Genomic DNA, 144,179 nt, shown 5'->3' with positions numbered 1-144,179 from the left:
AGCGGCTTACAGTCACCTTCCCATTCCTCTCCCCACAACAGACATCCTGTGGGGTGGGTGAGGCTGAGAGAGCGCTGATATCACTGCTCGGTCAGAACAGTTTTATCAGTGCCGTGGCGAGCCCAAGCTCACCCAACTGGTTGTATGTGGGGGGAGCGCAGAATCGAACCCAGCATGCCAGATTAGAAGTCCACACTCCTAACCACTACACTAAACTGGCTCTCATAGTCGAGATATGAGCGGTCATCCCAGGAGATCTCCAGGTCCCACATGGAGGCTGGCATCACTGCTTTCCTGTTTCATAAACTAATGAAGTACAGACTGTTGCAGCAGCAAAAAGGAACGTGACAGACTGAACAGCTGTCAAGAACGTGGGTGAGCGGAGAAAGTTATTACCCCCATACTGGAAGGTCAGATTCTCTGGTTTTACTGGGGCCGATTCCGCAGTTGTCTCTATTCTCTGGAGCTGCCTTGCATTGGTCTCTAGGGAGGCAATTCAGTTTTGAACCTTGCCATCCAAGGGCAAATTCTGCTGATGGTTCCTGCCCTTTGAATTAACCTCAGATCGACAGTCTTCCTGGAACTGTGGGAACGCCATCCCCGCACCTTTTTTTCTCAGGGCATGCCCAACGATTGATCAATGTTTATCGATGTTTATCACAAATAATGGGAGGCAGGAATGCCAATTGATTTGCATGGGCTCCATTGAAATACATTACAGTAGGAAAAGGGTTGCAGAGAAAACATGGAATGGATTTTCCATTACAATAAGACAGACTATTCAGGGCCTGGAATTACAGGTCCCAGAGTGGAATGGCAGCCCCTGGAAGTACCATGGGGGATCTAGGAATGGAATGACAGGCCCCAGAGTGGTACTCCCAGGGGTTATCATTCCACTGTGGGACTGGTTATTCCAAGCCCTGAGTAGTGTGTCTTATTGTAGTGGAAAATCCATTCCATGTTTTCTTTGCAACTCTTTTCCTACAGTAATGTATTTCAATGGAACCCATGCAAGTCAATTAGCATTACTGCCTCCCATTATTTCCAATGGGTCTTCCAGCGTCTCCCATTGTTTCTAATGGGAAATCTTGTCATTCGAAGCATGCATCTGTTGAGAACAAGTCAGGGCTTGTTTTTTAAAAACAGGGTTCTGAGATGAATAAAATATTGCCATGAGATTGATCGATCTATCTCAGAGGTGAAAAGTTTAATGTGATTGGTCAGAGTGGTGTCCCCCCTCACCCGCTAATTACACAATTAAAAGGATTTTCACAATACAACACAGGAACGATCCTTTGTTTCAAGCTCAGAAATCAGGAAGGGAAGACCTTTTGTTTTGTTGTGAGTTTTGTTTAAAAACTCAACCCCATCACAGGGAAGCGAAAGGGGAAGGAAATCTATTTTAAAACTTTGCAATCGTTTGTCCTCGCGCAAAACGAGGGGAAAAAATTTAAAATGGCATAAAGCTGGAGGAGGTGGATGGACTCGGGCTTCAAAGGCATGGGTAGGGAGAGAAGGGGAAAGCAAATTCGAATGCAGACCAAACACATTGGATTGCCACGAATTGCCTCCCGCTGCAAAAAACGGCATGATGGCCCTCGGTGGCGGCATTTTCGTCGGATCTGCGCCTTAGGAGCCCGATTTTTATGCGGAGACAGAAAATTTCCGCGCAGCTGAAAGGGCGTTTAACAGGACTTAGAACCTGGGATCTTTTGCACGGCCCAGTAGATACTCTGCCACTGAGCCATGATCCCACCAAGGCCTGAGTTTTAAAATTGTTTATTTCTTTTGGTTCCCCTGTGCCCACCCTCGAAACAGCTCTATCCCGCCCTCTGCTAGTTCTGCACAGAGCCTCCAGAGGGCAGGCTAACACCAGTCCAGACCTTCTGTGGGGGGAGGGGGAGTGCTGGGTGGGGTTGGAAATATGACTGTGTTTTTCCAGTCTAGGGATTTAGCCCCTGTCTGGATTGTTTTGCTTCGGGGTTCAAGCGGTAGCATTTGTACAGACCCGCTGCTGTGAGTCCGTTTGGCTTCCATTGATTCTTTACTTCATGCATCAATGAACATTCATCGCCAGACCTTTTTATGTTAGAAAAGAGGTGGGGGGGCATGGTAGAAGTTTATAAAATTATGCCTGAGGTGGAAAGAGTTGACAAAGGGAAATTTGTCTCCCTCTTCCAAAAAGCTACAACTCGAGGGCATCTACTGAAGCTGCTGGGCAGTAGGTTCAGGGAGAACAAAAAGAAATAGAATTTCACACAGAGAACAATTCAAAAGTAGAATTTGCTGCCAGAGGATGTCCTGATGGCCCCAGGAATAAACAGTTTGAAAAGGGGATAAGTGCTCTGTCAATGGCTACAAGCCATGGTGGCTGAAGGGAACCTCCACACTCAGATGTAGTCAACCTCTGAATACTATTGCTAGGAGGCAACATCAGGGGAAGCCTTTGGCCCCTAGACCCCTTTGTTGAGATCAGATGCTGGACTAGAGGGACCCCTGGTCTGATCCAGCAGGGCTCATCTGATCTCCTTCTGTAGGACTGTTAACTATAACAATATTTTTGCCATGGATGATACTTAGGTTACCAACTTTCAGGTGGCACCTGGAGATCACTGGGCATTATAACTATAACTATGGAGATCAGTTCTTCTGCAGAAAATGAGAGACATCTCAAAAGTCTTGCAAAGATTTTAAAAATTCCATAGAAACGTAAAGCTTCCAGGGGCAAGTCTGCCAATTGCATCTGAAGGAAAAATGGGCTTTAGTCCATTTGAATGGACTAGAATGGAACAGAATTTTCTTCAAGGCACCACAAGATTTGCTTATTTTTGCTGCTGCAGGTATCATGGCTATTCCTCTAGAGATATCGCAGCATTACTGCTTAGAACTGGAACACGGTCTAAGTCCAGCGGCATCTTTAAGACCAACAATAATTCTGGGGATAAAATTTCATGCACATGAATACTTCTTCAGATAGCTTCTTCAGATCTTATACCCAGAAAAAACTTCCTTGGCCTTAAAGGTGTCACTGGGCTCAAGTGTTGTTCTGCTTCTCCAGGCTGGTCTGATACTTTGGGGGGCACTTTCCTCATTTTTTTGTAATCCTGGTCCTATTGCATTGCTTATTAGGTCCATCATGCCATCACATTTGATTTTGCTGTGTCATGCATTTTGAGTTTCAAATAGCTAACTGGTGAATATAACATATACAGGCATGCATACATGAGGAAAGGCTGACCACCACTGTACTTATTTGTCCTGCAGATAAATAATTACTGGCTACAGGCCTGCTTCTGACTAAGACAGTGACCCACTTGATTCTATCTGTGCAGGACTGGGGAGTAATAAACTCCAAAGGAAAAATCAGAAAAGTGTTTTATTTTTGACATATCTCTGGGTCTCTGGCAAACAAATGGACAGCTATGTACAAGCTCATCTATGCTCAGTCCTAAAGACACTTTCCAGGCACCATGCCTATGGGGAAATACCTAGAGATTTTGGGGGAGGAGCCTAGGGAGGAAAGCTTGGGAAAGGGGGGGACCTCAGCAGAGGAAACTACCCCAGAGCCTACCCCTCCAGAGCAGCTGTTTCCTCCAGGGGAGCCGATCTCTGTTGTCTGGAGAGTGGCTGTCAGAGCAGGAGATCTCCAGGCCCTGTCTGGAGATTGGCAACTGGAAGCAAACTCTGGTGATGACATCTGAGTAGACTTGATTAGGAGGGAACTCTAGTTAGGGTTACCAACCTTCCAGTGGCATGTGTAGTAAAGGCAGGAGATTCGAGGGTTGTCTGGCAGCTCGGCAAGCTATGTTTGGAGGCCCTTCTGCAATTTCCTGTAGTGTTCATTGGAGGAAATACTGCCCAAATCCTTGGAGGCCTCCCATCCAATTACTAGCTTCGTTTCTGAGATCTGATTGGATCAGACATGCCTGGGCTCTCCAGGTCTGTGCGAGCAGAAGAATTTATTTATTTAGATTTAGATTTATATACCGCCCTCCCCGAAGGCTCCCCGAATGGCTGCAGAGAAGAGTTAGGGTCATTCTGCATGACTTAAATGTAGCAGAAGTCTTACCTTTGGTAAATGCTACTAATTCAATGTTCTGCATGACGTCGCACACAATCTGCAACAGTCCTGCAACTCCCACAAAAATCGCTTCGTTGTAGCGCTTTTCGGGAAATCAGGAAAAGTGGATTCCCCCTGAAAAAATTGCTACACTTCTGAGCACAAGCTGCAACACATCAGCGAAAGACATGTGCGTTCTCAATGTAGCGGTAGAAAGAATGTCCCTCCCCCGCTCTTGCCTTCGAACTTCCGGAGAAGCGATCGCCATTTTTTTTCCTTAGACCGGCGAAAGCAACCAACGAGCAAGGCTTCTCCGGCTAAAGTCCCCCCACAGAAGTGATTAAAAGTTAAACAAAGCTCCCTGCTGTAAGTGTTTTGAAGTTCCCAAGCACAACACAGCCCCCTGTTCGGCACTGCCTGTAATTTCGGCCACAAATTGCGCCCATGGGGGGGGGATTCTTTTTTTTTACTTGAGGAGCATGTAAACGATTAATTGCCAGCCCCTATGGCAGCAAAAAAGGTCTTTCCGAAGCAATGATTGAACACAGATTTGTTGCAACAGGTGTGTTTGCGTTTTTAAAATAACAGTTCTTAAAGGGAACGGGGCTTTTCGGGAGCATGAATACAACAGTCCATTGGCTGTTCCGTTTGATTGACGGCCAGGGGCGGGAAGAAGCACAGAAAAATATCATTTCCTTTGTTGCGATTCCAGTGAGACCGGAAACGTGGGGAATGAATACAATGCTACTGGGACTTCTATATTCCACTAAAAATAAAGGTATGCGGAATGACGAAATTCCACTATTTAATATAGCGTTTCTGCATTCTGAAAACACATGGCAACATTGGTCCTTGTGCGGAATGGCCCTTAGTTAAGTCTCTGTGATTGTTTCCGCACTCAGAATTTGGCTTGACACATCTTGTCTGGTCATGGGGCTAATTCCCAATTCCAGATGATGGCGCCAGTCTGGGGTTCATCCCAGGCCTGGCCCAACTTAGCCCCTCGTTTGCCCTGCGTTCCTTTTTTTGTCGTGGGACCCATTGTACTTGGCCTGTCTGGAAGAGGAAAAATCGGGCCATCCTGGCCCAGTTTCTCTCCACTCTCACCCAAATACCATGTCTTGTGATTTTTTTTTTAATGTCCCAGGTGGCTTTGCCACACTGCACAGCATGGTATAGATGCCTGGGCCTTTTTTAAAAAGTTGTAAGAAAGTGTGATTGCATAACAATACAATCACATGTTATAGCTCATTTTATAATTTTAAGATCTGTTTGGTTGTGTAACCTCATGGCCTATTTTATTATCTTGTTGCATTTTTAAGTCCTATTTCTATATGTTTTACACTTGTTTTATGCCAATGAAAGGTTACTGACTGACTGACAATTACATGTTTGTACAGTTTTTTTTTAAGGTCCACGCTGCCCCACAATGCAGTGAAAACTCACCCCCCCAGCTGCCTTGGGTGGGTCCACAGGTCTGGGGCAGATGGGGTGCAGTAGGCCAATTGTTCATCCATGTGGGAGCAAAAAAAGGTGGGCCAGCCTGCCCTGAGCCAAAAACTGGGCAGCAGCGTAGTGCAATGTCTCCCATGTGTTAAAGGTCAGTGTCTCTATACAAATTTGTTTCTCTTCATAAATAAAAACTAATTAAGCAGCCCAGCGGTCCCCTCTCTCTGCATACTGAAACTCTGCCAACAAAACTCTAGATTTCCACCATCAAACAAAGCAACAACAACAACAAGCCTTTAATAGCATATAAAAGTACAATATAAAAAGAGAAAATGCAAAAGGATCCACTGCTAGTGAAAACAAAGGCAAAGGGTAAGACATAATACATTCACGATTTCTCATGGTAAGATATAAAAACTTTGCAACTGGTTCAATTATATCAGGGTTCTGGGATGTCAAAAGAAACTGACTCTTACGTTCATCCGAATGCAATTCTCTTTTACACAGCAGTCAGTTAAGAAATTTAGCTCGGATCGAGGAATAAAATGGACAGTGGAAGAAAACATGTGTAATTGATTCTATACAGCATTGTCCACAGGGGCACAACCAAGCTGACTGCGGGATCTGTTGAAATCTCCCATATAGAACAGTAGAAGGTAGAGCATTAGTTCTAGCTAACATGAATGCTCTACGCTGTTGTGGGATGATTAGATGGTAGAAGTACGCAGCTAGGGGCTGAGAGCTTGGTGAGATCCCCAAGCTCAATGGCGAGCAAACGTTTCTAGCTTTACTGCTAAGTTCCTGCAGTTCTATGTCTAAAAGTCTGCGTTTAATTGAATTAAATGCAGTCTTTTCAGATATCAGATACAAGGAGCCTAAAGAGATTCCTATAGATTTAATTTTCCCCTCAATGTGTCTTAACCAAGTAGATGACTCGTGTTCAGATAGCATAAGGGAAATTAGACTATTGGGGTCAGATCTAAGATGAATGCGAAGCCAGAACTTGATTGTTAACAACCATGTCTTTGGCTGGTTTCTAGACATAGGACTGCGTAAGAGACACAGTTCGGGGTCCCAAGGATTTTATGAAGGAAGACAGATTGGAGACTTTCAACTGCTTGGTTAAAATCATTGATCCAAATAGGGATGCCATAAAGCAGTTGGGCACTTAGTTTCCCACTGAATACTTTGAGGGCTGCTGGCACGTACTGGTTACCACTGGTGTAGAAGAAACGTGTAATTGCCAGGGCACTAGTTTTTGCAGATGTGATTGCATATTTCTTCTGTGTAGCCCAATTTGCATTATGGTGAAAAAATATTCCCAAGTATTTGAAGCTTTTAACTTGTTCAATGTTGTTACCTCTTACATTCCATTTAAGAGGCTTCCAAGGCTTTCCAAAAACCACAATTTTTGACTTCTCAAAGCATTTGTTTACCAAGCTATACGTTTGCAAAGCAAAATAGCCCACACCAGTTCACACAGACTTCTGTGAGTCAATAATGATGACCCTTCACCCTATACTCTGACTCTTGCAAAGCCTGGAGCATATTCTTACCCTGTGCAACCTGGTACATACCTATTTGCAAGCCTAACACCAGTCCATAAAACATGTATTGAAATAGTGTCTATGTGCATTGGGTACACTAGTCTTTAACAACTCATTTGATAAATTGGGAATGACAGCATATGACAGTTAATGGGCAATAAGGCCATGCTCCCCAATCTTTTTGAGCCTGTAGACACCTTTGGAATTCTGGCACAGCAGGGTGGACGCAGCTGCAAAATGACTGCCAAAATGGCCACTTAGAATCATAGAATAATAGAGTTGCAAGGGACCTCATGGGTCATCTAGTCCAACCCCCTGAACTATGCATTCATCCACTGTAACCTGCCACCCCGTTGAACCTTCACAGAATCAGCCTTTCTGTCAGATGGCTATCCAGGCTCTGTTTAAAAATTTCCAAAGATGGAGAACCTACCACCTCCCGAGGAAGCTTGTACCACTGAGAAACCGCTTGAACTCTCAAGAACTTCTTCCGGATGTTGAGGCGGAATTTCTTTTGAATTAATTTCATCCCATTGGTTCCGGTCTGTCTGTCCAGGGCAAGAGAGAACAATTCTGATCTATCCTCAATATGGCACCCTTTTAAATACTTGAAGACGGTTATCAAATCCCCTCTCAATCGTCTCCTCTCCAGGCTAAACAGACAAAGCTCCCCCAACCTTTCTTCATATGTCTTGGTCTCCAAACCCCTCACCATCTTTGTTGCCCTCCTGTGGACACGTTCCAGTTTGTCAACAACCCTCTTCAACTGTGGTGCCCAAAACTGAACACAGTACTTCAAGTGAGGCTGAACCAGAGCAGAGTAAAACGGTACCATCACCTCCCGTGATCTGGACATGATACTCCGTTTGATACAGCCCAAAATCCCATTTGCGTTTTCAGCCACCGAGTCACACTGTTGACTCATGTTCAATGTGTGCACTCCCAGATCCTTTTCGCACATGCCAAGACAAGTCTCCCCCATCCTATATTGGGGTCAATGGTTTTTCCTACCTAAATGCAGAACTTTACATTTGTCCCTATTGAACTTCATTTTATTCAGTTTAGCCCACTTCTCGAGCGGATGAAGCCTATCCTGTATTCTGATTCTCTCTTCTGTTGTGTTTGCTACCCTTCCCAGTTTAGTATCATCTGCAAATTTAATAAGTATAAACCCTCATCCAAATTATTTATAAATATATGTTGAACAACACAGGCGCCAGGACAGATACCTGGGGAATTCCACTTGTCACTCTTCTCCAAGAAGATGCTGAACTTCAGGAGGTCATAGAATCATAGAGTTGGAAGGGGCCATACAGGCCATTTAGTCCAACCCCCTGCTCTACGCAGGATCAGCCCTAAGCATCCTTAAGCATCCAAGAAAAGTGTGTATCCAACCTTTGCTTGAAGACTGCCAGTGAGGGAGAGCTCACCACCTCCTTAGGCAGCCTATTCCACTGCTGAACTACTCTGACTGTGAACATTTTCTTCCTGATATCTAGGCTATATCGTTGTATTTGTAGTTTAAACCCATTACTGCGTGTCCTCTCCTCTGCAACCAACAGAAACAGCATCCTGCCCTCCTCCAAGTGACAACCTTTCAAATACTTAAAGAGGGCTATCATGTCCCCTCTCAACCTCCTTTTCTCCAGGCTGAACATTCCCAAGTCCCTCAACCTATCTTCATAGGGCTTCGTCCATTGGCCCCAGATCATCTTCGTCACTCTCCTCTGTACCCTTTCAATTTTATCTACATCCTTCTTGAAGTGAGGCCTCCAGAACTGCACACAGTACTCCAGGTGTGGTCTGACCAGTGCCGTATACAATGGGACTATGACATCTTGTGATTTTGATGTGATGCCCCTGTTGATACAGCCCAAAATGGCATTCGCCTTTTTTACCGCTGCATCACACTGCCTGCTCATGTTTAGTTTACAATCCACAAGTACCCCAAGGTCTCGTTCACACACAGTGTTACCTAGAAGCGTATCCCCCATCCAGTAGGCATGCTTTTTTATTTTTCTGACCCAGATGTAGAACTTTACACTTATATTTATTAAATTGCATCTTGTTCTCATTTGCCCATTTCCCCATTGTGTTCAGATCTCGTTGAACTCTGTCTCTATCTTCCTGAGTATTTGCCAGTCCTCCCAATTTGGTGTCATCTGCAAACTTGATGAGTAGTCCCTCCACCCCCTCATCTAGATCATTAATAAATATGTTAAAAAGTACCAGGCCGAGCACCGAGCCCTGAGGTACCCCGCTACTCACCTCTCTCCAGTCTGATGAAACAGCATTGACAACAAGTCTTTGAGTGCGGTTCTCTAACCAATTCCCTATCCACTTAACTATCTGAAAATCGAGATTGCAGTCCTTCAACTTATCCATCAGAACATCATGGGGAACCTTGTCAAAAGCTTTACTAAAATCCAAGTAAATGACATCAACTGAATTTCCACAATCCAGCAAACCTGTTACTTGGTCAGAAAAGGAAACCAGGTTGGTCTGGCAGGACCTGTTGGAGACAAATCCATGCTGACTTCCTTGGATCACCAAATTGTCCTCCAGATCAGTGGTCCCCAATCTGCGGGCTGCGGCCCGGCGCCGGGCCGCAAAGGCCATGGCGCCGGGCCGCGGCTCCCTCTCCCCGCCCCCCCCCCGCAGTAAAAAACTTCCCAGGCCGCAAGCTTGCGGCCCGGGAAGCTTCTTACTGCGGGGAGGGCGGGGAGAGGGAATCAGGGCCGGGCCGCGCCCGCGCGGCCCGCGGGTGCGGCCCGATCCACGGGTGCGGCCCGCGGGCGCGGCCGGGCGCGGCCGGGCGCGGCTCGCGGGTGCGGCCCGATTCGTGGGCGCGGCCGGGCGCGGCTCGCGGGCGCGGCTCGATTCGCGGGCGCGGCCCGCGGGCGCGGCCGGGCGCGGCTCGTGGGCGTGGCCCGCGCGGTCCCTGCGGGCGCGGCCCAATGCCCTGCCGGTCCCCAGCCTAATAAAGGTTGGGGACCACTGCTCCAGATGTTTGCAGATCGCTCCCTTTAATATCTGCTCCATTATCTTCTCCACAACAGAGGTTAAACTCACTGGTCTGTAGTTTCCCGGGTTATCCTTCCTCCCTTTTTTGAAGATCGGAATAACATTTGCTCTCTTCCAGTCCTCCGGGACATCTCCAGTCCTTAAAGAGGTCCTGAAGATGATGGACAAGGGTTCTGCACGTTCTCCGGAAAGTTCTTTGAGCACTCTCGGGTGCATTTCATCCGGCCCAGGGGATTTGAACTCATCCAGTGCAGCTAAATGCCTCTCGACAACCTCTCTATCCATGTTAACCTGCCACCCAGACACTATCCTTTGGCTACTGCCATCTCTAGATGTGTCTAAACCCTTTGACATGTGGGAAAAAACATGAAAAATAGGCACTAAGCCTTTCTGCTTTCTCTGCATCTTTCGTTAGAGTTTGTCCATCCGCACCCAAAAGTGGGCCTATTGCCTCCTTTACTTTACGTTTCCTCCTCACATAACTGAAAAATCTTTTCTTGTTACAATGGGCTTCCCTGGTCAATCTTAGCTCACTCTCAGCTTTGGCCTTTCTGATGATTGATCTACAGTGCCTAGGAACCTGTAGGTACTTTTCTTTAGAGCTCTGTCCTTCCCTCCATTTACTTAACATTTTCCTTTTCTTTCTTAGTTCCTCTTGAAGTTCTCTTTTCATCCAAATAGGCTTCTTAGAGCTCCTGCAGTGTTTTCGTCTTTCTGGGATAATCATTGATTGAGCATGCAATAGCTCTTGTTTGAGTAGCGCCCACCATTCACATGCTCTCTTCCCTTCCAGCATTCTCGTCCATGGTATGACATTCATCATGTCTCTGAGTTTATTAAAGTTTGCCCTACGAAAATCCAACATCCGCGTCTCGATACAAGCTTCCTTGGCTCCCCATCTCAAAAGGAATTCTATGAGGACATGGTCACTTCCCCCTAGTGTCCCCACCTCCTTCACCTCATCTACCAACTGTTGGGGCCTTTTCGCACAGGGATCTTTGTTGCAAATTGTTTGCGGAATGAAAAATCGCCATTTAAAATAGTGGAATTCGTCGTTATGCATACCTGCCTTTGTAGTGGAATCAGTTGCGTTTTTTAGCGTTTCCCACAGGCTTCCGGTCTCGGCAGAAATCGCTAGAAAGGAAGCGCTATTGCCAAGCTCGTCCCACCCCTGGCCGTCAAGCAGCCAATGGGCAGCCGTTAGCATGCTCCCAAACAGCCCCTTTCCCTTTAAGAAAGGTTTAAAAAAAAAAAAAACGACCCATAGCAACGAATCTAGGTACATTCGTTGCTACGGAGAGACCCATCCAGCTGCCTAATGTGAGCTGTCGTTTGATTGTATGATCGTTTGCACGCTGCCTCGAGTGATAAAAAAAAATATCCCCCCCCCCCCTCTCACGGGCCCGATTTTCGGCTGAATTTATTTGTAAAAAATAAAGGGACTTTATTTCAGCAAACGGGCTTTTCAGTGGTTTGTGCTTAGTGACTAAAGGTGAAGGACTGAAGCCAGGGAAGCCTCTAAACAGAAAGAGGCTCGCCGGTGCGTTTATCCCCGCTCGCTCGGAGAAAAAAAAATGGCGATCGCTTCGCCGGAAGTTTGGAGGAGAGAGCCAGGGGGAGGGACTTTGAAGAACCAGCAACAATGGTAACGCACAGGTCTTTAGCGCTACTGTTGCAGATTGGTTGCAGGAGTGTATCGCTATCCGGAGGGTGAATCCACTTTTCTGGATTCCCCTGAAAGCGCCACAACGAAGCGCTTTTTGCTGATTGGTTTCAGGATTGTTGCAGATTGTCTACGACGTCGTGGGTTATGGCAAATTAGTAGCGTTTCCAAATAGCAACCATTCTGCTACTTTGCCGTGCGACTTTGCCGTGCGAAATGGCCCTTGGTCAGTATTAAGTCCAGTATGGCTGAACCTCTTGTGGGTTCATCTACCATTTGATAAATGAAATTGTCAGCCAGGCAGGTCAGAAAGTTGCATGACTGCAACTGAAGCCAGGTGCAAGGTGGTCGCCATAGCTTGCCTTCAGTCACATAGTGAATACCCTTGTCTTGCGCTGTGGGAGCAGCAGGTGCCAGAGTGACACTTTTTAAAGGTGCATAGCCAATCAAGTCTCCAACACCCAATCAGAAGTCTTCCTGGGCAAAAGCCAGCTTTAGCCCTGCCCAATTTCTAAAGACACTAGGCAGAGCACCAGGAAAGGTGTTGGCGGGCATTGTGGTGGCCATTGGCACCATTTTGGGGACCCCTTGCAATGAAAGATATGAAGGAAAGTTAGAATCCAGGCTGGCACTGCACTATGGAATAATAATACATTGCTTCTTGGCCTTTTGGCTAAGATCAAGTGTGTGTAATAATACAGTGAGTGTCTTCTTTGAGACTACTCAAAGAACTTTCCAGAGAACTTGCACAGCCCTTGTCCATCATCTTTGGAACCTCTTTAAGGACTGGAGATGTCCAGGAGGACTAGAAGAGAGCAAACGTTACTCCGATCTTCAAAAAAGGGAGGAAGGATGACCCGGGAAACTACAGACCAGTGAGTCTGACCTCTGTTGTGAGGAAGATAATGGAGCAGATATTAAAGGGAGCGATCTGCAAACATCTGGAGGACAATTTGGTGATCCAAGGAAGTCAGCATGGATTTGTCTCCAACAGGTCCTGCCAGACCAACCTGGTTTCCTTTTTTGACAAAGTAACAGGTATGCTGGATCAGGGAAATTCGGTTGATGTCATTTACTTGGATTTTAGTAAAGCTTTTGACAAGGTTCCCCATGATGTTCTGATGGATAAATTGAAGGACTGCAATCTGGATTTTCAGATAGTCAGGTGGATAGGGAATTGATTAGAGAACCACACTCAAAGAGTAGTTGTCAATGGTGTTTCATCAGACTGGAGAGAGGTGAGTAGCGGGGTACCTCAGGGCTCGGTGCTCGGTCCGGTACTTTTTAACATATTTATTAATGATCTAGATGAGGGGGTGGAGGGACTACTCATCAAGTTTGCAGATGACACCAAACTGGGAGGACTGGCAAATACTCCAGAAGATAGAGACAGAATTCAACGAGATCTGAACACAGCGGAAAAATGGGCAAATGAGAACATGATGCAATTTAATAAAGATAAGTGTAAAGTTCTGCATCTGGGTCAGAAAAATGAAAAGCATGCCTACTGGATGGGGGATACGCTTCTAGGTAACACTGTGTGTGAACGAGACCTTGGGGTACTTGTGGATTGTAAACTAAACATGAGCAGGCAGTGTGATGCAGTGGTAAAAAAGGCAAATGCCATTTTGGGCTGTATCAACAGAGGCATCACATCAAAATCACAAGATGTCATAGTCCCATTGTATACGGCACTGGTCAGACCACACTTGGAGTACTGTGTGCAGTTCTGGAGGCCTCACTTCCAGTCCCTTCCAGTCCCAAGAAGGACGTAGATAAAATTGAAAGGGTACAGAGGAGAGCGACGAAGATGATCTGGGGCCAAGGGACCAAGCCCTATGAAGATAGGTTGAGGGACTTCGGAATGTTCAGCCTGGAGAAAAGGAGGTTGAGAGGGGACATGATAGCCCTCTTTAAGTATTTGAAAGGTTGTCACTTGGAGGAGGGCAGGATGCTGTTTCTGTTGGCTGCAGAGGAGATGACACGCAGTAATGGGTTTAAACTTCAAGTACAACGATATCAGGGAAAAATTTTTCACAGTCAGAGTAGTTCAGCAGTGGAATAGGCTGCCTAAGGAGGTGGTGAGCTCCCCCTCACTGGCAAAGGTTGGATACACACTTTTCGTGGATGCTTTAGGACAGTGGTCCCCAACCTGCGGGCTGCAGCCCGGTGCCGGGCCGTGAAGGCCATGGCGCCGGGCCGCGGCTCCCTCTCCCTGTCCCCCCGCAGTAAAAAACTTCCCAGGCCGCAAGCTTGCAGCCCGGGACGCTTCTTACTGCGGGAGGGCGGGGAGAGGGAATCAGGGCCGGGCCGTGCATTCGCACGGGCGCGGCCTGATGCGTGGGCGTGGTCCGAGGGCGCGACCCGATGCGTGGGCGTGGTCCGAGGGCGCGACCCGATGCGTGGGTGTGGTCTGAGGGCACGGCCCGATGCGTGGGCGTGGTCCACGCGGGCACGGCCCGATGCGTGGGCGTGGTCAGCGCCGGCGCGGCCCGATGCGTGGGCGTGGTCCGAGGGCGCGACCCGATGCGTGGGTGTGGTCTGAGGGCACGGCCCGATGCGTGGGCGTGGTCCACGCGGGCACGGCCCGATACATGGGCGTGGTCCGCGCAGGCGCAGCCTGCTAGCGCGGCCCGCTGTGCTGGCGTGTTCCGCGTGTGCGCGGTCCGATGCCCTGCCGATCCCCAGCCTCAGAAAGGTTGGGGACCACTGCTTTAGATGCTTAGGGCTAATCCTGCGTTGAGCAGGGGGTTGGACTAGATGGCCTGTATGGCCCCTTCCAACTCTATGATTCTATGATTCTCACTCCATCCACCTTCAAACAGGATTTCCCTTCTCTCTCTGCAGGCATATGTTTTTAATTCTCCCCGGTCAATCAGTTCACAGTTTCCAAGTCTGTGGTTTTGTTTTGGAGCACATGGAAAGACAGCAGGATTAACGTCTCCTGCCTGCTTCACTTCCGTGTTTGGGGGAGCAGAGAGGGGGATAGAGGAGGACAGAGTGGCAAAGAGGCAGGCAATCTCTGGGGCCGTTTCTGCAGTGATTAAAAATTTCACAGCAGCATACATAAAGCTCCATGGAATTTCCTCACTTTCACATTAAAATCTCCTGAGTCAGGCACAGCCCTCATTACGCTTCTTGTTTACTGCGTGTTTTTTGAATCCAGAGAAAACATGGGGGCTTTCCGCACCGGGATCTTTGTAGGAAATTGGTTGCTGAATGAAAAATCGCCATTTAAAATAGTGGAATTCGTCGTTATGCATACCTGCCTTTGTAGTGGAATCCAGTTGCGTTTTGTAGCGTTTCCCACACGCTTCCGGTCTCGGCAAAAATCGCTAGAAAGGAAGCGCTATTGCCAAGCTCGTCCCGCCCCTGGCCGTCAAGCAGCCAATGGGCAGCCGTTAGCATGCTCCCAAACAGCCCCTTTCCCTTTAAGAAAGTTTTTTTTAAAAAAACCAGACCCATTGCAACGAATCTGTGTTGATTCGTTGCAATGGAGAGACCCATCCAGCTGCCTGGTGTGTTTGAGCTGTCATTTATTTGTTGCCACGCTCCCTCCGAGTGAAAAAAAAAAAATCCCCCCCCCCTCTCACGGGCCCGATTTTCGGCTGAAAATCCAATGGGCAGCCGTTAGCATGCTCCCAAACAGCCCCTTTCCCTTTAAGAAAGTTTTTTTTTAAAAAAAACAGACCCATCGCAACGAATCTGTGTTGATTCGTTGCAACGGAGAGACCCATCCAGCTGCCTGGTGTGTTTGAGCTGTCATTTATTTGTTGCCACGCTCCCTCCGAGTGAAAAAAAAAAATCCCCCCCCCCTCACGGGCCCGATTTTCGGCTGAATTAATGTGTAAAAAATAAAGGGAAAATACATCAGCAAACGGGCTTCTCTTGTTTGTGCTTAGTGACTGAAGGGGAGGGACTGAAGCCGGGGAAGCCTCTAAACAGAAAGAGGCTCGCTGGTGCGTTTATCCCCGCTCGCTCGGAGAAAAAAAAATGGCGATCGCTTCGCCGGAAGATCAGAGGAGAGAACCAGGGGGAAGGACTTTGTAGAAACCACAACAATGTTAACGCACAGGTCTTTTTCGCTAGTGTTGCAGATTGGTTGCAGGAGTGTATCGCTTTCCGGAGGGTGAATCCACTTTTGGGGATTTCCCTGAAAGCGCTACAAGGAAGCGCTTTTTGCAGATCGTTTTCAGGTGTGTGGCAGATTGTCAGCGACGTTGTGCATAACGGCAAATCAGTAGCGTTTTCAATTGGCAACCATTGTGCGATTTTGAAGGCGTGCGAAAAGCCCCATGAGTTTCCCTCCTTCCCTTGGAAGGTGAAGTAACCTTAAAAGTCAAATTGGCTTCTTGTGCTGTTTCCCACCTCAAAATGATTATGTCTGAGATCTGACCAATGCTGTGTTTCTGCCTGCCCTCCTCAACTCCCCACTGTGTTTCTTTTTTAAAAAATATGAGCAGGATTCCATTACAACATAGGTCCAAAGTAGTGCAAGCACCACACAAATAGAATCATAGAATAATAGAGTTGGAAGGGACTTCCTGGGTCATCTAACCCAACCCCCTGCACCATGCAGGACACTCACAACCCTCTCGCTCATCCACTGTCACCTGCCACCCCCTTGAATATTCACAGAATCAGTCTCTCCATCAGATGGCTATCCAGCCTCTGTTTAAAGATTTCCAAAGATGGAGAACCTACACATTGCCTCCCCATCTCACCCTCCAGCCATATTGAATGTTCTTTGTCAATTTCAGGAAGAGAAATCCATCTGTGGTCAGTTTCAGGCAGGGAGGCTACAAATGCTGTTAATTTTCATCCAGCAGCCTCACAAAGGAAAAAAACAAAACTCTTTGTTTTATACCATAGAATCATAGAATCATAGAATCATAGAATCATAGAATCATAGAATCATAGAATCATAGAGCTGGAAGGGGCCATACAGGCCATCTAGTCCAACCCCCTGCTCAACGCAGGATTAGCCCTAAGAATCCTAAAGCATCCAAGAAAAGTGTGTAACCAACCTTTGCATGAAGACTTCCAGTGAGGGGGAGCTCACCACCTCCTTAGGCAGCCTATTCCACTGCTGAACTACTCTGACTGTGAAAAACTTTTTCCTGATATCTAGCCTATATCGTTGTACTTGAAGTTTAAACCCATTACTGCGTGTCCTCTCCTCTGCAGCCAGCAGAGTGACCTAATGTAATGACTTTAAAAAACACGCTTTATACGGGGAGGGGGAGGAGGAAATTGATTACACAGGATGCTTGCCTGAAGTGGTACACTTAAAACAAAAGTTTTAAAACAAAGGGACTGATCGCTGTTGCCTGGAAATGACCTGCAATTCAAGCAAATCCCCAAGTCCCAATTGGAGATTGGTATCCTGCAAACTCTCTGGGACACAGTGTCAGAGTCCCTCCCCCCAAGAAAGCCCTTTCATTTCTAGAAGCCTGGAGAGGAGTTGCCATTGAACAGTCCCTCCTCCAAAATAGCCATGTTTCCCTGGGGGCTGATCTCTTTAGCCTGCAGATGACCTCCAATTCCAGGAGGTTGGTGACCTTTGGATCAGGAATGTTCTTTGAGGTTTGGAGGGGGGGCTCAACGGTCCAGAGGTGGGCAGGAGATTTTGCTATGTAGCCAGCCCCCAGGAAGGCTATTGTGCAGGTATGCATCCTAGCTCCCATTGTTTCCCTGGCTTTGCCACCATGAAGAATCACCCATAAACTGTGTGTGTTTATGCCCTACAAAGTCAATGCAGCCCTCAGCTTGATGTAGTGGTTAGGAGCATGGACTTTTAATCTGACAAGGCGGGTTTGATTCCCTGCTCTTCCTCCACATGCAGCCTGCCGGGTGACCTTGGGCTTGCCACAGCACTGATAAAGCTGTTCCCACTGAGCAGTTCTGTTATGGCTGTCTCAGCCCCACCTCCCCACACCTCTCTTGTGGGGAGAGGAGAGGGAAGGCAACTGCAAGCCGCTTTGAGACTCATTCTGGTACAGAAAAGCAGTATATAAGAACCAACTCCTCCTCCTCCTCCTCCTCCTCCTCCTCTTCTTCTTCTTCTTCTTCTTCTTCTTCTTCTTCTTCTTCTTCTTCTTCTTCTTCTTCTATTGCGGCATTTAAAGTTCTAGGGCAGGGGTGGCCAATCTGTGGCTCTCCAGATGGCTGAGGCTCATGGCCATTGTAGTCCATGGACATCTGGAGAGCCACAGTTTGGCCACCCCTGCCCTAGCTAGAACAAGTTCTCAACAGAGCTGGGGAAAGGTTTCTGCTTAAAGCCTCTGAGAACAGCTACCAGTCCCAGCCAACTGGAGGGACCAGCACATGTTTTGCAACAGCATCACCCCTTTCCTAGTGACCCATTCTCCATACAGAGGCAGAAGCCATACAGAGGGAGCTGGGAGGGAATATCGCCCCGGAGAAGCAGTTCTGGCATCCCTTGCTGTTGTTCTCTCTGGCAAGGCCCCAGCAAACCTCTCTGCTCTGAGTCACATGCTGGGCCGATGCCAGGAGCACACCCAGCCAAGTCAAAGGAAACTTTGCATTCCTTTCCTCTTGCCAAAGAGAACAGGCAGTACCAGGCTGCTCAGGACAGGGAAATCCATCTTATGGAGGGATTGCCGTGAACCCACTGACCTTCCCCTGCTGTGAAGGGCAGCAGGGGCAGCCCCACCAAAAGAAGACCCTTCTTAACAAGATGGCCCCAGCACATAGGAATGCCAGCCACCAGGTGGGACCTGGTGACCCCCAAGGATCACAGCTCATCTCCAGAAGAAAAAGAAGAGTTGGTTTTTATATCCTGCAGGTCTCCCAGCTGGCTGCATGTGGAGGAGCAGGGATTCAAACCTAGCTTGCCATGTTAGAAGCCACTGCTCTTACCCACTATGCCACACTGGCAGCAGTGATCAGTTCCCTGGAAGAAAATGGCCGCTTGGACTGTATGGCATTATATTCCATTGAAGTCCCTCTCCTCCCTAAGCTCCACCCTCTCCAGGCTCCAACCCCAAAGTCTCCAGGTTTTTTCCCAGCCCAGGGCTGGCAAAGCCTTCACACTCAGTGTTCTGCCTGTGTGCCTATCCAAGGCCTTTTGAGAACCTCATATCGTCCTTAAGGAGGGAAGGGTAGGAGTTATCAACCTCCAGGTGGCAGCTGGAGATCGCCTGGGATTGTAACTGACACCCAGCCAAAAGAGATCTTAGAGAAAGTGGCCACTCTGGAAAGTGGGAGCTCTATGGAATTTTGCTCAATGGAAGCCCCTTCCACTCCTAAATCCTGCCCTCCTCTGACTTCACCTCCAGAATCTTCAGGTATTTCCCAACCTGGAGTTGGCAACCCTACACAGCGATCTGTGTAATCGCTGCCTTCTGCCAGAATTGAAACGATGCACCATTTGGGATTTATTTGTTCATTTTTACAGTTTGTATACCGGCCCTCCCTCTGAACAGGTTCAAGGCAGTATATAACACAAAACCAATAAGGAACATCCTTGTCATTCAATAAAACCATCATAAAATCATAACAGCATTTAGGTGTGGGAAGAGTTTCAATATGGTTTTAAATGTAGGGCGATGTAAGTTCTGCATTGTACATAACTGAGTGGAATATAAAGGGTGTCCTGCAGGGGGCCTTGAAGGAGATTTACGTTTAAGCATAGATGGGATAGGGACTTCCTGATGTTTTTCAAATTATCTCCTCCAATGTCCTAACTGGCTCAGCTGGAATTTGCTGGAATTGTACATCATTTCAGGCAACAGAGATCAGTTCCCCTGGAGAAAAGCCCTGGCTTTGGATCCCATAGAAGTGCAGGGATGCCAGGCTACAGGTGGGAAACAAAGATAATTGCTGTTTGCAGTTATTGCTAATAACAATTATTTATTTATTTATTTATTGAATTTATATCCCGCTGATCCCAATTGGGCTCATGGCGGTTCACATAATAAAAAGTAAAACCCCATAATCAACCCTGGTTACATTATTAACAGTAAACAAGAGGTGAAAAAACCACTAACTACTACCACCTCAGCTAGCCGGGCCAAATCCTTGCTGTCTTAATGATGAGAGTGGGAAATAAATCAGTGCAAGAACACGATGGATATAGGGGGATCCCAGATAGAATATGGGCATGTGTACCCCCACAGTCCTTGGATCCTCATCCCCACTCCAGTCTTTTGGTCTGAGAGTCCCTGGGACCAAGAGGGGTGGACGGGACTGATGGTCCACCCCAACCAAGGACCTGCTGGTGGGGCTGCCTCACAGCAGGGCAGTCTCATTTCACACTGGCTTGCAAGGAACCTCCTCGGACTCCCCAGATGATGGTCGGGCCAGGGGATCAACTGGAGGGGTCAGCAATGTCTGCACTTCTTCATCACTTTCCCCGCTGGGGTGGGGGCCACCGTCTTTGGTGCCTTTGAAAGGGCTTGGTCTCTTTTCCTAACGAGAGGAGCACTCAGCTAGGAAGTTCCCAGAGACTCCGCAGCCCAGGCATAATCCTTTCCGCTCAATTCACACCCCACCTACACATTTTTTACTTGACTTATTGGATAGAGCCAAAAGCCTATAGAGGTTGAATTTCACAATTTGGACATTTATAACATTCACATTCAAAAGTGAGGACAACCATTGAGGAAGATTATTATTTGAAAACGGGACATATCTAGATACCGTTCTGGTTGGATTCTATACAAGAATAAACAAGAACGAAGAACCTTTTATTTGGGGTGGGATAGGTTTGGGATAGATTTTTTCTCTTGTATTATAACCCTTTCAACAGCATGCTCTCTCTGTGGTTTCGAATGCAGGAGCCTTTGGGGTGCTACTCTTCCAAGGGAGACTTGGTCACTTGCCTGCTCTCTTACTGGCGTCCTAGGCATCTACCATTTCCAGGATGTGTAGGTGACCCTCTACTTCTCCTGCCAGCTGAATCCAACCCAATAAGGTTGTGGGGTGGGCCTGTCCTAAGCATTGTTGCAGAATGTCTCTCCCCAGGCCATCAGTGAAAGCTTGCACCTTGGTTGCCTCGTTCCACACGTGGACCTTGGCTGCCAGCCAGGGAAACTCGCTTGTGTACTGCACAACTTTCCCAGTCCCCTGGTACAGATTCCAAAGTTGTTCCAGGGCCACATCTTCCTGGAGCAGGTCCTCAAAATGACTACGTAGGGTCTGCATAATCTAGGAGCTCAGGGGGTCCCCCCTCAAACATCTCCACGTACTATTCCACTGCCTCTTTTTTGACAAAATTCCCGACATAGTGCACCTTCTCAGCTCCGTCTGCAAACAGGTGAAAACAATCCAGCATAAAGCCATGCACTTGGACCAGGTAGTATGCCAGCTTGTCCGATGAACCATCCAGCAGCTTCTGGAATCCCTGATGCAGATCCTATAGCAGTGGCTGGGGTATCATAGGTGCCTTTTCAGCTTAGAATCATAGAATCATAGAGTTGGAAGGGGCCATACAGGCCATCTAGTCCAACCCCCTGCTCAATGCAGGATCAGCCCAAAGCATCCTAAAGCATCCAAGAAAAGTGTGTATCCAACCTTTGCTTGAAGACTGCCAGTGAGGGGGAGCTCACCACCTCCTTAGGCAGCCTATTCTACTGCTGAACTACTCTGACTGTGAAAAACTTTTTCCTGATATCTAGCCTATATCGTTGTACTTGAAGTTTAAACCCATTACTGCGTGTCCTCGCCTCTGCAGCCAGCAGAAACAGCATCCTGCCCTCCTCCAAGTGACAACCTTTCAAATACTTAAAGAGGGCTATCATGTCCCCTCTCAACCTCCTTTTCTCCAGGCTGAACATTCCCAAGTCCCTCAACCTATCTTCATAGGGCTTGGTCCCTTGGCCCCAGATCATCTTCGTCGCTCTCCTCTGTACCCTTTCAATTTTATCTACGTCCTTCTTGAGCCACCAGCGCTAGGGCCCAATCCCTGGGCTCCCGCCTGTGTCGCTACATCACCTTCCCCTGTGGCATGCGATTCCATACTTGTTCCTTGGGTCTCCAGCTCGTTATCGGACAGGTCCAGATCTGACCCAGTCCCAGCTGCCACCACCCCAACCATCTGGGACTTTCTTCCCCAACTTTTTTTTTTCTTCCCCAACACATCCCAGTGGCTTGGACTTTCTTTCCCATGCTTGTCACCATTACTGCGAGTAGGTCAGTTGCCATGATTAACTTCTCCTGCATTGCTGCCATGTCTCGGGCGACCACCATCTGCACGTCTAGATACTCTCTCATTCCCACAGGTGCCCAGCATTGAGGTTTCTCATCATAACGAGTTAGAGGCCACATGCCTCACCATTCTGTTACATACTAGGAGGTTCCTGCACTCAACCAGGATGGGGTGCTCAGGACTTATGCCACCCTGGATTAACCTGGGGTGTTCTGCTTGTTATTTATTTGTTTGTTTGTTTATTTAGATTTTTATTCCGCCCTTCCCTACAGCTTTGGGCAGTTTACAGAAAACATTTTGGAACATTTACATGGAACAGTATCAGTATCAACAATATCTGTATACCGCTCCGCAGTATAAATAAAAGACTAAGGCTAAGGGGAGTGGGCTCAGTCCAGGATAGGAAACAGGGGACAACGATTGATCCCTTGGCCCCAGTGCCATTCGGCCCAGTTAGGAGGCATGCAGCGCCACCCGCCCAGCCCACACACCTCAGGACACACCAGGTAGGGGGCCAGCTGGGGGAGGCACGGAAGCTGGGAGATCGTGGGGGAAAGCGACTGGTGGGGGAGGCTTCCGTACAGGCCTTGGAGCTCCGAGGCCAGCACGGAAGCCGCAGAATCGCAGATGAGGGTGCCGCCCGGGAGAGGCTTCTGTGCGCACCTCAGGCCAGGGCCCCCTGCATCCCCGATTTGGCGGCCCTGCTCCGAGGCCCGCACAGATGCCAGGAGACCGTTGGGGGGGAGCCAATGGTAGATGGATATGAACTGTTCAGAAAAAACAGAATAGATCGAAGAGGTGGAGGAGTGGCACTGTATGTGAGGAAAGGGCTTACCTGTCAGGAAATTCTAGTGAAGGAGAGCATATCTACAGTGGAAAGCGTCTGGGTGAAAATAAGCGAGGGGAAAACAAACAGTGTGGTGGTTGGTGTCTGCTACCGACCGCCTGACCAACAAGAGGATGTGGATGCTGCACTTTGTGAGCAGCTTGAGACAATATCCAAGCGGCAGGACCTTGTCATCATGGGTGACTTCAATTTCCCAGATGTGTGCTGGGAAACAAACTCTGCAAAGCGTCCTCAGTCATGTAACTTTCTGATCTGCCTGGCTGACAATTTCATTTATCAAATGGTAGATGAACCCACAAGAGGTTCAGCCATACTGGACTTAATACTGACCAACAGGCAAGAGTTGGTGGATGAGGTGAAGGAGGTGGGGACCCTAGGGGGAAGTGACCATGTCCTCATAGAATTCCTTTTGAGATGGGGAGCCAAGGAAGCTTGTAGCCAGATGCGGATGTTGGATTTTCGTAGGGCAAACTTTAATAAACTCAGAGACATGATGAGTGTCATACCATGGACGAGAATGCTGGAAGGGAAGGGAGCATGTGAAGGGTGGGCGCTACTCAAACAGGAGCTATTGCATGCTCAATCAATGACTATCCCAGAAAGACGAAAACACTGCAGGAGCTCTAAGAAGCCTATTTGGATGAACAGAGAACTTCAAGAGGAACTAAGAAAGAAAAGGAAAATGTTCAGGAAATGGAGGGAAGGACAGAGCTCTAAAGAAGAGGACTGGAAGAGAGCAAACATTATTCCGATCTTCAAAAAAGGGAGGAAGGATGACCCGGGAAACTACAGACCAGTGATTCTGACCTCTGGTGCTCCAAGGAAGTCAGCATGGATTTGTCTCCAACAGGTCCTGTCAGACCAACCTGGTTTCCTTTTTTGGCCAAGTAACAGGTTTGTTGGATTATGGAAATTTGGTTGTTGTCGTTTACTTGGATTTTAGTAAAACTTTTGATAAGGTTCCCCATGATGCTCTGATGGATAAATTGAAGGACTGCAATCTGGATTTTCACATAGTGAGGTGGATAGGGAATTGGTTAGAGAACCACACTCAAAGAGTTGTTGTCAATGGTATTTCATCAAACTGGAGGGAGGTGAGTAGTGGGGTACCTTAGGGCTCGGTGCTTGGTCTAGATCTAGATGAGGGACTACTCATCAAGTTTGCAGATGACACCAAATTGGGAGGACTGCCAAATACTCCAGAAGATAGAGACAGAGTTCAACTAGATCTGAACACAATGGAAAAATGGGCAAATGAGAACAAGATGCAATTTCATAAAGATAAGTGTAAAGTTCTACATCTGGGTCAGAAAAATGAAAAGCATGCCTACTGGATGGGGGATACGCTTCTAGTAACACTGTGTGTGAACAAGACCTTGGGGTACTTGTGGATTGTAAACTAAACATGAGCAATCAGTGTGATGCAGTGGTAAAAAAGGCAAATGCCAATTTGGACTGTATCAACAGGGGCATCACATCAAAATCACACAATGTCATAGTCCCATTGTATACGGCACTGGTCAGACCACACCTGGAATACTGTGTGCAGGTCTGGAGGCCTCACTTCAAGAAGGATGTAGATAAAATTGAAAGGGTACAGAGGAGAGCGACAAAGATGATCTAGGGCCAAGGGATCAAGCCCTATGAAGATAGGTTGAGAGACTTGGGAATGTTCAGCCTGGAGAAAAGGAGGTTGAGAGGGGACATGATAGCCCTCTTTAAGTATTTGAAAGGTTGTCACTTGGAGGAGGGCAGGATGCAGTTTCCGTTGACTGCAGTGGAAAGGACACGTAGTAATGGGTTTAAACTACAAGTACAGTGATATAGGCTAGATATCCGGAAATTTTTTTCACAGTCAGAGTAGTTCAGCAGTGGAATAGGCTGCCTAAGGAGGTGGTGAGCTCCCCCTCACTGGCAGTCTTCAAGCAAAGGCTGGATACACACTTTTCTTGGATGCTTTAGAATGCTTTGGGCTGACCTTGCGTTGAGCAGGGGGTTGAACTAGATGGCCTGTATGGCCCCTTCCAACTCTATGATTCTATGATTCTATGAACTGATTGGCATTCATTGGTAGAGTGCTCTGACTCTAATGGCGGCACCCCCCTGGTGGGCCAATCAGATAGGGAGTGAGTTGTCAACTTTAGATTTATTATATTTAGTGATAGTGGTAGTGACTCTTTGTATCACAGAAGTATTTCAATAGCAGTTCTACAGATATTTCCCCCCAGCAGAGGTGCCTTTCCCAGTCCACAAGGCATACTGCCTTGGCAGAACTCCCCTCCAGCCCCCGGAAGATAGTTCCGCTAGTCGAAGAGCTCTCTGGGATTAGCAAATGGAACATGCCACATTTTGCTACAAGTAACATCCTGCATTTGAGGGGGTTTGGAAAATACAGACAGTTGAGTATTTCACAGTTCAATACTTAGCTCAGTTTTCAGGTTGCCCTGATCACGGGGGGGCTGCCAGATTCAGATTGGGGAAACACTTTGATAGTCTGGTGATAAAGAGAATGATTATAGCCTTCTTATGGATTATACCATTATTGGAAATTGGCTTTTGTTCTTTATTAGAGCCCTCAATTAGATCTTAATAAAAATTAGATTCACCTAAGGAGGTGGTGAGCTCCCCCTCACTGGCAGTTTTCAAGCAAAGGTTGGATACACACTTTTCTTGGATGCTTTAAGGACGATTTGGGCTGATCCTGCGTTGAGCAGGGGGTTGGACTAGATGGCCTGTATGGCCCCTTCCAACTCTATGATTCTATGATTCTATTCACTGTACAGAGAAAAGTTGCTTGTTATGCAACCTTTTACCTAAAATGGAATATAGAGAAGATGGTTTATAGTGTGCTTTTCAGACAGGCTAAGTAATTACATTAGGTCTAAAATTAAGGGTCCCTAACTTTTATTTCTAATAGCACTGGAGGTTGAGGGTTGTTTAGGAATATGTTCTGTTTTTATAAGCTTGAGGGATAGATCCTGCCCTGATCATCCTGCCACATCAGAAGTGGATGGTGAAGACTATGAGGGGCGGTCCTGCGGGTGACTGTGGAGGAGTGGCATTAATAACTGGTCCAGGCCTCTGAGCCAACCCTATCAAGAAGATGTATAAAATTCTGACTAATTCTTTGTTCTTTGCACAAGTGTACCTGAGTCCCTTGTGGCTGTTCTCTTTTTGCTGCAGCTAAAATTAAAAACATAAATGGGGTTTTCCACTCTGGCATGTCTTTAAGTATTTGAAAGGTTGTCATTTGGAGGAGGGCAGGATGCTGTTCCCAATGGCTGCAGAGGAAAGGATGCGCAGTATTGAGTTTAAACCACAAGTACAACCACACATGCGCATTTGTAGCAATACTGCGCATGCGCGTTAGCGCCCCTGGTGGCGAAAACGCCCATGCGCGGTGCCCGGGCCACCGGCTCTTCCCCACACCCGGAGGCGGTCCTCAACTGTAAAAAGATTAAGGACTGCTGACTACAGGATAGATTGGCCTGGGGATTTGGGGGTAGAGTTTTCTACATAAATCTCTGTCCTCTGGCAGTGAAATATGTTCTTATCACCTTTATATCTGACAGCGAAATATGTTCATATCACGTATGAAGAAAGGTTGGGGGAGTTTGGTCTGTTTACCCTGGAGAGGAGATGACTGAGAGGGGATGTGATAACCATCTTCAAGTATTTAAAAGGCTGCCATGTAGAGGATGGAGCAGAGTTGTTCTCTCTTGCTCTGAAGGGACGGACCAAAACCAATGGGATGAAATTAATTCAAAAGAAATTCCATCTAAACATCTGGAAGAAGTTCCTGACAGTTAGAGCGGTTTCTCAGTGGAACACCTCGGGAGGTGGTGGATTCTCCATTTTTGAAAATTTCTAAACAGAAGCTGGATAGCCATCTGATGGAGAATCTGATTCTGTGAAGGTTCAAGGGATGTCAGGTTACAGTGGATGAGCAAAAGGGTTGTGAGTGTCCTGCACTGTGTGTGGGGTTGGACTCAATGACCCAGGAGGTCTCTTCTGACTCTATGGCAGAGTCTGCACTTACTTTGTTTATTCCATTGTCAATCCTGTTCAGATCGCTTTGAACTCGGGTCTTCTTCTCCCCCCCCCCATTGAAACAGGAAAGTCTTCTGCACATGGTTAGGGAGGCTCAGAAGGGGGGGGGAGGCCTCTTTCTTTCTTTTCTTGAAGGGGGGGGAGAGGAGCCAGGCAGGAAGCCTCTTTCTTTTCTTGGAGGGGTGGGGGAGAGGATCGAAAAAGGCTGAGGAGGGAGGAAAAATCCAGGACCGACAGAAGTTGAGAGAAATTAGGGGCTTCTCCTTTAAGGCAAGCATGTCACATGACCAGGAGTAGTCTATCAGAGGTTCTCTACCACGGAGCTTCCTTTCCAAAATGGATATTGAGGATTAAAAGCAGTCTGAGATATCGCACATTAAAGGTAGGGTCACTCCAAATCAATCCTTCTTGCTGCAGAAGGAAATTTTAAATCACCCCAAATCCAAACTGAAATCGCATTCTGTGTAAAGGGCAGGGACTGAATCGATCTGGGGTTGGAATAAAAGCTCCGTGCAGTTTACCCCTATGATTCTTAAAGAAGCCAAGTGGGGAACCTCTGCTTTCCCATTTCTCAAGGAAATTTTTGCCAGCTTGGATCACATCACACTGAAGTATCTTCTATGGCATTTCCTTAGCAAAAGTAAGGACAGAAAGAACACCATGAGATGTAAAAGATAAATTTGAATTAATAAGGGATGTCTTAGATATGGAAGACTGGAATCAAAATCAGTTGTAATGAATTAGATATGTGTTTTCTTTCTACTTTTATTCCTTTATTTTTTCTATCACAATGTTCTTTCTATTTCTGCCTTTGTTAGTTGCATTGAATTATTAATTTAAAAATTTAAGATATTTGGGGGTGGAGCCTGCGCAGGACAGGGACATCAGTGGGAAACAATGTCATAGAGTCCTTCTTCCAAAGCATCCATTTTATCCAGGGGAGTTAGTCTCTGTACTCTGGAGATGAGCTGTAATTCCAAAGAGGGGGGATCCTCAGGTCCCACCTGGAGGCTAGTGTCTCTACTGTTTGGGCTTTGTTGTGCTCCCCGTTAAATCATCTTCCCCCATACACACAAACCAGGCAAACACCCAAGCATAGGAACAGAGATGGTCAGGCTGGTAAATACGTGTTTTATTGCAGTAGCCATGTTGTTATAGTCCCCAAGGCACATCAGAGAAGTGGCAATGCCTTCCAGCATGGAGAGGGTACCCTTGGAACCCAGAGGGTCTGCCAAAGGCTACAGCAGCCAGATCTCACTCACCTCTGTTGGTTAGGAAGGCTCACAAGAGTCCCTCAACAGGAACAAAAGTTTCCTTGCCCCCATTTCAGAGCTTTGCTGGAGATTCAACCCTGAGCCCTGTCACTGTAATGGATGAAAAGGACGACTGTGCAGACCAGCATTCCAAGCTTGCGGGTGTCCTTGGAGACGCAAGCATGTTGTGCATGCATGTTTGAGGCTGAAAAAACCTGGCAAAAATGGAGTATACACAAGCAAGAATATTCATACTTTGTAATTTGCAATCTGGCTGCGAAACTCAGGTGTAGAATGTGTGAATTGCAGCTTGAGGTGCTGATAATAGGTGCTGACTCTGAGTACAGGATAGGACTCACCTCTGCGTCTTGGGCTATGGATGTTCATAGAAAAAATGATGCCTTAAGAATAAGTAAGGATACATCAATCTTGCAACTTTCCCAGGGTGCCTTCTGATAAGAATAGACTAATTTCACACACTCAGATTTGTTTGACCTGCTCCTTGGACTTAAGCAGTCCCAGATCTTTCACAAAGTCTCTCTTCTACAGCGTCAGCTTATCCTCTACAACAAATTCACAGGCAAGGTAGGTGAGGTATGTTGTGACCTTCACAGGCTTGTGAGTTTTATAACACAAAGAATAATACGGTGAGCAGAAGTGAAGCATGGTGAACAAATTAAATGGATATGCATGAAGCAAGGAGGGCAGAATAAAAATGTTAGTCTTCCCCATATGATCCATGCTGAGCATTTACATGAGGAGTTCCTTAACCTGGATAGGCTGCAGAGACCGCATGAACCTGATTGCTTTGCTTCTTGAGATGCTAGACAGCTAATCAGGGCAGCTACTAAAAGAGATTTGCTATCAAAGCAATGCTCTGGGTATCCCATAACCATAAGCCTGCCCTGCCAGCATAGCATCTGAGGCCTAACAAGAAATTCAATAAATCCTGAGAACCTCTGCATTTGGTTTAATTTTTTAACAACAGTTTTCTAGACCTCCTGATTTTGGAGGAATGGCTGGCAACATTCCTTGTACTTCCCCTTCCCCTTTATCTCCTTCATTTAAAAAAAGACTTTTGAAAAATTTCAGCAGCAGAAGTGGAATTATGCAAGTCGAAGCAAACAAATGGCATTTAACGAGAGACGACCAGCCAAAAGCCAAAAGCTGGAATTACAGTCCCTAGGCTTGGTAAGCAGGTCCTCAGCCTATCTCTAAAATGCTTATGTATGTTGTGACATCACAGCAGTTCAGCCACTGAGTCCAGGTTTTCTCACAAACTAATATACAGGCCTCAGATGGCCAGACTTCCAGTATTAGGGCTCTTGAACTAATAACTGTAAATCAGAAAATGGAATTTGTGACAGCTCCACTAGTTACGCACTAATGCTTGATGGATAATACGGCAGCTCTCAACATTCCCGCATTGCATTTATGCAGCAATTAAAACACAGAGACTCTAATAGCAAAAGGATGAATGTTCAAAGTTTAGGCTGTTGTATGAGTTGCATGATATATTCCGATCACGGAAGCTGGGCTTCCTGATCTTTTTCAGTGTGGGACAGACACAGTCCTCCAAAAAACCATAGAGACATAACTGCCGAGCTGCTATGCAGAACCTAAGAAGGGATGGAGAATATTGTCTCTATGGTTGAGCTCTCCTGTTTTCCACTATAGAGGCATGGAGCGGCATGATCCCACAGAATTCAACGAGAGAATGGTTATTTCTCCTTCCCACGGCACTGTAGTGCTGTGAGGGAAGATGCAAATCTCTCAACATAGGATTCTTAATCCCCTGGTCCAATGAGATCTCCCAGTATTTTTTTACAGCATTCTGGTCGTAGATGCCCCTTTAGACTGTCCTTTCTAAACTCCTGGATAATCAGGAGTGCCACAAGAGGGCAACACACTGGTCATCCCGATTGGGGAAAAGATAGGCTTGGGATGGAAAATGTTGGGGATGGAAAATATTACTTCTCCCCAGCTGACTCTTGGCTTGGGAATTGCACCAAAGAGTGGCAGTTCTGCCAGCTACAGAATGGATCCAGGCCAGGGCTTTGGTAGAAAGGCTGCTAAAATGGGGGGTGATCTGCAAAAAAGGCCAAACTTTTGAATGGCAAGGGAATTTGGGGGCATCACAGCTTCAGAGGAAGGGCCGTCTCGGACAATTTGTTCAAAAGGTGACACCTGGGAAAGGCCGTTTGTCTGAAGGGCTTCCACGTTGCTCAGCTTCAACTGAGAATTTGTCTACAGAAATCTTCCCCTGTGGCCCCACCTTTTAGATTGGCGGTGATCATTTCTTGTCAGGAGAACTTCTGCACCGTCGCTGACAAATTGCAGTGGGAAACCTGCATATAGCTTCTGAAGAACCACACGTATCCCCCCCCCCCCCCCCCGCATAAATCCTCTCTCTGGTTTACTTGGCCAGAGACATTTGTTCAGCTGTCAGTTCTTGGAAACGGAACCCTTCAGGCCCAATTGACTTTCTGCTGGTCATCCTATTGGCTAGGACTCCTTATATATGTTCCCTAATTGGCTTCCTGCCTGGCTGCCCAATTAGCTAGGAATCCCAATAGATGTTTTCCATTTTAGTGAAACTCATATCTTCCCTGGAAATTCTGGTGGTGACCTGCAACTTCAGGCTTCTTCCTGGAATTAACCCCAATTCCCCTTCCATTCAGCTCTCCTTGTCCCGTGCCTGCTGTCTTGGTTCACACCACAGATTATTTTTATCAGACACCAAAACTCCAGTCACTTGCTCAATCCCCACAATTGTATCACCTTTGCTGCTGGATGAATCCTACTTCCAGAGGAACAGACGCTCCTTAGACCCTGACCAGGAGAAAGAGCAGTGTGTCCTGTTCTGGCTGGATCCAGGACCTCCCAGTGGTGGGGTCATCAGCTGAGTGTAGGGTTGGGGAAGGAAGTTCTGCCTCCTAAGCCAGAGTGGGGGGACTGGCAGAGCACATGAGATATTTGGGAGAAAATCTGAATAGATTTCCCCCTCTCCAACAGAAAATGAAATAATTGACCCTCTAATAGCCCCCCCCTCCATCTGCATGCTGAAAGTTGACTAATGACTACTGTTTAGTCTTCACTATTTTCTGCATAGGTGGTTTTAACTTTGTTTGCTCAAGAACTGGTCCCTTCCAGAAAGAAAGAGAAAGAGGTGGGGATGATGTATTCCCTCTCTAGTTAATGAGTTCTACCTCACTGTGAAGGGCAGCTCTTCAGAGGTGGTGAAGATGAGATTATGCCCAAGCCTCTAGATCAGGTGTGGCCAAACTGTGGCTCTCCAGAGATATATGAACTAGGAGCTATGGGAATTGTAGTCCATGGAGAGCCACAAACATCCCTTTCTGCTCAAGCTGGTTACTAATTTTCCTGTTATCCTCATGCCTATAAACACAGCCAGTTATGGCCAGGACCCTTATGTAAGGAACACTGCTGAAAAGGTGGGATCTTGCCCACTTACTCATAAGAATGGTGAAGGGAAACAGTACAAACTCCTCCTGCGAAACTGCAACTTGCTGGTCTCTTTCATTTGGTCCAAAACTCCTGTGGTCCACCAAGTTGTCTTGTGAGGTTACAATGTCGAGTGGAAATGAGCAATGAATCCTGAACCAAGACCTTAGGGGTGCCAAGTGGGGACAAAGCTCATAACATTGAAAGGATGCTGTTCTAGTAGAACAACCACGCAGCCCACCGTCATCTGGTCTCAGCCAGTGGAAGGTTCCAGGACCTAATAAAGACAGTCACAATCAATTCAGTTTGGAGACTTGTTCTTTCATAAGTCTTAAACTGGTCAGGCTGTCAGTGTGAAGCTTGCCTTGTGCCAGTGTGATATGAAAATAGAAGTGATGGCAAGCCATTGGGCTTTGAGTCCGGTTCTCACTGGATAAGCAGATGGCTGGGGAAGTCTCATGCTGATGTCCTTGCTGCCGTGTCTCGAGCAGTTCTCAGAGGTCAACATGGAAAGCATTCCTTAGAAAGCCAACCAAAATTGTTCAAATGAGGCCCAGAGGAGCAAGGCCTACGAGAAGAAAAAAGCAAGAATTTTTTGCACCCAGCAGGGATACAGAAAGAAGCAAAAATGCCAACCGAAGTTTCATTTCAGTGTGGATCAAGACCTCCTGATGTTCTTTCTAGGGGTAATGGGGTTTTCATAAAGAGTTCCAAGTCTGGGAAAAGGATGCCTTAAGCAAGATATGGACTGAAGGTGGACAGTTGAAGCAGAACCAGAACCTACTGGAGCAGTTCAAGTCCAGTATACGGGTGGGGGTGAGGACTTATTCAGCTGACCCCTTCTGTCGGCGTTTGGAGGGTGGCACGAGGTGGCGGGGCAGGTCAGCGGGCAGACCGTGGCCCTCCAGCTTGACCTCAATGAGGTGGCTGGCAAGAGCAAACTCCTCATCATCCAGCATGCCGTCACGGTCCACGTCACTCAGCTTCCAGATCTTGCCCAGCACAGAGTTCGGCAGTTTGGTGGTGACCATCCAGCTCTTGGCTTTGGTGCCACTCAGCTTGCCGTCCATCGGGGAGAGGTTGTAGAAGATCTCGTCATACTTGGGCTTGTCCTTGGTCACCACCCACTCTTCATCATCCATGCCCTCGTAGGCGCCCTCTGACGCCCCTTCCACAAAGGGGCCATTGCGGGTGCCATCAAATGCCCCGCCCTGGACGATGGGCTCAGGGACTTCGAGCTCTTCCTGGCGAAGGAGGGGCATCAGCTTGGCGATGTCCGAAGTCAGCATCTCGTCCAATGTGTCCATCATGCGTGGCTTCAGTCCATGGAACTTGGTGAAGTCATGCACCATCAGCAGCTCCTGAAGAGACACCAGGGAGGAAGGTAGGGAGTGAGACTGTTTCACTTGTTGTCTTCCTACATGATAGCCTTTCTTCACCCAAGGGGTAATTAATCAAGTGAATTCACTGCTGCGAGAACTGGTGGTGGCTACATGCATAAACAGCTTTCAGGGGGGATTTGAGAAATATCTGAAGCAGTGGTCCCTGAGTAGATATTAGCCACAAAGTCAAGCTAGAACTCTTGGATGCTCTGTGCTTGGGGGACCACAGTGGGCTTCTGGAGTTCTGGCCCTGCTAATGGACCTTCTGATGGACCCTGGGTTTTGGCCTCTGGGTGGAACACAGAGTTCTGGACTGGGTGGGCCATTGGCCTGGTTCAACATGGCTTCTCTTATATTGTTATGTCTGGGGCAGTGATATTGGGGCTTGGGGGCTTCTGGAATTCTTGCTCTGCTGGTGGACCTCCTGTTGGCACATGAGTTGTGGCTAGTGTGTGACACAGAGTGTTTAATAACACAGTTTCAATGTGTTTTAGCAATCCTTTGCAGCTGGATTTCCTTGCCAAACAGGAATATCTGCATACTAATGTGCATAGAAAGTACATTATCCAATGCATGTGAAATTAGCTCAGTCACTCTTGGACCAGGGAGCTTCTTTGAAAAGGACCAAGAGAAGAAGCTGCTCTCACCTGCATTTTTTGGCAATCAGGGAAATCGCCAGGCGAGATATGATGTTCGAGCTGGATCTGAGCAAAGATGACTGGCAATTTGTGGATGAGCTGCTTCTTCTTATTTTCCTTGCCGAAGACAGAGGGCATATCCTTCTTCAGGTGGCTGATGATGTGAGCGTGAACCTTGAGGGACAGAGGGAGGGGGGAAGGGGAATTATATACCGGTCCCCCCACTAGATTTTCCCCATTTCTGACCCAGCAAAAGAAGACTTGATTTTTATGCCCCACTTGTCACTACCCAAGGCAGTTTACAATCACCTTCCCTTCCACTTCCTACCACAGACACCATGTGAGGTAGGGTGGGTTGAGAGAGTTCTGACAGGACTGCTCTGGGAGAGCAGCACTATCAGTCCTGTGACAAACCCAAGGTCACCCTGCTGGCTGCATGTAGAGGAGCAGGGAATCAAACATGGCTCACCAGATTAGAATCCGCCTCTCTTAACAGCTACACCATGCTGGATCTACACACACTATTATTATTATTATTTACATTTATTACCCGCCACTCTCAGCAAGCCGGCTTGTGGTGGGTCACAAGATAAAGAAAACCCAGAACAATAAAACCCAATAAAACCCCATTAAAGCAAGAACCAATGGAAAAAATCCCAACATTGCTGAAAAACTATCCCATAACAGAACACCTGCCACCAGGTGGCAGAGGGCTATGTCAACAACATTTTCAAAATGATCTAAGGATGATGTGCTTCACGGAGGGGGGCAAATCAGATCTTCCTACAGCACTGGCCTCAACCATAGACCTGGCAGAAGAGCTCCATCTTGCAGACCCTGCGGAAATCTGTCAGCTCCCACAGGGCCCCCAGCCCACCTGGGAGCTCATTCCACCAGGTAGTGTCAGGATTGTAGAATCTCTGTCATAAATTAGCCTGAGTTCCTCCATGTCAGTTATATTGCTTTATTGGACCTGGCGCCTGCTTGCCCCAGGCCTTGTAGTTTTCCTAGCTATAAAAATGAATAGTGATGTTATGTTAACCTTATCTTGTTGTGGGCTCACGGGGTTGTTGTCACCTCCTCAAGGTTGTGTGAACGAAATCCTGTTTATGTTACACATATGTCTTTTCTCTTCTGCCCCCTCCCTTGGGAACTGTCAAGTTTTGGGCGGGAGAAATGTATTGATAAGCTGGGGCAAATCTGGCCTCTGGTCAGATTTGACTTCTCAGTCTCTTGCGTATAGTACTAATCAATAAAACTCTTTATTATTAAGAAGTTTGTTGTGAGTTTCCTGTACGTTTGACATTAAGTCAAATCTCACAACTCCTTTCACCTGCCAACATGCAGGGCGAAGGAAATACTTTCACAGAACAAGGAGAGGGCCTGGATTGGGACCTCTCCCAGGGCGACGGTGCCGGTGTGGGGCCGTACAGCTCGGGCATGCTCAGGGCCGTGGAGGGAGCAACTCCTGGGCCTGAGGACTTTTTGGAAAGGCACGTCACCGAACGCAGGCGTTTATCGAAGTATGACCGACCAACTGGGGACGAGCAGTGGCCGGATCATCTTGGAATGCCTAGCTATGGGCTGGAGCCCGCCGGTGAGACGCAGGACCTGCAGTACAAGCTGGACAGAGTGACCAACTGGCTGCAGGACCTCTCGGGTCGGTTGGACCCGGAGGAGCAACGCCGAACACAACGCCTGCTGCGAGAGGTGCACGGCGGAGTTGCACGCGAACCCAGTGGACGGAGATCGGGAGGTCTGCTCACCCTGCGGGAACGCGAGGCAGCAGCGATGCAAGCGGCTGCGGAGGCCGAGGTGGCGGCCCTGGCAAGGGCGCAGAGAGAGGGCGAAGGCGAGGATCGCGAAGGCGCTGGGGGCGGCGGAAGGAGCCAGAGCGGCGGACGGCGCGGGAGCAGCGGACGGAGCAGCGGCGGCGGCAGCGGACGTTGCGGGGGCCGAAGCAGCGGCGGCGGCGGCACGAGAGGCGGCGTTGGCGGCCGCGCGAGCTGCGGAAGCAGCAAGGGCTGCAGCGGAGGCGAGAGCGGCGGCAGGATTGGGGCGAGGCATCGGCCGTGGAGCGAGAATCCCGGCCCCGGCGGATTGGGGCCAGGGACGTCTGCCTCCTCACCTCCGGGGAGTGGAAATGCGGAACACCTACAAATTCAAGGCTAAGTTTTCGGGGGACCCCGCAGCCTTTCCCACGTTTCTGGTGCATCTCCAGGCCTACATGATGGACATGGGGTTCACTTTTCATGACGCCGCCGAGCGCGTGAGGTTTGTGGGGGAAGCCCTGGAGGGCAAGGCAGCAAAGTGGTTCCTGGACTTGTACCGTTACAACCCACGAGCCATCCGCAATTATAACCATTTTCTGCGTTCCATGCGCCAGATGTACGTGGAACCGTTTGAGAGGGAGACAGCGGAGAAAAAGCTCAAAGCTCTGAGGCAAGGAAAATTGTCGGTGGTCGAGTACGCCAGAGAATTCAAAGAGCTTTCCTCCTCGGTGCCGGACTGGACCGAGCCCCAACGCGTGCTCGCGTTCGTGGGGGGTCTCTCGCCGGACTTGTCCAGCAAATGCCTCCTTTTAGACGACCCTCTCACGGTCGACGGATGGATCCAGCTGGCCGGAGAGATGGAGAATCGTCTGGAGAGGGCCGCAGTGTTCCAGGGTCTTGCAGGGAAGGCTGGTGCGAAAACCTCTACCCCCGCGAAAGTCAAGCCGAAAGCAAAGTTGGAGCCGACTGAATGCACTCGGCGCATGGAGAAGGGGCTGTGCTTGGGATGTGGACAAGCTGGTCACTTCCTCGCGCAATGCCCCTCAAAGACGGTGACCGGGGCGAAAGCTACTGGCAGCCCCCCGGTGAAAGCCCAACCCGCAAAGAAAACCGTCCCGAAGAAAAGTGCCAAGTCTCTGCTGGTGCCGGTGGGCGCAGCGACGGCCGTGGAAGACTCGGAGGAGGGCAGTGGTCAGGATGGCGAGGATCAAGCAGAGGAGCAGTCGGGAAACGAAGACGGTCTGCTGTAAAGGCGCCCCGCCAGCAGGCCGCCAACAGGGGCAAACGCGTGGTGAGTGATTCCCCCTTGATACTACTGCCTGCCACTCTCTCCAATCCCAAATCCGGGAAGACGGTGGGGGTCCGGTGCATTGTGGACTCAGGGTGCACCCAATCTTTAGTAAGCCCAGCACTGGCCGAGACTCTGGGGGTGGGCAAGGTGCCTTTGGGGGAGCCCCTGCCGATCACCCAACTAGATGGGAAGTGCGCTCCCGGGGGGGAAGCCACAGTGAAGACGCGCCCTATGGACTTGGACGTTAAGAAACATTGGGAGCAGATCCAACCCCTGGTAGCACCCCACTCTGCATTCCCATGTGTGTTGGGGCTAGATTGGTTGAGGGAGCATGATCCCACGGTAAAGTGGAAAGAGGGGACCGTGGAATTCACCTCCCCTGGTTGCAAGCAACACGCTCGGCCTCAGCTCCCCCTGGGCAAGGGGGTAGTGGCAGCGTTGGGATCCGTGGGGGATGGGACTCTCCCTCCGGAGTACCGAGACTTTGCAGACGTGTTTGCGGAATCTGAGTGCAACCAGCTTCCCCCTCACCGAAAGACTGACTGTGCCATCGAATTAAAGAAAGGGGAGTCTCTCCCAAAAGCCAAACTCTATTCAATGAGCCCGAGGGAGATGGCTGAACTCAGGGAGTTCTTGGATAAAAATCTGGCCAGGGGTTTCATCAGACCCGCTACCTCATCCCTGGCGGCCCCGGTTCTTTTCGTGAAAAAGAAAGACGGGTCGTTGCGCCTCTGCACGGACTACCGGGGTCTGAATGCTGTTTCTACGTGTAATGCCTACCCGCTGCCTTTGATAAAGGACTTGCTTGGTCACTTGGGGAGGGCGCGGATTTTCACGAAACTTGACTTGAGGGAGGCCTATTACCGGGTCCGGATAAAAAAAGGACATGAATATTTGACTGCTTTTAACACCACCTGGGGCAATTTGAATACACTGTAATGCCGTTTGGCCTCGCCGGCGCTCCGGGCGTGTTCATGAATATGATCAATGAAATTATGCACGATTTATTGTATCAGGGGGTGTTGGTGTACATTGATGATATTTTGGTGTATTCTGAAAATGTTGAGAGTCATGCAGATTTGGTCCGCTAAGTGCTCCGCCGTCTGCGGAAGCACCAATTGTTTGCCAAACTTTCAAAGTGTGAATTCCACCGAGATGCGGTGGAGTTTCTGGGCTTCAGGGTTTCCCAAGCTGGGATTGAGATGGACCCAGGCAAAGTGCGGGATTTATTGGCTTGGGAACCTCCTCGCACCAGGAGACAATTGCAAAGTTTCTTAGGATTTGCAAACTTTTACAGAACGTTCATCCCGTTTCGCCAAGGTGGCGTTACCTCTCACTGACTTGTTAAAGACAAAACAGGGGGGAAAGGCGGCAAGCCGCCCTGGTGCGCCGCTCCAGTGGACCTCCCAATGTCAGGACGCTTTTGAGAAGCTGAAACTGTTGTTTACCTCTGAACCGGTGCTGGCCCATGCCGACCCCACTAAGCAATTCACAGTGCAAGTAGATTCTTCGGATGTGGCAATGGGGGCCGTGATCCTGCAAGAGGGGGGGGATGGGAGGTTGCACCCGCTAGCCTATTTGTCAAAGAAATTCTCCGGGGCTGAAAGAAACTGGGCGATTTGGGAAAAAGAGGCGGCGGCAGTAAAATTAGCTTTATCCACCTGGAGGCATTGGTTGGAAGGGTCCGCAGTCCCCTTTGTAGTATGGACGGACCATAAGAACCTCCAGGCTCTCAAGCAGCCCCGCTCGCTCTCAGCGAAGCAGATGAGGTGGGTGGAGTTTTTCGCTCGGTTCAACTTCTCTCTCAAGCATCTGCCGGGCAAAATGAACTTTTTGGCAGACGCCCTGTCGCGCTTGCCCCAGTACAACAGCAAGCGCGACCCATTGGTGGATACAGTTTTTACCCCCGCCCAGCTGGGGATGGCCGCGGTGACGCGCAGCCAAACAAAGCCTGGAGCGTCCATCCCGGGGGGCTGGGTTCAGAAGGAGGTATCGCAGGACTCTGAATTCCACTCCCTTCGCCCAGACCTAACTGAGAAAGGGGGGTTGTTTTTCAAAGGCGAGCGGCTTTTCGTCCCAGCAGCGGCGCGCGGGGACGTTTTGAAACTCTGCCACGATGCGAAAACCGCTGGACATTTTGGGTTTGTGAAAACTCTGCACCTGATCAGGAGACATTACTGGTGGCCAACTCTGCGTAAGGACGTGGAGAAATACGTGCAGGGGTGCCCCACTTGCATCGTCTCTAAACCAGCTGGTGGGAAGAAAAAGGGATTGTTGCAACCCCAGCCCACCCCCTCCCGTCCGTGGACTGATGTCACAATGGACTTTATCACGGACCTGCCTCCCAGCCAGGGGAAAACCGTCATTTGGGTGGTAGTGGACGCTTTTTCCAAGCAAGCCCATTTCATCCCTTGTGCAGGCTTGCCCTCAGCAGCCAAATTGGCCTCATTGTTCGTGACCCACATACTACGTCTACACGGGATCCCGGGACGTCTGCTGACGGATCGGGGCCCCCAGTTCGTTGCCAAGTTCTGGCGGGAGCTCTTGAGACTGTTGGGGGTGGAGCAAGCCCTCACTTCGGGCTATCACCCGGAGTCGAATGGCCAGACTGAAAGGGTGAATCAAATCCTTGAACAATACTTGCGCTGTTTTATCAACCACCAGCAAGATGACTGGGTTGCCCTGTTGCCCCTGGCTGAGTTTGCCTACAATAATGGGGCCCATGCCTCCACGGGTGTGTCCCCCTTTAAAGTTGTGTATGGTACTGACTTGGTGGCTGCTCCCACCTGGGAGCTGAATTCCTCCGAAGCTCCTGAAGTCAATAAGTGGGCAGAGACTATTAGTGCAGGGTGGCCAGCCATAGTCACAAGCCTCGAAGATGCGAAACAGGCTTATAAAACCCAGGCAGACAAAAAACGGGCACCTGCGCCCGTATGGAAAGTGGGTGACTTGGCCTATTTGTCCACCAAGAACTTGCGCTGCCAACAAAAGTCAAAGAAACTCGGTCCTAAATATGTGGGGCCCTTCAAGGTTGTAAAACTGATTAATGCTGTAACTGTAGAACTAGCTTTGCCAAAAACTTACAGGAATGTGCATCCGGTTTTTCATTCCAGCCTGCTGCGGAAAGCCCCTACCCCGGATGGGTGGCACCCCCCTCCAGCTACACCGGTGCCAATTTACATCGATAAAGACACCCACTATGAGGTCAACCAGATCCTGGACTCTCGTGTGCACAAGGGCCGTCTCCAATACTTGGTTGATTGGAAGGATTTCCCCTCAGGAGACAATGAGTGGGTGGAAGCGGGGAACATAAAGGCGCCCCGCCTTCTCCGGGCTTTTCATCGAGCTTTCCCCGACTGTCCTCGTCCCGTCGATGCAGGATAGGGGGGAAGGGAAGTTTGTTTTAATGCGGAGGGATGTCAGGATTGTAGAATCTCTGTCATAAATTAGCCTGAGTTCCTCCATGTCAGTTATATTGCTTTATTGGACCTGGCGCCTGCTTGCCCCAGGCCTTGTAGTTTTCCTAGCTATAAAAATGAATAGTGATGTTATGTTAACCTTATCTTGTTGTGGGCTCACGGGGTTGTTGTCACCTCCTCAAGGTTGTGTGAACGAAATCCTGTTTATGTTACACATATGTCTTTTCTCTTCTGCCCCCTCCCTTGGGAACTGTCAAGTTTTGGGCGGGAGAAATGTATTGATAAGCTGGGGCAAATCTGGCCTCTGGTCAGATTTGACTTCTCAGTCTCTTGCGTATAGTACTAATCAATAAAACTCTTTATTATTAAGAAGTTTGTTGTGAGTTTCCTGTACGTTTGACAGGTAGGAGCCCGGACCAAAAAGGCCCTGGCCCTGGTCGAAGCCAAGCGTACTTTCCTGGGGCTGTGAATGGCCAACAAGTTGGTACCCGCAGAGCGCAAAGCCCTGCAGGGAGCATAGGGCAACAAACGGTCCCTCAGATACGTGGGTCCCAGACCATGAAGGGCCTTAAGGGTCAAAACCAAAGCCTTGAACCGGATCCAGGCTGCAACTGACAGCCAATGTTTAGGCACGTCTAGAGATGGCTGTAGCCAAAGGACAGTGTCTGGGTGGCAGGTTAACATGGATAGAGAGGTTGTCGAGAGGCATTTAGCTGCACTGGATGAGTTCAAATCCCCTGGTCCAGATGAAATGCACCCGAGAGTACTCAAAGAACTTTCCAGAGAACTTGCACAGCCCTTGTCCATCATCTTCAGAACCTCTTTAAGGACTGGAGATGTCCCGGAGGACTGGAAAAGAGCAAACGTTATTCCGATCTTCAAAAAAGGGAGGAAGGATGACCCAGGAAACTACAGACCAGTGAGTCTGACCTCTGTTGTGGGGAAGATAATGGAGCAGATATTAAAGGGAGCGATCTGCAAACATCTGGAGGACAATTTGGTGATCCAAGGAAGTCAGCATGGATGTGTCTCCAACAGGTCCTGTCAGACCAACCTGGTTTCCTTTTTTGACCAAGTAACAGGTTTGCTGGATCGGGGAAATTCGGTTGATGTCGTTTACTTGTATTTTAGTAAAGCTTTTGACAAGGTTCCCCATGATGCTCTGATGGATAAATTGAAGGACTGCAATCTGGATTTTCAGATAGTTAGGTGGATAGGGAATTGGTTAGAGAACCGCACTCAAAGAGTTGTTGTTAACGGTGTTTCATCAGACTGGAGAGAGGTGAGTAGCAGGGTACCTCAGGGCTCGGTGCTTGGCCTGGTACTTTTTAACATATTTATTAATGATCTAGATGAGGGGGTGGAGGGACTACTCATCAAGTATATTTATTTATTTATTTATTTAGATTTTTATACCGCCCTTCCCTACGGCTCTAGGCGGTTTACATAAAACATTTTAGAACGTTTACATAGATGTTTGTAGATGACATCAAATTGGGAGGACTGGCAAATACTCCGGAAGATAGAGACAGAGTTCAACAAGATCTGAACACAATGGAAAAATGGGCAAATGAGGACAAGATGCAATTTAATAAAGATAAGTGTAAAGTTCTGCATCTGGGTCAGAAAAATCAAAAGCATGCCTACTGGATGGGGGATACGCTTCTAGGCAACACTGTGTGTGAACAAGACCTTGGGGTACTTGTGGATTGTAAACTAAACATGAGCAGGCAGTGTGATGCAGCGGTAAGAAGGGCGAATGCCATTTTGGGCTTTATCAACAGGGGCATCGCATCAAAATCACAAGATGTCATAGTCCCATTGTATACGGCACTTGTCAGACCACACTTGGAGTACTGTGTGCAGTTCTGGAGGCCTCACTTCAAGAAGGACGTAGATAAAATTGAAAGGGTATAGAGGAGAGTGACGAGGATGATCTGGGGCCAAGGGACCAAGCCCTATGAAGATAGGTTGAGGGACTTGGGAATGTTCAGCCTGGAGAAAAGGAGGTTGAGAGGGGACATGACAGCCCTCTTTAAGTATTTGAAAGGTTGTCACTTGGAGGAGGGCAGGATGCTGTTCCCGTTGGCTGCAGAGGAGAGGACATGCAGTAATGGGTTTAAACTACAAGTACAACGATATAGGCTAGATATCAGGGAAAATATTTCACAGTCAGAGTAGTTCAGCAGTGGAATAGGCTGACTAAGGAGGTGGTGAGCTCCCCCTCACTGGCAGTCTTCAAGCAAAGGTTGGATACACACTTTTCTTGGATGCTTTAGGATGCTTTGGGCTGATCCTGCGTTGAGCAGGGGGTTGGGCTAGATGGCCTGTATGGCCCCTTCCAACTCTATGATTCTATGATTCTATGATTAGGTGGGGTGAGAGAGCTCTGAAAAAACAGCCCTAAGAGAACTGTGACTATCCCAAGTTCAGACAGCTGGCTGCATGTGGAAGAGAAGTATGGAACTGAATGCAGCTCGCCAGATTAGAGGCTAGCAGTCTTAGCTGCTATATCACTCTGGCTATTAGGAGATGTTTCTGGGTTTGTGTAGCTTAGGCTTTTTGACAAACCCTAAGAGCAGGGAAGAAAAATGACCTGAAACCAATGTGTCTAGGGGTGGCCAAACAGATGTCCATGGACTACAATTCCCAGGACGTACTGGCAGCGAGTCCTGGGAATTGTAGTCCATGGACATCTGAAGAGCCACCATTCGGCCACCCCCCACAACTGTTGAGGTCCCTGGGCTACACACCTCCACATTTCCAGGAATCAACCCAGAGCTGGCAGCCCTCCTCCCCAAAGAAGGACTATGGCTGCTGCTTCACAGATCAGCCTCCTCTAGCCGGCAGACAGGTCTGAGTCATGAGACTCCTGACTGCTTGCCTCCTCTGGGGACACTTTCCTACCCTCTGACTGAATTTATAACCCAGGACTTCCTGCTGGGCCCATTGTAAGGCGCATAGGAAATCTCTGTGAAGTCAAGGCAGCTCAGCTCCTTCTAGGGTGATGTTGGAGCTGGGTCTGTGGACACTTGGAGCGTGAGAGATGTGTCCAAGCCTGGCAAAGGCAGGATGCTTGGGGAGCTTTGCATAGGGGATGCAAGAGCCCTTGGAAAGCAGCCAGGCTGTAAGTTCTCTGGGCATCTGACCACAAAGAGGGGAAGAGGTACAGGGTTGGGCTCGGGATCCCTCCTATAACATCTTACCTCTTGAGTCTGCTACTGGTGCATAGTCAGGTTTAAGATTTTTGGAATACTCTGTGAAGAGTCCAGCCAAGGGACTCTCTTGAATGGCTAAGTGACGGGTGGGCTGTTGGCAAGTAAGCCAAGCCACGTGCCTGTTGGACCAAGGTGGGTCACCGCTGCTTGTATTATTACTTTTCAGCAGCATTCAACACAATTGACCATGAGCTTCTAGCTCTTCACCTCTCCGATGCTGGAATTCGGAGGACATCCCTTCAATAGCTAATCTCCTTTCTCCAGGGTCGCAGACAGAGGGTAGCACTAGGAGAGAGATCTTCAAGTCGCCACCAACTTACATGCGGAGTCCCGCAAGGAGCGGTTCTCTCTCCGATCCTATTTAATATCTTCATGCCCTCTTACCCAACTGGTACAGAAGTTCAGGCTGGGTTGTCACCAATATGTAGATGACACACAGCTCTTCCTCCTGGACAGCCGCCCTGATTCTCCCCAAACCTCTTAGCCATCTGCCTGGAAGCAGTGACGAGGTGGCTGTGTCGTCTGAAACTCAATCCTTCAAAGATGGGGGTCCTATGGCTGGGCAGGAAGGCTCCAAGTGAGGAAGCATGTCTGCCCAACCTGGACAGAGTGCAGCTATCTGTGGCTCACTCCACCAAGAACCTGGGCGTGATCCTGGATGCTTCCCTTTCCATGGAGGCCCAGGTCACAAGAGTAGCACGGCTGGCCTTCTACCACCTTCACCAAGCCAAACTACTAGCATCCTACTTGGCCCTGGAACAGCTACTCACAGTGATCCATGACCTATCAATTGCCCCGTCTGGGTGGAATCTGGGAAAGAGAGTTTGAGTCTAGTGCAACATAAAAGCTTACACCCAGAATAAAATATTTGGGGTCTTAAAGGTGCCATTGGACTCAAACTTTGTTCTGCTGCTTCAACACGGTTTGCCATCTGAATCTATCTTGAATTAGGGAAAATCTCAGCTTCCTTTGCTTTCCAATGCTTGATTTCCAACAATATGCACATATGCATCTCCCTTCTGAGAACCAGCATGGTGTGGTGGTAAAGAGCAGCCCAGTTTAATTCCCTGTTCCTCCACATGCAGCCAGCTGGGTGACCTTGAGCTTGTCACAGAACTGATAGTGCTGTTTGCACAGAGCAGTAACCTCAGGGTTTCCTCAGCCCACTTACCTCACAGGATGCCTGCCGTGGAGAGAGGAAAGGGAAGGCAATTGTAAACTGCTTGGAAATTCCTTTCGGCTGTGAAAATGGGGTATAAAAACCAACTCTTCTTCTTCTCCCCCCCCCCCCGGGTCCTCAACATCCCCTCCTGTGCAGTGCAGTCCGTTTTCCAGTACATCAGACTGAGGTTGGGTCATTGTCCATTGAGGAAAAGCCCACTTCTGATGCCTTGATGTCCTTCCTCATTCATGGACACCGTCTCTGCGTGTGTTTTTTTAAGCTGGGAGGAAATTGCCACTGGACACCACTAGTAACACAGAGCCAGCCTGGTACAGGTGACAGGAAAAGATAAGCCCAAGAAGAGGGAGAGATGTTGGGGGAGGGGGGGGAGGAACAGATATGTCCTAAACTTTCGAGGGATAGCTAGCCTCTCTGCTGGGCAATCAAAGAAACTTGTATATAAAGTTTTTAATGGAGGGAGGAGAGAACAAGGACCCTACAAGTAGAGTGGGGCTTTCTTCCTGTTTTGGACAGAATGGCAATAATGTCTTTGTCTTCTCTGTGAGGTGTTTGCAGAAATCTAGACAGCGGCTTCCTATGCACCTGGGAAGGACCTTGAGTGAGAGTTATCATCTCTAGATTGAGAAGTCCTTGGGGATTTGGAGGCAGAGCCCTGGAGTAGGGCGGGATTTGGGGAAGGAAGTGGCAGCAAAGACTGGTAACACAATAGAGTTGAGCCTTCAAAGCAGCTGTTTTTTTCCAGGAGAACTGGTCCCTGTCGACTAGAGATCAGTTGTCATTCTGAGAGAGATCCAATCAATTCCTCTGGAGCAGTCTTTTTCAACCTTATGACCATGATGGAGCCCCTGAAATTATTGTTCAGGTTTTGAGGAGCCTTGGAAGTGGTGTCAGCTGGCCACGCCCTGCCATGCCTCCTGGAAATGACATATCACTAGAAGTGTCTTCACCACCCACATTAAAAGGCAGGCTCAAGGAAGACTGGGGAGGGGGAAGACAGAACGTAGTTTAAGGTGGGAGTAGGTATGCAGGCCTTGTCCCTCCCTGTTGCAGAAACCACAACAGAACTCACTCGTGGTGAGTCCCCTAACGTGGCTGAGTCCATTAAGGAAAGAGGGGAATAGTTGCAAATGGGGATTTGCAACTGGAGCTCCCATGGACCCTCCGGGGTCCATGGACCACTGGTTGGGAATCCCCGCTCTGGAGGACCAACAACAGAGCAGTGAGGCCAAAGCCCTGTAAAGTAAGAGCCCTGTTGGATCAGACCAGTGGCCTACCTAGTCTGGCACTGATTTTGCACCCGATTTGGGGGAATGTCTTGGTGCTCCTCTCATTGCCCCTCTTTCCTCCCACCTCCCAAAAGAGACACGACAAGAGAAGCAAACCGGTGATGTTGAGAGGACAGAATGTACCACCTCATAGGAAACACTTAATGAGAAAAACAGAGTAGGATGTCGAGACAGAAATTGGGAAAGGGGCAGCGGGGCCCATAAATACACTGTACCATGAAGCACAATTACAGACTTCCTTTGTGGGAACATGACCATTGTTCAAGTCAGAGGGTTGCGGTCCCTTCCTTATGGCCCAGGAGAACAGGAAAAGCGGCAATTAAAAACTGTGCCTGTGCGTCAGACCACACAGTCACGGCAAAATGAGCAACCTATTTGAGAAAGAGATCAATTTTGAAATTTCAGAAGAGATGGAGGGGTTCTTTGTCCAAGCAGGAGACAAACTTTGAATAAGGAACAGTCTCAAACCTGCTAATTAAAGTTATTATTATAAAACTGTAAGGTAAAGGTAAAGGTATCCCCTGTGCAAGCACCGAGTCATGTCTGACCCTTGGGGTGACGCTCTCCAGCGTTTTCATGGCAGACTCAATACGGGGTGGTTTGCCAGTGCCTTCCCCAGTCATTACCATTTACCCCCCAGCAAGCTGGGTACTCATTTTACCGACCTCGGAAGGATGGAAGGCTGAGTTAACCTTGAGCCGGCTGCTGGGATTGAACTCCCAGCCTCATGGGCAAAGCTTTCAGACGGCTGCCTTACCACTCTGCGCCACAAGAGGCTCTATAAAACTGTACATGTATTTAATAAATACATATAAAAGTATTAGAATGCAGAATCAAACTGTTTTTAGTACAGGGAAATGTATTTTGAACAAAATATCTTTTCCTTTTCATTGTGTTTCATATTGTAAACTTTTTGAAAGCTATAGTTAGGATGTAGAAATGAGGAATTATGTAAAACAGAATATTTAGTAATGATGAAATTAATAATATAGTTGTAAAATACATCAGTTATACAAATTTTAATTTAAAATGTTTAAAGTAAGGGCTACAGCAGGGATGGCCAAATGGTAGCTCTCCAGATGTCCATGGAGTACAGTTACCATCAGCCCATGGCAGCAATGAAACCAGTACTGGCAGTGACTCAAGGTAATTGTAGTCCATGGACATCTGGAGAGCCACAGTTTAGCCACCCTTGGACTACAAGTTATAATAAGGTGAAGTTGGGGATAAATATTTTCTGTCCTATGAACCCAATTAATACATGCATACATATATACATACATACATGAGGCTGGGAGTTCAATCCCAGCAGCCGGCTCAAGGTTGACTCAGCCTTCCATCCTTCCAAGGTCGGTAAAATGAGGACCCAGCTTGCTGGGGGGTAAATGGTAATGACTGGGGAAGGCACTGCCAAACCACCCCAAGAAAACGCTAGAAGGTGTCATCCCAAGGGTCAGACATGACTCGGTGCTTGCACAGGGGATACCTTTACCTTTACGCATCTCCTATATACCGCATATAAGCTGACCCGCATATAAGCCGAGGCGCTTAATTTTACCACAAAATCTTGGCAAACTTATTGACTCGCATATAAGCCAAGGGTGGGAAATGCAGAAGGCTACTGGTAAATTTACAGGGTGACCTAAGTGCTTAATCCATGTTCAATCATCACAGGCTTACCCATCCGGCCTCCCTCCCAACAAATACAGAAAAGTCAAGAAGATGAATAGCTGCTGGGTTTGTACTCCACTTTTCACTAACTAAAGGAGTCTCAAAACGGCTTACAATTGTCTTCCCTTCCTCTCTTGATGCCAGACACCCTGAGAGAGCACTGACAGAACTGCTCTGGGAGAACAGCTCTGACAGAAGAACCAAATACTGCCCCCCCAGGCCAGCAAACCAGAGCAGAATAATAGCACTTAAAGTTGGCAACCTACTATAACAAGTACAACAGCTACCAAACTGGGGGCTACAGTGCCCCCCAGAACAAAACACTGAAAGAAAGAACGGTACAAATCAACTTTTAAAAGAAACACCACCCCAAGAAGAAAAGGCAAACAATGCTGCCCCTGAGATAAAATAAGAAACACTGAAAAAACAGTAAATCCCAAAGCACCTCCCAATTGGTTGTAGCCGGGGCAAACAGCCAATCAGCTGCTCATTGGGAGTTTGGGGCTGGATTGACAAGTGGCAGGCCCAATCTGGAGGCCTCTCGATTGGGCCCTCCACTTGTCAGTCCAGGGGAAGGGGCCAATCGGCACCCTTCCTCATCCCGGACAGGGCCCGCCCTCAGGGCCCTTACTCTTTTATTTATTCCGCTCCACCGGAGCGGTTAAAGACTAGGGGCAAAGCCCGTTGTATCCAAGAATACAACGGGCACTAGAGCTTGGCAGTGGGAAGAGGAAGGGGAGGAGTTGTCCAGTCTGTAAGGGCATCGGGTTGAATGTATTTGTTTGTGTGGGAGGTTGTGGTGGCAAATGAGGGCATGTGTGTGAAGAGATGGGTGTCAAGAACCTGCGGTTTGGAATGTTCGTTGAGTGTGGGAGAAGACTGACCTTTGGGAATTATGGCATAGTGGTTACAGATGAGCTTTTCAGAGCCATGTCTTCAGATATGTGAAGGGAAAATCAGACTGGAGACTCTTCTTAGGGGAAGATTACATGGCAACCAATTCCCCACAGTTCTGCATCATTTCCCTTCTTGTGTGAATTAGGACACAGACACCGAAATGCCCCTCTGCCCTAATACACATGGGGTAGTGACAGTACACAGGTGTCCACCCTGTTCCTTCTTTTCCATTTTTTCACTGTTGATAAAATGTTATGCCCCGACATGCTTCTTTCATGGTTGCTCCTTAGAAGAATGGATTTTTGTACCCAAAGGAGTCTCAAAGCGTTTCACAAACACCTTTTCCATTCGTCTCTCCACAATAGTCAACCTGTGATGTATATGGGGTTGTGAGAGGTCTGAGAACTGGGAATGGGCCGCATCCAACAGGCCTAAGGTGTCTCAAAGCATTTTCCAAGCGTCTTCCCTTCCCCTCCCTATTTACAGTTTCAGGCTGTAAATATTTATTTAGATCTTCCTGCGCTTTCCAGACTCACAGAACTGATGCTGGTCTGCCTGTCTGTGCCCCAGAATACAAACAGTTGCTGGTAAGGGCTGGCCATAACCCATAGGCCAGGAGGGACACTCCTGCACCACCCCCTACCAACTGCAGGCAAAAATGGCTCCTTTGAAGGCTGGACTCTGAGGCATTGTACGATTTTGAAGTCCCACCTCCAAACTTCCAGGAATATTTCCAACCCAGGGGTAGCTAACCTCCAGGTGGAGCCTGGAGAGCTTACCTGCAGAGTATAAAGATCAGCTCCCCAGGCAGAAAGGGATACTTTGGAGAGGGTTGTGGTAGAGAAGAAACATTTAAGGCCTCCCACACAGGTTGTTGTTGTTGAATTGAAAGACTTGAGGCCTACTGCACAGGGTTGTTGTGCAGATGAAACAGGAGACAAAAAAAAAAAAACAGTTTCATCTGCAGAATAACGCTGTGCAGTGGCCTCAAACCTGCAGAGAGTTGCAAAGAAGAAAGACACATGGCTTGGTTGTGTCTAACCCGTGGCCAGAGTAGTATTTTAAGTGAGAAGGGGCTTTTCTATGGCCTCCCTATCAGCCAACTGTTTGGCAGAAGGGGAAAGTCCCCCCCCCCTCAAAAGGAAGGCCCTCAGGCTCCCCTGCGTTGCTCTTGGAAAGGCCTCCCTCCCCTCAGTCAGGGGCTGTCAGAGGTTCCTTCGCAGCAGGCCTGAAGGGAGGGAGGGGAGGGAGCACACTGTGCAGCCTCCTGCCATCTCTGTCAGGGTTCTGAGGCAATTTACAGTTGGACATGACAGTTAGGACAGCCTTGGGGCGAAAAGGGCTGGCACAGCCTGTCCAAGCCTCTGTTCTCACCCCCCTTGGCAGCCCTTGGCAGCCCTACTGACCTCCTCTCCCTTTGGTGGTCAGGAGCAGACTGGCAGCCATTTTTCCAGATTGCCCCTGGCTGGATGGAATTTTGGTCTGTCCTGGTGAGGGGCTTCGCGCCTTCCGATTGGCCCCTCCGCTTGTCATTCCAGGGCCATGGGACCAATTGTTGCCCTTCCTCATCACGGACTGAGGCCACCCCAACACCTCTTACTGTTTTATTAAGAGGGAAAAGATATGATCTTGTTCTTTAAAACAAACATAAGAACAAACATTCATTTATTCTCATAAAGAAAAGGGAAAAGGGTCATTTGGGCAACATTTATGATTTTATTGATTGAGTCTATGATTTTACCCATTGACTCTCTAACCCACCCATCTGAAATATGGATAGAAAATCAATACCAAAATTATTCTGACCCATGTGGGCAAAGCTGGAGCACCCAAATAGGGTATTTAGTTTTAAATTTTAAATAGCTATTTGTAAATGCTGTTTGTAAATATTTACTCGGTATATATTTTTATTGATGTTGGCTGCTCTGAGCCTGTTGCTGGGCTGAAGAGGCCAATAAATCTAATTAATATATTATTATTAATAATAAAATCTTCTGAAAAGTAAAGCAGGGAAGACAGTGAGCCATTTAAGCACAAGGGGTGGGCATACAGTGTCTCTCCAGAGGTCCATGGACTACAATTACCATGAGCCCCTGCCAGTGCTTGCCACTGTTTGGAGCACTGCTGAAAAAGAGGGATCTCACCCAATCTTACCCATTAGGCTGGCAAAGGGGGCCAAATCAAACCTCTCATCCTGCAAAACTACATCTTACTGGTTCCTTTTGTTTGATCCAAAACTAATGTGCTGGTAGGGGCTAGCCACAGTTTGGCCACCTCTGATATACAGATTTCTGTCTTCCATATTGTGGTGCTTCTTAAGCGGTATTTCCTACATAGGCAAATTCTTCTTTTCTTGAACGACATGGCTGCTGTCTATCCTTTCCCTTCTATCCTTCTATCCTGTCTATCCCCAGCACATCCCCAGTAGAAGAAAACCAGCAAGGGAGGCAAAAGTATGTATGTATGTATGTATGTATGTATGTATGTATGTATGTATGTATGTATGTATGTATGTATGTATGTATATATGTATGTATGTATAGTTAGGATATGTATTTTTTCAAATTATGCACGGGATAGAGAACACAGGAAAAGAAGTCCTTTACTCCAGTGGTCCCCAACCTGCGGGCCGCGGCCCGGTGCCCTTCACACTGCAATAGTTTCCATAATACCTGCTTTCTCTAACGATCCTCTGACAGTAGCCAGGAATGTTTTGCTTGTAGTGGAACTTTTATGCAAGACTACCATGTTCTTTTATGACAATACCATCTATTGGTCTGTTTCTCTGCCTTTTTCATGGCATTGGAGTATCTACTCCAATGCCCCCTCCTCTTGTATTCCACCATGATGGTCCTGCCCTGTTGCAAGGGTCCCCAACATGGTGCCCTCCAGGAACTAAGTCACCTACCAACACCTTTCCTGATGGGTGAGGCCAAAGGAGCTTTTGCCCAGCAAGACCTCTAATAGGCCTATGGAGATGCAATGGGCTGGGCAGATATTTTAAAAACATTGTTTGGTCAAAGCTACCACCAGAACACTAGGGCAGTGGTCCCCAACCTGCGGGCCGCGGCTCCCTCTCTACCACCAGAACACTAGGGCAGTGGTCCCCATGGCGCCGGGCCGCGGCTCCCTCTTCCCGCCCCCCCCCCGCAGTAAAAAACTTCCCAGGCCGCAAGCTTGCGGCCCGGGAAGCTTCTTACTGCGGGAAAGCGGGGAGAGGGAATCAGGGCCGCGCACCGCGCATGCGTGGCCCATGCGGGCACGGCCCACGGGCGCAGCCAGATGCGCGGGCATGGCCCTATGCGCGGGCGCGGCCCTATGCGCGGGTGCGGCCCTATGCGCGGGCGCGGCCTGATGTGCGGGCGTGGCCCGATGCATGGCCGTGGCCCGATGCCCTGCCGGTCCCCAGCCTCAGAAAGGTTGGAGACCACTGCACTAGAGGATTCTCTGTGTGGCTGCTGGTAAGCTGTGGCAGCCATTTTGTAGCCGGCTCCCCCCCATGCAGCAGCCATTTTGTGACTGGCTCCACCCCTTGCAGTAGCCATTTTGTGGTGGCCATTTTTGTGTCAGAATCAAAAAAGGTGCCCGCAGCCTCACAAAGGTTGGGGGCCCCAATCTACAGAATGACTTAAACCCACTATCCCTCCTTGAACCACTGCCATAGTCTCCTGCTCCTCTCTTTTTAACTCCCCAACCCTTCTATTCATCTGTCTCCTCATACTCACCCTGACCAGACGGGCTCTCTTGACAAGATCATTGAGCTTCCTCAGGGCAGAATTCCGGGGCAGGTTCTGGATGTCCGTGAACAAGTCCTGCTCCTCAAGCTCAAAGAGCCGTCGGTTGTCGGATATGAGCAGAGGTTCCGACCAGAAGGACCCGATGTAGACACGCAGCACCTCAGGGGTATTGAACACTTTGCCGAGCGACCACATGAGTGCGCCGTAGACCCGCATCAGCTGCTGCGTCTCCACCATGTCGGCCTTGTTCAGGACCACCCGGATCTTGTCCTCGTTGCCCTTGAGGGCCCGGATGGCCTCCGAGAACTCATCGGAGATCTCCAGCTTGTGGGCGTCAAAGAGGAGAATGATGCGATCCACGCGTTCAGCAAACCACTGCAGGACCGCTGGGAAGTCATAGCCTGCACGAGAAAGGAGAGACTTCTCAAGAAAGGGGTTCTTTTTTTCATGGACACATTTGTGAGCTCTGAGGGGCAGAACTCAGAATGAATCTTGCAATAATTCAAAGAGAATAAAACATTTAATTTTTTTCTTAGCATCCTATTATTTAACAAAAATATAGAGCTTAGTAATGCAATATAACAGTGATCTTTTCAAGTTCAAACTAGGGATGTGCAAAAAAACAAACAAAAAATCCAACTTGTTGATTTGTTAATTCCCCAATCCCCCATATCCCTGTTTCAGTACTGAGATTTGGGTTCAGCATGATTCATACTAAGCCAAATTTTTTGGCTCTAACATTTAAAGGAAACTAGGATGTAGTCTGCACAAGGCTTTTTACCCAGTCTGAATTCGATTTGCATTTTGATTTTGGGCAACAAACATGATTACCGTATATACTCACATATAAGCCAAGTTTTCAACCCTTTTTTAAAGCTGAAAAGTCCCCCTTGACTTATATGTGGGTATTTTAAAAAAGCTGCCAGACAAGAAAGGAGGGCAGGGGTGGGAGACTATACTTAACTGAAGAAACAGATGCAGGAAGAAGCAGAGACACAGCAAGCCCAGGAGAGACAGTGGGAGGGGAGGGAACAGCAGTCTCCGCCTCCCTACCTCACTGCCTTAACGAGGTTAGCATGAGGCTAGCACGTGCTGCTGCTGCAGGAAGCTCTGAAGCCTCTGTCTCAGAGGGAGAGTAGAGAGCAGAAGGAGGAAACGCCCCTAGAAGAACACCCGGCTAAGAAGAAGGGAACTGGATAAGAAGGATTGGATATAAAAAGTCAAGAGGGGTCAGAGGTAAAGAGCGAGGAGGAGGATGGGAAGAAAAGGGGGGAAAAAGAGCCTGCCTAAAAGGGAAGGGGGGGGGAGCCACTATCCAAACATCAGCCTCGGCTTATATGCGAGTCAATAAGGTTTTCCAGCATTTTGTGGTGAAATTAGGTGCCTCGGCTTATATACGAGTCGGCTTATATGCAAGTATATTTGTGGTATTCTACCTTTCCTTTGCAATATCCTGGAGTGGATATAAGCCTCAATATGTCAAAAACCGCCATGAGTAAATGTGCAGATCTCTGCTCTTTACAAAATAACTCTGCCTCATGCCTTGAGCCTCGAATGTTGCAGCAAGGAAGTCTTCCCTGATTGGCCAGGGCATCAATTCAAAGTCTTCCCCGTTGCAAGTCTTCCCTTAAAGTGATTGCATTCCAGAAGCCCTAACATCTCTTAGCAGAGATTTGCCTCTTGATTTCCCCCCCTCCTCTGCTGTTTCCTATCCCCCCCCCCCACTCAAGAAAAGAAAGAGACTTCTGCTGCACTTGGCTCTCCCCGTCTGAGCTTCCACAATTGAGTGCAGAACACTTTCTGTTTCAATGGGGAGAGGAGGGGATAGAGGAAGACCCGATTTCAAATAGATCTGAATTCAGCAGGATCCACAACGGAATAAACAAAATACGCACAGAATCAGCCTAGGTCTCTTTAGGTGCCTCAGAGTCACCAAAAAATTATAAAGGTTTCTCTCCAGGGATCAGCTAATTCTTGGACTAAAAAGCCAATTCGATTGACATTTTGTGATTCGTATCCCAATTCAAACTAGGGATTCATGATGGCTAAAAACTTCAGAGATCAGTTCCCCTGAAGAAAATGAAGGTGTTGGAGGGTGGAGCCCAGGTCATTGCACCCGCTGAGGTTCCTGTACTCCCCAGGCTTTATACAGTCAAATTTGGTCCATCAAAGTCAGTATTGTCTACTCAGACTAGCAGCTGCTCTCCAGGATTTCAATTGGAGGTCTTTCCCATCCCCTCCTGCCTGGTGCTTTCTAACCAGAGATGCTGGGGACTGAACCTGGGATCTGGTGTGGTGGTTAAGACCTGGAACTGGCCCAAGGTTACCCAAACCCGAATCAAACCTGGTTCTCCAGATTAAAGTCTGCGACTCTTTAACTACTACACCAACGATAGATTCAAATGGGTAGCCGTGTCTGACGAAGAGTGCTTGCACTCGAAAGCTCACACCCTGAATAAATCTTTGTTGTTCTTAAAGGTGCTACTGGACTCTGATTTTATTCTATTAGACCAAGTTTGAGGCACTCAAAAATGTCCCATTGCCTTCCCCCAGCAAGTCCAACTGAATTAGATTATCAATCCATGAAGGACAATCTTGTCTACCCAGACGGGCAGGGGCTCATGCATCACCTCCTGCCTGGTCCTTTTACCTGGAGAAGCAGGGATTGAACCAAGGACCTTCTGAATGCCAAGCAGGGGCTCTGCCACTGAGCTTCAGCTCCACATCATGGCTTTCCAGGGTCTCAGGTAGAGGTCTTTCCCATCTACTCATCCCTGGTCCTTTTAACTGGAGATGCCAGGATTGAACCAGGGACCTTCTGAATGCCGAGGCTCTGCCACTGAGCTCCAGCCTACTTCATGGCTGAATCTGCATGGGGCTTTTATTCCTTGCCGTCTACACTGCCGTCTACACTGAATGCGATTTCCATTTTGATTTAAATTTTATGCATAATTGATCCAGAGTGACCCTACCTTTCTCCCATGATATCCTGGGCTCCATTGTGGATCCTGCGGAATCCAGATGATTTTAACTCAGGTCTTCCTCTATCTCCCCCCCCCCATTGAAACAGAAAAGTGTTCTGCACATGGTTAGAGAAGCTGAGAAGGGGGGGGGGGGAGCCATGCACAGCAGAACCTCTTTCTTTCTTTTTTTGAAGGGGGGAGGAGGAGAAAAGAGGATTTGAGACAGCAGAGGAGGGAGAAAAAAAACAAGAGGCAAATCTCTACCAAGAGTTCAGGCTTCTGAACCTGCCAAGAGAAGTTAGGGCTTCCCCTTTAAGGCAAGCTTGCAGCCTGGGAACGAGGAACTGAAGCCTTGGCCAATCAGGGCTTCTCAGCCACGAGGCTCAGCAGCAAGTTCAGAACCAGCAGAGTACTGCATGGTTTCTTATGCCAATTTTTCAAATATTGAGGGTTATGTCGACTCTAGGATATTGCAGGGAAAAGGTAGGGTCACTCCTGTTGCAGAGGGAAAATTTAAATCGGACAAAATAAAAATGGAAATTGCATTCAGTGGAGACGGCAGGGACTGAACTGACCTGGGACTGGAATAAAAGCTCCATGCAGATTCAGCCCGGGAATGGATATAACCCTCGATATTTGAAAAATCGGTATGAGTAAAGTTGCAGCTCTCTGCTTTTCCCAAACTAACTTTCTGCCTCGAGCCTCCAACTCTTCAGAAAAGCCCTGATTGACCAGGGCATCAGTTCAAAGGCTTCCTTATTCCCAGGTTGCAAGGCTTGCCACAGCACTGATAAAGCTGTTCTGACCAAGCAGGAATATCAGGGCTCTCTCAGCCTCATAGGGTGTCTGTTGTGGGGAGAGGAAAGGGAAGGCAACTGTAAGCCGCTTTGAGCCTCCTTCGGGTAGAGAAAAGCGGCATATAAGAACCAACCTAACTTCTCTCAGCAGAGGCTCCAGAAGCCCTACCTTCTCTTGGCAAAGATTTGCTTCTTGGATTTATTCCCCCTCCTCTGCTGTATCCAATCCTCTTCCCCCCCCCTCCCCCGGGATCCACAATGGAATAAACAAATTAAGTGAAGAATCAGCCCAGTTCTTAGGCAGAGGTCTTTCCCATCCCCTCCTGCCTGGCCCTTTTAACTGGAAATGTTGGGGATCGAACGGGGGACCTTCTGCATGCCAAGCAGAGGCTCTGCCACTGAGCCACAGCCCCACTTCATGGCTTTCCAGGGTCTCAGGCGGAGGTCTTTCCCATCACTTACCTACTGCCTGGCCGTTTTTAAACTGCAGATACCAGGGGTTGAACCAGGGACCAAGCAAAGGCTCTACTACTGAGCCCTGGTCCTTCAGCAGTATATACCTGCTTGTATATCCTCCCCAAGACATACTTGCACAAGAAATGAAATGTCAGCATGGATGAAAGCACAGTCCTGTCCTTGAAATCTGTCCAACTAGGCAAAGGGGAGAGGGAAGAGCTAACTAGGCTGCCTTGCACGTGCAAGGAAGATGCTTGCCCTCTGTGCCAGGAATGGATCAAATGAAGACAGATTGTTGCTGAGAACAAGGTGTGTCTGTCACTAAACTCCAGAAAACGAAAAGTCCTCTGCTTAGGACAGCCAGCTCTGACTTTGGAAATTCCTGGACATTTTGTGGGCAGAACCCAGGGAAGGCGGGGTATGGGAAGGGGAGGGACCTCATCAGGAATAAGGCCCTAGAGCAGGGTTGGTCAAACTGTGGCTCTCCAGATGTCCATGGACTACAATTCCCATGAGCTAGAGAACTCCAAGCCACTCCTGGAGGTTGGCAACTGTATTCAATGGGGAATTTGCTGTACAGAAACCATAAAAATCAAATGTACCCACAACAGTGATGAAGTCAAGAATGACATTTCAGCTGGACTTTTGACAACCTCTAAAAGAACTGCCCTGCAGCTTACTTTCCCCACAAGTCAGTTTGTTTCACAGGCATGCCCATTTCACAGAAATATAGCAAAACAGTTTTTTTGGGGGGAGGATTCTCCCACATCTGCCACTTCCAAAATCTGGCTAGCTCAATATGGAGTGAGCCAAGGAACAAAAAATCTAAATGCACCCTTTGCAAGGAGTGTTTTGGTCTGATTCCCCACCCAACCCCAGCCTATCTCCTTTGGTGCCTGAGAAAGATTTTTCTCTGCCGTGCCTCCCCTCCAGAATCGCAACAATTCTCTTTCTTAGCAGTTGGACGCTGGCCACCAGCGCAGACTCTCCCACCTCTTGGCAGGCCAAGTTCACAAGGGCCTGTTCCACAGCAGCACCAAAAAAGGAAACCCAGCCGCTCCATAGGAAAGTCTGAGCCACTGGGCCTCATTGTTCTGACAGGCCAAAGAAAAATAATATGTGTGTGGGGGGGGGGGAGAATCTAAATAACAGAGACGGGAGTGGCCCTACACGCTTTATCTCACTGGCTCATGCAGAAGGGAAAGGGTGCTTGCCAAAGGTTGCAGGAACGGAGGAGTGGGAGTGGGGGGGGGGTGCTTGCTTGGCTTTGTAATGTTCACCTCTGGAGTGGGGGAAGGGGTGGGGAGTTAAGAGACAGAGATGCTTGGGAAGGACAAAGAAGCTGCTCTCTGCTCTTGAGAGGGCTTGCCCATGTCAGGCAATGGGAGGCTAGAATCGCCAGATCCAAGATGGGAAACTCCTCTGGAGAGTTGGGGATAGAGCCTGGGGAGGACAGGGACCTCAGTGGGGTACAATGCCACAGAGACCCCCCTCCAAAGCATCACTTTCTTCCAGGGGAGCTGGTTAAATCTGTGGGTTCAGAGACTGGGAGTTCATTTCAGCTCTTTAATGGCCCCAACTCTAAGGTGCAGAGAACCAAAACTGGAGAACCCCCCCCTCCGAAAATGCCAACATAGAACAATAGCAGACTCCTGCCAGTGCATGCTATTGGTCAGCTTCAGCTCAAAGGAATGGGATCCGGCTGTCAGGATCCAGCTGAGCGTTGTCCGATTACGGTAACAGGATTATGATCCTGTCTTGGACCTCAAGCTTTGGTCCTCAGCCGGTCTGCATACACAACCAAACTGATCTCTGCATCTGCTTTGGAAGGGTGACTGTATGGCATTACAGTCTGCAGAGGTCCCTCTTCAGGCTTCACCCTTCCCTCCACATCTCCAGGAATTTCCGAGCCTGGAACTGGCCACTCTAGTCCTGATTGACCCCACAGCCCTTTTTGTATGTTAGGGTTCAGACCTGTAGTGTACACAAGAATACTCTTAAGTTTGTGCAGACTGACAAATGGAGGGGGTTGGCAACCCATAGGCCACATGCATGAGTGGTGTTAGTGGGGCAGCAATGTTTTGAGGTCAGAACAGCTGGCTTTCCAGCAGGGCTAAACACCAGTACTTGCCTTTTAGGGGACAAAAACTACGGAGAATAGGTGTGTTTTGGAGAAGTGAGCAGTAACTTCCAAATCTCTTCCCCTGCCCCAAATTGTATGAGTCTTGAAGGTGCTCCTGACTTTTTTGTTTTCACCTCCTGCAGTGCGATAGCACAGGTGATAGCACAGGTGAGAAAACAAGTCACACTGATGACCCAAAAGGAATACCTTTTGGTCTTAATTTTTAAAAATGACACCTTGAGCTAACAATTTGGCTTTTTTTCGCCACTCGTGAGGACTGAGTGCTTCTCCCATTCTTCTTTGCGGCACATTGCCCGTGAACTTTTCAGAGTACAGAAATCCTCCTTTAAAAAGTTTGGGTGCTTCCAGATCTCAAGATTGCCCTCAAAGGGTGGGAACTTTGAAAGAACACGTTTGACATTCTCTTCTCCCTTGTTGCCTTTGGGTTTCTTATTAGTCAGCAGAATCCCGCCAATCATAAGGGGGCTAAGCTTCCAGGCAACCAGCCCCTGCTGGTCTTTTGGGTGGCTGGCAGCCAAAGTTGGGCTCTGGGGGGCTCCAGTTGCATGCCAAGTAGAGAGGAAGCCCTGGCTCCCAAGAACAGAAGTTCCTTTGCGCTAACCCTGGAAGGATATTCCACTGTTCCTCTGTTTATTTAAGAACGGAAAGGAAGAGGAGGTGTGAAATGAATGTTCTCAAGAAGCTCTTTCCTGCACACTGTAACAGGAGCTCTCACTGGATTGGGAGAACACAAGAACTTACAAAGAGTGCTGCAGGATCAGACTAGTGAGAGGGTCCATCTAGTGCAGCTTCCTGTCTCACACTGTGGACAGTCAGTTCCTCTGAAGGGCCAATAACAGGGCAGAGAGGCCAAGGTCTTTATAAAAAACTAAGAAAATTCCTCCTGAATCAGACCAGAGCTGTCTATTTCACCTGGCTTCATGTTTGACATTTTAATCACTCTCAGTGTCAAAAAGTGCACAAGTGTTCCTTTAGAATGAGACCAGAGGTGTCTATGCAACCTCTGGAGACATAGAAGAATTCTGGTCAGCATACAGGATTTAAGGGCTCCCATGTGAGAACAATTGGTATCCTGGTGTAAAGGTAAAGGTAAAGGTATCCCCTGTGCAAGCACCAGGTCATGTCTGACCCTTGGGGTGATGCCCTCCAGCGTTTTCATGGCAGACTCAATACGGGGTGTGTGTGCCTTCCCCAATCATTACCGTTTACTCCCCAGCAAGCTGGGTACTCATTTTACCGACCTCAGAAGGATGGAAGGCTGAGTCAACCTTGAGCTGGCTGCTGGGATCGAACTCCCAGCCTCATGGGTAGACAGCTTCAGACAGCATTTCTGCTGCCTTATCACTCTGCGCCACAAGAGGCTCTTAATCCTGGTGTACAAGCATACAAAAATTAGGAGGTGGAGGTTTTCTCCATCCCCACAGAATCAGAATCACAAAATGACAGAATCATAGAGTTGGAAGGGGCCATAAAGGCCATCTAGTCCAACCCCCTGCTCAGCCCAAAGCATCCTAAAGCATCCAAGAAAAGTGTGTATCCAACCTTTGCCTGAAGACTGCCAGTGAGGGGGAGCTCACCACCTCCTTAGGCAGCCTCTTCCACTGCTGAACTACTCTGACTGTGAAAATTGTTTTCCTGATATCTAGCCTATATCTTTGTACTTGTAATTTAAACCCATTACTGCTTTCCTTTCCTCTGCAGCCAATGGGAACAGCATCCTGCCCTCCTCCAAATGACAACCTTTCAAATACTTAAAGACATGCCAGACTGGAAAACCCTATTTATGTTTTTAATTTTAGCTGCAGCAAAAAGAGAACAGCCACAAGGGACTCAGGTACACTTGTGCAAAGAACAAAGAATTAGTCAGAATTTTATACATCTTCTTGATAGGGTTGGCTCAGAGGCCTGATCTCATACTTCTGATGTGGCAAGATGATCAGGGCAGGATCTATCCCTCAAGCTTATAAAAACAGAACATATTCCTAAACAACCCTCTACCTCCAGTGCTATTAGAAATAAAAGTTAGGGACCCTTAATTTTAGACCTAATGTAATTACTTAGTCTGTCTGAAAAGCACAGTATAAACCATCTTCTCTATATTCCATTTTAGGTAAAAGGTTGCATAACAAGAAGTCAGGAATCAAACCTGGGTGTAAACTGCACGGAGCTTTTATTCCAACCCCAGATCGATTCAGTCCCTGCCCTCTACACAGAATGCGATTTCCATTTGGATTTGGGGCAATTTAAAATTTTCTTCTGCAGCAAGAAGGATTGATCCAGAGTGGCCCTACCTTTATTGTGCGATATCTTGGAGTGCTTTTAACGCTCAATATTTCAAGATTCGGATTAGAGAAAGCAGGCTTTGAATCTGGGCTCTCCTCCGTGGTAGAGGACCCGTGATTGGCCACAGTTGGTCATGTGACAGACTTGCCTTAAAGAGAAGCCCCTAATTTCTCTCAACTTCTGTCGGTCCTGGATTTTTTCTCCCTTCTCTGCCTTTTTTAATCTTCTCCCCCCCCCCCTTCAAGAAAAGAAAGAAAGAGGCTTGGCTCCCCCCTCCCCTTCTGAACTACCCTAACCACGTGCAGAATACTTTCCTGTTTCAATGGGGGGGGGGGAGAGGAAGATCCGAGTTCAAAGCGATCTGAATTCAACAGGATTGACAATGGAATAAACAAAGTAAGTGCAGACTCTGCCTAGGTGTGGTCTGACCAGTGCCGTATACAATGGGACTATGACATCTTGTGATTTTGATGTGATGCCCTTGTTGATACAGCCCAAAATGGCATTCGCCTTTTTTACCGCTGCATCCCACTGCCTGCTCATGTTTAGTTTACAATCCACAAATACTCCAAGGTCTTGTTCACACACAGTGTTACCTAGAACCGTATCCCCCATCCAGTAGGCATGCTTTTCATTTTTCTGACCCAGATACAGAACTTTACACTTATCTTTATTAAATTGCATTATGTTCTCATTTGCCCATTTTTCCATTGTGTTCAGATCTCGTTGAACTCTGTCTCTATCTTCTGGGAGTATTTGGCAGTCCTCCCAATTTGGTGTCATCTGCAAACTTGATGAGTAGTCCCTCCACCCCCTCATCTAGATCATTAATAAATATTTTTAAAAGTACTGAACCAAGCACCGAGCCCTGAGGTACCCTGCTACTGGTCTCCCCATGATATGGTGGGTAAGATTGATGACTGGATCGTTCTTGGAATCTTTTATAAAAGCTGAAAATTACTGTGCTGGTGGTAGGACTGTGAGCTCTGGGTTGGAAAACACCTGGAAACGTTGGGGGGGGGGTGCTTAAAGTGGGTGGGATTTGGGCAGGGAGCAGGGGGTCCCCATGTCCCATCTAGGGGCTGGCATCCTGAGACTTGCCACCTTCCAGTTGTGACCTGGGGGATCCTCTGGAATAGCAGCAGATCCCCAAACTATTAAAATCCGTTTCTCCCAGAAGAAATGGCCAAGATGCTCATGAACTCTTGGGGCAATTCCGCACAACGGGCAATTTCGCTGAGCACCATTGAAAAGCGCTGGAAGAAAAAGCAGCAGGTCTCGGTAACGCACACAGCTGGTTCAATCGGGAAAAAGGCTCTCCCACTAGTGCTGCTCTCGTAACGCACAAGTTTGTGGTCTCGCCGAAATCGCAACAAAGGAGGTGATATTTTTCCACGCTTCCTCCCGCCCCTGGCCATCAATCAAAGACAGTAGCCAATTTACTGTTGTGTTCGTGTTTCCCTTAAAAAACTGTTTTTAAAAAACACGAAAACACCAGTAGCAACGCATATTCGTTCATTCGAAAGACCTTTTTCACTGGCTTAGGAGCTGGCGCTTACTCGTTTACACGCTCTGAAAGTAACCCCCCCCAGTGCTATTTCTGGCCAAAATTAGGGCAGTGTCGAACAGCACAGTATTGTGCTCGGAAACTTTACGTACAATTGCTTGTGGAGGGATTTCATCCAAAGAAGCATCGCTTATTCGTTGCTTTGGCTAGTTTAAGGAGAAACAAAATGTGATTGCAATGCCAGAAGCTCGGGTGCGAGAGATTAGGGAGGGACATGCTTGCTACCGCTGTATTGAGAACGCACATGTCTTTTTCAGATGTGTTGCAGGTTGTTCTCAAGAGTCCAGCGTTTTTTTTAGGGGAAATCCACTTTTGTGTTTGACACTGCCTGACATTTTTGTGGATTCCCCGAAAATCGCTACAACTAAGCGATTTTTTCAGGAGTGTTGCAATTGTGCACGATGTCGTGAATAATGAAAAATATATAGCATTACACAATGGTAACACTTCGGCAACATTAGCACTGTGTGGAATGGACCTTGCTCTTTCCCACTGCTTCTGTTCTTTGTTGGTGGGGAGATCTGAATATGGCCAATGTTAACGGAAAGTCGCTCTTCCCAGGTCCAGTGCATTCTTCCAACTCATCACCCCCCCCTTCTTCAAATGAGGAAAGCAGAAGGAAATGGGGCCAGCAGGAAAAGGGAGGGCTGAGCCCACTTCAACAAAGGCCCCCCTATGCATTTTGGGGAGTAAAAACCCAAGCCCTTGCGGCTGTAAACAGGCTAATTCCAGTGATTCGATGTGGTTTCCTTGTTGCTACCCTCCAAGGAACATGCTTGCACTGGCTTACCCGGGAAATGTGCTCTCCCTCCTCTGTCTCTGGCATGCAGGCGGCATTCCTCAGTGTTTTGCTATCGGTTGCCATGGTGTAAGAGCAAGGTTTTCCCTTCAGGGAGCCCAACAAGCTAGAGCTTCTCCATCCATCCCACAGGCACCCCTGATAGGCAGCGTAAGGCTGTGGTTTCAAAAACAACAGCCTCTCATGCAGAGGACCACATTCGATTCCCACTCCTCTGCAGCTGCTGGACGGGTGACCTTGGGCCAGTCACAAGTTCTCTTAGGGCTAATGCACAGAGTATGGGAAACAAGCAGGAAGAACTAGAAGTCCTAATAAAGGAAGGGGACTATGATCTTATGGGCATTACAGAAACCTGGAGGGATAACGCTCACAACTGAAATAATAGGATTGAGGGGTACAAATTATTTAAAAGGGACAGCTAAATAAAGAAGGGGGGAGGAGTAGCACTATATGTTAAGAACATATATACGTGAGGAAATACATGTGTCTGAGCATGAGAGTTAAGCTGAGACTTGGGCTAAAAATAAAAGGAGTAGGAAATAATATGGGGTATTATGGTGGGTGCCTGCTATAGACCGCCAGGTCAGGCAGAGGACTTGGATGAGATGTTCCTAGACCAGATTACAAAGTTCTCAAAGACATGAGACCTAGTGGTCATGGGAGAATTCCGTTACCCAGACATCTGTTGGAAGACCAGCTCTGCTAAAAATGAACAGTCCACTAAATTCTTGACTTGGCTTGCTGACAACTTCATTTCCCAGAAAGTGGAAGGGACAACCAGGGGGATCTGCTATTTTAGACTTGATTCTCACCAATGGGGAAGAACTGGTTGATGGAGTAAAAGTTGTGGTTGCACTTTATAATAGAGACCATGTGATTTTTGACTTTATGATCTTGGGGAAGAGAAAAGCTGTACATAGTCACACATACAGGCTGGACTTCAGAAGATCAAATTTTAACAAAGATAACTTTATCTTGGTCAGAGATGGAAGTCCAAGAAGGTCGGGAGTTTCTCAAAAGTGAAATACTGAAGGTGCAATTGCAGACAATTTCCTTGAAAACTGGGAGGAACCTAAAGAAACCAGTGTAACTCCATAAACAGTTTCAAAAAAATTGAATAATAAAAAAGATTCATTTAGGAAATGGAAGGAAGGCATTATAACCAAGGATCATAGAATCATAAAGTTGGAAGGGGCCATACAGGCCATCTAGCCCAACCCCCTGCTCAACACAGGATCAGCCCAAAGCATCCTAAAGCATCCAAGAAAAGTGTGTATCCAACCTTTGCTTGAAGACTGCCAGTGAGGGGGAGCTCACCACCTCCTTAGGCAGCCTATTCCACTGCTGAACTACTCTGACTGAAAAGTTTTTTCCTGATATCTAGCCTATATAATTGTAAAGGTAAAGGTAAAGGTATCCCCTGTGCAAGCACCGAGTCATGTCTGACCCTTGGGGTGACGCCCTCTAGCGTTTTCATGGCAGACTCAATACAGGGTGGTTTGCCAGTGCCTTCCCCAGTCATTACCGTTTAACCGCCAGCAAGCTGGGTACTCATTTTACCGACCTCGGAAGGATGGAAGGCTGAGTCAACCTTGAGCCGGCTGCTGGGATTGAACTCCCAACCTTATGGGCAGACAGCTTCAGACAGCATATTGCTGCCTTACCACTCTGCGCCACAAGAGGCTATATATCATTGTACTTGAAGTTTAAACCCATTACTGCGTGCCCTCTCCTCTGCAGCCAACAGAAACAGCATCCTGCCCTCATCCAAGTGACAACCTTTCAAATACTTAGAGGGCTATCATGTCCCTTCTCAACCTCCTTTTCTCTAGGCTGAACTTTATCTACGTCCTTCTTGAAGTGAGGCCTCCAGAACTGCACACAGTACTCCAGGTTTGGTCTGACCAGTGCTGTAAACAATGGGACTATGATATCTTGTGATTTTGATGTGATGCCCCTGTTGATACAGCCCAAAATGGCATTTGCCTTTTTTACTGCTGCATCACACTGCCTGCTCATATTTAGCTTACAATCCACAAGTACCCCAAGGTCTCGTTCACACACAGTGTTACCTAGAAGCGTGTCCCCCATCCAGTAGGCATGCTTTACACGGGATCGCAGGTGCGAGGTGGGGGGGGAAGAGCGCTGTGTGTGTGTGTGTTTGTGTGCCCGTGTGGGTGCAAGTGGTGGTGGAGCGCGGGGGGATCGCGGGTGCGATGTGGGGGGGAAGACTGCTCTGTTTGTGCATGCCCGTGTGGCTGCAAGTGGCAGCGGAGCGGGGGGGTCGCGGGGCGCAGTGGCTTGGGGAGGTGGAAGACCGCGTTGGGTGGGTGGGGGTGGGGGGAAGTGGCGGCGGAGCAGCCCCCCAGCTGAGGGGCGGACGGGATGTGAGGCCACGGGTCTGCGTATCTCCTGTCAGCGAGGCATCCTCCCGTCGTCGCCTCCACCCACTGCTGCCGCAGTTCCTCCCGGCCTGACGCGGCGAGAGTCGCAAAGCGCCTCTCGCTGCGTCAGGCCGCCGACCCAGGGAGCCCTCGGCAGTCGCGCGAAGCGCAGCTGCCGGGGGTTCCCTGCCTGGCGGGCTGACGCGGCGAGAGGCGCAAAGCGCCTCTCGCCGCGTCAGCCCACCGCCAACGAAACAAGCTCGCCGCCGCCGACCAGCCCGCCGCCGACCAGCCCGCCGCCGCAGGTCAGGACCTAGAGCCCGCTGCATTCCCCTGCAGCGGGCTTGATTACTAGTAAAAACCATAAAACCAAATGCCAATCCACTCTGGCAATGAGAAAAACTTTTAAAACCTCCTCTTCTTAAAATGTTCCCCCCCTCCTCCATCAGCGCCTCAGGATACCGTTCTCCAGGGGTGACAATAGTTCTTGGTTGTGTTTGTGGAAGGGCCCTGCGGTCTCCCACGCTCTGGCCTCAACCTAGCAGAAGAACTACATTTTACAGGCTCTGCAGAACTGTGAAAGCTCATGCAGGGCCCTCAGCTCTTTCAGGAGCTCATTCCACCTGGTTGGGGCCTGGACCAAAGAGGCCATGGCACTAGTCAAAGCCAGGAGAACCTCTTGTGGACCAGGAATCACCAACAGTACCTGCAGAACACAAGGCCCTCAGATATATGGGGCCCAGACCGTGAAGGGCATTGAAGGTCAAAACCAAAACATTGAACTTGGATGTGGACTGCAACTGGCAACCAGTGCAGCTGCCTCAGCACTTGCTAGAAATGGGCTCTCCAAGGTGTTCCAGTGAGGACCCTGGCTGCTGAATTTTCCCCAGCTGCAATTTCTGGGTCTCGCAAGAGTCTTCTCCAGCACCAGAGTTCAAAAGCCTCAATTCTTTGACGCTCGGCCTTCCTTATGGTCCAACTTTCACAGCCATACATTGCAACTGGGAAGACCACAGCCTTGACTAGACGCACTTTTGTTGGCAGGGTGATGTCTTTTAATTTCTTTGCTGCAGTCCCCATCTGCAGTGATCTTGGAGCCCAGAAAATAAAATCTGTCACTACCTCCATTTCTTCCCCATCTATTTGCCAGGAATTGAGAGGGCCGGATGCCATGATCTTCGTTTTCTTTATGTTGGGTTTCAAGCCAATTTTTGCACTCTCCTCCTTCACCCGCACCAACAGGCTCTTCACTTTCTGCCATTAGAATGGTATCATCTGCATATCTGAGGTTGTTGATATTTTTCCCTGCAATCTTGATCCCAATTTCTGACTCCTCTAACCCTGCCTTTCTCACCGCATACAAGTTAAATAGGCAAGGAGACAGTATACAGCCTTGCTGAACTCCTTTCTCAATTTTGAACCAATCAGTGATTTCACTGTTGCTTCTTGACCTGCATATAGGTTTCTCAAGAGACAAATAAGATGCTCTGGTATTCCCATCTCTTTAAGAACTTGCCACAGTTTGTTGTGCTCCACACAATCAAAGGCTTTAGCATAGTCAATGAAGCAGATGTTCTTCTGGAACTCTTCGAAATCCTGCCTGTACTTCAGGAAGTTCTCGGTCCACATATTGCTGGAACCTAGCTTGTAGGATTTGGAGCATAACTTTGCTAGCATGAGAAATTATTATTATTATTATTATTATTATTATTATTATTATTATTATTATTATTATTATTATTATTATTATTATTATTATTATTATTATTATTATTATTATTATTATTATTATTATTTAATTTTTAGACCGCCCTTCTCCCAATAGGTCTCAGGGCGGTTTACAACATAAATAGTTAAAACACAATAAAATCCCCATAAAAACCCTAGTTTCTGATGTGAAGGCTGAGGAGAAGGTACTCTGTATGCCAGTAGACCTTCCAACCCTACGTATAATGCAATAGAATCCACCCTCCAAAGCAGCTATTTTCCTAGTGGTAATCAATCTGGAGAGCAGTTGCCTGGAGAGCAGTTTTAATTCTGCAGGCCTAAATTGCAGGTTGACACACCACTATTGTGGCAATGAGTTCCGTGGCTCTCTGGCTGGTGTATTTGTGCCTAGTTCTCTGTCCTGGAAACTTCCTAGGGTTGGAAGGTCTACTGGCCTAGGTGGGGGTCCCTTACTTTCTGGATGCACCTTACCCCCCAACTCCTCCCCCCTGAACTCTTCCCAACCTAGAAGAACATTGCTTTTTAACACACCATGGTGATGTCACCCAGAAGTGATGGAACCCCAGGTCATCAGGGGTGTGTGACACTGGGTTTTGGGCAAAACCATGGGTTGAAGGAAATTCTGAATGAAATTCTGCCATAGAGTTTGGCCCTCTTTTTGCCTGACAAAGTGTGCCTTGAATCTCTAAAGCTCTTATCATGGAAATCTTGCTGTACTAGGCTCTAACTAGGGTAAGGTTAGGAAAAGTTGTGACTGCAAGACTGCTGTGCACGGTCAGTGTATGGCTTTTCCACATTTCCACTTAGCTCTGTTCCCAGTGGTGGGGTTTGCCTGGATTCTCAGCATAGTATAGGGTGAAATGTAAAGACACTGTGAGGAATGCATATTTCCCTGCATGATTAGTTGAGGATGCCCAGCAACTGAGAAATATTAGCCAAGAGGGGAGGAAGGAAGAAAGAGGGGGAGGGGGTGAGAGGGAGATCCCCCCCCACCCACTACAGGAATGCCAAGCCACCCCCTTAACCCATCAGCTGCAGAAAGCTGCCATGGGGGATGGGGGAACGCAGGAGTGTTCACATGGGTCAGCAGGAAAGCGCAAGAGAGTTCCCCTAACCCCACCCCATTGTCAACATGTCAGCTCCGGAAAGGAATGGAGTTTCCTTCTGTAGAACCAACAAAGGGTTAAAAACTGTACTTTGGGCAAAGCCTGTCCCTATCGAAGCCACCTGGTTCAGGGCTCTCCCTTCTCCAAAGGCAAAATTCTCTCTCTCTCTCTCTCTCTCTCTCTCTCTCTCTCTCTCTCTCTCTCTCTGCCACAGGCCATGGCTTCCATGCATATTGGATACTGCACTTTATGTGCATGTTAGCCACTATTTTTCACTGGGTTTGCCGGTGAGATGCAGAAAAACCCTACTCGCCAGTGGTGGCCGAGGGGCACGGGAAGCGCATTATCTGATGTGTGCAAAAGCAGCATGTTTCTGGCATGAACGTTTGGCCTGGAAAAGTGGTTTAACCCAATGGGATGGGGGAAGATCAAGAGTGTGTGGACCTTGGGAAGCAAGAGAACATGAACTGCTCCAAACCATCCCCTGGCCCCACTTCCCCCCATTTCTCCCTCCATGGCCCTTTCCAAGGCAAAAGCTGCCCCCTATGTTCCTTTTGGCCTTGCCATAGAGGGCCCTATGTGACCTTCCCCCGCATGCATGCTTCTCCAAATTCAACCCTGAAAAAATGTTTGCACATAAGGATAACCTTTGACCCTTTGATCTTTTGATGCTCACAGCCCACCCCCATTTCAGACATATATTTCCCTGGAATACTCGTGTGCAGGAATTGTTTTGTGTCACTTGAAAATTTGCACAGCAGCTGGTCCTAATAAAATGAACAGTCCAGAGAAGTACAGGGACTGGTTTGGGTCGGAATTCATTATCAGTAAAGTTTACTGGGTGATCCTAGGCCCTACCTCTCTGTCTGACCCGCTTTGTAGGGTTGGGATATACAGTTCCACAGTCTCACCCATGGAAATGTGACACATTTTACTGCTGTGAGTTGTTTTTACTATGTTTTTAGGGGGGGGGGATTATTGAGCAGGGGGCTGGACTAGATGGGCTGTATGACCCCTTCCAACTCTATGATTCCAGGGAAAACAAGGAGAGCTGTTTTTTGTACCCTGCTTTTTACTACCTGAAGGAGTCACCAAGCAGCTTCCAATTGCCTTCCCTTCCTCTCCCCACAACAGTGAGGCAACTGGGGCTGGGAGAGTTCTGAAAGAACTAAGACTTATCCAAGGTCACCCAGGAGGCTCCATGCGGAGAAGTCAGGAATCAAACCTGGGTGTAAACTGCATGGAGCTTTTATTCCAACCCCAGATCGATTCAGTCCCTGCCCTCTACACAGAATGTGATTTCCATTTGGATTTGGGGCAATTTAAATTTTTCTTCTGCAGCAAGAAGGATTGATCCGGAGTGACCCTACCTTTATTGTGCGATATCTTAGAGTGCTTTTAAGCCTCAATATTTAAAGGCTGTTTTGAATCTGGGCTCTCCCCCGTGGTAGAGGACCCGTGATTGGCCACAGGTGGTCATGTGACAAACTTGCCTTAAAGGAGAAGCCCCTAATTTCTCTCAACTTCTGTCGGTCCTGGATTTTTTCTCCCTTCTCTGCCTTTTTCGATCATCTCCCACCCACCCCCCTCCAAGAAAAGAAAGAGGCTCCCTGCTTGGCTTCTCCCCCCCCCCTTGAAGAAAAGAAGGAAAGAGGCTTCCCCCCCCCCCTTTCTGAACTACTCTAACCAGGTGCAGAAGACTTTCCTGGTTCAATGGGGAGGGGGGAGGAAGAGGAAGATCCGAGTTCAAAGCGATCTGAATTCAACAGGATTGACAATGGAATAAACAAAGTAAGTGCAGACTCTGCCCTGGTTCTCCAGATTAGAGGCTGCCGCTTTTAACCACTCACCACGCTGGCTCTCAGCAAGGGACCTTGAGATCTCCCAGAATTACAGGCTGCAGATATCAGTTCCCCTGGAGAAAATAGATGCTTTGGAGGGGGGGCTCTATGGTGTCCTACCTCACTGCATTCCCTGACCTCCCCAGGCTCCCTTCCAAAATATCCAGGAGTTTCCCAGCCTGGAGTTGGCAACTCTATAACCAGTTAGCCCTTGGTCCCTCTCAAGCTCTTTATCCCTTCAAAGACTTTCAAGCCTGTCTCCTTTTCAATCTTATGTCAACGCACACGCCCAATTCTAGACTTGAGAGCACCCTCTGACTCACCCTGGAATGCCGTGTGCATCTTGGAGCTGTTTTATCAGTGGACCCTCCCTCCCTCCCTCCCTCCCTCTATGGCACATTCTGTTCCCTCTCAATAGCCTCCTTTGTAGCCAATTCCTTCCTGCCCTTGCTAAATGTTTCCTTGCTGTTTGTAAGCAGTGGATGTCTTGGGCTGGCCTGGAAAACTAAACTTTCCAAGTTGGGGATCTACAGCACACGCACACACACACACACACACACACACACACACACACACTCCTGAAGCACTGCTTTTGATTGAATGAGCTGGAAACAGCCGATCAGCCTAACTCAGGGTCAAACAGGAGTGCCATAAATCCCTTACACTCCTAGCCTGCTTGGAACCAGTGGGATGGTCATAGAGATGTCAACCTCCAGGCAGGACCTGGGGATCCCTCAAATTACAGCTCGTCTCCCAACAACAGAGATCAGCTCCCCTGGAGAAAATGGATGGACTCTAGGGCATCCTACACCATGGAGGCCCCTCCCTAGGCTCCACCCTCAAATCTCCAGGATAGAGATTCCAGCCTCCAGGAGGGACCTGGGAATCCCCCCAGGAATTACATCTCGTCTCCCAACTACAGAGATAAGTTCCCTTGTAGACATGTTGGGGGGCTGCTCTTTTCTGCTTCTGTGCCTGCGTCTTTGAGTGACAGAAAGTTTACCTTGTAGACACCTTGTTTACCTTGTTTACCTTGTAGATAAGTTCCCTTGTAGACATGTTGGGGGGCTGCTCCCTTGTAGACATGTTGGGGGGCTGCTCTTTTCTGCTTCTGTGCCTGCGTCTTTGAGTGACAGAAAGTTTACCACCAAAAGCACAGGAGCAGAGGCTGGGGAGAAAGTTGGCAGCCTGAATCCAACCACAGGTTCCTGTACGCCTGGCCCAATTTCCCCCCCCCCCCCCCAAGGTGACCCACGCCCCTCCGGCTTCACGTCCTCCCCCTCCAGCTGCTTCCTTTGTTTTGACATGGATAGCACTAGAGTTTTCCTCAAAGCCAGGAGACTGAGTCAATGTTTACCCACCCGGCCTTGCAGACAGGGACACAATAGCAGGAGCTGCTTGAGAGGACTCCTGCCTGGTGATAGGCCAGGAAACCCCAGAGGAGGTGCCACAGTCCATGGGAGGGAGGAGGGGAAGGGACCAGAGTCTGCTCAGTGCTGAGTGGGCAGATGCGGATGCCAAAAAAAGCTGGCAAGACCTGCGGGCTCAGCTTCCATGAGAAGGCTGGGGCAATGCCCACTGGCTGCGTTTAAATATGCAAAGAAGGGGTACAAAACCAGCTGCTTGAAGAAGAAAGGTGCTGTGAGAAGAAAGTGGATGATCCCAAAAACACAACAAAGGAAAAAAGAATCTGTCCAATGGCTTAATCAAAATGTAAGAGTCTCTGTTATCTGTTATTATAATTTATAGAATCATAGAATCATAGAGTTGGAAGGGGCCATACAGGCCATCTAGTCCAACCCCCTGCTCAACGCAGGATTAGCCCTAAGCATCCTAAAGCATCCAAGAAAAGTGTGTATCCAACCTTTGCTTGAAGATTTCCAGTGAGGGGGAGCTCACCACCTCCTTAGACAGCCTATTCCACTGCTGAACTACACTGACTGTGAAAAACTTTTTCCTGATATCTAGCCTATATCGTTGTACTTGAAGTTTAAACCCATTACTGCGTGTCCTTTCCTCTGCAGCCAGCAGAAACAGCATCCTGCCCTCCTCCAAGTGACAACCTTTCAAATACTTAAAGAGGGCTATCATGTCCCCTCTCAACCTCCTTTTCTCCAGGCTGAACATTCCCAAGTCCCTCAACCTATCTTCATAGGGCTTGGTCCCATGGCCCCAGATCATCTTCGTCGCTCTCCTCTGTACCCTTTCAATTTTATCGATGTCCTTCTTGAAGTGAGGCCTCCAGAACTGCACACAGTACTCCAGGTGTGGTCTGACCAGTGCCGTATACAATGGGACTATGACATCTTGTGATTTTGATGTGATGCCTCTGTTGATACAGCCCAAAATGGCATTTGCCTTTTTTACCGCTGCATCACACTGCCTGCTCATGTTTAGTTTACAATCCACAAGTACCCCAAGGTCTCGTTCACACACAGTGCTACCTAGAAGCGTATCCCCCATGCAGTAGGCATGCTTTTCATTTTTCTGACCCAGATGCAGAACTTTACACTTATCTTTATTAAATTGCATCTTGTTCTCATTTGCCCATTTTTCCATTGTGTTCAGATCTCGTTGAACTCTGTCTCTATCTTCCGGAGTATTTGCCAGTCCTCCCAATTTGGTGTCATCTGCAAACTTGATGAGTAGTCCCTCCACCCCCTCATCTTGGATTTTACTTGGATTTTAGTAAAGCTTTTGACGAAGTTCCCCATGATGTTCTGATGGATAAGTTGAAGGACTGCAATCTGGATTTTCAGATAGTTAGGTGGATAGGGAATTGGTTAGAGAACCGCACTCAAAGAGTTGTTGTCAATGGTGTTTCATCAGACTGGAGAGAGGTGAGTAGCCGGGTACCTCAGGGCTTGGTGCTCGGCCCGGTACTTTTTAACATATTTATTAATGATCTAGATGAGGGGGTGGAGGGACTACTCATCAAGTTTGCAGATGACACCAAATTGGGAGGACTGGCAAATACTCCGGAAGATAGAGACAGAGTTCAACGAGATCTGAACACAATGGAAAAATGGGCAAATGAGAACAACATGCAGTTTAATAAAGATAAGTGTAAAGTTCTGCACCCCCTTCAAGGATCGCTGCCTTGTTGTGGCAAGGGGGCTTGCGTAGTTCAGTGAAGCTATGAGCTATACCGTGCAAGGCCACCCAAGATGGACAGGTCATAGCTGAGAGCTCTGACAAAAGGTGATCCACTGGAGAAGGAAATGGCAAACCACTCCAGTATCTTTGCCATGAAAACTCTATGGACAGTTCCAATAGGCATAACGATATGACGCCGGAAGATGAGCCCCTCAGGTCGGAAGGTGTCCAATATGCTACTGGGGATGAGCAGACGGCTAGTACGAGTAGCGCCAGAATGAATGAAGCGACTGGGCCAAAGCCGAAAGGACGCTCAGTTGTGGAAGTAACTGGTGGCGAAAAGACAGTCCGATGCTGTAAATATTTTTATTCCATAGGAACCTGGAACGTCAGATCCATGAATCAAGGCAAGCTGGACGTGGCCAAACAAGAAATGACAAGACTGAACAACGACATTTTAGGAATCGGTGAACTAAAATGGACAGGAATGGGTGAATTTAATTCAGATGACCATCAGGTATACTACTGTGGACAAGAATCTCGCAGAAGAAATGGAGTAGCTTTCATAATCAATAAGAGAGTAGGAAAAGCAGTCTTGGTATACAATCCCCAAAATGACAGAATGATCTCAGTTCGAATCCAAGGCAAACCAGTCAACATCACAGTGATCCAGGTCTATGCCCCAACCACTGCTGCTGAAGAGGATGGAGTTGATCAGTTCTATGAAGCCCTACAACACCTTCTAGAAGCAACGCCAAAAAATGATGTGCTTATCATCATGGGGGATTGGAATGCTAAAGTAGGAAGCCAAAAGATAACCGGGATAACAGGCAAGTTTGGCCTTGGAGTACAAAATGAAGCAGACCACAGGCTGGTAGAATTTTGTCAAGAGAATACAATGGTCATAGCAAACACTCTTTTCCAACAACCCAAGAGACGACTCTACACATGGACATCACCAGACGGTCAACACAGAAATCAGATTGACTATGTGCTCTGCAGCCAAAGATGGAAAAGTTCTATCCAGTCAATAAAAACAAGACCAGGAGCTGATTGTGGTTCAGATCATCAGCTTCTTGTTGCAAAATTTAGGCTTAAATTGAAGAAAGTAGGGAAAAGCACTAGGCCACTCAGGTATGAACTAAATCATATCCCCGACGAATACACAGTAGAGGTGACAAATAGATTTAAGGAATTACATCTGATAGACAGTGCCTGAAGAACTATGGATGGAGGTTCGCAACATTGTACAAGAGGTAGCAACTAAAACCATCCCAAAGAAAAAGAAATGCAAGAAATCAAAATGGCTGTCTGAGGAAGCTTTACAAATAGCTAAGGAGAGAAGGGAAGTGAAAGGCAAGGGAGAAAGAGAAAGATACACCCAATTGAATGCAGAATTCCAGAGAAAAGCTTGAAGAGATAAGAATGCTTTCTTAAATGAACAGTGCAAACAAATAGAAGAAAACAATAGAATGGGGAGGACCAGAGATCTTTTCAAGAAAATTGGAAATATGAAGAGAACGTTTCATGCAAAGTTGGGTATGATAAGGGACCAAAATGGTAGGGACCTCACAGAAGCAGAAGAGATTAAACAAAGGTGGCAAAATTATACAGAACAACTATACAAGAGCGAGCTTAACATCCCTGATAACCACAGTGGGGTAGTTACTGACCTGGAGCCAGACATCCTGGAATGTGAAGTCAAATGGGCCTTAGGAAGTCTGAGCAACAATAAAGCTAGTGGTGGTGACAGCATTCCAGTTGAACTATTCAAAATCTTAAAGGACGATGCAGTAAAAGTGCTACACTCAATATGCCAGCAAATTTGGAAAACTCAACAATGGCCACAGGATTGGAAAAGGTCAGTTTACATTCCAATCCCAAAGAAGGGCAATGCCAAAGAATGTTCAAACTACCGCACCATTGCACTCATTTCTCATGCTAGCAAAGTTACGCTCAAAATCCTACAAGCTAGGCTCCAGCAATATGTGGACCGAGAACTTCCAGAAGTACAGGCAGGATTTCGAAGAGGCAGAGGAACTAGAGATCAAATTGCCAACATACGCTGGATCATGGAGAAAGCTAGGGAGTATCAGAAGAACGTCTACTTCTGCTTCATTGACTATGCTAAAGCCTTTGATTGTGTGGAACACAACAAATTGTGGCAAGTTCTTAAAGAGATGGGAATACCAGAGCATCTTATTTGTCTCTTGAGAAATTTATATGCAGGTCAAGAAGCAACAGTGAGAACTGAACATGGAATCACTGACTGGTTCAAAATTGAGAAAGGAGTTCGGCAAGGCTGTATACTGTCGCCTTGCCTATTTAACTTGTATGCAGAGCACATCATGAGAAATGCAGGATTAGAGGAGTCACAAATTGGGATCAAGATTGCAGGGAGAAATATCAACAACCTCAGATATGCAGATGATACCACTCTAATGGCAGAAAGTGAAGAGGAACTAAAGAGCCTGTTGATGCGGGTGAAGGAGGAGAGTGCAAAAGTTGGCTTGAAACTCAACATCAAGAAAACAAAGATCATGGCATCCGGCCCTCTCAATTCCTGGCAAATAGATGGGGAAGAAATGGAGATAGTGACAGATTTTATTTTCCTAGGCTCCAAGATCACTGTAGATGGGGACTGCAGCAAAGAAATTAAAAGACGCTTGCTCCTGGGGAGGAAAGCTATGGCAAATCTAGACAGCATCCTAAAAAGCAGAGACATCACCCTGCCAACAAAAGTGCGTTTAGTCAAGGCTATGGTCTTCCCAGTTGCAATGTATGGCTGCGAAAGTTGGACCATAAGGAAGGCCGAGCGTCAAAGAATTGAGGCTTTTGAACTCTGGTGCTGGAGAAGACTCTTGCGAGTCCCTTGGGCTGCAAGGTGAACAAACCGGTCAGTCCTAGAGGAGATCAACCCAGACTGCTCTTTAGAAGGCCAGATCCTGAAGATGAAACTCAAATACTATGGCTACCTCATGAGAAGGAAGGACTCCCTGGAGAAGAGCCTAATGCTGGGAGCGATCGAGGGCAAAAGAAGAAGGGGAGGACAGAGAATGAGGTGGCTGGATGGAGTCACTGAAGCTGTAGGTGCAAACTTAAATGGACTATGGGGAATGGTAGAGGACAGGAAGGCCTGGAGGATCATTGTCCATGGGGTCGCGATGGGTCGGATACGACTTCGCACATAACAACAACAACAAAGTTCTGCATCTGGGTCAGAAAAATGAAAAGCATGCCTACTGGATGGGGGATACGCTTCTAGGTAACACTGTGTGTGAACAAGACCTTGGGGTACTTGTGGATTGTGCCATTTTGGGCTGTATCAACAGAGGCATCACATCAAAATCACAAGATGTCATAGTCCCATTGTATACGGCACTGGTCAGACCACATCTTGAGTACTGTGTGCAGTTCTGGAGGCCTCACTTCAAGAAGGACGTAGATAAAATTGAAAGGGTACAGAGGAGAGTGACGAAGATGATCTGGGGCCAAGGGACCAAGCCCTATGAAGATAGGTTGAGGGACTTGGGAATGTTCAGCCTGGAGAAAAGGAAGTTGAGAGGGGACATGATAGCCCTCTTTAAGTATTTGAAAGGTTGTCACGTGGAGGAGGGCAGGATGCTGTTTCTGTTGGCTGCAGAGGAGAGGACACGCAGTAATGGGTAGTACAACGATATAGGCTAGATATCAGGGGGAAAAATTTCACAGTCAGAGTAGTTCAGCAGTGGAATAGGCTGCCTAAGGAGGTGGTGAGCTCCCCCTCACTGGCAGTCTTCAAGCAAAGGTTGGATACACACTTTTCTTTAGGATGCTAGAGCTAATCCTGCGTTGAGCAGGGGGTTGGACTAAATGGCCTGTATGGCCCCTTCCAACTCTATGATTCTATGATTCTATGGTCTCGCCACGACTATGCCCATGACGCCAATATCCACAGACTTCTTAAAGTGGCCTCCTTCTTTTCTCCTCGGTTTCTGTTGCACCAGACAGTCAGGGGAGCACGGCTGGCTTCATGGCCGTTCCGAATTCGTCCAAAATAGCACAATGGTTACTAATTGAAATCGCTACAGTTTTGCCGTTATGCACAACGTCGTTGACAACCTGCAACACTACTGAAGCCTATCCGCAAAAAGCGCTTTGTTGTAGCGCTTTCAGGGAAATCCCAAAAAGTGGATTCACCCTCCGGAAAGCGCTACACTCCTGCAACCAATCTGCAACACTAGCGGGAAAGTTCTGTGCGTTACCATTGTTGCGGTTTCTGCAAAGTCCCTCCCCCTGGCTCTCTCCTCTGATCTTCCAGCGAAGCGATCGCCATTTTTTTTTCTCCGAGCGAGCGGAGATCAACGCACTGGCAAGCCTTCGTTTACCCAGTGAGGCTTCCCCGGCTGCAGTCCCTCTGTTTAAAGTCACCAAGCACAAGCATCTCAGAGGCCTGTTTGCTGGTTTATTTTCACTTTATTTTTCACACTATTTTCGGCCGAAAATCTCACCCGTGAGGGGGTGGGGAATTTTTTTTTCCACTCGGGGAGGAGCGTGGCAACGATGAAACGGCAGCTCAAACACCACCTGCTAGCTGGATGGGTCTCTCCGCTGCAACGAATCAACGCATATTTGTTGCAATGTTTGTGTGTGTTTTTTTTTAAACCTTCCTTAAAGCGAAAGGGGCTGTTTGGGAGCATGATAACGGCCGCCCATTGGCTGCTTGACGGCCAGGGGCGGGACACAGCTCAGCAATAGCGCTTCCTTTCTAGAAATTTTTGCCGAGACCGGAACACTGTGGGAAACGATAGAAACACAACTGGATTCCACTACAAAGGTAGGTATGCATAACGACGAATTCCAGTATTTAAAATGGCGATTTTCGTTCCGCAAACAATTTGCTACATGGATCCCGGTGCGGAATGGCCCTCAGAGTTCCTCCGTGGATCTCCGAGCCAGCAACTCTTTGTTTGTTTTCTCTGGGTGGGGCGAGCTGCTTGCACCACCTTTCTGCCGGGTCACATTCTTGCGCCATCAGCCATTGGATCATGCACTTTCCAGTGTGCTTCTGCAGCTGCGTCTTGTGGTGCAGTGCAGGGTCCTCAGCTGCTACATTGCCTTGAGAATACCTAACCCAATGTCTGCAGTCGACTCCAATCTCTTCCATGGGGCTTACTCCTAGGGCACTTCCAAGCAAGGGGGACAGTCTCTGCCACGGCGCCCTGCTGCGGGGGGGGGGGCTCTTGGCAGCCCCCGCGCCAACTGCCCTTCCCAGGCCAAGGGGATGCTGTCTACCGCCGTACCCTGCACCCCTGACTGCAGACCTTCCCGCACCAGCGCTTGCCTCTCTCGCCCAGGCACCCTTCTCCGCCGCGCCAGATTGCTCGAAGTAAACAACGATTACAAGGTGCGCTGCGGTAGGGGGCCCTTCCCCCATCCCTTCTCCTTGGCCCTTCTCCCCTTTCAAAGTCCATTTTACAAATGGGCTTTGCTGCTAGTTATAATAATAAAAAGATAACAGAGACTCTTACATTTTGATTAAGCCAGACAGATTCTTTTTTCCTTTGTTGTTTGAAGAAGAAAGAGCTTTATTGTGAAGAGAAATAACTTTGGAAAAAAGAAAGGAGAGAGAGAGAGAGAGAGTCCAGTCTACTAACTTGTTTCTCTTCTTTAGCTTCAATAGCTTTATTTAGAAGGGAAATAACTTTGTTGAGAAAGAGAGGAGAGAGATGGTTCTAACAGTCTGACTGACTATTGCTCTTCTTGGGGCCATCAGAGAGGAAGAGTGCTCAAAGGAACAGGAAGTCTCCAATCATTTGAAAAATATCAGGAAATCTCTAATCTAAATAAGCCAGCTACATATCTCTTCTGCTGTGCCCTGTAGGTTCTTCATATGCTGTCGAATCATGCATGCTATCTCTCTGGCATATTTCACCTGTGCCAACAGTGCTTTTAGAGCTATAACTACATAAGGCAAAACTCAGCTTTTTTTGGGGGGGGGGCCCTCATGATCATGCAGAGTTGTACACATGGAGGCTTTGCAGCTGAATGCATAGATGCCGGGGTGGGGGGCAAGTGGGGGCAATTGTCCTCCTCCTCCACCTGTTCGCTGCTTGCTGGATGTTGTCTGAAAGGGGCACCAATCATGCAGGGATAGCCAAAGTCATCAAGGTCAAATAAGTCTACAGATACAACCTGGAGTTTCTGGATACAATTTCTACCCTATTCCAGTCCGTTGGAAGAATATCTGGAGCAGGGGTCCATCAGTGGCTCTTAGATGTGAAATATGGATGGAGCACACGGTTTGGGGCAGGGATGCTCTGTATTCTTGTTGCCTGGGGAAAAACACTGGGGGGGGGGGGGCTTCTGGAGTTCTGGACCTGCTGCTGGACCTCCTGATGGCCCCTGAGTTTTTTGGCCACTGTGTGACTTGGAATGTTGGCTTGGATGGGCCATGGGCCTGATCCAGCATGGCTTCTTTTAAGTTCTTCTGAGCCAGTAGACCCCATCAACTGCCTCCCCCCCCCTACCCAAATACCCCACCTTACCTCGACTCACGCGCTGTTTGGCACCTGACAGGATCCCTGGGGTGTCGATAAGGCTGATGCTCTCCAGCACTTGGTTGGGCAAGTGGGCGCACATAAACCTACAGAAAAGAGAGGCAGCTGGTCAGGGGGAAGAGAGGTAATGGTAACTCTGAGGAGCCCGCACACAGTGTGGGGCAAGCCAGGATAACTGAGCTTTTTTTTTCATATACCAGAGCAGTCAAGTCACAGGTGACTTGTAGTCAAGGTGAACAGACATGGTTTGCCACTGCCTGCCTCTGCAGAGCGACCCTGGACTTCCTTGGTGGTATCCCACCCAAGTGCTAATGAGGGACAACCCTGCTGAGCTTCCAAGACCTGAGAAGGTCAAGCTAACCTGGGCCAGCTAGGTACTGTCAGAATGCTCAAATTCCCAATAAGCTAAACTTCTGTATTTGCAAGTTTCTTTAATCAGGGATGAAGACATCCAGTACAAATACATAGTCAGAACTAACACTCTTAGGCTTGAGCCAGGTATATTAAACAGAGAAACACATCTTCCCTTCCCCTTGGGAATGTAATAAAATGCATTTCAAAGAAAGACGAAACACAGCAGATAACCTAACTACAAATGGGGAAACCAACATGTTAGGTGGGAGAAAGAAGTTACATGGGAGGGAGAAGGAGGTGAGGAACTGCAGTGGGAAACTAGCAGTTGTAAACCAAACAACGGGAAATAACCTTGAGGTGCCAGAAGTGGGCAGATGAGAAGCATCACAAGGCAAGCATCAATCCTGGGGCAACAATCAATCATGGCAGAAGAACCAGGGGGATTCTGACATTCTACCCCTCAAAGAAGGCCCCTCTCCCTTCTCAGCCACCCACAGCCATGTTGAAGGGGCCAGGGTTACATTGGAAAGCATCATGGAAGGCCTGCACTACTTTGGATGCGTGAACATGGTCAGCCACCACCCCCTCCAAGATTTGGTGGACTTCATAGTGAGTGTGTTTATCCACAAGGACAGTGGAAGCCGGGTGCCATTTATCCGGGGCGGGCACTCTCCGCAGAAGGCTGGAATGAAACACAGGGTGAACACTTTTGTAAGTCTTTGGAAGACCAAGTTCTACAGTCACATTGTTAATCACCTTAACCACTTAAAAAGGACCCACAAAATACAAGCTCAGTTTCCAAGAAGGCTGCTGACAGCGTAGATGCTTGGTGGAAAGGTAGGCTTCATCCCCTACTTTCATGCAGGGGGTGGGGCTGTGGTGTTTTTCAGCATGATGTTTATAATCCATCTTGGCCAGCACCTGAACAATGTGTGCCCAAGCATCACGAATTTGGGCAGCCCACACTTTCAAGTCCAGGGGGCTTTCCGGAGTTCGGGTCCAGGTGGGGGCTGCCAGCAAGTTGGTCTTGTAGACAACGTTAAATAGGGAGACCATCATAGTGGAGTGAGCCCCATTATTGTAAGCAAACTCAGCCAAAGGGAGCAGGGAAAACCAATCAGTTAGTTGGTAGTTAATAAAGCATTGGAGGTACTGCTCCAGCACCTGGTTGACCCATTCAGTTTGCCCATTGGATTCAGGGTTGTTCTACCACCAATAGTTTGAGGAGCTCCCTCCAGAATTTGGCAACTAATTGAGCCCCTCAGTTGAACAAACAACGTGTGGACACACAGTGGAGTTTGAACATGTGTTGCATGAACAGGGAATCCAACTTCGGAGTGGTGGGTGCCATGGCACAAGGGATGAAGTGTGCTTGCTTGGAAAAGGCATTCACCACCACACAAATCACCATTTTCCCATGGGTGGGGGGAAGGTCGGTAATAAAGTCCATGGTAATCTCCCTCCACGGACACACGGGAGTTCCTAACGGCTGCAACAAACCCTTTGGTTTCCCCCCCCCCCGGAGTTTTGGCGGTTATGCAGATAGCGCACCTTTTGACATAAGCCTCCACATTTGAGTGCAATGAAGGCCATCAGTAATATCTCTGGACTAAAAATACAAAATGCCCTGTAGGCTTGGAATCATGACATAACTTGAGCACTTATTCTCATGCTTTGGCTGGAACATAAAGCCTTCCCACTTTGCAAAATATCCCCTCCTTCTCTTGTAAACTAAAGCTGAGATGTTGGAATTCACTGTCTCCTCCCTGGTCCTTCTGGGGCCAACCTCATGGGGTGGAATCTCACTGTGATGCCTTGCTCCACATCACAGTGGCTAGCCCCAAATGGGAAGGACAAAACACCGATTCTACCACAGGTTCCGCCTCACTTTCATGGTGCAGAAGGCATGAAAGGGCATTGGCCAAAAAGTTAAATTTACCCAGTAAGTGTTTCAAAGTAAATGAAAAGCGAGAGAAGAACTCTGCCCACCGAATTTGCTTAGCAGTTAGTTTGTACAGCTGACGAAGGGCCTGAAGGTTCTTATGGTCAAACCATACGTCAAAAGGAGTTGGGGAGTGGGGACCCTTCTAGCCAGTGCTGCCAGGTAGATAAAGCTAGTTTTATGGCCGCTGCCTCCTTTTTCCAAATAGCCTTTCTGTCTCATTAAACTTTTTGGAAATATAGGCTGGTGCCCTCCTTCCCCTTTCTGGAGAATCACGGCCCCCATTGCCTCATTGCTAGAATCTACTAGAGTTTTAATTGCTAGAGCTTTACTCTGCTCTGGTTTGGCCTCACTTGGAGTACGGTGTTCAGTTTTGAGCACCACAGTTGAAGAGGGATGTAGACAAACTGGAACATGTCCAGAGGAGGGCAACAAAGATGGTGAGGGGTTTGGAGACCAAGACGTATGAGGAAAGGTTGGGGGAGCTTGGTTTGTTTAGCCTGGAGAGGAGATTACTTAGAGGGGATCTGATAGCCATCTTTAAGTATTTAAAAGGCTGCCATATGGAGCAGAGTTGTTCTCTCTTGCCCTAGAGGGACAGACCAAAACCAATGGGATGAAATTAATTCAAAAGGAATTCCATCTAAACATCCGGAAGAAGTTCCTGACAGTTGGAGCAGTTTCTGAGTGGAACAGGCTTCCTCAGGAGGTGGTGGTTTCTCCATCTTTGGAAGTTTTTAAGCAGAGGCTGGATAGCCATCTAAAGGAGAAGCTTATTCTGTGAAGGTTCAAGGGAGTGGCACGTTACAGTGGATGAGCAATAGGGTTGTGCCTGTCCTGCATAGTGCAGGGGGTTGGACTAGATGACTCAGGAGGAATTCCAACTCTTTGATTGGACTAGATGACCCAGGAGTGATTCCAACTCTATGATTCTATGATTCTTTACTTGCAAGGTGAAAGGTTTGGAAGGGTCTACATGTTGTGATATGGATTCGGAGGTAAACAGTCTCTTGAGTTCCGTAAAAGCATCCTGGCATTCTCCTGTCCATTGTAAAAGGGTGCCCATTTTTTAATCCTTAGCAGCCGCCCACCCTTTGTCTTTAACATGTCCGTGAGGAGAAGTGCAACTCTGGCAAAGTTTGGTGTGAAGTTGGTGAATCCCCAAAACTTTGCTGCTGCTTTCAGGTGCGGGGTGTCTCCCAACTCAGCAATCCCTTCACTTTTTGGGGATCTATACTTAACCCCTGCAGTGATTTTTGATACCCCAAAAAGTCTAGACTCTCCTTATGAAATTCACACTTGGATAATTTGACATGCAAATGATTTTCTTCTAGCCTCCTTAACACATCACGAACCAGAGTCACATGTTCCTCCATCGTTTCTTCTTTAACCCTCCTAGCGGAGCGGATTAAATAATTCGGTAAGGGCCCCGAGGGTGGGACCTGTCCGTGATGAGGAAGGGTGCCCGTAGGCCCCTTCCTCCGGACTGACAATTGGAGGGCCCTCCCGAATTGGTCCCTTGCCACTGGACTGCCTAATCAGGAGGGCCCTCCAATTGCCAGAAGCAGGCAGCTGGGAAGCGTCACGAGGCAAGCATTAATCCAGGGGTAACAATCAATCCTGGCAGAAGAACCAGGGGGATTCTGACAGATTAGGGCAGAGATAGATAGAAGGGTTTTTCCATTGTCTGCCTCTGCACGTTACACACCCTGGACTTCCTTACTGGTCTCCCACCCAAGTCCTCAGCCAACCTGAATGGGTGGAAGTTAATTTATTTTCTTCTATATTTTAGAAATTTGTTCAACATTCATTGGGTGCTAGGACCATATATGGTCATATTGACCTATCCCTCTCTCAAAATGGCCACTGATGGGCCTGGAGGGGTGGGGAGGGGAGAGACCCTGGGAGGACATATCCACAGCTATCCTTCCCAACCATATTCTGCATGATTGTTCTACTTCTGGTATTTCACACAGCCTGAAACATGTTTCAGGAATTTGTCAAAAAGTTTAGAAAGGCCGGTCTATGCGGACAGAGTGACCAGTTACTTGCCAGACAGATAAGAACCCTGGATGGGCTTTTCCAACATAGAGATGCCAGCTTCCAAGTGTAGACCTGGAATTGAAGCACAGAGGGGGGCATTCTATGGCATTAGGACCACTGAGGTCCCTGTCCTCCTCAGACTCTGTCCCCAAATTTCCAGGAGGTTCCCTATCTGGATCAGGCTCTTCTGCCGCCCCATCCCTCCCCCCAGCTGGCTGTGTGCAGGGGAACAGGGAATCAAACCCGGCTTACCAGATTAGAAGCCGCCGCTTTAAATACTACTGGCTCTCTTGCAAAACAAAAGTCTATTTAAAATGCACCTGGATTAGGGTTCTGAATTAAGAGACAATCCTGTGGAGCAGGGATAGTCAACCTGTGGTCCTCCAGATGTCCATGGACTACAATTCCCATGAGCCTTGCTGGCAGGGTCAGTATTTGCTGGCAGGGGCTCATGGGAATTGTAGTCCACGGACATCTGGAGGACCACAGGTTGACTACCCCTGCTGTGGAGAACTCTGCCTCATTCACCACGGATCCGAGTTACTTTCAAACCCTCTTGTCAGTTTTTACTTTCCTATAGGGCAGGTTTCATGTTCTCAGCACCACTCTCTCTTGCCCTTGGTGGGTCTTCATTTCTGTAAGCTCCCCCAAAGGTTTGGGAATGAGGGGAAAGTGAATGAACGCATGGTTGAGTGCAGGCACCAATACATAATTTAGAAGGAAACAACAGTTAAAAGACATTGAGCTGTTGAGTGGACATTGCTGAGGTCTGTATCAAAGGAAATGAAAGATCTAGTTTGCCATAGTGGATATGTGCTTACATCACAATGACCCTTTATGCACGGCAGCAGCTACGCCGGGCTACTGCCAGGCACTGCGTTTGGGCAGAATGCCCCGTCACTTCCCGTGTACTCCAGAATCCCCCGGAATTTGCGGGCAGCCCACAAAAAGCCGGGACTGCAAAGCCCGACACACTGCCTGGAGGCGGCAACAGCGAGGAGGTAAGTGGGGGAAGTGGAGGGAATGGGGCCCCCACCGCACTATGGTGGGGAGCGGCATACCGCTCTCCCACAAAGGCTTCGCGCCTCCGCAGGGGCGTGCAGTGTCCCTCCAGGGATGGTTGGCTCCGCGGCTCCGCAGGGGCATGTGGTGTCCCTCCAGGGATGCCGTAGGTTGAGGGAAGGGCCGGGCTGAAAGGCCCGGCTCTTCCATTTATGCATGGGACTGGCCCGCCCCTGCCTAGCACCCACAGTATCCAGGGAACACAGGTCTTTTGGGGCACTGTGCTGCACTGGGCCAGGGCTGGGATGGCAGCAGCAAGGTGCATAATCGGGGCTGCCCTGCAGCCGCCATCCTTGATTATCAGCCCCATGCATTCATACAGTACATTATTTACTGGGGGACAACTCACACAGTTCTGCTTCAATGACGTACAGTTGGCACCCTCCAAGTGGGGCCTGGAGAAAGGGGATCAGAGAATTATAGAATCAGAGTTGGAAGGGACCTCATGGGTCATCTAGTCCAACCCCCAGCACTTTGCAGGACACTCACAACCCTATCGCTCATCCACTGTAACCTGCCACCCCCTTGAATCTTTACAGAATCAGCCTCTCCGTCAGATGTCTATCCATCCTCTGCTTAAAAACTTCCAAAGATGGAGAACCCACAATCTCCTGAGGAAGCCTGTTTCACTGAGGATGTAGGGTAGGTTGCCAGCTCCAGGTTGGGGAATTCCTGAAGATTTGAGGATGGAGCTTAAGGAGGTCAAGGACCTTAGCGGGGTACAAGGCCCAAAGTCCACCCTCCAGTATCTTTAATACTGAATATCTTTTATTATAAACAGTTTGTTAAATGAGGAATCCAATCAATTAAACCCTTGGTAAAATAAAAATTGCTGGCAGAGTAAAATATACTACATTTCTTGAACAAAGTTTGAGTCCAATAGCACCTTTAAGACCAACAAAAGATATAAGCTCTTGTGTGCATGCACATTTCTTCAGATACAGTGAAACAAGGCATCCTTAACCATGAGATATAAGTAGAAGGGGGATGGGATCCAAAGCAGGCATTCTCTCCAGGTGAATTGATCTCTGCAGTCTGGAGATGAGCTGGAAGTCCAGGGGATTCCCCAGGCTGCACCTGGAGGCTGACATACCTACCTAGAATTCTCTCAGAATTACAACTGATTTCTAGATGACCAAGATTAGTTCCCCGGTGAAATTGGCTGCTTTGCAGGGTGAGCTTTATGCCGTCCCCCCTTCCCCCCCCCCCCAATCTCAAGGAATTTCTTCACCCAGAGCTGGAAACCCGAATCACTTCAGTTGACAGGGCAGAGATTTGTAGTAAGGCTTTTCAGCCATCCAAGATTTTAAAAGATCTCTTGGGACACTAAGAGTAATTGCGGTACCAGCTTTTAAGGGCAACAAGCAATTTCACGGCTGGCTGGGTATAGTAGATAAGAGGGGGTTTCATTTCCCCACTCTTCTTCCACATGCAGCCAGCTGGGTGAATTTGGACCAGGAACTGTTCTCTCAGAGCGCTCTCAGCCTCACCTACCTCACAGATTGTCTGTTATGGGGAGAGGAAGGGAATGGTGTTTGAAAGCTGCTTTGGGACTCCTTGGGCACTGAAAAGCAGGGTAATATTCAGTATATGTTCTGCCGAAGTGACCACAGAAAAGCAGAATATAAAAACCAACTTCTTTGTCTGATAATTCCTCAGATGCATTTGTCTCAGATTCAGAAAGTTAATGACTGTGCCTCTAATGGCCAGCTCTTCCTCAAGGTTATTTTGCGACCCTAGGTGAAGTACAATTCTGCAGGCTCCTCTGTCTTATCCTCACCGTAGCACAGCCCCTGGTCTAGAGGTGACTGGTAGAGTATTTTCTCATATTCAGGGCCTCCTCCTTTAACCCTGCTCCTTTACAATGACCCAGAGGTCATAAGACTCTGGCTGCTGAACAGCTGAGCTGTCTCCCTGTACCTCCCCTACAAGTGCCAGCCAGCCGCCTCATCTCCAAGACGTTCCGTGGAAGGGTGGCACCCCAGTTCATTCCTTTTTGCATATGCCAGGGGTGGCCAAACTGTGGCTCTCCAGGTGTCCACAGATTACAATTCCCACAATTTAGCAACCCCTGGCATATGTAATTGGGTTGGCCCTGGTATCAGTGATGCCAATGAGCCCTTGCCCATTCAGATGAAGCCAAGGGTAGTATCTGCAGTGCCACAATTGGCAACCAAACTTGTTTCTATTGGTAGAGTTTAAATATGTAAAGGAGCTTAGCACCGTCTAGTAAAAGAATAAAATAGTTTTATTGAGAAGAGAAACAATCTTGTAAGAGAGAGAGAGAGAGACTCCTAATTGTCTAACTGACCAACTGTAGTGGAGGCAATCAGGGAGGAAATGTGCTCAAAAGGAACAGGAAGTATCCAATTGAGCCAACCAGAAAGAGATTATTTGAAAAACACCAGGAACTTCCTAATTTATAGAATCATAGAATCATAGAGTTGGAAGGGGCCATACAGGCCATCTAGTCCAACTCCCTGCTCAACGCAGGATCAGCCCTAAGCATCCTAAAGCATCCAAGAAAAGTGTGTATCCAACCTTTGCTTGAAGACTGCCAGTGAGGGGGAGCTCACCACCTCCTTAGGCAGCCTATTCTACTGCTGAACTACTCTGTGAAAAACTTTTTCCTGATATCTAGCCTGTATCGTTGTACCCAATTGGCTTGGTCCCTTGGCCCCAGATCATCTTCGTCACTCTCCTCTGTACCCTTTCAATTTTATCTACGTCCTTCTTGAAGTGAGGCCTCCAGAACTGCACACAGTACTCCAAGTGTGGTCTGACCAGTGCCGTATACAATGGGACTATGACATCTTGTGATTTTGATGTGATGCCTCTGTTGATACAGCCCAAAATGGCATTTGCCTTTTTTACCGCTGCATCACACTGCCTGCTCATGTTTAGTTTACAATCCACAAGTACCCCAAGGTCTCGTTCACACACAGTATTACCTAGAAGCGTATCCCCCATCCAGTAGGCATGCTTTTCATTTTTCTGACCCAGATGCAGAACTTTACACTTATCTTTATTAAAATGCATCTTGTTCTCATTTGCCCATTTTTCCATTGTGTTCAGATCTCGTTGAACTCTGTCTCTATCTTCCGGAGTATTTGCCAGTCCTCCCAATTTGGGGTCATCTGCAAACTTGATGAGTAGTCCCTCAATTTCAATATGTTGATTACATATTTTCCCCAATGCCTCCTGCAGGATATTCTTCATATGTTGTTGAATCAGGCATGCTACAGATTTTGCATATCCCAACTGTTTGTGGGCATAAAAAGACACGGCTATTTTGAAAATATCAGTTCAATTGGTTGATTACTTTAAAAAAAAATCTGCCCCCCTTTCAAGTTCATCTGGGGTCAGCCTCACTTCCATTTTCTTGTCACCACAACCCTGTGAAGCAGGTTCAACTGGGATCAATCCAAGGTCATCTAGGAAGCAACATGATTTGAACTCAAACTACATGAATCCTAGTTCAGGAGTCTAACCACTATAGCCTGGGGGACATATTTCCTGACTAACTACTTCAAACAAGTGATCCTATGAGAAATCTCATTTTCAATATCCCTGCTATTTAAACTGTGATAATTGCTGCTAATTAGGAAATGCCAGTTTGGTGCAGTGGTTAGGAGTGCGGACTTCTAATCTGGCATGCCGGGTTCGATTCTGCACTCTCCCACATGTAGCCAGCTGTTCTGACCAAGCAGTGATATCAGGGCTCTCTCAGCCTCACCCACCTCACAGGGTGTCTGTTGTGGGGAGAGGAATGCCGAAGGCAACTATAAGCCGCTTTGAGCCTCCTTCGAGTAGAGAAAAGCGGCATATAAGAACCAACTCTTCTTCTTCTTTCATTCCCCAAAAGAGGACATTTTCTTTGTGTTTTTAAAAAGTGCCCAAAAGAGTAGAGACACCAAAAAATAGCTACCCTCTACAAAGAATATTTCATGTCACCCCACCATATCATAGTGTGCTAATTATTCTGGGCTGAAGACCTGTTCATAAGGTCTTTTTTCAGCTCTGGGCAGGGAGATACCTGGAGGTTTGGGGAGGATGCAGCTTGAGGAGGGAGAGGTTTGGGGAGGGGGACTTCAATAGGATGCTGAACTGGATGGACCACTGACCTGATCACAGAGTCACAGAGCCAATCGTGGATTGAATGCAGACTTCAGATTGCTGCTTGTCTACATGTGTTTTTTCCTAACATGGGACTATCACTGGCTGTCAAGAGAGTGTATTCTGTGTGCTCCACTATTCTTCACTTCTCATGGAACTTCATTTCTGCACAATGGATTGTTGTGGAGTTTGTGTTTTGAATAAAATATTGCGCCTTCGATTATCACAATTCTCTCAGTTCTGCTCTTAACCTTGAGGTGGAAGCTGGAAATCTCCTGGAATGACGACTAGTCTCCAGGTTAAAGGGATCGGTTCCCCTGGAGAAAATGGTACTTGGGAAGGTGGTCTCTCTCCTCCCCAAATCTCACCCTCAAAGGCTCCACCCCTGAAATGGGTAGGAATTTCACTGTCCAGAGCTGGCAACCCTACCCCATACCCCAAAAGGTTGAGAACCACTGCAGCCTAGGCCGAAAAGTCCCAGCTTCTTATTCCTAGGTAGCCCTTCTGGATTGCGGCCCTCCCTGCAGTCCAGAGTGGCTTCTGGACTACAAAAAGGTGTAATTCTACACCTTTTGCATAATTTTGTGTAATTTTGCATTCCACCTGGGGCTAAGAGCACCCCAAAAACAGTACGGCACCCCAGAACAGCACCCCAAAACAGCACCCTAAAAACAGAATTATGGTAATCAAAGGTACAATATATTATTCAAAACACCAACTCCACAATAATCCATTGTGCAGAAATGAAGTTCCATGAAAAGCGAATAACTGTAGAATAAACATGCTCACTTGACAATCAGAATCAACAAATGTGGACCCTAACGAGAAGTACAACTAACATACTGAATGAAATCCACCTTTGGCTCCAGGCTCTGTGCTTAAAGAGTAGCACTGAAGTTCTGCATTAAATCCACATTTGGCTCTGCTTTTAAAGACCTAAACCCTCTAGCAGGAGTCAGTGAGTGCCAAAAACTTGGACACAACTGGGCTGGGGAGGAGTCCCCGTTTACCGACTCCTTGATGGAGGAAGAAGCAGAGCCAGGAAGTATAAACAAGGATGCTAAAAGTAGAGCCTTCCGGAAAAGGCTAAGAGACATCCAGCTCTGCCATTTACTCACTCTCCTGGGGCAGCTGCCTGCAGTAACTTGGAAAGAATCCACACTAGTCTGGAGGCCGGCAGCCAGGTCTTTTAAAAATAGGCAAAAGAACTAGGTGATTCAACAGCTCCCTAGCAGGTAGAAATCCACAGGTGAAGCTCTTCTTGGGTGAGAGGGATGAAGCAGGAAAACTGGGTAGTTCTTGCCAGTTCTTACAGCTGCAAAAAGACACTGAACTGTGGGTGTCTGAAATAAGAGGCAAATTGGGTCAACTAACTCTTAGGGGCTTTCCGCACTGGGATCCATGTGGCAAATTGTTTGCTGAACGAAAAATCGCCATTTAAAATAGTGGAATTCGTCGTTATGCATACCTGCTTTTGTAGTGGAATCCAGTTGCATTTCTATCATTTCCCACAGGCTTCCGGTCTCGGCAAAAATCGCTAGCCAGGAAGCGCTATTGCCAAGCTTGTCCTGCCCCTGGCCGTCAAGCAGCCAATGGGCGGCCGTTAGCATGCTCCCAAACAGCCCCTTTCCCTTTAAGAAAGGTTTAAAAACAAAACAAAACACGTTAAGCGTTGATTCGTTGCAACGGAGAGGCCCATCTGGCTAGCAGGTGGTATTTGAGCTGCCGTTTCATTGTTGCCACGCTCCCCCTGAGTGAAAAAAAAAATCCCCCCCCCCCTCACGGGTGCAATTTTCGGCGATTTTCGGCTGAAAACAGTGTGAAAAATAAAGGGAAAATAAATCAGCAAACGGGACTGCAGACGGGGAAGCCTCACTGGCTAAACGGAGGCTCGCCGGTGCGTTGATCTCCGCTCGCTCGGAGAAAAAAAAATGGCGATCGCTTCGCCGGAAGCTCAGAGGAGAGAGCCAGGGGGAGGGACTTTGTAGAAACCACAACAATGGTAATGCACAGAACTTTCCCGCTAGTGTTGCAGACTGGTTGCAGGAGTGTAGCGCTTTCCGGAGGGTGAATACACTTTTTGGGATTTCCCTGAAAGCGCTACAACGAAGCGCTTTTTGCAGATCGGTTTCAGGAGTGTTGCAGATTGTCAACGACGTGCATAACGGCAAAACTGTAGCGTTTTCAATTAGTAACCATTGTGCAATTTTGGAGGAGTGCGGAAAGCCCCTTAGCATCCCTTGTTCTTCTTATTCATTCATTTTGGAGTTCTCAACATTGTGCAATTCAGCCAGTCAGTTGTGCTCTCCCACATATGAACCATAGGAAGAGCCATGCTGGATCAGGCCAGTGGTCCATCCAGTCCAGCCTCCTCTCACACAGGGGCCAAACAGTTCCTCCGGATGGCCAACAACAGGACATAGAGGCCAAGGCCTTCATCTTGACACCGCCGGCGCCACGGACTATATAAAAGGGTAAGGGGTTCTGGGGCGGGATGTGTCCGTGATGAGGAAGGGTCCGAATTGGACCCTTCCTCTGGACAGACAATCGGAGGGACCAATCGGCAGGCGCCTGCCGATTGGTCCCTCCGATTCCCAGCCCCGAGCAACTGCGAGCCGCGCGCAGCACTTTGCGCCTCCCGACGCGTCAGCCTCCAACAACAACATGGAGCCCCGCAGCCCACCGCTGAGCCGCTGGCTGCACTTGCCTCCCGCCGCCGCCTCCACGGAGCCCTGCAGCCCGCCGCCGAGTCGCTGACCGCCCAGAAGCCGGTGGGGCCGTCAGCCCAACAATCCACAGGCTTCTGCTGCGCCGGCGGCGGGAGCAAAGTTCGCGGCCCCATCAGCGCCACCGCCGGAGACGTCCGCGCCGCCCGTGACGTCCCCGCACCCAGCGGCTATGCCTCCGCCGCCTCTTGCTGCTGCGCGGACCTCTGCTGCTGCCGCTGGGCCGAAGCCTCCTTCTCCCGCCCGTCAGCCAGCCAGCCAAGCTCGCCTCGCTTAACAAGGCTGCAGGGCCTGCCGCGCGGCCTGTGCGCCAACTCCGCGGGGCAGGGAGAAGAGCCTGAGGAGCCCTCGATGAGCGGCCAGGGCGGCCGCAAGGACGGGACTCAGAGAGGGAGGGAGAATGCCTCCGAATGGCTCTCCGCTCTTCCTCCCTCCTACGCTTTCGGTAGGCTGCTCCACGGGGGGGGGGGAATTAACTCCTAGGGCCCGCTGTATTCAGACAAGAGGGGGCTTATTTTCTAGTAAGAATATAATAAGAGCCCTGCTGGATCAAGCCAGTGGTCCATTTGGTCCAGCATCCTATCTCACACAGCGGCCAACAAGTCTGGAGGGCAAACACCAAAGCATAGAGGCCTCCTTCTAATGTTGTGTCCTAGCTTGGGTATTCAAGCTTTTCTGCTACAGAATGTGGAGGTTCCCTTTAGACACCATGGCCAATAGATGACCTCTCCTCCATTAACTTGGCATTACAACTGATCTTCAGGCAGCAGAGTTCAAATAGCCTGGAGAAAATGACTGCTTTGCTGTAAGTTTGTTCCATGCTCACAACTGGAACCAGCTAGAATACCTGCTAAAGCCTTTGATTGTGTGAAGCACAACAAATTGTGGCTTAAAGTCCTTAAAGAGATGGGAATACCAGAGCATCTTATCTGTCTCTTGAGAAACCTATATGCAGGTCAAGAAGCAACAGTGAGAACCGGGCATGGAATCACTGATTGGTTCAAAATTGAGAAAGGAGTTTGGCAAGACTATATACTGTCGCCTTCCCTATTTAACTTGTATGCGGAGCACATCATGAGAAAGGCGGGGTTAGATGAGTCACAAATTGGGATCAAGATTGCAGGGAGAAATATCAACAACCTCAGATATGCAGATGATACCACACTAATGGCAGAAAGCGAAGAGGAACTAAAGAGTAGGGTGAAGGAGCAAAAGCTGGCTTGAAACTCAACATCAAGAAAACTAAGATCATGGCATCTGGCCCTCTCAATTCCTGGCAAATAGATGGGGAAGAAATGGAGGTAGTGACAGATTTTATTTTCCTGGGCTCCAAGATCACTGCAGATGGAGACTGCAGCAAAGAAATTTAAAAAGCTTGTTCCTGGGAAGGAAAGCTATGGCAAATCTAGATAGCATCCTAAAAAGCAGAGACATTACCCTGCCAACAAAAGTGTGTCTAGTCAAGTCTATGGTCTTCCCAGTTGCAATGTATGGCTGTGAAAATTGGACCATAAGGAAGGCCGGGCGTCGAAGAATTGAGGCTTTTGAACTCTGGTGCTGGAGAAGACTCTTGCGAGTCTTAGACTGCAAGGTGAACAAACCAGTCAGTCCTAGAGGAGATCAGCCCTGACTGCTCTTTAGAAGGCCAGATCCTGAAAATGAAACTCAAACACTTTGGCCACCTCATGAGAAGGAAGGACTCCTTGGAGAAGAGCCTAATGCTGGGAGTGATTGAGGGCAAAAGAAGAAGGGGACGACAGAGAATGTGGTGGCTGGATGGAGTCACTGAAGCAGTTGGTGCAAACTTAAATGGACTCCGGGGAATGGTAGAGGACAGGAAGGCCTGGAGGATGGGGTTGCGATGGGTCAGACACAACTTTGCAACTAACAACAACAACAGAATACCTGCGGTAGAAGACTGGCTATTAAAGATGTCCAGAGGGTCAGAACAGAACCAATGGGATGAAATTATTATTATTATTATTATTATTATTATTATTATTATTATTATTATTATTATTATTATTATTAGATATATAGCCCGCCACTCCCTTGCGGCTTGTGGCGGGTAACAATATTGCAAATCCCCATTAAAACCCCATAAAACAATAATAACATTGCCAATATTGCCGGCATGGCAAGAACGGCAGCTCAACTTCCTCCCCCTCCCTCCCACTACTAGCGGGTGGAGAGGAGGTCCTGATGATGTTTTGCTTCGGGTCCAGAACCCGAGTCCCCGGGGGAGGCATAGATCTATTATCAGCCCAGGCCTCAACCATAAACCTGGCGGAAGAGCTCCGTCTTGCAGGCCCTGCGGAACGTTGAAAGATCCCGCAGGGCCCGCAGCTCTCCTGGGAGCTCATTCCACCAGGTCGGGGCCAGGACCGAAAAGGCCCTGGCCCTGGTCGAGGCCAGGCGTGCTTCCCTAGGGCCAGGCGTGCTTCCCTAGGGCCGGGAATTCAAAATGCCAACTACCACTTTGGGGTTGGGGGTTTATTTCTTCCAGGCTAGACTGGCTAGGGATTCTGTTTTTTTTGGCCTCTGTGTCCCCAAATCCTGCTCTCCTGAGGCTCCACCCACAGCATCTCCAGGCTGTTCCCAACCTGGAATTGGCAACTGTACCTCTAGCCCAATTCACTGGCTTCTCAACCTCAATGCTGCTTTCCACACCCTGCAGGATGGGAAGGGCCAGGCAATTGAGGGGGGTGGAGCTGGGGGAGGGTGGGTTTTGGCAAGTGAAGCCCAACCCCCAAAGCAGCCAATAGCGATTTTTCGTTCCGCAACCAATTTGCAACATGGATCCCGGTGCGGAATGGCCCCAGTTGTTACCCTTGTATTTCCCCAAAGACAACAACAAATAAGTGTGAGAAAAATTGATGGACTCTACAGGGTTGGGAGGCTCAAAATAAGCCCTTTCCACTAGGCTTCCCCTAGGCCCATTATGCACGGCCGCCGAAACGGCGATTTCAGGTCACATGCAAAACGTGGAGGGGGAAGACGCTATGCACACCGGTTATGCACGGGGCGGGGCATGACGGCGGCAAAACCCAGAGTAACCGATTATGCATGCGGCGATCCCGGCGCCACTTCTGGTTGCGCCCCGGTCACTCGGAAGCTGCACTTTCTTCCGCGTTTCGCGAACACGGCTTTTTCGGCAGCATGCACCGAAGCTGCGGCCGGTTGCAGCCGGCACCGTGCGTTATCGGTTATTTTAGTCGCCGCCATTCCACCCCGAATGTGCATTATTCCCCCCGTGCATAATGGGTCTTTGTGAGGCCCTTGGCAGTGTTTCTTCCTGGCATCCATCTTGTGGGAATAGTCCCCTCCTTGAACTCAGCACATCCGGAGAGCTGTCCTGTTTCCAGGCAGGGTAAGGATGGGGTGTTTCCAGGACACATTGGCATGGAGCGCCCAGCTGCGTTCCAGGGAGTCAGTCTTTGAGTGACACACACCTCCCGAAAAGCTCTGGAATCTTTCTCTGCCTCTCTCTCTCCCCCTGGGAAGCCAGGCTGCTCTCTGCATTCCACAACCACTCCTTTCTCCTGGCCCTTCTGGAACCCTTTTTCCAAGGAGAACAATGTTCGAGTCCAGGGGGAGATTTAAGACCAACAAAGTTCTATTCAAGATAGAAGTGTTTCCATGTATGCACACTTTTCTATGGCCCGGTACCCTGCTAAAGGTCCCTGTCCGTCACTAAATCTCCAGGATAAAGTCAGAGTCTGGTGGCACCTTTAAGACCAACAAAGTTCTATTCACTATAGAAATTTTCATGGGCACGCATGCTTCCTCAGGTGACCAACCTGCGCTAGTATCCATCCTAGGGGCATTGATTTTAAGATTCTCTTTCTGTATTTCTGGGAAGCCACCAGCCATGCTGCGGGCTCCCCCCCTCCCCCCACGACATTCCAGATCAGCTCTCGGCATCTCTCTGTGATACAAACAGCCATTCCCCCCCTCCCCCAGAACTTCTTAACAATCTCTGAGTCTTCCCCAACACCAATATGGCCACCCACTTGACTCTTTCTCCTGGGGGCAACCAGACAGCAAACAAGGAGGGGACAGGAAATCTACAGAGCTTAAGACAATGTTTTTAGGAGAGCGATCTCAAGAGTCCCTGATAAGAATGGGGGCATAGAAATTTTTTTAAATCTGATTTCTAAGAATAGAGCTGAATCCAGAAACACAGGGGCTGTATTTGATTGCCTCGAAGCCTTTTCTTTCTCCTCATTCTTCACTGGGGTTGATGATTCCGACTTGTCGGCATCTATGGTTGCCAAATGACTTGGGGACAGGGGCCCAGCCTGCTCCAGTGCTTTTAAAGAGCAGCTAAATACAGATAAAGCAGGAGGCAAAACTCCTCATGGCTGATAAGTCTACATAGAGGTACCGGAAAAATGCTCCCAATGGATGTTTAACGTCCACGCCTCAAGTTGTTGAAGTCACAGGAGCAGGATCTGTTTAAAAAATTGGCAACACGGCTGGAAAGCAGTAGTGAGTACAGATGCCAGTCTCCAGTGGGACCTGGGGATCCCCTGGAATTACAGCTCTTCTCAGGACTCTAGAGATAAGCTCCCTTGGAGGAAATGGATGTTTTGGAGGGAAGACTCTGTAACATTGTACCCCACTGAGGTCCCCATCCTCCCCAGAGTCTACCCACATCTCCTTGTGCTTCCCATAGTGGATCTGGCAACACCCTTCCCCATCAAGGTGCAAGCAGCTTATGACTACCCAAGCCAGGGGCTTTCCAGACCAGTGAGAAGCAGAGGTGGATTGCCCTTGCCTTCTTCTGTAGATATAAGGTGACCAGATTTTAACATTGGTAAAGCGGGACACCATTGACCAGGGGGGGTTCTTGATTACAAATTTGGTCTATATGGAGCAACAAAACGTTTCATAGAACGCAAAAATAGTATTGTAATATTTTTTAATTTCAACGTAAGTACAATTTGCCTCCAAAACTGGGACAATCTGGTCACACTGTAGAATCTTCCATGGGGGTCTCTCTTCCAAGGGCTGCCCCTGCTTAGCTTCCGAGATCTGAGAAGATCGGGCTAAACTGTCCATGCCAGCTCCCCTATAGACATCAGCAGAGACAATTTTCATATCTTCTATACTACGCCAAAAGTTCAGTTGCTCATTAGGGAGCATGGAGCTGCTGTTAAAGGCGCAGGGGCAGGATGGGAGGGGTTTTTTTCCTGGTCTGTTGGCAAACATCCAAAGAACCCAGCCCAGGATTGTTAGCAGCTGCAAAAGAATTCAGAGCAGCATTTCTTTCCAGACCCACAATATTGTTGTGTGAAGAAAAACTGTGTCGAGGGGGAAAGAAACCATTTCAACTCAGTTCCCACAGATGGCCCTTTCTTTCTCAAGTCGAGCTCCTAATGCTAATTGGTGATCTGCAGCCAACAATATTGCTACAGGATTTTGGGGAAGACTGCTGACCTCTTTTCCATGGAGTGCCCAGCCCTGGATTAACCATGAAACTCATGCTTAGGGCACTAAGGGGAGGAGGAGGAGGAGGAGGAGGAAAACCTATTTTTTAAAACCCTGCTTTTCACTAACCAATGGAATCCCAAAGCATCTTACAAAACTTTTCCCTTCCTCTCCCCATAACAGACCTCTTTTAATTACTCTGCTCTACAACTGGAAATGCATCTGCCATTAATCACTAATCTTGACTTTTTAATTCTCTCTATTATGTTCTTTGAACTGGAGGTGAATCCAAAGGACTGATAACCTGAAAGCCTTGTAAACTCAGCTTGTAATTATAGCAAGACTCTTGAATCTGCTAAACATCTTCATTATACTGCATATTTGTTAGATATTTTCATGATGCTATTTGCTACACTCCAAATATGCAGTCTGGTGGATCTCTATGTTGTTGTCTGAAGAAGTCTGGTTCTCATGTAGGGTCAAAACAGAGGGGTGTAAGCTTGTACTGCTTACTGTCTAATCAATAAACATTTTTAATGTTTCTATTTAATATAATTGTGGGGTCTGGCCAGGGGGGTAGTCTGGAAGACAACGGAATTTTAATCTTTCATGTCACCTCCAGTAGATTTCAGGTCTTGTCAATTAAACCATGGAAGGGCCAGCTTGAGCTCCTTTGAGGGCACCTGTTGGCCTTAATCATGCCCTGGGAATGCCCGGCCTAGAGTATTCCACAAACGATTGGTGGCACCTTTCATTTGAAGGAACACTGAAAAAGAATCTGAAGAAATGTGCATGCTCACTGATGCTTACAACCCTATTACTCTGTGACTAAGACTAAACTTTATTGGTCTGAAAGGTGCCCCTGGACTCTGACCTTGTTCTATCGCTTTCGGCCAACATTGCCATCTATCTGAATCTATATCTCCAGACTAGGGCCTATTCTGCACACAATAGATAATGCACTTTCAACGCACTTTAGAAGTTCCGCACAGGAAAATCCAGCTTCGAAAGCACATTGAAAGTGCATTATCCTATGTGTGCAGAATGGGCCCTGGTTTTAGGATTGTGGTTTCTAAACTTGGAACCCCTTGAGTTTTAGGAATGGCATCAAACGGTAATGGCATATGAACTGCACAGACCAAAATTTGGCACCTAAAATTTTCAGCAACATTTCACCTCCTAGAGGTGTGTATGCAGCCTCCAGTTAAGACCTAGGGATCCCGTGGAATGACAGCTCATCTCCAGATTACAGAAATCATTTCCTCCTGACAAAATTGACACTGCAGAGTATGTAGAGGCAACATGATGTACAACAGAATTAGATTCAAGAAGTAGTAATGGTAAATATAGTACAAGCCATTTTGTTAAATACTAATTATTGTTAAGATTTAAATGGGGATGTGGTGGGGTGAATTAAGGAATGATTTAGATGAGGAAGCGGATTCTAAGGGGCTGGGCAGGCGGGATTGTGTTGTGGCCCTTTCTTGCATGCAAAGGGAAATGCTGATTGCTCCTTTATGGTCTGTAGTCAAACTTCTTCCATGCCAGAATGGCTAGGGATTCTGGGGGGGGCATCTTATGAGCATGGAACTGGGGTAAACAGGGTGGGCAGGTAATTGTGAGTTCCTTGCATTGTGCAGGGGGTTGGACTAGATGGCCCTGGAGGTGCCTTCATGGTTCTCTGATTCTAGCTCTTTTTCTTTTTGAAATAAAAATAATTTTTAAAAGAGCAGATTGCATGGTCTTGGAAAAGAAGAAGAGCCGGTTTTTATACCCCATTTTTCACTGTCCAAAGGTGTCAAAGCGACTTTCAAGCACCTTCCTCTACTTTTCCTGTGCCCCACTGAGGTTCCTGCCCTCTCCAGGCTCCATTCCCAAATCTCCAGGAATTTCCCAACCTGGATCTGGCCACCACCACCCCTAATCTCCCACCAGTGGCTAGGGGAGCCTGGCCACCCTCTCTGTATACCAGGCCAGAGACAGGTGCCCACAAGGTGCACTCGATCCCATGCTGTGCACTGGGGATAAAGCTAAGCTCCACAGCTTAGCTTTATCCCCAGCTCCCTCCCCTCCACCCTGAGGCTCACCAAAGGCATGCACCAGCAGGCACGCTCACAGGCCAGAAGAAAGGAAAGGACCCTGACCCTGGGCACTCACCGGTTGAGGAAAGTGTTCCCAAAGGGGTTGAGCTTTCGGAAGGGCTTTTTGGGGTCCACAATGAGAGCATTGCCTGGGATGATCCCTTCTGTCTCCCCGTGCATGACAGCGATGAATGAGTCGGTAGTGGGTTCAGGGCCAATGCGGCTCCCTGGGATGTCCTGCTCCAGCAGGTATTTGATGAATGTGGTCTTGCCCGTGGAGTACTGCCCGACCACCAGTACCATGGGCTTGTTGTCAAAGTCGGCATCTTCCAGGGCTGGGGAGTGAAAATCGTGGAAGCGGTAAAACTCCTCCACCGGGAGAAGCTTCTTCTTGTAGAGGTCCTTCAGGCCCTCAGTTACAGTGTGGATCACCTCCGGGTTCTTCTTTTCATGCTTCTTCATCCAACTGAACATTTTGGTAGCCCGGGATGCACGGCTCAATGCCTGAGACTTCTGGAAGTCCAAATCAAGAACTCTGAGGTGGAAAAGGCCACGAAACCTCAGTGGGGGATCTAGAGTCCTATTGGAGCGCCAACTGGCTTTTTTAGAGAAAGTGGGCCTGGTTTAAAAGAACCAGGCAAGGCCCACAAATCCGATTGAAGAGCTCCTAAAACGTGGCACCAAAGGATCACTAAGGAGCTTGATGAAGCTCTAGCCCTTCCGTGCAATTGACAGACCTTCTCGGTGGTGTCTGCTGATCTTCCAGTTCAAGGTGACTCAGGTGGGTCAGCAGGTCTTGAAGGACATCAAGAACTTAGTGGAGAAGTTTGGAGAGAAGGAGTCTCTTCCACAGAAGTCAACGGCTCTTCGAAGGGAGTCCTTAAGGTCTAGGTGCAAGAGCATAGGATTCCCTTTGCCTCTGGCTTTCAGTCAAAAAGAAAAGAAAATCCTCTGCATGAATCGAATCGCTGGGCTAGGGGGAGTCACTTTCTTCTCCAGAGTGCTGTGTGAAGAGGCCATACGCCTACCCAGCGGGAGTGGCCAAGGGTGGGGCAGGGGACAGCACTCTCTTCGTTTCAGACGGAAAATCCCGCTCCCTCTTTTTTTGGAAGTGCTGATGTTTTCCTTTCTTTCTGAGGTGCCAAGGAGCATCTGAGAAGGATTCCTGTTTGGAAGCAGCACTGCTGTCAAGCCGGGTGGCCACCCAGAGGCAGAGAGCAGAAAGTGTTAGCCTAAAACATCCAGGAAAGGAGGGGGAGCTGGGGGTGGCCAAAAATTTGAGAACAAGTAACACAAACACAGAGGCGCACAAGAGAAGACATGTCCCCCCCCCCCTCTCCAGTTGCAGGAATGTGAGGTTAGCAAACTGAGGTCCAGGCGCCATCCTGTGGTAGAGAGAAGGGAAAAGCAAACTTATTTATTTGTTTGTTTGTTTATTATATACCGCTGTTCCCAGCAAGCTGGCTCTGGGTGGTTCACAATAACAGATAAAACAACACAATTCCAATTATAAAAACCCCATACAATAAAACTCCAGTATACAATGTATAGCAATGTAAAGGTAAAGGTAAAGGTATCCCCTGTGCAAGCACCGAGTCACCCTTGGGGTGACGCCCTCTAGCGTTTTCATGGCAGACTCAATACGGGGTGGTTTGCCAGTGCCTTCCCCAGTCTTAGAATCATAGAATCATAGAGGTGGAAGGGGCCATACAGGCCATCTAGTCCAACCCCCTGCTCAACACAGGATTAGCCCTAAGCATCCTAAAACATCCAAGAAAAGTGTGTATCCAACCTTTGCTTGAAGACTGGCAGTGAGGGGGTGCTCACCACCTGCTTAGGCAGCCTATTCCACTGCTGAGCTACTCTGACTGTGAAAATTTTTTCCTGATATCTAGCCTATATTGTTGTACTTGAAGTTTAAACCCATTACTGCGTGTCCTCTCCTCTGCAGCCAACAGAGACAGCATCCTGCCCTCCTCCAAGTGACAACCTTTCAAATACTTAAAGAGGGCTATCATGTCCCCTCTCAAACTCCTTTTCTACAGGCTGAACATTCCCAAGTCCCTCAACCTATCTTCATAGGGCTTGGTCCCTTGGCCCCAGATCATCTTTGTCGCTCTCCTCTGTACCCTTTCAATTTTATCTACGTCCTTCTTGAAGTGAGGCCTCCAGAACTGCATACAGTACTCCAGGTGTGGTCTGACCAATGCCGTATACAATGGGACTATGACATCTTGTGATTTTGATGTGATGCCCCTGTTGATACAGCCCAAAATGGCATTTGCCTTTTTTACCGCTGCATCACACTGCCTGCTCATGTTTAGTTTACAATCCACAAGTACACCAAGGTCTCGTTCACACACAGTGCTACCTAGAAGCGTATCCCCCATCCAGTAGGCATGCTTTTCATTTTTCTGACCCAGATGCAGAACTTTACACTTATCTTTATTAAATTGCATCTTGTTCTCATTTGCCCATTTTTCCATTGTGTTCAGATCTCATTGAACTCTGTCTCTATCTTCCGGAGTATTTGCCAGTCCTCCCAATTTGGTGTCATCTGCAAACTTGATGAGTAGTCCCTCCACCCCCTCATCTAGATCATTAATAAATATGTTAAAAAATACCGGGCCGAGCACCGAGCCCTGAGGTACCCTGCTACTCACCTCTCTCCAGTCCGATGAAACACCATTGACAACAACTCTTTGAGTGCGGTTCTCTAACCAATTCCCTATCCACTTAACTATCTGAAAATCCAGATTGCAGTCCTTCAACTTATCCATCAGAACATCATGGGGAACCTTGTCAAAAGCTTTACTAAAATCCAAGTAAATGACATCAACCGAATTTCCCCGACCCAGCAAACCTGTTACTTGGTCAAAAAAGGAAACTAGGTTGGTCTGGCAGGACCTGTTGGAGACAAATCCATGCTGACTTCCTTGGATCACCAAATTGTCCTCCAGATGTTTGCAGATTGCTCCCTTTAATATCTGCTCCATTATCTTCCCCACAACAGAGGTCAGACTCACTGGTCTGTAGTTTCCCGGGTCATCCTTCCTCCCTTTTTTGAAGATCGGAATAACGTTTGCTCTCTTCCAGTCCTCCGGGACATCTCCAGTCCTTAAAGAGGTCCCGAAGATGATGGACAAGGGCTGTGCAAGTTGTCTGGAAAGTTCTTTGAGCACTCTCGGGTGCATTTAATCCGGCCCAGGGGATTTGAACTCATCCAGTGCAGCTAAATGCCTCTCGACAACCTCTCTATCCATGTTAACCTGCCACCCAGACACTATCCTTTGGCTACGGCCGTCTCTAGATGTGCCTAAACACTTTGACCTGTGAGAAAAAACAGATGTAAAATAGGCACTAAGACTTTCTGCTTTCTCTGCATCTTCCGTTAGAGTTTGTCCATCCGCACCCAACAGTGGGCCTATTGCCTCCTTTACTTTACGTTTGCTCCTCACATAACTGAAAAATCTTTTCTTGTTACAATGGGCTTCCCTGGCCAATCTTAGCTCACTCTCAGCTTTGGCCTTTCTGATGATTACCATTTACCCCCCAGCAATCTGGGTACTCATTTTACCGACCTCGTAAGGATGGAAGGCTGAGTCAACCTTGAGCCAGCTGCTGGGATTAAGCTCCGAGCCTCATGGGCAGAGCTTTCAGACAACATTTCTGCTGCCTTACCACTCTGCGCAACAAGAGGCTCTTGTATAGCCATGTACATGGCTATAAAAACAAGAACTCCTCCTGGAGTTGACTTGATGGTTAAAAAGGCAAATAAGTATGGTATACTTGTATAGACGATGTATAGACAATGAAATAATTACTTATCAACCGGGCCCTTTTTTTTCTTTTACCTTTTTGTAAATGCTTTATATAATAACAAATAATAAAATTATTTTTTAAAAAAAGGCAAATAGGATTTTGGGTTATATCAAACAGAGCTTCATGTCCAGATCACGGGAGGTGATGGTACCGCTTTACTCTGCTCTGGTTCGGCCTCACTTGGAGTGCTGTGTTCAGTTTTGGGCACCCTAGTTGAAGACAAACTGGAACGTGTTCAGAGGAGTACAACAAAAATGGTGAGGGGTTTGGAGCCCAAGACATATGAGGAAAGGTTGCAGGAGCTTGGTCTGTTTAGCCTAGAAAGGAGACGACTGAGAGGGGATCTGATCACCATCTTCAAGTATTTAAAAGGGTGCCATATAGAGGATGGAGCAGAGTTGTTCTCTTTTGCCCCGGAGGGATGGACCAGAACCAATGGGATGAAATTAATGCAAAAGAAATTGTGTCTAAACACCTGGAAGAAGTTCCATACAGAGCCATTTCTCAGTGGAACAGGCTTCCTCTGGAGGTGGTGGGTTCTCCATCTTTGGAGATTTTTAAACAGAGGCTGGATAGCCATCTGGCAGAAATCTTATTCTGTGAGGATTCAAGGAGGTGGCAGGTTACAGTGGATAGGTGATAGGGTTGTGAGTGTCCTGCATAGTTTATGGGGTTGGACTAGATGACCCATGAAGTCCCTTCTAACTCTTACTCTATGATTCTATGATCCCCTAACAACAGGGCCATCATAGCCGTTATGGATTATATCATACAAATAGAAGAAGATCAGGGGGTAGATCATCCAACTCCAGGCTCAGTCTACCATTGAGCCCAGGAGCCAGAAGTGGGGGGGGACCTGATCTCATACCCCGGGAATTACCACCCAGCCTCAACCAAATGGCTGGTGGAGGAGGTCCATCTTGCAGGCCCTGCAGAACTCAGAGAGCTTCAGCATGGCCTGCAGCTCTTCAGGGAGCTCATTCCATAAGGTTGGGGCTAGGACTGAAAAATAGAAACATATGTATATTATATAATAGAATAATAGAATAGGGAGGGTAATCTAGCCCAACCTCTTGAAGAATTCCAGAAGGGCCACAAGAGCTAAGCACCTGCATAATCACTAATGTCCACACACACACAATCTGCCAAAGTTCATAAAATCAGCATTTCTGTCAGATATCTAGCCTCTGCTTAAGTACTTCCAAAGAAGGAGAACCGACCACCTCCCAAGGAAGCCTGTTGCACTGAGGAACTGTTCTGTCAGGAACTTCTTCGGGATGTTTAGCCATAAATTCTTTTGAATTCATAGAATCACAGAATCACAGAATCATAGAGTTGGAAAGGGTCATACAGGCCATCTAGTCCAACCCCCTGCTCAACGCAGGATCAGCCCAAAGCATCCTAAAGCATCCAAGAAAAGTGTGTATCCAACCTTTGCTTGAAGACTGCCAGTGAGGGGGAGCTCACCACCTCCTAAGGCAGCCTATTCCACTGCTGAACTACTCTGACTGCGAAAATGTTTTTCCTGATATCTAGCCTATACCGTTGTACTTGTAGTTTTGTCACGTTGAGCACGATTCCCCTCACAAGACTGAAGAGAAATAGAAATTGAGCAGTTCAGCCTTGTCTACTTAATCGGTTACAATGACCCTTTCTGGTCCCTGCAATGGTCTTACTATGTCCCTATTCTTTTTCTTACTTTGAACATAACTAAAGAACCTTTTTTTGTTGTTATTTTTAGCATTTCTTGCTAGCTTAAACTCATGCTGAGCTTTAGCTTTACCAACACTCTCCCTGCAAGCATTGGTTATTTGTTTATATTCATCCTTGGTTATGACCACTGGATCCTAACAAGCATAACTTTAAGTTTGTTAAAATTTGCTTTCCTGAAGCCCAGCCTATATGTCTGACATTGTACCGTTTCTGTTCCCCAGAATTGCAAATTCCAAAATCATATGGTCACTTCTATCAAGTATGATGAATACTTTCACTTCATCAATCAGTTCTTCCCTATTTGTGAAAATCAAGTCTAAAATTGCAGACCCCCTAGTTGCCCACTCCACTTTCTCGGAAATGAAGTTGTCAGCAAGACAAGTCAAAAATATATTGGACTTTTTAATTTTTAGCAGAATTGGTCTTCCAACAGATGTCTGGATAACTGAAATCTCCCATGACCACTAGGTCTCTCTGAGAACTTTGTAATCTGGTCTAGGAGCATCTCATCCAAGTCTTCTGCCTGGCCTGGGGTCTACAGCAGACTTCCACCATATTACCACTATTATTTTCTACTCCTTTAATTTTTACCCAAAGGCTCTGAACTAAACTTTCATCCTCAGATACACCTCCTCACAAGTGTACACATCCTTAACATATACTGCTATTCCTCCCCCCTTCTTTATTTTTCTGTCCCTTTTAAATAAGTTGTTCCCCTCAATCCTAATATTCCAATTCTGAGTGTTATCCCACCAGGTTCCTGTAATGCCTATTAGGTCATTCTAGTTCTTCCTGCTTGTTCCCCATACTCTGTGCACATGTAGAACCATTGTAATCTTTCATTTGTGTGTCCCAGGGTTTTAGTTTTTTGAATTTACATGTAAGTTAATGGTTCCCTGCATATGTGCCATTCCTTGTAAATCTTCAGGGTTCCCATCTACAGTTCTTGTCATCAAGCCAAGTTTTTTTTGTAATTGATACATATGAAAGTATAGTTTGCCATCCTCTTTTAACATACATATTCAGTTCCCATCACATATCAATCCTGATCTAGAAGTTATTACCATCTTTCTTAACAAAATAATTGTTGATACATATGAGAGTATAATCTGTTATAAGAATATATTCTATTATTGTCTTAGGTAGTATAAAGTCAGTTCCCTTCATATATTGGCCCTGACCTACGAGTTACTGCTGCTGTCTTCCCCACAGGAAACCAGGTGGATGCTCCACTGTTCAACACATTCTTCAGGTGGTCACAAAAAATGAAATTGTGTTCTTTTCCATATCTGCTTGCGGGTCTCGAAGTATTTGTGTTTCTTGATCCACCCCACTCAGCAGTGTCACCTGATGGTTCCTGTATAGAGTATTTCTGGTCACCTTTCTATCAGGGCCAAAAAAGTCTTTTGCTTGATTCTTGCTTGCAGTCGCCTTTGAATAGGCTCTGTATACTTTATCAATCCGGATCTCTTCTTCCTGTATGTAATGTTCCAGGCTTTTTATAATTTCTTTCCTTAGATCTGTTTTCCCAAGTTCTTCTGGGATGTCTTTAATTTTAGTGCTCCTAGCTTGTTCTGCTTCCAATGTTGTCTCCCCCTTCTGTTGTCTGGCATCTAGATTTTGGTATGTTGCGAGCTGATTTGTGTTTTCATCAGCTGTTTTCTTCAAACCGTCGATTCTATCTGAGAGCTCTTTCCTGGTATGTTGAATTTCATTTTCAATCTTTTAAACTGCTTTCAGTATCTCTAGGTTGCTTTTGTTTAACAAATAAAACATCTGTGCGTTAGATTTTCCATTTCTGTACGCAATATGTAATAAAATCTCGTCTCGCAAGAGTTCGGATGCTTAAATGTTATCAATTTCCAGAATCTCCGTGTTCTTTCAGAAACTTCCCCTGAGCTCTCATTAACAAATTCTCAAGGTCTTTCATTGTCCGTTTTAGCAAGCGTATTTAGCTGGCTTGTCTCCCGGCCGAAGAAAGAATTCTCTTGTAAATTAGTTTAGACGAAAAGCGGGGGGGGGGGGGAGTGAAATTGGAATGCCTATCTTTGAAGAAGCGGAGACCAAGCACAACACTCACATTTTTTGCGTTCCTCCGACTTCTGCTCTCTTCAAGCTGGAGGGGAAAAAAAAGATGCTCTAGGAAAAATGCAGGCTTTTATTAGCTGGTTGTTCCAAGCTTAGAAAATTAGTCCAAGATAAAATATGGTGGTCATCCTCTTGACCCGAAACGCTGACAGCCTGTAATCCGGGGAGATAAACTCCCAAAAGGATTGGAAACGGCCCCAAGAGTTCCCTAGGAGTTCCTGGGTAGAAAGGTGAGGTTGGGTTTGTGTACCCCTCCTCTTTTCTGCCAATTGCTTCCACAGTTGGCCCCTGTCAGGCTTCAGTGATTGCAGAGCAATCCTCTCAGGACGACATCTTGGCCACACCCCCATCAAGCCAAGTTTTGAATCAGTGTCTCACTCCCTCATTGGACTTAATTTAAAGCCCTCCTCACCAGGTTCACAAGACATTTTCCAACCCTTGTGAGGTGTAAACCATTACCCAAGAGAAGAGCCTCCTCATGATAGCACCATGGTCCAAAAATCCAAACTTTTCGCGATGACGCTAGTAACGTAGCCAGTCATGTATTTGTATTATTTTCCTCTCCCTTCCCAAGCCATGGCCATTAACAGGGAGAACTGATGAAGCCACAATCTGCGCTCCCAGGTCCTTCACCTTTTTTCTCAGAGCCACAAAGTTTCTTTTAAAACTTTCTCCATGCTGCACTGAGTCTCTTGTGGCGGAGAGTGGTAAGGCAGCAACATGCTGTCTGAAGCTGTCTTCCCATGAGGTTGGGAGTTCAATCCCAGCAGCTGGCTCAAGGTTGACTCAGCCTTCCATCCTTCCGAGGTCGGTAAAATGAGTACCCAGCTTGCTGGGGGGTAAACGGTAATGACTGGGGAAGGCACTGGCAAACCACCCCGTATTGAGTCTGCCATGAAAACGCTAGGCATCACCCCAAGGGTCAGACATGACCTGGTGCTTGCACAGGGGATACCTTTACCTTTACCTTTATGCTGCACTGGGCACTACCATTTGTTTCCACATGAACGAAGAGGAAGGGGTAATGATCTGTGGGCTGTATACGAGCCTTTCCAGGCTTGATGCATGCACCAGGTAGACAGCACACCTCTCAAAATAAGTCTGATCAACATAGTTTTGGCTCGCCATCCCTCTCAAAAGGGAGTCCCCAGTTTCCAGCACCTGCCTCTTGGGGAGCAGAAGAGCTAGTCCTCTCATTCGCAGGGGCCCATGAAAAATCTTTTGAGCTTTGGGGGGCTGGGGGAATAGTCCTTGCTCCTTTATCAATATCTACAGGCAGATCCTAGAAATGATTTCTGAGATTCAAAGGGACAGAGCATCTCCTTATTTTTAGACACCTATTTGTAACTTTCTTCCATGTGTTGTCCTGTGTTGGGTTCTCCTCTGTTTGGTGAGATACATTTGCAAGTGGAATTGCAGTTACCCTGATGTAAGAACACAAACATGCCACAGACAATGTATGTTACTACTTCGGCTCATTGCACAACTATCAACCATCTAATGCGATCAGCTGCTTTCACTTACCACCAACTCTTCTTCTTCTTCTTCTTCTACATATACCTACGGGACTACCTAATTATGCCCCTTGCTGGGCTCTTAGCTCGGTGGGTGCGAATCTGTTGGAGGTCCCTAGCTCAAGGGAGGTATGCCAGGCCTCAACCCATGCCAGGGCCTTTTTAGTACTGGCCCAAACCAGGTGGAATGAGTTCCTGGGAGAGCTGAGGGCACTGACGGAGCTTTTCCAGTACCACAGAGCCTGTAAAATGGAGCTCTTCCAACAGGTCTTTGGGTGGGGCCAGGGCAAGTAAGATCTGGGCCCCTCCCTGAGTTAGCTGAAATGATAGGCTGCTTGTGCAGCCCCCGGAGGTAGCTAAGGAAGTCTGGCAGCAAGAGGGAGGGAGTCACAGCAGTGTTACTTGGTAGCTAAAAAAGGAAATAAGTCAAATGATATTTTGGGCTGTATTAAAAGAAGTATAGTTTCCTGATCACATGAGGTGATGTTACCACTTTACTCTGCTCTGGTTAGACCTCACTTGGAATACTGTGTTCAGTTGTGAAGAAGAAGAAGAGTTGGTTCTTATATGCCGCTTTTCCCTACCCGAAGGAGGCTCAAAGCGGCTTACAGTCGCCTTCCCATTCCTCTCCCCACAACAGACTCCCTGTGGGGTGGGTGAGGCTGAGAGAGCCCTGATATCACTGCTCGGTCAGAACAGTTTTATCAGCGCCGTGGCGAGCCCAAGGTCACCCAGCTGGATGCATGTGGGGGAGCGCAGAATCGAACCTGGCATGCCAGATTAGAAGTCCGCACTCCTAACCACTACACCAAACTGGCTCTCCACAACTGGGCACCACAACTGAAGAAAGGTGTAGAGAAACTGGAGCATGTCCAGAGGAGAGCTAGGAAGATGATGAGGGGTTTGAAGATGAAGTCGTATGAGGAGAGGTTGGGGGAGCTTGGTGTGTTTAGGCTGCAGAGAAGACGACTAAGAGGTAATATAACCAAATATTTGAAGAGCTGTCATAGAGAAGATGGAACAGAGTTGTTTTCTGTTGCCCCAGAAGGTCAGACCAGAACCAATGGGTTGAAATTAATTCAAAAGAATTTTTGGCTAAATATCCGGAAGAAGTTCCTAACAGAGCGGTTCCTTAGTGGAACAGGCTTTCTTGGAAGGTGATGAGTTTTCCATCTTTGGAAGCTTTCTGTCATCTGACAGAAATGCTGATTTTATGAACTTGAGCAAATTGTGAGTGGGTGGGTAGGAAGGGATGAGCCAGTGTTTGTCTCTTGTGGTCCTTCCTTGCATACCCAGGGAACTGCTAATTGCCACTGTGGGATGGTAGGTGAATTGTCTCCCGGCCAGTCTGGATTCTGGGGATTTTTGGTGGGGGGCGGGAATCACTTGGGTATGAAATTGGGGCCACAGTGTGTGGGCAGGTAATTGTGACTTCTTGCATTCTGCAAGGGGTCGGACTAGATGACCCTGGACTCAGAAAACCTTTATTGGCATACACAAACACAATCCAAGGAAACAGAATGGATTAGACAATACTACATTCCCACACTATAAAACATAAATTATTTATTTGGAACATGCTTCCAAGGGCATCGGCTACCCTGGCAAGTCTAATGGGATCCTTTTCTGAAAGTATTAATTTGATGATGAGGGATTTAGAATTTGGAATTTAAATCCCTAAAATATGACTGTATTAAAGCTTGTTGGAGAGTGTCTGGGACTTTACAACCATGTAGACAGAGTCTTTTCAAGGTGGGAGTCTGGTTGAATCTTCCCCAGGACATGCTTGAGTGAGAGGAGTTGACTCTGGCAAGAAGGAAGGCCCTCCTTGCCAAATGAGAATCCAAGTGATAGATGTCCTGGAGGACTGGAAGAGAGCAAATGTTATTCCGATCTTCAAAAAAGAGAGGAAGGGATGACCCAGGAAACTACAAACCAGTGAGTCTGACCTCTGTTGTGAGGAAGATAATGGAGCAGATATTAAAGGGTTCAATTTTTTGAACAAGTGACAGGTTTGCTGGATCGTGGAAATTCGGTTGATGTCGTTTACTTGGATTTTAGTAAAGCTTTTGATAAGGTTCCCCATGATGTCCTGATGGATAAATTTAAGGACTGCAATCTGGATTTTCAGATAGTTAGGTGGATAGGGAATTGGTTAGAGAACCTCACTCAAAGAGTTGTTGTCAATGGCATTTCATCACACTGGAGGGAGGTGAGTAGCGGGGTACCCCAGGGCTCGGTGCTCTGTCCGGTACTTTTTACATATTTTTACATATTTATTAATGATTTAGGTGAGGGGGTTGAGGGACTACTCCTCAAGTTTGTAGATGACACCAAATTGGGAGGACTGGCAAATACTCTAGAAGATAGAAACAGAGTTCAACGAGATCAGAACACAATGGAAAAATGGGCAAATGAAAACAAAATGCAATTTCATAAAGATAAGTGTAAAGTTCTGCATCTGGGTCAGAAAAATGAAAAGCATGCCTACTGGATGGGGGATATGCTTCTAGGTAATACTGTGTGTGAACGGGTCCTTGAGGTATTTGTGGATTGTAAGCTAAACATGAGCAGGCAGTGTGATGCAGCAGTAAAAAAGGCGAATGCCATTTTCGGCTGTATCAACAGGGGCATCGCATCAAAATCACAAGATGTCATAGTCCCATTGTATACGGCACTGGTCAGACCGCACCTGGAGTACTGTGTACTGTTCTGGAGGCCTCACTTCAAGAAGGGCGTAGATGAAATTGAAAGGGTACAGAGGAGAGTGATGAGGATGATCTGGGGCCAAGGGACCAAACCCTATGAAGATAGGTTGAGGGACTTGGGAATGTTCAGCCTGGAGAAAAGGAGGTTGAGAGGGGACATGATAGTATTTGAAAGGTTGTCACTTGGAGGAGGGCAGGATGCTGTTTCCGTTGGCTGCAGAGGAAAGGACACGCAGTAATGGGTTTAAACTACAAGTACAACGATATAGGCTAGTTATCAGGAAAACAATTTTCACAGTCAGAGTAGTTCAGCAGCGGAATAGGCTGCCTAAGGAGGTGGTGAGCTCCCCCTCACTGGCAGTCTTCAAGCAAAGGTTGGATACACACTTTTCTTGGATGCTTTAGGATGCATTGGGCTGATCCTGCATTGAGCAGGGGGTTGGACTAGATGGCCTGTATGGCCCCTTCCAACTCTATGATTCTGTGTGATTCTGTGTGATTCTGTGAGTGTCCTGCATAGTGCAGGGGGTTGGATGACCCATGAGGTCACAACTCTATGATTCTATGATTCTATAGAGGAAACAAAAAAAAACAAAAAGCATCACAATGATTTCCAGTGGTCTTCCCTGAAGATGCCTGTGGGGTCATTGCAACCATTCTGCATTGCTGCGAGGCTTTATTAGTTAAAATATGATTACCTAGCACTTCAAGACCACAGTCTACTTACCTTGCCAATATCCTCACCTAGACAAACGACTTTGGAGTAAAGCTCCGCTTCCATTGCGAAGCACACCTCAAGCACTATTTCTCCAGCAGTTGACATTCCCAGCCCAAACAGACCAGTCTATAGCAGGAGGTGTTGGCTAAGTACCAAATCACTACAGCCACCCTCTTCTCCTCAGGTATGGGAAGGCGCATCAGGGTTGCCTGGTGCTGCAGCCTCCCTCTGAGCGCGAACACCAGCTCGGTAAACGTTGCTCTGCTCATCCTGAAGTTGACTTGTCCACTTATCAGTACTCCAGGTTGACAGAACAAAGTTCTCCCACCAGTCGGTGGTTCTCCTTTCAACCCACACCTGTCTGGGAAACCGCACCTCCGTTAAGGCAAACCACCTGCACCTCCTAGACCTGAGCAATATTCTCAGGTAGTTGCCTTGCTGGTTACAGTTGAAGGGAAGATGGCGCAGGGTACCCTGGCATCCTCGAAGCCTCAACCTCCCTATTAGATGCTCACTTTCCTCCCTCATTCTGGCTAAAGTAGCACAGATGAGGTGGATGAGGGCTGTCACCCGAGCCATCGCGGAGGATAGGTAGAGTCATCCTGAATCAATCATGCATGTTGCAGAGTGCCCAAAATTAAAATGGAAATCATATTCAATGTAGACTGCAGGGAATTATTCGATATGGAAGTGGGTATAAAGCCCCATGCAGACTAAACCCTTGTGAGTTAATGTTTTCTATCCCTTTGGGCCTTGCACAGTCTCCCTGAGCACTTGCTTTTGTGTCCCTGAAAGCCTTGCAGTCAGAGATTTTGATATTAAATAATACCAATTTTTTTTAAATGTATGTCTCCCATGCATATGTCTTCTTCAAAGGATGAAGCTCTCAGTTTACATGTTCTTCTGCCCCTCCGAAAGAGAAGAAAGAACAAAGAAAGAAACTTGTTCTGACAATATTTGGTATTTATTTCCTTTCCTGTCTTTTATCCCATTGCTGTCCTAGGAACTTAGTTATTCTTCCCTCTTCCTTTTTTTTTTTTTTTGTAGGTTCCCAAGCAGGTAACCATCTGAGCACTTTCTACTTCAGAGAGAGAAGAAGGAGAAGGAGAAGGAGAAGGAGAAGGAGAAGGAGAAGAGTTGATTCTTATATGCCACTTTTCTCTACCCGAAGGAGGCTCATACCTTACCTTTCCTCTCCCCACAACAGACACCCTGTGAGGTGGGTGAGGCTGAGAGAGCCCTGATATCACTGCTCGGTCATAACAGTTTTATCAGTGCCGTGGCAAGCCCAAGGTCACCCAGCTGGCTGTATGTGGGGGTGTGCAGAATCGAACCCGGCATGCCAGATTAGAAGTCCTCACTGGCTCTCCAGTTTTGTGTAGTGGTTAGGAGTAAAGCAGTGAAGCTCTAGAGATTGGTGGACCTCCCCTTTGGTGGACCTCCTGATGGCTCTTGAGTTTTGGTCATTGTGTGACAGAGTATTGGCCTGGATGGGCCACTTGCCTGATCCAACATGTTTTCTTACATTCTTAAGTCTGAGGTAGTGATGCTTTGTATCCTTGGTGATTGGGGGGCAACAATGGGAGGTCTTCTGAACTTTTGGTCCTGTTGGGGGACCTCCAGATGACCCCTGGGGTTTGGCATATATGGCATATATACCTGATATATAGCATGCATGTTTCTTTTGCCTTCATCAAGGAATGTCACATATGTAACAATTACGGTTATATGGCGAAACCAAGTAGTGCTATTTCCATATTCTCTATTATTATTACATAGTATTATGAAATTCTATCTTCTACTATGATAACCTTAAATACTCGTCGGCTAACGAATTACTTTATATCACTGATTTCATCCATACAACTACTAGAAAATATACCTGCTAAGCGTTGCTTAGCGTTATGAAATTCTTAGTGTTATGAAATTCTATCTTCTTCTGCCTATTAGATAACCGTAAATTCTATGATTCTATGATTCTATGACTTATTTAACTATTATGGACAAATAGGAAAATCCACTAGTGCTATTTCAAAATTCTCTATTATTAGTTTAAAGTGTTATGAAATTCTATCTTCTACTGCCTCTTATAACCTAATAAATTAATTTATGATTGATTACATCCATACAACAAATGGGATATATAGAATCATAGAATCATAGAATCATAGAGTTGGAAGGGGCCATACAGGCCATCTAGTCCAACCCCCTGCTCAACGCAGGATTAGCCCTAAGCATCCTAAAGCATCCAAGAAAAGTGTGTATCCAACCTTTGCTTGAAGACTGCCAGTGAGGGGGAGCTCACCACCTCCTTAGGCAGCCTATTCCACTGCTGAACTACTCTGACTGTGAAAAACTTTTTCCTGATATCTAGCCTATATCGTTGTACTTGAAGTTTAAACCCCTTACTGCGTGTCCTCTCCTCTGCAGCCAGCAGAAACAGCATCCTGCCCTCCTCCAAGTGACAACCTTTCAAATACTTAAAGAGGGCTATCATGTCCCCTCTCAACCTCCTTTTCTCCGGGCTGAACATTCCCAAGTCCCTCAACCTATCTGCATAGGGCTTGGTCCCTTGGCCCCAAATCATCTTCGTCGCTCTCCTCTGTACCCTTTCAATTTTATCGACGTCCTTCTTGAAGTGAGGCCTCCAGAACTGCACACAGTACTCCAGGTGTGGTCTGACCAGTGCCGTATACAATGGGACTATGACATCTTGTGATTTTGATGTGATGCCTCTGTTGATACAGCCCAAAATGGCATTTGCCTTTTTTATCGCTGCATCACACTGCCTGCTCATGTTTAGTTTACAATCCACAAGTACCCCAAAGTCTCGTTCACACACAGTGCTACCTAGAAGCGTATCCCCCATCCAGTAGGCATGCTTTTCATTTTTCTGACCCAGATGCAGAACTTTACACTTATCTTTATTAAATTGCATCTTGTTCTCATTTGCCCATTTTTCCATTGTGTTCAGATCTCGTTGAACTCTGTCTCTATCTTCCGGAGTATTTGCCAGTCCTCCCAGTTTGGTGTCATCTGCAAACTTGATGAGTAGTCCCTCCACCCCCTCATCTAGATCATTAATAAATATGTTAAAAAGTACCGGGCCGAGCACCGAGCCCTGAGGTACCCCGCTACTCACCTCTCTCCAGTCTGATGAAACACCATTGACAACAACTCTTTGAGTGCGGTTCTCTAACCAATTCCCTATCCACTTAACTATCTGAAGATCCAGATTGCAGTCCTTCAACTTATCCATCAGAACATCATGGGGAACCTTGTCAAAAGCTTTACTAAAATCCAAGTAAATGACATCAACCGAATTTCCCCGATCCAGCAAGCCTGTTACTTGGTCAAAAAAGGAAACTAGGTTGGTCTGGCAGGACCTGTTGGAGACAAATCCATGCTGACTTCCTTGGATCACCAAATTGTCCTCCAGATGTTTGCAGATCGCTCCCTTTAATATCTGCTCCATTATCTTCCCCACAACAGCGGTCAGACTCACTGGTCTGTAGTTTCCTGGGTCATCCTTCCTCCCTTTTTTGAAGATCGGAATAACGTTTGCTCTTTTCCAGTCCTCCGGGACATCTCCAGTCCTTAAAGAGTTTCCGAAGATGATGGACAAGGGCTGTGCAAGTTCTCTGGAAAGTTCTTTGAGTACTCTCGGGTGCATTTCATCCGGACCAGGGGATTTGAACTCATCCAGTGCAGCTAAATGCCTCTCGACAACCTCTCTATCCATGTTAACCTGCCACCCAGACACTATCCTTTGGCTACGGCCATCTCTAGATGTGCCTAAACACTTTGACCTGTGGGAAAAAACAGATGTAAAATAGGCACTAAGCCTTTCTGCTTTCTCTGCATCTTTCGTTAGAGTTTGTCCATCCGCACCCAAAAGTGGGCCTATTGCCTCCTTTACTTTACGTTTCCTCCTCACATAACTGAAAAATCTTTTCTTGTTACAATGGGCTTCCCTGGCCAATCTTAGCTCACTCTCAGCTTTGGCCTTTCTGATGATTGATATACAGTACCTAGTAACCAGTAGGTACTCTTCTTTAGAGGTCTGTCTTTCCCTCCATTTCCTGAACATTTTCCTTTTCTTTCTTAGTTCCTCTTGAAGTTCTCTGTTCATCCAAATAGGCTTCTTAGAGCTGCTATGTAGCATGAATGAAAGAATGTAGAAAGATTGAAAGACACCTTAAATACTTCGCTAATAATTTACCTGATGTCATTACATCCATACAACTAATGGCATATATACCTGATATATAGCATGCATGTTTGTTTTCCCTTCATCAAGGAACGTCACATATTTAACAATTACGGTTATATAGCGAAAGCAAGTAGTGCCATTTCCATAATCTCTATTATTGTTACATAGTATAATGAAATTCTATCATCTACTATGATAACCTTAAGTAATAGATAGCTAATGAATTATTTTATGTCACTGATATCATCCATACAACAAATAGGAAATATAACCGCTAAGTGTTGCTTAGTGTTATGAAATTCTATCTTCTACTGCCTATGAGATAACCGTAAATACTTGTTGGCTAAGAAATTACTTTATGTTGTTGATTACATCCATACCGCGAATAGGAAATATACCTGCTAAGCTTTACCCACTTGAACCGTTTATCCTATGTTGCAGATGGAGTCTCTTGGTATTGCTTCTTAAAACCAGTAGGAGCCCTATTATATTACAAGATAGTTTCTTAGGACTTCAACAATGTAACTGACTTATTTAACTATTATGGTCAAATAGCAAAAGGCACTAGTGCTATTTCAAAATTCTCTATTATTAGTTTAACGTGTCATGAAATTCTATCTTCTACTGCCTCTTATAACCTAATAAATTAATTTATGATTGATTACATCCATACAACAAATGGGATATATAGAATCATAGAATCATAGAATCATAGAGTTGGAAGGGGCCATACAGGCCATCTAGTCCAACCCCCTGCTCAACGCAGGATTAGCCCTAAGCATCCTAAAGCATCCAAGAAAAGCGTGTATCCAACCTCTGCTTGAAGACTGCCAGTGAGGGGGAGCTCACCACCTCCTTAGGCAGCCTATTCCACTGCTGAACTACTCTGACTGTGAAAAATTTTTTCCTGATATCTAGCTTGTATCGTTGTACTTCAAGTTTAAACCCATTACTGCGTGTCCACTCCTCTGCAGCCAACAAAAACAGCATCCTGCCCTCCTCCAAGTGACAACCTTTCAAATACATTTTGCCTTTACTACTTCTGATGGCTTCATACAGTTAGCAGAGAACATCCCGCAAGTTTATCCTATGCTGCAGATGGAGTCTCTTGGTATTGCTTCTTAAAACCAGTAGGAGCCCTATTGTATTACGAGATAGTTTCTTAGGAGTTCAACAATGTAACTGACTTATTTAACTATTATGGTAAAATAGCAAAAGCCATTAGTGCTATTTCAAAATTCTCTATTATTAGTTTAAAGTGTTATGAAATTCTGTCTTCTACTGCCTCTTATAACCTAAAATACTGGTTGGCTAATAAATTAATGAGTGATTCCATCCATACAACGAATGGGATATGTACCTGCTATGTAGCATGAATGATAAAGACACCTTAAATACTTGGCTAAGAATTTACCTGACATAATGATTACATCCATACAACTAATGGCATATATACCTGATATATAGCATGCATGTTTCTTTTCCCTTCATCAAGAAAGGTCCCATATTTAACAATTACGGTTATATAGAGAAATCAAGTAGTGCTATTTCCATATTCTCTATTATTATTACATAGTATTATGAAATTCTAAATTCTACTATGATAACCTTAATTGATAGCTAACGAATTACTTTATGTCACTGATATCATCCATACAACGAATAGGAAATATACTTGCTAAGCGTTACGCACTAGAACAGGACCTGGCCTGCAGATTCACATAGCATGCATGATAAAGACACCCTTTCTTGTAAACCACGGTGGTGTACAGACATGTAAACAAGATTTACACGAGAACGACTCATTTTGCCTTTACTACTACTGATGGCATTAAATACTTCGCTAAGAATTTACCTGATGTCATGATTACATCCATAAAAACTAATGGCATATATACCTGATACATAGCATGCATGTTTCTTTTCCCTTCATCAAGGAACGTCCCATATTTATTACGGTTATATAGCGAAAGCAAGTAGTGCTGTTTCCATAATCTCTATTATTACTACATTAAGTTAAAGGTAAAGGTATCCCCTGTGCAAGCACCGAGTCATGTCTAACCCTTGGGGTGACGCCCTGCAGCGTTTTCTTGGCAGACTCAATACGGGGTGGTTTGCCAGTGCCTTCCCCAGTCATTACCGTTTACCCCCAGCAAGCTGGGTACTCATTTTACCGACCTTGGAAGGATGGAAGGCTGAGTCAACCTTGAGCCGGCTGCTGGGATTGAACTCCCAGCCTCATGGGCAAAGTTTTCAGACGGCTGCCTTACCACTGCGCCACAAGAGGCTCATATTATTATTACATAGTATTATGAAATTCTAAATTCTACTATGATAACCTTAAGTAATCGATAGCTAACGAATCACTTTATGTCACTGATATCATCCATACAACTAATAAGAAATATAACCCCTAAGCGTTGCTTAGTGTTATGAAATACTATCTTCTACTGCCTATGAGATAACCGTAAAGTCTTGTTGGCTAAGAAATTACTTATGTCGTTGATTACATCCATACAGCGAATAGGAAATATACCTGCTAAGCGTTACGCACGAACAGGACCTGGCCTGCATAACATGCATGATAAAGACACCCTTTCTTGTAAACCACGGTGGTGTACAGACATGTAAACAAGATTTACACGAGAACGACTCATTTTGCCTTTACTACTTCTGATGGCTTCATACAGTTAGCAGAGAACATCCCACAAGTTTATCCTTTGCTGCAGATGGAGTCTCTTGGTATTGCTTCTTAAAACCAGTAGGAACCCTATTATATTACGAGATAGTTTCTTAGGACTTCAACAATGTAACAATGTAACTATTTAACTATTATGGTCAAATAGCAAAAGCTACTAGTGCTATTTCAAAATTCTCTATTATTAGTTTAAAGTGATATGAAATTCTATCATCTACTGCCTCATATAACCTAAAATACTGGTTGGCTAATAAATCAATTTATGATTGATTACATCCATACAACGAATGGGATATATACCTGCTATGTAGCATGAATGAAAGACACCTTAAATACTTCGCTAAGAATTTACCTGATGTCATGATTACATCCATACAACTAATGGCATATATACCTGATACATAGCATGCATGTTTCTTTTCCCTTCATCAAGGAACGTCCCATATTTAACAATTACGGTTATATAGCGAAAGCAAGTAGTGCTATTTCCATAATCTCTATTATTATTACATAGTATTATGAAATTCTATCTTCTACTATGATAACCTTAAACACTCGTTGGCTGAATTACTTTATGTCTCTGATTTCATCCATACAACGAATAGGAAATATAACCGCTAAGCGTTGCTTCGTGTTATGAAATTCTATCTTCTACTGCCTATGAGATAACCGTAAATACTTGTTGGCTAAGAAATTACTTTATGTCGTTGATTACATCCATACAGCGAATAGGAAATATACCTGCTAAGCGTTACGCACGAACAGGACCTGGCCTGCAGATTCACATAGCATGCATGATAAAGACACCCTTTCTTGTAAAGCACGGTGGTGTACGGACATGTAAACAAGATTTACAGGAGAACTACTCATTTTGCCTTTACTACTTCTGATGGCCCCCTTCAAGGTTCGCTGCCTTGTTGTGGCAAGGGGGCTTGCGTAGTTCAGTGAAGCTATGAGCTATGCCGTGCAGGGCCACCCAAGATGGACAGGTCATAGCTGAGAGCTCTGACAAAAGGTGATCCACTGGAGAAGGCAATGGCAAACCACTCCAGTATCTTTGCCATGAAAACTCTATGGACAGTTCCAATAGGTATAACGATATGACGCTGGAAGATGAGCCCCTCAGGTCGGAAGGTGTCCAATATGCTACTGGGAATGAGCAGACGGCTAGTACGAGTAGCGCCAGAATGAATGAAGCGGCTGGGCCAAAGCCGAAAGGACGCTCAGTTGTGGAAGTAACTGGTGGCGAAAAGACAGTCCGATGCTGTAAAGATTTTTATTCCATAGGAACCTGGAACGTCAGATCCATGAATCAAGGCAAGCTGGACGTGGTTAAACAAGAAATGAGAAGACTGAACATCGACATTTTAGGAATCAGTGAACTAAAATGGACAGGAATGGGTGAATTTAATTCAGATGACCATCAGGTATACTACTGTGGACAAGAATCTCGCAGAAGAAATGGAGTAGCATTCATAATCAATAAGAGAGTAGGAAAAGCAGTCTTGGGATACAATCCCCAAAATGACAGAATGATCTCAGTTCGAATCCAAGGCAAACCATTCAACATCACAGTGATCCAGGTCTACGCCCCAACCACTGCTGCTGAAGAGGATGAAGTTGATCAGTTCTATGAAGCCCTACAACACCTTCTAGAAGCAACGCCCAAAAATGATGTGCTTATCATCATGGGGGATTGGAATGCTAAAGTAGGAAGCCAAAAGATAACCGGGATAACAGGCAAGTTTGGCCTTGGAGTACAAAATGAAGCAGGGCACAGGCTGGTAGAATTTTGTCAAGAGAATACAATGGTCATAGCAAACACTCTTTTCCAGCAACCCAAGATACGACTCTACACATGGACATCACCAGACGGTCAACACAGAAATCAGATTGACTATGTGCTCTGCAGCCAAAGATGGAAAAGTTCTATCCAGTCAATAAAAACAAGACCAGGAGCTGATTGTGGTTCAGATCATGAGCTTCTTGTTGCAAAATTTAGGCTTAAATTGAAGAAAGTAGGGAAAAGCACTAGGCCACTCAGGTATGAACTAAATCATATCCCTGACGAATACACAGTGGAGATGACAAATAGATTTAAGGAATTAGATCTGATAGACAGAGTGCCTGAAGAACTATGGACGGAGGTTCGCAACATTGTACAAGAGGTAGCAACTAAAACCATCCCAAAGAAAAAGAAATGCAAGAAATCAAAATGGCTGTCTGAGGAAGCTTTACAAATAGCTAAGGAGAGAAGGGAAGTGAAAGGCAAGGGAGAAAGAGAAAGATACACCCAATTGAATGCAGAATTCCAGAGAAAAGCTAGAAGAGATAAGAATGCCTTCTTAAATGAACAGTGCAAACAAATAGAAGAAAACAATAGAATGGGGAGGACCAGAGATCTTTTCAAGAAAATTGGAGATATGAAGAGAACGTTTCATGCAAAGATGGGTATGATAAGGGACCAAAATGGTAGGGACCTCACAGAAGCAGAAGAGATCAAACAAAGGTGTCAAAATTATACAGAAGAACTATACAAGAGCGAGCTTAACATCCCTGATGACCACAATGGGGTAGTTACTGACCTGGAGCCAGACATCCTGGAATGTGAAGTCAAATGGGCCTTAGGAAGTCTGAGCAACAATAAAGCTAGTGGTAGTGATAGCATTCCAGTTGAACTATTCAAAATCTTAAAGGACGATGCAGTAAAAGTGCTACACTCAATATGTCAGCAAATTTGGAAAACTCAACAATGGCCACAGGATTGGAAAAGGTCAGTTTACATTCCAATCCCAAAGAAGGGCAATGCCAAAGAATGTTCAAACTACCGCACCATCGCACTAATTTCTCATGCTAGCAAAGTTATGCTCAAAATCCTACAAGCTAGGCTCCAGCAATATGTGGACCGAGAACTTCCAGAAGTACAGGCAGGATTTCGAAGAGGCAGAGGAACTAGAGATCAAATTGCCAACATACGCTGGATCATGGAGAAAGCTAGGGAGTACCAGAAGAACGTCTACTTCTGCTTCATTGACTATGCTAAAGCCTTTGATTGTGTGGAGCACAACAAATTGTGGCAAGTTCTTAAAGAGATGGGAATACCAGAGCATCTTATTTGTCTCTTGAGAAATTTATATGCAGGTCAATAAGCAACAGTGAGAACTGAACATGGAATCACTGACTGGTTCAAAATTGAGAAAGGAGTTCGGCAAGGCTGTATACTGTCGCCTTGCCTATTTAACTTGTATGCAGAGCACATCATGAGAAATGCGGGATTAGAGGAGTCACAAATTGGGATCAAGACTGCAGGGAGAAATATCAACAACCTCAGATATGCAGATGATACCACTCTAATGGCAGAAAGTGAAGAGGAACTAAAGAGCCTGTTGATGCGGGTGAAGGAGGAGAGTGCCAAAGTTGGCTTGAAACTCAACATCAAGAAAACAAAGATCATGGCATTCGGCCCTCTCAATTCCTGGCAAATAGAAGGGGAAGAAATGGAGATAGTGACAGATTTTATTTTCCTGGACTCCAAGATCACTGCAGATGGGGACTGCAGCAAAGAAATTAAAAGACGCTTGCTCCTGGGGAGGAAAGCTATGGCAAATCTAGACAGCATCCTAAAAAGCAGAGACATCACCCTGCCAACAAAAGTGCGTTTAGTCAAGGCTATGGTCTTCCCAGTTGCAATGTATGGCTGCGAAAGTTGGACCATAAGGAAGGCCGAGCGTCAAAGAATTGAGGCTTTTGAACTCTGGTGCTGGAGAAGACTCTTGCGAGTCCCTTGGACTGCAAGGTGAACAAACCAGTCAGTCCTAGAGGAGATCAGCCCTGACTGCTCTTTAGAAGGCCAGATCCTGAAGATGAAACTCAAATATTTTGGCCACCTCATGAGAAGGAAGGACTCCCTGGAGAAGAGCCTAATGCTGGGAGAGATCGAGGGCAAAAGAAGAAGGGGACGACAGAGAATGAGGTGGATGGATGGAGTCACTGAAGCAGTCGGGGCAAACTTAAATGGACTCCGGGGAATGGTAGAGGACAGGAAGGCCTGGAGGATCATTGTCCATGGGGTCGCGATGGGTCGGACACGACTTCGCACATAACAACAACTTCTGATGGCTTCATACAGTTAGCAGAGAACATCCCGCAAGTTTATCCTATGCTGCAGATGGAGTCTCTTGGTATTGCTTCTTAAAACCAGTAGGAGCCCTATTATATTACAAGATAGTTCCTTAGGACTTCAACAATGTAACTGACTTATTTAACAATTATGGTCAAATAGCAAAAGCTACTAGTGCTATTTCAAAATTCTCTATTATTAGTTTAAAGTGTTATGAAATTCTATCATCTACTGCCTCATATAACCTAAAATACTGGTTGGCTAATAAATTAATTTATGATTGATTAAATCCATACAACGAATGGGATATATAACTGCTATGTAGCATGAATGAGACACATTAAATACTTCACTAAGAATTTACCTGATGTCATGATTACATCCATAAAAACTAATGGCATATATACCTGATACATAGCATGCATGTTTCTTTTCCCTTCATCAAGGAACGTCCCATATTTAACTATTACGGTTATATAGCGAAAGCAAGTAGTGCTGTTTCCATAATCTCTATTATTATTACATAGTATTATGAAATTCTAAATTCTACTATGATAACCTTAAGTAATCGATAGCTAACGAATCACTTTATGTCACTGATATCATCCATACAACTAATAGGAAATATAACCACAAAGCGTTGCTTAGTGCTATGAAATTCTATCTTCTACTGCCTATGAGATAACCGTAAAGACGTGTTGGCTAAGAAATTACTTATGTCGTTGATTACATCCATACAGCGAATAGGAAATATACCTGCTAAGCGTTACGCACGAACAGGACCTGGCCTGCATAGCATGCATGATAAAGACACCCTTTCTTATAAACCACGGTGGTGTACAGACATGTAAACAATATTTATACAAGAACGACTCATTTTGGCTTTACTACTTCTGATGGCTTCATACACTTATCAGAGAACATCCCGCAAGTTTATCCTATGCTGCAGATGGAGTCTCTTGGTATTGCTTCTTAAAACCAGTAGGAGCCCTATTATATTACGAGATAGTTTCTTAGGACTTCAACAATGTAACTGACTTATTTAACTATTATGGTCAAATAGCAAAAGCTACTAGTGCTATTTCAAAAAACTCTATTATTAGTTTGTTATGAAATTCTATCATCTACTGCCTCATATAACCTAAAATACTGGTTGGCTAATAAATTAATTTATGATTGATTACATCCATACAATGAATGGGATATATACCTGCTATGTAGCATGAATGAAAGACACCTTAAATACTTCGCTAAGAATTTACCTGATGTCATGATTACATCCATACAACTAATGGCATATATACCTGATATATAGCATGCATGTTTCTTTTCCCTTAATCAAGGAACATCCCATATTTAACAATTACGGTTATATAGCGAAAGCAAGTAGTGCTATTTACATAATCTCTATTATTATTACATAGTATTATGAAATTCTATCTTCTACTGTGATAACCTTAAATACTCGTTGGCTGAATTACTTTATGTCTCTGATTTCATCCATACAACGAATAGGAAATATAACCGCTAAGCGTTGCTTAGTGTTATGAAATTCTATCTTCTATTGCCTATGAGATAACCGTAAATACTTGTTGGCTAAGAAATTACTTTATGTCGTTGATTACATCCATACAGCGAATAGGAAATATACCTGCTAAGCGTTATGCACGAACAGGACCTGGCCTGCATAGCATGTATGATAAAGACACCCTTTCTTGTAAACCACGGTGGTGTACAGACATGTAAACAAGATTTACACGAGAACGACTCATTTTGCCCTTACTACTTCTGATGGCTTCATACAGTTAGCAGAGAACATCCCGCAAGTTTATCCTTTGCTGCAGATGGAGTCTCTTTGTATTGCTTCTTAAAACCAGTAGGAACCCTATTATATTACGAGATTACATCCGTACAACGAGATTACATCCGTACAACGAATAGGACATGTACCTGCTATGTAGCATGAATGATAAAGACACCTTAAATACTTGGCTAAGAATTTACCTGATTTCATACATCTAATGGCATATATACATGATATATAGCATGCATGTTTCTTTTCCCTTCATCAAGGAATGTCACATATTTAACAATTATGGTTATATAGCGAAAACATGTAGTGCTATTTCCATATCCTGTATTATTATTACATTGTATTATGAAATTCTATCATCTACTATGATAACTTTAAATACTCGTTGGTTAGCGAATTACTTTATATCACTGATTTCATCCATACAACGAATAGGAGAAATACCTGCTAAGCGTTGCTTAGTGTTATGAAATTCTATCTTCTACTGCCTATTAGATAACCATAAATACTTGTTGCCAAAGAAATTACTTTATGTCGTTGATTACATCCATACAGCGAATAGGAAATATACTTGCTAACCGTTACGCACTTGAACAGGACCTGGCCTGCAGATTCACATAGCATGCATGATAAAGACACCCTTTTGTGTAAACCACAGTGGTGTACAGACATTTAAACAAGATTTTCACGAGAACGACTCATTTTGCCTTTACTACTTCTGATGGCTTCATACAGTTAGCAGAGAACATGCCGCAAGTTTATCCTATGCTGCAGATGGAGTCTCTCGGTATTACTTCTTAAAACCAGCAGGAGCCCTATTATATTACGAGATAGTTTCTTAGGACTTCAACAATGTAACTGATGTAACTATTATGGTCAGATAGCAAAAGCTACTAGTATTTCAAAATTCTCTATTACTAGTTTAAAGTGTTATGAAATTCTATATTCTACTGCCTAAGGTAAAGGTAAAGGTATCCCCTGTGCAAGCACCGAGTCATGTCTGACCCTTGGGGTGATGCCCTCTAGCGTTTTCATGGCAGACTCAATACCGGGTGGTTTGCCAGTGCCTTCCCCAAGTGCCTTCCCCTTCTACTGCCTATCATAACCTAAAATATTGGTAGGCTAATAAATTAATTTATGATTGATTACATCCATACAACTAATGGTTTATATACCTGCTATGTAGCATGAATGATAAAGACACCTTAAATACTTGGCTAAGACAACTGAGAGCACGTGGAGAGAGCTACTGGGGAGAGTTGCTGCTGACCAGGTGAGGCTATAGTGCTGCCTGGGCGAGGTGATTGCTGGGTAATTGTTGGGAGGCTTAAAAAGGGCTGCTCCTCGCCAGAGGCAGAGCTCAGACAACTGAGAGCACGTGGAGGGAGCTACTGGGGAGAGTTTCTGCTGACCAGTACTTGCACTGCCTAGACATTACAATGGAACTCCAGGACACTCATCCCATCATCTGCAATGAGTGTGACATGATTGCCTTCCTCCCAGAAGACAAGATGGACTACATCTGCCCCAAGTGTAAACTGGTAAGACTTTTGGAGGAAAAGATTAGGGGATTAGAAAACAAAATTATTACTCTGACCCAAAGTAAGGAAGGGGAGGAGTTCATAGACCAGAGCCCTGCAACTCGGAATAAAGACAATACAACTAGTCCTGAAGAGGATAAGGAGATTGACCACAATAGGGAGCCTCTGCAGACAGTTCGGAAAAAGACTCAACAGCGAAGAGCGAGACAGTTCTCAGGGCCTTTGGAGCTCCAGAATAGATTTCAGGCCCTTGCAGAGGAGGTGCAAGGGTCAATAAGGGAAGAGGTCCCAAAACAAACTCTAAGACAAAGGGAAGAGGCCACGGGGACAGAAGGAAATGGAGTTGAGAAGAAAAAAAAAAGGAGAGTACTGGTAATTGGAGACTCCCTGCTAAGAGGAATGGATCGCCATGTGGCTGGGCCCGACCCCCAAACCCGAGAGGTGTGTTGCTTGCCAGGGGCAAAAATTAAAGATGTTTCAGAACGGCTGCCCAAACTCCTCAAATCTATGGATCGCTACCTATTTGTGATGGTCCATGTGGGAACGAATGACATGTCCCTGAATACCATCGCTCCTATTAAAAAAGACTATCAAGATCTGGGGAGGAAGCTCAAGCAAATGGGGGCACAAGTGGTATTCTCTTCAATCTTGCCTGTCAAGGGAAGAGGAATGCGTCGGGAGAGGAAGATAATGGAGGTGAATCACTGGCTGCGTAGTTGGTGCCGGCAGGAGAGATTTGGTTTCTGGGACCATGGGATAGGCTTTCTTGAGGAAGGCCTACTAGCACCTGTTGGACTGATCGAAACTGGGGAAGAATGTGTTTGGCAGGAACCTGGGGAGATTCATCAGGAGAGCTTTAAACTAAAGCCACTAGGGGAAGGAAACGATCAACATAGGGAGTGTATGGAAGGAAAACGATCGGAGGCAGCCCAACCGGCAAGGCCTGCTCATAGGGAACCAAAAGTAAAAGGATTCAGATGTCTTTATACTAACGCCCGAAGCATGGGCAATAAAAAGGAAGAGCTGGAACTTCTCATGCTGATGGAAAGGTATGATCTAGTAGGCATCACAGAAACTTGGTGGAATGATTCTCATGACTGGAATGTAATGGTGGATGGATATGAACTGTTCAGAAAAAACAGAATAGATCGAAGAGGTGGAGGAGTGGCACTGTATGTGAGGAAAGGGCTTACCTGTCAGGAAATTCTAGTGGAGGAGAGCATATCTACAGTGGAAAGCATCTGGGTGAAAATAAGCAAGGGGAAAACAAACAGTGTGGTGGTTGGTGTCTGCTACCGACCGCCTGACCAACGAGAGGATGTGGATCACTTTGTGAGCAGCTTGAGAAAATATCCAAGCGGCAGGACCTTGTCATCATGGGTGACTTCAATTTCCCAGATGTGTGCTGGGAAACAAACTCTGCGAAGCGTCCTCAGTCATGCAACTTTCTGACCTGCCTGGCTGACAATTTCATTTATCAAATGGTAGATGAACCCACAAGAGGTTCATCCATACTGGACTTAATACTGACCAACAGGCAAGAGTTGGTGGATGAGGTGAAGGAGGTGGGGACCCTAGGGGGAAGTGACCATGTCCTCATAGAATTCCTTTTGAGATGGGGAGCCAAGGAAGCTTGTAGCCAGACGCGGATGTTGGACTTTCGTAGGGCAAACTTTAATAAACTCAGAGACATGATGAGTGTCATACCATGGATGAGAATGCTGGAAGGGAAGAGAGCATGTGAAGGGTGGGCGCTACTCAAACAGGAGCTATTGCATGCTCAATCAATGACTATCCCAGAAAGACGAAAACACTGCAGGAGCTCTAAGAAGCCTATTTGGATGAACAGAGAACTTCAAGAGGAACTAAGAAAGAAAAGGAAAATGTTCAGGAAATGGAGGGAAGGACAGAGCTCTAAAGAAGAGTACCTACAGGTTACTAGGCACTGTAGATCAATCATCAGAAAGGCCAAAGCTGAGAGTGAGCTAAGATTGGCCAGGGAAGCCCATTGTAACAAGAAAAGATTTTTCAGTTATGTGAGGAGCAAACATAAAGTAAAGGAAGCAATAGGCCCACTGTTGGGTGCGGTTGGACAAACTCTAACGGAAGATGCAGAGAAAGCAGAAAGGCTTAGTGCCTATTTTACATCTGTTTTTTCCCACAGGTCAAAGTGTTTAGGCACATCTAGAGATGGCCATAGCCAAAGGACAGTGTCTGGGTGGCAGGTTAACATGGATAGAGAGGTTGTCGAGAGGCATTTAGCTGCACTGGATGAGTTCAAATCCCCTGGTCCGGATGAAATGCACCCGAGAGTACTCAAAGAACTTTCCAGAGAACTTGCACAGCCCTTGTCCATCATCTTCGGAACCTCTTTAAGGACTGGAGATGTCCCGGAGGACTGGAAGAGAGCAAATGTTATTCCGATCTTCAAAAAAGGGAGGAAGGATGACCCGGGAAACTACAGACCAGTGAGTCTGACCTCTGTTGTGGGGAAGATAATGGAGCAGATATTAAAGGGAGCGATCTGCAAACATCTGGAGGACAATTTGGTGATCCAAGGAAGTCAGCATGGATTTGTCTTCAACAGGTCCTGCCAGACCAACCTGGTTTCCTTTTTTGACCAAGTAACAGGTTTGCTGGATCGGGGAAATTCGGTTGATGTAATTTACTTGGATTTTAGTAAAGCTTTTGACAAGGTTCCCCATGATGTTCTGATGGATAAATTGAAGGACTGCAATCTGGATTTTCAGATAGTCAGGTGGATAGGGAATTGGTTAGAGAACCGCACTCAAAGAGTTGTTGTCAATGGTGTTTCATCAGACTGGAGAGAGGTGATTAGCGGGGTACCTCAGGGCTCGGTGCTTGGCCCGGTACTTTTTAACATATTTATTAATGATCTAGATGAGGGGGTGGAGGGACTACTCATCAAGTTTGCAGATGACACCAAATTGGGAGGACTGCCAAATACTCCGGAAGATAGAGACAGAGTTCAACGAGATCTGAACACAATGGAAAAATGGGCAAATGAGAACAAGATGCAATTTAATAAAGATAAGTGTAAAGTTCTGCATCTGGGTCAGAAAAATGAAAAGTATGCCTACTGGATGGGGGATACGCTTCTAGGTAACACTGTGTGAACGAGACCTTGGGGTCCTTGTGGATTGTAAACTAAACATGAGCAGGCAGTGTGATGCAGCGGTAAAAAAGGCAAATGCCATTTTGGGCTGTATCAACAGAGGTATCACATCAAAATCACAAGATGTCATAGTCCCATTGTATACAGCACTGGTCAGACCACACTTGGAGTACTGTGTGCAGTTCTGGAGGCCTCACTTCAAGAAGGACGTAGATAAAATTGAAAGGGTACAGAGGAGAGCGACGAAGATGATCTGGGGCCAAGGGACCAAGCCCTATGAAAATAGGTTGAGGGACTTGGGAATGTTCAGCTTGGAGAAAAGGAGGTTGAGAGGGGACATGATAGCTCTCTTTAAGTATTTGAAAGGTTTTCACTTGGAAGAGGGCAGGATGCTGTTTCTGTTGGCTGCAGAGGAGAGGACACGCAGTAATGGGTTTAAACTTCAAGTACAACGATATAGGCTAGATATCAGGAAAAAGATTTTCAGTCAGAGTAGTTCAGCAGTGGAATAGGCTGCCTTAGGAGGTGGTGAGCTCCCCCTCACTGGCAGTCTTCAAGCAAAGGTTGGATACACACTTTTCTTGGATGCTTTAGGATGCTTAGGGCTAATCCTGCGTTGAGCAGGGGGTTGGACTAGATGGCCTGTATGGCCCCTTCCAACTCTATGATTCTATGATTCTATGATTCTATGATAAGAATTTACCTGATGTCATGATTACATCCATACAACTAATGAGATATATACCTGATATATAGCATGGAAGTTTCTTTTCCCTTCATCAAGGAACGTCACATATTGAACAATTACGGTTATATAGCGAAAGAAAGTAGTGCTATTTCCATAATCTCTATTATTATTACATAGTATTATGAAATTCTATCTTCTACTCTGATAACCTTAAGTAATGGATAGCTAACGAATTACTTTATGTCACTGATTTCATCCATACAACGAATAAGAAATATACCTGCTAAGCGTTACCCACTTGAACAGGACCTGGCCTGCAGATTCACTTAGCATGCATGATAAAGACACCCTTTTGTGTAAACCACGGTGGTGTACAGAAATGTAATATAGGTTTACATGAGAACGACTCTTTTTGCTTTTACTAACCTTAAGTAATCCATAGCTAACGAATTACTTTGTCACTGATTTCATCCATACAACGAATAGGAAATATAACCTATTTCAAAATTCTCTATTATTAGTTTAAAGTGTTATGAAATTCTATCTTCTACTGCCTCTTATAACTTAAAATACTGGTTGGCTAATAAATTAATTTATGATTGATTACATCCATACAACGAATAGAATATATACCTGCTATGTAGCATGAATGAAAGACACCTTAAATACTACGCTAAGAATTTACCTGATGTCATGATTACATCCATACAACTAATGGCATATATACCTGATATATAGCATGCATGTTTCTTTTCCCTTCATCAAGGAACGTCCCATATTCAACAATTACGGTTATATAGCGAAAGCAAGTAGTCCTATTTCCATAATCTCTATTATTATTACATAGTATTATGAAATTCTATCTTCTACTATGATAACCTTAAATACTCGTTGGCTCAATTACTTTATGTCTCTGATTTCATCCATACAACAAATAGGAAATATAACCGCTAAGCGTTGCTTAGTGTTATGAAATTCTATCTTCTACTGCCTATGAGATAACCGTAAATACTTGTTGGCTAAGAAATTACTTATGTCGTTGATTACATCCATACAGCGAATAGGAAATATACCTGCTAAGCGTTACGCACGAACAGGACCTGGCCTGCAGATTCACATAGCATGCATGATAAAGACACCCTTTCGTGTAAACCACGAAAGTCCCATGATCCTGTGGGGGCTCTGTTGCCGGGGAAGACCTGGGAGGGAGGGAGTTCAGGCCTCTCCTCCCAGGCTCCTCAGCGTTGCCCATTTAGGGAGAGGGAAAAGAGGCGCGAGTCTCTTTCCCTCTTCCCTGCCGCCGAGGTTGGAGCTGCCGTGAGGGAGCTCTGCCTCGGCTTCAGGAGCTGCCTAAGGCTTTTTTGGTTTAAAAAAATAAAAGCGGCAGTTTTCCTCCCGATGGCGGAGGTGATGCCCGAGTGATCGGCTTCAAAGAAAAAATTTTCCCCCCTTTTGCCACAGCAGGGAAGACGGGCAGAGGATGGCCCCGCGGAGATGCGCTGTGGCCCGGGGTGGGGCTGCTGGGCCCGTAGGGCATCGGGACCTTGGCGAACGGCTGATTCAACCCAGCGAGTGGGGCAGGGCCGCGGAGCTCAGGGGCCTGGTCGCGCTGTGACTCAAGCGCATGGCGGGCCTGCTCCGCGTGCTGCTGTGGGGGCTGATTTACAGTCAAGCTCAGGGCTGGGGAGCCAGCCAGTTCAGACTCCTTATGGGACAAGGGGTGCTAGGAGATGGGAGCGTGAGAGGCTGCAGGCTGCGGCAATTAGCTCCCCTCCTATGGGGTCTGTTATGGAGGGCAGTGGTCAGCAGAGGGCTGCTAGCCCGGCCAGTGTGGGGATTGGGCAATAGGGGAGAGTAACACCACAATACCCCCCTCTGGCAGAGCCACATCAGGCACAGGGGCAGGGGTGGATGGCACCCCCTGCATCTGTGGGCTCTGGGCAGGCAATTTTAGCTGGGCTGGCACCTGGTAGGGAGATTCTGAGCAGGGTGGCCAGCCCAAGTGGAGGATGGGGTCCAGGCTGGGGGGCACCCCCAACTTCATACTGGCCTCTTGGGGGAGATCTTGATTCTTGGGAAGGGGAGAGCGGTCAGGCGATTTGGCCCCACTCTGGCCAACTTCATGGTCAGCAAATGGTTTGGCCTTTAAGGGGGCAGTTCTCTGGCCAGCAGGGGGCATGGCACCAAGTGGGACTGCCCATTCGTCCGCAGGTGGCAGGGCCCCAATCCGGGCAACATGTCACCTGGGCCTCTAATGGGGCACAGGCCTCCTGGGCATATGCAAGAGCTGGGGCTGGGGAGAGTTCAGTTCCTCCTCAGCAAGGCTACATGCAAACTCCGGGTGGGCACCTCAGCTTGGCAGCTGGTACTAGAAGTGCTGGGGTTATGCCAGATGGCACTGGTCATCTGCCAGCCTCTTCTACAGTTTCTAGCAATGGGGAAAGGGGGGCCTCATTACAGGCAGAATCATCAGAAATGGGGCCGACCTTTAGTGGGGCTGAAAACTCAGGGATGCCGCCTGGCCAGGCAGCAGGTTTTAGCCGGGCATCTTTGGGGCAGCCGGGTTTAATTCTTGATATGGCTCAGGGGAACTCGGGGCAGCCTGGCCTTAGCCGCGCCGAAGGGCATCCGCCAATGGCACAGCTTGATTTAACACCAGCAGTGATTGAGGTCCCGGCAGCACAACCTGGTCCGGCTGCTGCTGTTGGATCCATTCCTTTGGCTCAAGGCGAGCTGGTCACCCCTGCAGATAAGGGTAAGAAGCGCCGGAAGCACAGTCGGAGCAAGCGCTCCCAGGCACGACATTCGGACAGCTCTGGCAGTGAGTCCTCTACATCTGAGGATGACACTGTGATGGCGAGTCAGGGGGATGTAGCGTATTGGTTAAAGGGGGCCTTGGTCCCAGGCCTTCCCTCGTGGCTGGCTTGATACAGGGAGGCAACAAGGTTGTATTACAGTGAGGGTTTGGGGGCGGGAAAACCTACTCAGCCTCCAACGGGTTTCCTAGCAGGGGATGACCCTCCTGGTATCCACGAGACAGAGTTCAAAGGCTTTGACTGGATATTATGTGGATGTCTTTGATTTTGTACGCCCTGAGGATGAAGCCCCCAAGACGGGCTCCAAGAGGGGGAGGGTACGAAAAAGCCACAACATGGTGGAGCGGAATTTCACCAACTGGATCAGAGGTTTTGGGGAATATATGTTTTTGGTGGCAGGTGCATTTCCGGAACGGCGGTGGCACTTGATCAGGCACTTTACCAACGTGATGGAGGCAAAAGTGTTATCGGGGGACACCGCAGCAATTGCATATGATAAAAAAGCTAGGGAGAAGGCTTCCAACAATGGCCAGGCCAGATGGGACTTAAAAGAGCATGACTCTTGGATGGTCAAAGTGGGCCCCTATGTTCAGAGAACTGAATATGAGAGACGAGGGTCTGGCAGCAGGCGGGAAAGCAGGGGATTGTGTTGGGACTACAACAAGGGAACGTGTCAACGGCATCGGTGCCGCTTTGAGCACAGCTGTGAGGGGTGTGGGGGTAGTCATTCTAGGTTGGATTGTGGTCGGCTCGGTTCGAACCGGCCCTTTCGATCTAGCCAGCCCACCGCAAAAAAGAGGAGTGGGTCGTCGAATTCAGGAACAATCGGAAGTCAAAAGACTGAATGAGGTCCCGGTGGAGCTCACCACCCTAGCAACGTCCCCGGTAATAGTGTCATCGTTGTTGGCGTTGTTACGGACTTATCCAAAAAGGGAGGCCGCTGATTATCTGGCTGCCGGATTTTTGGTGGGTTTCCGCATACCGTATGAAGGGCAGAGGCAGGCTACGACTAGCCCAAACATAAAATCGGCACTACAAATGCCTGACGTAGTGGCCGAAAAGATAAGAAAGGAATGTTTAGCGTGTCGGATGGCTGGCCCTTACTGTCGTCCTCCCCTTCAGAACCTTAGAGTTTCTCCATTGGGTGTAGTGCCTAAAAAAGCACCAGGACAGTATAGACTCATTCATCATCTGTCCTACCCAAAGGGATCGTCTGTGAATGACGGGATTGCTCCGGAGCTTTGCTTGGTTAAATATGCATCCTTAGACCATGCGATAGCTTTGGTACGGGACTGTGGCCCGGGTGCTTTGATGGCAAAATGTGATGTGCAATCAGCCTTTCGGCTGTTGCCTATGCATCCGGAAGATTTTTGTTTATTGGGCTGTCATTTCCAGGATCACTGGTATGTGGACAAGGCTATGCCTATGGGGTGTTCCATTTCCTGTTTTGCTTTTGAGTCCTTCAGTACCTTTTTGGAATGGGAGGCCAAAACCAGAGCGGGGAGTCCGCATATCACGCACTCCCTGGATGATTTTTTGTTTATTGGCCCAGCTGGTTCGTCGACCTGCGCAGACAAACTAGCGGTTTTCCAGTCCTTAGCGGAGGAAGTTGGGGTTCCGCTAGCGGCGGAAAAAACCGAAGGTCCTTTGACCAGGTTGAGCTACTTAGGCATATTGTTAGATTCTGAGTTGGGCTTATCAAGGTTACCTGAAGATAAGGTCCTAACATTAGGGAACCGGTTGGAGGGCTTGTTGGCAAAACGAAAATGTACACTGAGGGAGATGCAGAGTCTCCTGGGACACTTAAATTTTGCCTGCAAAGCAGTTTCACCAGGGCGTGCCTTTTGTGCAAGGTTAGCAAGGGCAACTGCGGGGGTGACCTCACCACACCATCACATTAGATTGTCAAAATCTTTGAAAGAGGACCTTCAAGTGTGGAGGGAGTTCATTGAGGGATTCAACGGGGTGGCTATGTGGCAGACGCCACTGTCCCCAGAATCATCCCTTCAGGTTCATTCGGATGCTTCAGGCAGCCTGGGTTTTGGGGTATTTTACCAAAACAGATGGTGCGCTGAAAAATGGCCACATTCGTGGGCGGTGTCTGGGATCCTTAGGGATCTCACTTTTCTGGAGCTTTTTCCAGTAGTGGTAGCGGTGGAGATATGGCAAGAATTGTTCCTCAATAGCAGGGTATTGTTTTGGTGCGACAACCAAGCTGTAGTGCGCATCATTAACAGCCAGTCCAGCAAGTCCTTAAGGGTAATGCGCTTAGTGCGCAGGTTGGTGAGGGCCAACATTACGTTTTGGGCTAGACATGTGCCAGGCGCCTCTAATGATATTGCGGACGCTCTGTCTCGCTTTCAGGAGCAGAGATTTCGTCAGTTGGCACCGGCAGCGCGCCAGTTTACAGACCGGTTCCCGGAGGAATTGTGGACGCTTGGCTTGGACACATCATAGAGGCTGTGAACAATTCATTGGCCCCGGCAACTCGTCGGTCTTATTCAGCCGCTATTCGGGGTTATGCTGACTTCATCGGGAGAGTGTGGGGCTTAAGTGCTTGGCTGAGGAGTCTGTTTTAAGACTGAGGTGTCTGACTGAGGACTGAGGAGTCTGTTTTAAGACTGAGGAGTCTGTTTTAAGATATCTTATGCAGCTACGATCGCAGGGGTTATCACCTCGGACAATGGGAATCCACATGGCAGGCTTATCTTTTTTGTGTAAAGCAATTGGGAATGCGGACCCAACTTCATCATTTCTAGTCCGTAAGGCCATAGTGGGTTGGAGGAGGCTTAGTCCGGCTGTAGTGGATGCAAGGCGGCCGATTTCTCTGGCAATACTTCAAGGCCTATTGCAACAGCTGCCCACTGTATGCTCTAGTTGTTACGAAGCAATTTTATTTGGGGCGGCTTTTACGCTTGCCTTTTTTGGGGCTTTCCGATGTGGGGAATTGTTGGCTGAAACCCGTTCAAGTCCGGGGGACAGGGCATTGGCAAAGGAGGCTGTGCAGGTATCGGAAGAGGGTCTGCACATACTCCTTCGCCGATCGAAGACAGACCAATTGGGCCGAGGTTCGCTTGTGTTTTTACGTGCTGCCCCACTGGGGGGTCCTTGCCCGGTCCGAGCTACGAGAGCCTTTCTGGAGGTTCGGCCAGACATATCTGGTCCATTGCTGATACATTTGAACGGAACGTGTCTGTCCCGGTACCAATTTGGTTCAGTTTTGAAGCGTGCATTGAGAAGCTCGGGCTTACCAGCTGAGCAATTTGGGACTCACTCCTTCCGTATTGGGGCAGCCACGGAAGCAGCGAATTCTGGGATGCATTCAGATGACATCAAGGCAGTGGGGAGGTGGCGTTCCTCTGCTTTCAAGCACTATGTCCGCCCGGGCTTGGTGTTATAACCATCTCATGTGCCATTCAATTGCAGATCGATGCTCGGAAGTGCCAAAAGTACTGGTCATCGGGCACAGTATTGTCCACTGGGCGGCCCGCTATTCTTTACGGTCCGGATGGACCAGCAACTTGGGTCTGGAAGATCACTACCGAATGGCCTGGGCTGGTCGGCGTGGTATGCGTTGGGCTTCGCTGCTAGATGATCTAACCACAGCGGTGAGGCGAACCGGTGTGTCGGATATTTTGGTCATTCAACTGGGAGAAAATGACATCACCAGCATGAAGGCACTCGGTTTGGCAGAGTCCATGAAGTTGGACCTTGAGAGGATTACATCAGGATTTCCAGGCATCAGAATATGGTGGTCGGCACTTCTCGTGCATCGGAATTGGAGAGGGGCAGTTTCCCCCAAGAAAGTTGACATTTCACGCAAGAAAATTAATAAAGCAATTGCAAAGTGGTTAAAAAAGGCGGGCGGGCGTTATATTCCGCACCCTGATATCTGCCAAAGTTTTTGGGCTCTATACAGAGCAGATGGAGTCCATCTGTCAGAATGTGGGATAGACTGCTGGTTACATGATTTGCGTTATGCGTTGTTTGAGGCTACAGCTGGTGGAACCGTTGGCGGGAGCTGGGGTATGGGGCTCCCATTCCCCGCTCTGTGGCGGAATTTGGCCATGGGGGAGGAACCATATGGGATCAGACCCAGCCTGCGTATAGAAAGGGGGCCTCCATAAGAGGCTGTGTGTACGTGGTGCCGGGCGGCCATCCGTCATGGAGGAGGAGCCTTGCCGGCAAAACCCGCATTTCCGGGTGACTAGGGAACTCGGCAGAGGTTCACGCCTCAACGAGTTCTCAAAATGGGGGTCACCTCCCTGGACACCCATCAGGCTATTTGGGGGTTGTGGAGCCCGGCAGGATGCCGGAGGGCCCCCGGGCATGCCTGTTGGAGTAATGCTTGGCTTCCTTGTGGCCGGTGGGCCATGAGACGGCTGGTTCCTTCACCCCATGCTCTCCAACGCTTGGTTATGTGTTATAATAAAGTTGTGGCCTATTTAAACGCCAACAGTTGTCTGGGTGTCTTTATGGCGACAGGTATTCACCTGCAAGGCAAGGACGATCGGGACTTGCCCCGGGCGCATTTGCCGCCACGGGGAAGCCCTCGCCATGACGAGGCTGCCTGGGACTTCAAGTCCCGTGTTATGAAATTCTATCTTCTACTGCCTCTTATAACCTAAAATACTGGTTGGCTAATAAATTAATTTATGATTGATTACATCCATACAACGAATGGAATATATACCTGCTATGTAGCATGAATGAAAGACACCTTAAATACTTCGCTAAGAATTTACCTGATGTCATGATTACATCCATACAACTAATGGCATATATACCTGATATATAGCACGCATGTTTCTTTTCCCTTCATCAAGGAACGTCCCATATATAACAATTACGGTTATATAGCGAAAGCAAGTAGTGCTATTTCCATAATCTCTATTATTATTACATAGTATTATGAAATTCTATCTTCTACTATGATAACCTTAAATACTCGTTGGCTGAATTACTTTATGTCTCTGATTTCATCCATACAACGAATAGGAAATATAACCGCTAAGCGTTGCTTAGTGTTATGAAATACTACTGCCTATGAGATAACCGTGAATACTTGTTGGCTAAGAAATTACTTTATGTCGTTGATTACATCCATACAGCGAATAGGAAATATACCTGCTAAGCGTTACGCACTAGAACAGGACCTGGCCTGCAGATTCACATAGCATGCATGATAAAGACACCCTTTCTTGTAAACCATGGTGGTGTACAGACATGTAAACAAGATTTACACGAGAACGACTCATTTTGCCTTTACTACTTCTGATGGCTTCATACAGCAGAGAACATCCCGCAAGTTTATCCTATGCTGCAGATGGAGTCTCTTGGTATTGCTTCTTAAAACCAGTAGGAGCCCTATTATATTACGACATAGTTTCTTAGGACGTCAACAATGTAACTGACTTATTTAACTATTATGGTCAAATAGCAAAAGCTACTAGTGCTATTTCAAAATTCTCTATTATTAGTTTAAAGTGTTATGAAATTCTATCATCTACTGCCTCATATAACCTAAAATACTGGTTGGCTAATAAATTAATTTATGATTGATTACATCCATACAACGAATGGGATATATACCTGCTATGTAGCATGAATGAAAGACACCTTAAATACTTCGCTAAGAATTTAACTGATGTCATGATTACATCCATAAAAACTAATGTCATATATACCTGATACATAGCATGCATGTTTCTTTTCCCTTCATCAAGGAACGTCCCATATTTATTACGGTTATAAAAAGACCAACTCTTGAGTATGAAAGGATGGCTGTGTCATCTGCATATAATAACAGGGGTATTGCACGGGAGCCAGCCTTTGGAGGGTGCCCATTGATCTGATCAAAATTCTGGACCAAGTCAGACAAATACAAATTAAAAAGATGTGGGGCAAGAACACAGCCTTGTTTCACTCCTTTCGTAATAGGCACTTTGGCAGTTAAGTGGCCCTGAGCAGAATATTTAACTTGACATGCAGTGCCAGTATGGAGTTTCCTGAGTAGAAACAGTAAGCGTGGGTCAATATTAAGATGCTTCAGTTTTTCCCAAAGGGCCTCCCTTGGGACTGAGTCAAAGGCATTTTTCAGATCCATGAATGCAACGAATAGTTTTTTTGTTCCGAGACTCATGTATTTTGTGGCTTAAGAAGCTAAAAGCAAACAATGATCTAAAGTGGATTTTCCCTTGGAAAAGCCAATTTGTTCTGGGCCAATAATTCCCGAAGAATGCATCCATGTACTAAGCTGCCGTTCGAGGTGTTTTGCATAAAGTTTGCCCACTATAGAAAGTAAACTAATTGGGCGAAAATTTTCAGGAAGGCTTGGATTACCTTTTTTAAAAATTGGGATGATGATTGAATTGAGCCATGAATCTGGAATTATTCCAAAGTGATCTATAAGAGTAAACAGGTTGGCAAGGGGGAGGGACCACCAGGAAGAGAAATTTTTCAGGATCTCAGCAGGAAGGCCATCTGGTCCAGGGGATTTACGTACTTTTAATTCATCAATTAACTCCAAGATTTCATTGGAACTCACCGGAGGCCAGTTGGGGATACTAGATGGTACTGTATCTGAGTTCTTAGTTAGGGCTGTGGATGGAACATTAAAGATAGCACAATAATGGTCAGTCCAGATTTGGGGTGAGATATTAGAAGAAGGACAATCAGACTTAGAGCCATACCGACCAGCAATCAAATTCCAAAAAGTTTTGGAGTTGTTAGATTTTAGGGCTAGTAACAGGTGTTCCCATTTATTTTCAAAAAATGCCTTTTTTTTGGTCTCAGTAATAACTTGAAAAGACTTTTTCTGTGCAAAATAATTTTTCAACAGGTCTGGGTCATTAGAGATGCGGGATTCTCTAAAAAGAGACCTTAATCTTTTCTTCTCCTTATGACAATCTGGGTCAAACCAAGATGAAGGTCTAGAACAGGAGGAGGAAACAGGCTTAGCCAAGGGGCCAAACAAATCAATCAACTGTGTGTACACCAAGATGGCCTCCTCATATGAGTGTGCATTAGCCAGCTTTGTTCTGAGTCTTGAAAAAGGTTCTGTATCTAGAGCCAGAAGAAGATTCTCCTCAATTTGGCGGGACCATCTAATCCTTTTTAATATAATCCCAGAGTCCTGGTCAATTCAGCGGAGACCACTGGCAAGGTGACCTTCTTGATGATATAATACCAATTCTAGTGGAAGGTGGTCACTTTCTGTTCGTGTGCCAATGCCAAAGGACTTAACATTGGCTAATACTGCAGGTGAACACATGCAATAATCGATTACACTACAGCCCCGAGCGGAAACAAAAGTGAATTCATTGGCAAAAGCAAAAGAGGAAAGTCCATTTAACAGTACTATATTATGCATAATGCAAAATTCTATTAAATTAAGGCCAGCTTTGTTAATGATGGTATCCTTGGAGTGTCGCTCCATAGAAAGAACAATGGGAATGTTAGCATCATTAGTATAGCCCATTTGTGTACGAATAATAGAGTTGTTAGGACCAATCCGGGAATTAAAATCTCCCAAAATAATGAAATAACCCAGAGGATATTTCTTTTCTAAGTACAGTACCAATTCAGAAAGCTTGTCCCAGGTAAGCAAAGGGCTCTTATCAACAGTGGATGGAAAATAAACATTGATTATAATATAAAGGGTTCCAAAAATATGGACAGAGTGTACCTGAACACAAGGAGGCAAAGCGTCAAGAAAAACAATAGAGTAATAAGGTTTAAATAACACGGCAAGGCCTGCTTTTAAACGACCTTTGTACTTGACTCTTATTGTTATGCCAATAAAGGTTATATAATATAATATTACGGTTATATAGCGAAAGCAAGTAGTGCTGTTTCCATAATCTCTATTATTATTACATAGTATTATGAAATTCTATCTTCTACTATGATAACCTTAAATACTCGTTGGCTGAATTACTTTATGTCTCTGATTTCATCCATACAACGAATAGGAAATATAACCGCTAAGCGTTGCTTAGTGTTATGAAATTCTATCTTCTACTGCCTATGAGATAACCGTAAATACTTGTTGGCTAAGAAATTACTTTATGTTGTTGATTACATCCATACAGCGAATAGGAAATATACCTGCTAAGCGTTACGCACGAACAGGACGTGGCCTGCAGATTCACATAGCATGCATGATAAAGACACCCTTTCTTGTAAACCACGGTGGTGTACAGACATGTAAACAAGATTTACACGAGAACGACTCATTTTACCTTTACTACTTCTGATGGCTTCATACAGCAGAGAACATCCCGCAAGTTTATCCTATGCTGCAGATGGAGTCTCTTGGTATTGCTTCTTAAAACCAGTAGGAGCCCTATTATAAGACGACAAAGTTACTTAGGACTTCACCAATGCAACTGACATTTAACTATTATGGTCAAATAGCAAAAGCTACTAGTGCTATTTCAAAATTCTCTATTATTAGTTTAAAGTGTTATGAAATTCTATCATCTACTGCCTCATATAACCTAAAATACTGGTTGGCTAATAAATTAATTTATGATTGACTACATCCATACAACGAATGGGATACATACCTGCTATGTAGCATGAATGAAAGACACATTAAATACTTCGCTAAGAATTTACCTGATGTCATGATTACATCCATACAACTAATGGCATATATACCTGATATATAGCACGCATGTTTCTTTTCCCTTCATCAAGGAACGTCCCATATTTATTACGGTTATATAGCGAAAGCAAGTAGTGCTGTTTCCATAATCTCTATTATTATTTCATAGTATTATGAAATTCTATGTTCTACTATGATAACCTTAAATACTCGTTGGCTGAATTACTTTATGTCTCTGATTTCATCCATACAACGCATAGGAAATATAACCGCTAAGCGTTGCTTAGTGTTATGAAATTCTATCTTCTACTGCCTATGAGATAACCGTAAATACTTGTTGGCTAAGAAATTACTTTATGTTGTTGATTACATCCATACAGCGAATAGGAAATATACCTGCTAAGCGTTACGAACGAACAGGACCTGGCCTGCAGATTCACATAGCATTCATGATAAAGACACCCTTTCTTGTAAACCACGGTGGTGTACAGACATGTAAACAAGATTTACACGAGAACGACTCATTTTGCCTTTACTACTTCTGATGGCTTCATACAGCAGAGAACATCCCGCAAGTTTATCCTATGCTGCAGATGGAGTCTCTTGGTATTGCTTCTTAAAACCAGTAGGAGCCCTATTATAAGACGACATAGTTTCTTAGGACTTCACCAATGCAACTGACTTATTTAACTATTATGGTCAAATAGCAAAAGCTACTAGTGCTATTTCAAAATTCTCTATTATTAGTTTAAAGAGTTATGAAATTCTATCATCTACTGCCTCATATAACCTAAAATACTGGTTGGCTAATAAATTAATTTGTGATTGATTACATCCATACAACGAATGGGATATATACCTACTATGTAGCATGAATGAAAGACACATTAAATACTTCGCTAAGAATTTACCTGATGTCATGATTACATCCATACAACTAATGGCATATATACCTGATATATAGCACGCATGTTTCTTTTCCCTTCATCAAGGAACGTCCCATATTTATTACGGTTATATAGCGAAAGCAAGTAGTGCTGTTTCCATAATCTCTATTATTATTACATAGTATTATGAAATTCTATCTTCTACTATGATAACCTAAAATACTCGTTGGCTGAATTACTTTATGTCTCTGATTTCATCCATACAACGAATAGGAAATATAACCCCTAAGCATTGCTTAGTGTTTTGAAATTCTATCTTCTACTACCTATGAGATAACCGTAAATACTTGTTGGCTAAGAAATTACTTTATGTCATTGATTACATCCATATAGCGAATAGGAAATATACCTGCTAAGCGTTACGCACTAGAACAGGACCTGGCCTGCAGATTCACATAGCATGCATGATAAAGACACCCTTTCGTGTAAACCACGGTGGTGTACAGACATGTAAACAAGATTTACACGAGAACGACTCATTTTGCCTTTACTACTACTGATGGCTTCATACAGCAGAGAACATCCCGCAAGTTTATCCTATGCTGCAGATGGAGTCTCTTGGTATTGCTTCTTAAAACCAGTAGGAGCCCTATTATAAGACGACATAGTTTCTTAGGACTTCACCAATGCAACTGACTTATTTAACTATTATGGTCAAATAGCAAAAGCTACTAGTGCTATTTCAAAATTCTCTATTATTAGTTTAAAGTGTTATGAAATTCTATCATCTGCTGCCTCATATAACCTAAAATACTGGTTGGCTAATAAATTAATATGTGATTGATTACATCCATACAACGAATGGAATATATACCTGCTATGTAGCATGAATGAAAGACAGCTTAAATACTTCGCTAAGAATTTACCTGATGTCATGATTACATCCATAAAAACTAATGGCATATATACCTGATACATAGCATGCATGTTTCTTTTCCCTTCATGAAGGAACGTCCCATATTTATTACGGTTATATAGCGAAAGCAAGTAGTGCTGTTTCCATAATCTCTATTATTATTACATAGTATTATGAAATTCTATCTTCTACTATGATAACCTTAAATACTCGTTGGCTGAATTACTTTATGTCTCTGATTTCATCCATACAACGAATACGAAATATAACCGCTAAGCGTTGCTTAGTGTTGTGAAATTCTATCTTCTACTGCCTATGAGATAACCGTGAATATTTGTTGGCTAAGAAATTACTTTATGTTGTTGATTACATCCATACAGCGAATAGGAAATATACCTGCTAAGCGTTACGCACGAACAGGACCTGGCCTGCAGATTCACATAGCATGCATGATAAAGACACCCTTTCTTGTAAACCACGGTTGTGTACAGACATGTAAACAAGATTTACACGAGAACGACTCATTTTGCCTTTACTACTTCTGATGGCTTCATACAGCAGAGAACATCCCGCAAGTTTATCCTATGCTGCAGATGGACTCTCTTGGTATTGCTTCTTAAAACCAGTAGGAGCCCTATTATAAGACGACATAGTTTCTTAGGACTTCACCAATGCAACTGACTTATTTAACTATT

General features: G+C 46.7%; 1 protein-coding gene across 1 annotated transcript; it reads right to left on the bottom strand.

Annotated features, from left to right (window-relative positions):
- Positions 1 to 27,925: 27,925 nt before the first annotated feature.
- Positions 27,926 to 100,694, bottom strand: EHD2 (EH domain containing 2). Its single transcript, XM_077336558.1, has 5 exons — positions 99,559 to 100,694; positions 79,714 to 79,811; positions 52,012 to 52,424; positions 33,559 to 33,723; positions 27,926 to 32,890 (listed from the first exon to the last, which is right to left on the bottom strand). The coding sequence occupies exons 1-5, from the start codon at positions 99,954 to 99,956 to the stop codon at positions 32,354 to 32,356; spliced, it is 1,611 nt and encodes a 536-aa protein (XP_077192673.1). The 5' UTR covers positions 99,957 to 100,694; the 3' UTR covers positions 27,926 to 32,353.
- Positions 100,695 to 144,179: the final 43,485 nt, after the last annotated feature.

Source organism: Paroedura picta, chromosome 5 (assembly GCF_049243985.1).
Source record: "Paroedura picta isolate Pp20150507F chromosome 5, Ppicta_v3.0, whole genome shotgun sequence".
In the NCBI taxonomy this organism is placed as follows: Eukaryota; Metazoa; Chordata; class Lepidosauria; order Squamata; family Gekkonidae; genus Paroedura; species Paroedura picta.
The sequence above is the reverse complement of the archived record's forward strand: the minus strand, read 5'-3'. Positions and strand labels throughout refer to the sequence as shown.

What these genes read in the sequence shown, in the direction of transcription:
- EHD2 (XM_077336558.1), bottom strand. Translation starts at nt 99,956, where the DNA reads ATGTTCAGTTGGATGAAGAAGCATGAAAAGAAGAACCCGGAGGTGATC. An exon ending in CAAACAGCGCGTGAGTCGAG is followed by an intron (nt 52,425 to 79,713) that starts GTAAGGTGGGGT and finishes TTTCTCGTGCAG; the next exon opens with GCTATGACTTCCCAGCGGTC. An exon ending in CTGATTGCCAAAAAATGCAG is followed by an intron (nt 32,891 to 33,558) that starts GTGAGAGCAGCT and finishes GTGTCTCTTCAG; the next exon opens with GAGCTGCTGATGGTGCATGA.